At 39.3% G+C, this 144,179-nt stretch overlaps 3 protein-coding genes across 8 annotated transcripts; 1 reads left to right on the plus strand and 2 right to left on the minus strand.

Moving 5' to 3' along the window:
* Positions 1-19,998: 19,998 nt before the first annotated feature.
* Positions 19,999-22,056, minus strand: LOC122029652 (WRKY transcription factor 6-like). Of its 4 annotated transcripts, none has more exons than XM_042588735.1 (6): positions 21,619-22,056; positions 21,434-21,541; positions 21,199-21,348; positions 20,962-21,126; positions 20,737-20,850; positions 19,999-20,637 (listed from the first exon to the last, which is right to left on the minus strand). In XM_042588735.1, the coding sequence occupies exons 1-6, from the start codon at positions 21,763-21,765 to the stop codon at positions 20,140-20,142; spliced, it is 1,182 nt and encodes a 393-aa protein (XP_042444669.1). In that variant the 5' UTR covers positions 21,766-22,056; the 3' UTR covers positions 19,999-20,139. The 4 variants fall into 4 exon arrangements, with proteins under 4 accessions (XP_042444669.1, XP_042444671.1, XP_042444670.1 ...); XM_042588737.1 differs by having other exon boundaries at positions 20,737-20,814; positions 21,199-21,351; XM_042588736.1 differs by having other exon boundaries at positions 20,737-20,823; positions 21,199-21,351.
* A 4,916-nt stretch (positions 22,057-26,972) lies between these two features.
* On the plus strand, positions 26,973-105,104 carry LOC122029346 (tRNA-specific adenosine deaminase TAD3-like). Of its 3 annotated transcripts, none has more exons than XM_042588295.1 (10): positions 26,973-26,998; positions 93,895-94,022; positions 94,115-94,166; positions 94,254-94,324; positions 94,876-94,997; positions 96,843-96,925; positions 97,885-97,987; positions 103,740-104,219; positions 104,350-104,459; positions 104,598-105,104. In XM_042588295.1, exons 2-10 carry the CDS (start codon positions 93,950-93,952, stop codon positions 104,800-104,802), a joined length of 1,299 nt encoding a protein of 432 aa, XP_042444229.1. In that variant the 5' UTR covers positions 26,973-26,998; positions 93,895-93,949; the 3' UTR covers positions 104,803-105,104. The 3 variants fall into 3 exon arrangements, with proteins under 3 accessions (XP_042444229.1, XP_042444227.1, XP_042444226.1); XM_042588293.1 differs by lacking the exon at positions 26,973-26,998 and adding an exon at positions 85,871-85,887 and having other exon boundaries at positions 93,783-94,022; XM_042588292.1 differs by lacking the exon at positions 26,973-26,998 and adding an exon at positions 90,241-90,635 and having other exon boundaries at positions 93,783-94,022.
* A 7,472-nt stretch (positions 105,105-112,576) lies between these two features.
* On the minus strand, positions 112,577-113,898 carry LOC122030001 (probable aquaporin TIP2-2). Its single transcript, XM_042589156.1, has 3 exons — positions 113,707-113,898; positions 113,375-113,622; positions 112,577-113,127 (listed from the first exon to the last, which is right to left on the minus strand). Exons 1-3 carry the CDS (start codon positions 113,831-113,833, stop codon positions 112,765-112,767), a joined length of 738 nt encoding a protein of 245 aa, XP_042445090.1. The 5' UTR covers positions 113,834-113,898; the 3' UTR covers positions 112,577-112,764.
* Between the last annotated feature and the right edge of the window lie 30,281 nt (positions 113,899-144,179).

Raw genomic sequence — 144,179 nt, forward strand, 5'->3', positions numbered from 1 at the left:
TCCTGTCTGACCATCTTCACTATCCTACCCTTAGACACATCTATCAGAAGGGTCTCGAGCCAATCTGTAATTATATGCCCATAAGGCATATAAATAGTGGAGCTGCTAGGCTGAGTATATGAGATGATCGAAGAATAGATGCTCGACATGATATCAAAATCGAGACGCCGACACAACCCATAAAGCATCAAACAATGATAGGGTCGGATCTCTGCTAGAGGTTTGGATGTGATTGGAAGAAGACAGTTTGTGACTATCTTAAAAAGAATATTGTCAGGAGGAGATAGTCTCAGAGCCGCAAAAGTAGAAAACTCGACATCCAACGCATCCAGTCCATCTGGTCTAGGATGACCGAAGAAGTACTCATAGATGGAATCAGGTGAGACATCAAATGGAGGAGGTAAAGGATGGGGTAAATCAGGATAAATGGGAAAAGGATCTCCTGAACACATTCGGCAACCTAGATACCCAAAGAATTCTACGACGGAGAAATCGATAGTTCTCTTAGCGACTTTGGTTCTATAAGCACCATCACTGGCCTGATGAAGATTGTTGTAGAATTCAGATACTAGGTCATAGTTGATGTCCCTTTCTAGGTAGACTAACGAGTCAAGTTTATAATAAGCCAGGGTTTCGGATACAGAGGGACAAAACTCATCCATGTACTTTCGATCCACAGATCGACATGGGAGTAGCTTGAATGTCCTTTGTTGAAACGCTTGTTCAAACTGTCGGTTCGGGAATCTCGAAGAAGAAGAAGGTTGAGGTTGGGAGGGTGCCTGGGACTTGGATTTCTCAGCAGATGACTTAGAAGTACCCTCACCGGCTGATTTCTTCCTAAATAGGTCAAAAATGGGACATGGTCGGGGCAAATGGGAGTCCACGGGAGCCACAGAGTTGAGAACCGAGACAACACACAGAGATACACTGTGAAAAGAAGCTAAAATGCCAAAAATGAATAGATTTCGGGGAGAAAGGAAGTTACCTGGGCGCCATTTGAGGCTTTCGGAGAAGATGGAGAGAAGAGTCGGGACTGAGGAGTGGTTCAGCTAGGGTTTTCGGTGTGAAATGAGAGGACGAAGGATTGGGGGAAGTTAAAGAGGGTGATCAGATCAAAAGATCGGACGGCTGTCCGATCAAGAGAAATCCTGACCGATCAGGGAACGTCTTGATCGGTCAGGGACTGTCCTGATCGGTCGTGGGGACCGATCAGGGAACCTCCTGATCGGTCCCCGGACCGATCAGAGATCGATCAGTGACTAGTGACACGTGCCCGAACCCCTGATCGGTCTGCAGACCGATCAGATATCGAACAGAGAGGTGGAACTCTCCTGATCGGTCGTAGAGACCGATCAGATATCATCCTGATCGGTCCCTGGACCGATCAGTGTCTGATAATCAGTTATTTCAGTCTCTGAAATTCGTATCAAAAGCTCTGAAACTTGGTTCAACAACTTCCAAGTTCAGAACCTAGAATCTGAAGAGCCCACAGATTATATTCAGTGATACCAATGAATATTTCCTAATGATGAGCTCTAATGATTTGGAATTATTTAGGGCTCGAAAGTTTCAGACACTTCATAACAAATGTGTCGAATCTCAAAGTTTCAAAATCAGAGAAGTTTGTTTTGTTTGTTTGCTGAAACTATGATCTATAGTGAACCAAGGTAATAAATCTGACTCAGGCTATCAGTTCAAAATATATCCTTGCTATGAGTAGTTACAAGTTTGTCAAAATATGTCAAAATTTCTTCACCAATTGTCCTATTTTCAATCAAAATCAGGAAGGTATCAATCAAGGGTATCAATCAACACATCAACAAGGTTAGATGATTTCTAGACACAGGTCCAACCAAGATTCCTTGGTTGGAATATATGAGTAAGATCTAGGAGCCAAATACACATGAATTATGTAATGGCCTTCCCCATACTCAATTTATGTCTCTTCAACCTAATTATTCAAGGGATGCATGATACATTTTGAATAATTTGGTTGATCCTAGCATCTCACCCCATATTTAGCAAACAAAAACAATTTGTTAAACCTTATAGTTTGTGTGAGATGTCCCCAAGTTGCCCAAATTACTTTCCCAATTTCTCTTGGAGTTTTAGTTGCCCTTATTGATCATGATGAAATTCTAATGGCCTATTGAGCCAAACACATCCCCAATTCTCTCCTTAAATGACTAAATTCATTTTCCGGAAGGGGTTTGGTGAAAATGTCGGCTAAGTTTGACTTTGACTCAACATATGTGAGTGCAATGTCTCCCCTAGCTACGTGATCTCTAATGAAGTGATGACGCACTTCAATGTGTTTGGTCCTTGAATGATGGACTGGATTTTTCGTTAGGTTTATTGTGTTAATGTTGTCACACAACACTTGCACTCCTTTATATGAAAGTCCATAATCTTCTAGAGTGTGAATCATCCACAACAATTGTGATACACTCTCTCTCATGGCAATGTATTCAGCCTCGGTCGTGGAGAGAGCAGCACAATGTTACTTCCGACTTGACCAACTAATCAACGATGAACCTAAAAATTGTCAACCCCCACTAGTGCTTTTCCGATCCAATTTGCATCCAGCATAATCAGAATCGGTATAGCCTATCAAATCAAAAGACTCCGTACGAGGGTACCACAGTCCTACTCTAATTGTGCCCTTGAGATATCTTAGAATTCTCTTAACTGCAGTTAAATGAGATTCCTTGGCACAAACTTGATATCTAGCGCACATGCCCACAGCAAAAAGTATGTCTGGTCGACTAGCTGTGAGATATAGAAGACTACCGATCATGCTTCTATATTGCGTTAGATCAACTGGTTTCCCACTCTCATCATTGTCAAGACGAGTGTTTGTCGCCATTGGAGTGGATACTTCCTTAGAGTCACTCATTTTGAATTTTTTGAGCATCTCTTGAGTGTATTTCGTCTGATGGACATAAATTCCATCTCGAGTTTGTTTGATTTCAAGTCCAAGGAAGAATGTCAATTCTCCTACTAGACTCATCTCAAACTCACTTTCCATGTGAGAAATAAATTCATTCAAATAGCCCTTGTTATTTGAGCCACAAATTATGTTATCGACATACACTTGGGCTACAAAAATGTTTTCACCATCTCTACGCAGAAATAGTGTTGGGTCTATTTGGCCTCTTACAAAACCCTTTTCTAGTAAATATGTTGACAACCTTTCGTACCAAGCTCGTGGTGCTTGTTTAAGCCCATAAAGTGCTTTCTTGAGCTTGTACACGTGGTTTGGAGCTTCGGTATTCACAAACCCCGGTGGTTGTTCAACATAGACTTTTTCTTTAATAAAGCCATTTAAAAAGGCAGATTTAACATCCATTTGATAGAGCTTGAAACCTCTATGTGCAGCAAAAGCTAGCATCAAACGAATAGACTCTAATCGGGCCACGGGAGCATAAGTCTCATCATAATCGAGACCTTCGACTTGACTATAGCCCTTGGCTACTAGTCTTGCCTTGTTTCTTACAACTTCTCCCTTTTGATTTAACTTATTTTTGAACGCCCATTTAGTTTCAATAATGGTGGTCTTCTTAGGTCTAGGAACTAAGCCTCACACTTGGCTCCTTTCAAATTGACCCAACTCATCTTGCATAGCTATGATCCAATCAGGATCGCACAATGCATCATCAACTAATTTTGGTTCAATCTCTGAAATCAATGCGACTTCATTAGACTCATTTCTAAAGAATGACCTAGTCCTAACCCCTTGTTGGATGTCTCCCATAATTTGGTCTTGGGGATGACTAGTGGCTATCCTAGATTGTCTTGGTGTTGGTGGTGCCTCATGAATGGTCTCACTAGGCACAGGCAAGGACTCAATATCAGGCAAAAGATCAGATTGAGTTCTTTGTTGCCTTTGCTCATCATCATCAGAGTCAACTTCGACTCTTTCTATGTTTTGATCATTCAAACTTAGCCTTCTAAGTTCAAATTGAATTTCTCCTACATCCCTTGATTGATCATTTAAGTTAGGGATTTCTTCAAAAGCTACATCAGAGGACTCTTCAATCAATTTAGTCCTATTGTTGTAGACTCGATAGGCTTTGCTGGTGAGCGAGTACCCGACCAGTATCCCTTCATCAGCCTTGGCCGAAAATTTTCCAAGATGGTCCTTGGTGTTCAAAATAAACACCTTACAACCAAACACCCTAAGATGTTTAATTGTAGGGGGTTTTCCAAACCAAAGTTCATGGGGAGTCTTTCCTAAAAACCTATGTATCAGGATTCGGTTTTGCACATAGCAAGCTGTATTTACAGCTTCAGCCCATAAGTAACTCGGTAGTGAGTACTCATTGAGCATACTTCGTGCAACCTCTTGTAAGACTCGGTTCTTTCTCTCCACAACCCCATTTTGCTGTGGGGTCCTTGGAGTAGAGAACTCATGCCTATATCCCTTTTCTTGACAGAATTCTAAAAACCTATGATTTTGAAATTCCCCACCATGATCACTTCTAATAGTTTTAATTGTTGTTGATTTTTCATTTTCAGTTCTTCTACAAAAGGAAATAAAAATATCTATGGTTTGATCCTTAGTTTTCAAAAAGAAGGTCCATGTATACCTAGTAAAGTCATCAATAATCACTAAACAATATCTACTTCCATTTAATGAAATAACACTACTGCAATCATGTTAGAGTGTATACTAAAAGCCTAGCTTTTGGTATAAACATTTATCTAGAAATAAGAATCACATTGGTCAAATGTCTACATTTGTGATAAATGTAGTTGTTCAATTAATTTATATTATAGATAACATGGTGTGTGGTGTCACACACAGAGGATCATGTTATCAGTACCTTATAAATTATAAACAGTAGCTCACGACCAAGATGGAAAGGAACAAACCATTTGAAGGTCGTAGTGTAATTAGGTATTAGTTTATCTTAACTATATAATTACACTAGTACACTTAGAGTGTATTGAGTAGGACCATTAGAGGTCGTTTCTTTTATACTGACTTTATAAAGAAACAAAGACCTCAGTTATTATGGAAGTGTGTGCTCTTAATCCTAATATAATAACAAGCACATATATTTGATATTTATTTCTTTAATTTGTCAATGGGTGAGATTTAGTTCGATGAATCAATAAGCCCGATAAGTTGGGAAATGATATCACTTATAGTGTGTGTTGTTGATTATAGAAGAAGCTGTGTCCTAGAGATACTAGGTTGATAATGTCCCCAAGAGGAGCTCAAAAGGATTGTCATGTTAAACCCTGCAGGTGGACTTAGTCCGACATGACGATGAAGTTGAGTGGTACTACTCTTGGAGCTAGATATTAATTAAGTGAGTTGTCAGTAACTTACTTAATTAGTGGACATTTGTTATCTTAAACACAGGGAGACTAACACACTCATAATAAGAAGGAGCCCAAAATGTAATTTGGGATTGGTGCGGTAGTTCAATAATAGTTCTTTAGTGGAATGAATTATTATTGATGAAATTAAGTTGTGTGTTAGGCGAAGATGCTTAATTTCATCGGGAGACAAAATCAATTCCTCCTCTCGGTCCCTATCGTAGCCTCTTAATTATAGAGTACTATACCCACCTTCTTACCCATCTTATAGGGGTCGACCAAGCTAGCTTGGAGACCAAGCTAGGGCCGACCAAAGTATGTTCATGGGTGATTCAAGGTGGCCGGCCCTAGCTTGAACTCAAGCTTGGTGTGAATAAAAGGAATTTTATTTTTAAATTTTTCTCATGTGGATAACATGATTTAAAAGAGAGTTTAAAATTTAAATCTTTCCTTTTATAAGATTCTACAAAAGATTAAGAGAAGAGTTAAATCTCTTTCCTTATTTGTAGATTAAAAGGTTGATTTTAATTTTGGTAAAAACTTTCCTTTTAATCATGTTCATGATTTAAAAGAGAGTTTAAAAATTAAATATCTCTTTTATAAAGCTTCTACAAGGATTAAGAAAAGATTAAATATCTTTCCTTATTTGTAGATTGGAAGAGATTTTAATTTTTAAAGATAACTTTCTTTTTATCCACATGTTTAAAAGAAATATTTTAATTTATAAAATTTCCTTTTATTAGCCATCATGAAGGGAAAATTATTAGAGAATTTTTTATAAAATTTCCGGAAACAAATTAGGAAAGTTTTAATTCTTGATTGAATTAAATTTCCCTTGCTTGGTTTAAAGTGGCCGGCCACATTGTTGATGAGAAAAAAATATTTTTAATTAAATAAATTTTCCTTATCAATGGTAAAAGAATTAAGGAAATTTTTATTTAAATTTCCTTATTTGCTAAGGCCAAGGATTATAAAAGAGAGGGTAGAGGTGCCTTCATGGCTAACAACTCTATTATTTTTCCTCTCTCTTTTTCTTCCTTGGTGTGGCCGGCCATTCTCTCCTCCTTTCTTCTCTTTGATGGCCAAACCTCATCCTTCTTGTGGAGACTCATATGGTGGCCGGATCAAGTTTAGAGAAGAAAAAGAAGAAGGAGAGAAAGAAAGCTTTGTTTCTAGCATCCCTTGGAGCATGGTGGTGGTGGCCGAACCTCTTCATCCTAGAAGAAGTTTTGATGGCCGAAACATGCAAGGAAGAAGAAGGTGCTTGGTGGTTCTCATCTCGGAAGATCGTTGCCCACACAACGTCCGAGGTTAGAAGAGGAATACGGTAGAAGATCAAGAGGTTTTTCTAAAAGGTATAACTAGTAATTTTTCTTTCTGCATCATACTAGTTATTTTTGGAAATAATACTAAATACAAGAGACATATGATTCTAGAGTTTCGAATTTGTTTTCGATATAGTGTTCTTTTGTTTTTCTTTTCCTTGTGATTTGATTGTTCTTTTCGGTTAACCTAAAGTTATTTTAGGAAATTAAATATTAGCTTTCTATAAAAGGTTTTGTCTAGTCGGTGGTGGTTGCTCCCATATCCAAGAAGGCCATGTGCCTCGCCACGTCAGTACTGGGAACCGATTATGGAAATTAATATTTAATGGAATTAATAACTTAAGGTGACTTGGGTCGAACGTGTTAAGTTCCGCAGGAGATCCAAGTCAAAACCTAAAAGAACAAATAGATTAAGTTTTGGATCAAACGTGTTAAGTTCCGCAGGCGATCCAAAATTTAATTTAAAAGAACACATGGTAGCTAGGAAAAAGTTCAGACCTTTATACAAAATTTTTGTACAATGGAACCTCTAGGCTTTCCGAGTAGCAACCAACAAATCAAACAAATCCATATGTAATAAGTCTAAGGCAGTAGTTGTACTTACAGCGCTTTTACCTTTATGAGGCGCTTTAGTTTGCTTACCCTTCTGACATGCATCACACAATTTGGTCTTTTGGTACTTGATGCTTGGTAAGCCTCGCACTAACCCTTTGTTGACCAGCTTCCGGATATTCTTCATGTTCACATGAGTCAACCTCCTATGCCAAAGCCACGATTCTTCTTCTTTTGACATGAAACACTTAGCAAGAGCATTAGTAGCACTTTTAAAAGAAACTTGATAAATGTTATCTACCCTTGTGCCTACTAGTACCATGTCAAGTGTGTCAATGTTTTTAACTAGACATTGACTCGAATGAAACTCAATTGTGTAACCCGTATCACACAATTGACTGACACTTAGGAGATTAAAAGTCATCCCCTTGACTAGAAGGACATTCTTGATTTGGAGACATTCGGATATATGAATGTCTCCAACCCCTATAACCTTAAGGCTACCATTATTACCAAAGGACACATTACCTCTATTTTTGTTTTGAATGGTAGAAAATAGTGACTTGTCCCCGGCCACTATCAACAAACCAAGTTGATAGACGCTCCCCCTTTACCAATGCCTACAAGACACGAAAGATAGATGTTTTAGGTACCCAAATCTTGGGACCTAATGCATCTACAATGAAAGACTTAGGCACCCATGCCTTTGTTACCTTCTTCCTAGTCTCATGAACCCTAGAAACATGCGATCTATGAAATTGGGTTCTTGACACTAAAGAAATAAAGCTAGACTCCTTAGGTTGGTATCCTAATCTAGCCTTGTTGTAGACCGCCCTTTGGGCATTTAGAATCATGTCTAGGGTCTTAGAGCTAGTTGAGAATTTTTCAATCATTTTCTTGAGTTTCTCAACCTCACCCTTCAAGGCCTTGTTCTCATCCTCAAGGACCTCTAGATGTAGGTCATCAACCTCATCTTCCCTAAGGGCTCTCAAGTTTTCTACTTCTTCTTTTAATGATTTATTTTCTGTTTTTGATTTTTTAAGCAAGGTAGACAAATGTGTAATAGTCTTATAGCATTTTTCTAAGTGAGAAGAGGTTACCTCTTCATCATCCAAAGATGATGAAGCCGCGGCTGAAGTGCTTGAGTCATCACTCTCGGACTCGGACTCCTCCCTTTCCATGAGTGCCAATTGCCGAGTACTCTTCTCCTTCTTCTCTTCCTCCTCCGACGAGCTTGAGGAAGATTCATCCCAAGTGGCCTTGAGAGCTTTCTTCTTCTTGGCTCTTTCCTCCTTCTTTTTGGCCCGTTCCTCCTTCTTGAGTTTTGGACACTCACTCCGGTAGTGGCCTTTCTTGCTACATTCATAACATGTAACATTAGTCTTATCGATATTTTGATCATTAGGTTTACCTTTTCCTTTGTATCTTCGGCTTCTTCTCATAATCCTCCTCACGAAGTTGGCCATCTCGCTTGATGATGATCCGCCTTCATCATCGGACTCGGAGGAGGATGTAGATGAAGAAATCTCTTTCTCCTTCTTCTTTTCCCTCTTTCTTCTTCCATCCTTGTTCTTTGGTCCTGCAACTAAGGCAATACCTTTCTCTCTTTGACCTTTGTTAGCAAGTTCATGAAGTTCCATTTCACAAAAGAATTCGTCTAATTTAACAATGGAAAGATCCTTGGAAACCTTGTAGGCATCTACCATAGATGACCACAAGGCATTCCTTGGAAAGGATTTAAGAGCGTACCTTACTAGATCGCGATTCTCCACGCGTTCATCTACGGAATGTAGACCATTGATGATTTCCTTGAACCTCCCATGTAGTTCACTTACCGTTTCATTTTCCTTCATGGTGAGATTTTGTAGTTGATTCAAGAATAGGTCCCTCTTGGCTATCCGAGAATCTCGAGTTCCTTCTTGGAGCTCGATAAGCTTGTTCCATAAATCTTTTGCACTCGAGAATGGACCTACCTTGACGAGTTGGTCCTTGGCAATCCCACATTGTAAGGTGACTACCGCCTTGGCATCGGCTTGCCCTTTACGAGTTTGTTCGGTAGACCACCTCGAGGAGTCGAGTTCCTTACCTTCTTCGTCCTTCGGTGGTGTGAATCCTTCCTTGACCGAGAACCGCATGGAGATATCAGTCTTGAGGTAATACTCCATGCGACTCTTCCAATATTGGAAATCTACTCCATCGAAGAAGGGTGGTCTGTTGGTGCTGAATCCTTCCTTCATGGCCATCTTCTTGCTCCTTAGGATGTTAGTCCAGATGAAGAGCACCAGGCTCTGATACCACCTGTTGGGATCTTAGATGGCTAAGGGGGGGTGAATAGCCTCTTAAAAACTTAAACACAAATTTCTACAAAGAAACTTGTTAGCACAGCGGAATTAGGAAACTAAAACAAAGAGGAAACAAGCACACTAACACACAGATTTACGAGGTTCGGGGATAACTTGCCCCTACTCCTCGGCGTGTCCGTAAGGTGGACGACCCCTTGATCTTCGGTAGATCGCACTCCGGATAAATTCCGGCTAAAGATCCTCCTTCTCGGTGGAGTAACCTCTCCACAAAGTCTCAAGAAATATATATGTTAAAGCACAAGACTTACAGAGCTCGGTGGCAAAGAAGAATGAACTAACGCTTACAACCACGCGAGGATCAGTGGAAACAGAGAACTCACAGATAGCAGTTTCTCACCCAAGAGCTCAAGAACTTAGCACACCTCAACGATCAACAGAACGTTTTTTTTCTTTCACTTTCTTGCTTTCTTGTTGTTCTTTCCTCTCGCTTTTTACTGCTTCTTAAGCCCCTGTTCTCTGCTGTCACGGATCGTGGTCAACCTGCACAGAATCATCGCTGCAGCCAATCCCTCTTCCTCCTTACCTGGTTCTCTGAACTCACACCAATGAAATCACAGTCTTCACTGATGTCTTCTGAGCTCGAACCAATCACCAGGAGTCAAGCGGATCGCAGCCAGATCACACCAGTAGCCGTTGATGCTTCAAATGCACCATGCGCCGCGAATCACAGCAGAAAGGCCATTTGTCGTATTCCTCTTATGGACTTAATTTGAAATTAGGCTTGGAATGATACCTGTGATCCTGCAAACTCAAAAGCTAACAGCACAGAGGATTATATCACATGAATCAGGCAGATCAAATGCAGTGGAGGAATCGCAGAAACAGCGAACAAATCTGATTGTGTGTGGATCGGTCACCGATCGATCCATGGACCGATCGGGACATATCCCTGATCGGTCCACTTGTCTCGACGGCCGTGGAGACCGATCGATCGCAGTGGATCGGTCAGCCGATCCCCGCCTTCTTTCTTCGCAATATCATCTCGATCGGTCTCCAAGACCGACAGATTGCTCGGGTGTTTCTGATCGATCGCCCGGTCATCGATTACACTCGCAGTGCCGAGTGATCCATGGAAACTTAGTTTCACCGGATCGGTCTGCCGACCGATCCACGCTTTATGTATCATCGGATCGGTCTGCCGACCGATCTAATGTACCATGGAATGTCCACTTAGGTCCCTCTCGACCTAATCCGGAGAACAAACTACCGAGCCCTCTCATCCGGTCCAGAACGAGCTACCGAGCCCTCTCGACCTAGTCCCGAGAACGAGCTACCGAGCCCTCTCCGACCTGTCCAGTCCAGAGAACGAGCTACCGAGCCCTCTTTGACCTAGTCCGGAGAACGAGCTACCGAGCCCTCTCCGACTTCGTCCGGTCCAGAGAACGAGCTACCGAGCCCTCTCCGACCTAGTCCGGAGAACGAGCTACCGAGCCCTCTCCGACTTCGTCAGGTCCAGAGAACGAGCTACCGAGCCCTCTCTGACCTAGTTCGGAGAACGAGCTCTCTCCGAGCCCTCTCTGACATCGCGTGCCAAGTTTCCAACTTGGACTTTTCCCTTCCACTTGATCAACCTTGATCATTAATCAAACCGAGTTTAATTAACATCTGATACAAACTTAAATCCGTGTCAACATTAAAACAACAGCCAGGTCAGACTGTATCAACAAACACGAACCCCCCAAACAGCCCCATTCTTTTCCGTTCGCGGCGACGACGGGAGGAGGAGAAGGAGAGGAACGATGGCCAGTGTTGGCAAGGAGAGGAGCGCGAGAGGGAGATGTTGTGGCCGGCGTCGCGAGGAGAAGGAGGAAGAGGAGAGGCGATCGTCACCGGTGTCGTTCGAGGGTGGCGGCGAGAGAGGGAGAGGAAGAGTTAGAGGCTGGCGTCAGCACTGGCAAGGAATCGGAGAGGGAGGAGGAAAGCTGCCTTTTTTGGTTCCTCTGTTGGCGGCGGAAGCTCTACACGAACCAAGCCCCCCCCCTCCTCCTCTAAATCCCTAAATAGTGATTTGACGAAATTGCCCTTCTTCCTCACACTATTTCCTCCTATACCCCTCAAGCCATATAGGTATCACAAGCCTCCCCCTCAAGTGTAGTCGAAGGAGGCGCAAGTCCGACTGGCTAGACCAAGCCTGACATAAAACAGAATCACTACAGAATCGGATCACTGGGCTCGTCTTATAACATCGAACGAGTAGCTGTTGCAATGCTGGACAGGAAATCGAGCGATATCGAGCGGGCGATCGGGTGATGTTAAGCAGAGTGATCGGGCGATTACTGAGCGAAAAGTAAAAAATGAGTGCCGACCTGGCGACGAATGTGGGACAAAGTGATAAGTGAAACATGAGCAGCAGGTGCATGGCAGATCGTCAAAAAGAATAGGTGTCGACCGTGCGGCAAAAGCAATACCGAACGAATGTCGAGCGATATGTAGAAGACGGTCGAGAGCTGTTGAGTAAAACGATCAAGTACCAATCAATACCAGGCGACCGAAAAGTATCGACCAAGTGATCGAGAATGCCGAGCGAGTCGAAAGACGATGGGCGAGCGATGTCGAGTGCACGATGGAACAACAATAAATCACGACTGAGCGACCGAAAAAATGTAGACCGGGCAATAGAGAGAAGGATGGACAAGTGAAGCTGTGAGCGCGACTGAGAAAAATATCGACCGAGCGACAGTAAATCACGACCAGGACGAGTAAATCCGTAAGTGCGACCGAAAAAATGTCGTCTGAGTAAATCGCGACCAGTACGAGTAAAGCCATAAGCGCGACCGAGAGAGTGCCGATCGAGCGACAATAAATCAAGACCAGGACGAGTAAATCTGTAAGCGCGACGGGAAGGCGCCGACCGAGCGACAGTCAATCGCGACCAGGACGAGTAAATCCATAGGCGCGACCGAAAAAATGTCGTCTGAGTAAATTACGACCAGTATGAGTAAAGCCATAAGCGCGACCGAGGAAGTGTCGACCGAGCGACAATAAATCGTGACCAGGATGAGTAAATCTGTATGCGCGACCGAGAGGGCGCCGACCGAGCGACAGTCAATCGCGACCAGGACGAATAAATCTGTAAGCGCGACCGGGAGGGCGCCGACCGAGCGACAGTCAATCGCGACCAGGACGAGTAAATCCGGAAGCGCGACCGAAAAAATTTTGTCTGAGTAAATTGCGACCAGTATGAGTAAAGCCATAAGTGCGACCGAGAAAGTGCCGACCGAGCGACAATAAATCGCAACTAGGGCGAGTAAATCCGTAAGCGTGCCCGGGAGAGCGCCGACCGAGTGACAGTGAATCGCGACCAGGACGAGTAAATCCTTAAGCGCAACCGAAAAAATACCGATCCAGCGACAGTAAAATCGCAACCGGGTAATAGAGAGACGAATCGATGAGTAAAGTCGTGAGCGCGACCGAGAAAATACCGACCCAGTGACAGTAAAATCGCAACCGGGTAATAGAGAGACAGATCGATGAGTAAAGCCATGAGCGCGACCGAGAAAATATCGACCCAGCGACAGTAAAATCGCAACCGGGCAATCGAACAATGCTGATCTGGCAATCAAAAAATACTGAGCAGGTTGAAAGACGATGGACGAGCAGAACCATGAGCGCAACCAAGGAAATACTGACCTAGCGTCAATAAATCACGATCGAACAATATAGAGAGTGATGAACGAGTGAAGCCATGAGCGCGACCGAGAAAAATATTGATCGAGCTTCAATAAATCATGATCGGGCAATACAGAGAGTGTTGAACGAGCGAAGTCATGAGCGCGACCGAGAAAAATACTGACCGAGCGTTAGTAAAATCACAACCGGGCTATCGAACAATGTCGATCTGGCAATCAAAAAATATTGAGCGGGTTGAAAGACGATGGAGGAGCGGTGACAAGCACGCGATGGAGAAAAAATGTCAAGTGATAGATCGATCGGCATAAAATGAGTAGCCGAGTGGTACCAGTGAATGGTCGAGCAAATGACCAAACAACATCGATGAGCGAAAACATGAACTGAGAGTGCCGGGCAGGGCGGCAAGTGAACAGTAAGTGCTAATCGAGCAACAATAGTGAGCGAAAACGTGAACTGAGAGTGTCAGGCAAGGCAGCAAGCGAATCAAGTGTGATGAGTGCCGGTCAGAGCGGCCAGTGAGCGGTGAGTGCCGACCGAGCAACACTGGTGAGCGAAAACGCGAACTGAGAGTGTCGGGCCGGGCGACAAGTGAATCAAGTGTGATGCGTGCCGGGCAGAGCGGCGAGTGAGCGGTGAGTGTCGACTGAGCAACAGCGGTGAGCAAAACGCACATGATGAGTGTCGGGCAGAGCGATGAGTGAAGCGAGTATGATGAGTGTCGGGCAGAGCGGCGAGTGAAGCCAGTATGATGAGTGCCAGGCAGAGCGGCGAGTGAAGCAAGTATGATGAGTGCCCGTCAGATCGGCCAGTGAACGGTGAGTGCCAACCGAGAGGTCATTGTTCGTGAGAGTAGAGCTCACTTATAACTCGCACTAGGGCGAGAGTCTAGGACCCTACCTGCTGGTCGTTGGGCGTGAGAGCGTGCTCACTTATAACTCACACTGGAGCAAGAGTTTGGGACACCGACCTGCCGGTCGTTGGGCGTGAGAGCATGCTCACTTATAACTCACGCTAGGGCGAGAGTTTGGGACACCGACCTGTTGGGCGTGAGAGCATGCTCACTTATAACTCTCACTAAGGTGAGAGTTTGGGACATCGACTTGCCGGTCGTTGGGTGTGAGAGCATGCTCACTTATAACTCGCACTGGGGCGAGAGTGTGGGACCCGACTTGCCGGTCGTTGGGCGTGAGAGCATGCTCACTTATAACTCGCACTGGGGTGAGAGTCTGGGACACCGACCTGCCGATCGTTGGGCATGAGAGCACCCTCACTTATAACTCGTACTGAGGCGAGAGTCTGGAAGCGTGAGAGCATGCTCACTTATAACTCGCACTGAGGCGAGAGTCTAGAAACGTGAGAGCATACTCACTTATAACTCGTACTGGGGCGAGAATCTGGGACCCGACCTGTCGGCCGTTGGGCGTAAGAGCATGCTCACTTATAATTCGCGTTGGGGCGAGAGTCTGGAATCCCGACCGGGAGGTGTTCTAGAGGCCTGACCAAGAAATGCTCTGGAGGCCTGACCAGGAAATGTTCTGGAGATCTGACAAGGAATTGATCTGGAGGTCTGACCAAGAATTGATCTGGAGGTCTGACCCAGACTTGATCTGGAGGTCTGACCCAGACTTGATCTGGAGGTCTGACCCAGACTTGCTCTGAAGGTCTGACCAAGACTTGATCTGGAGACCTAACCGGGAATTAGTCTGGAAGCTCGACCGAGAGTTGGTCTGGAAGCTCGACCGAGAGATCGTTAGCAATACTCCGATCCGAGACCGGTGGTGATACTCTGGTCCAAGACCAGTGGTGATAACTCGACCCCGACCGAGGGAGGATAAGTCTTGAAATCCATAGGAGCGGATCCCATAGCAATATGAGAGGACAGAGCCTTTATCATACCTGATGGTGAAGTGATGTCAACCGGCTAGCTCGAATCCCAAATACTCGTACAGCTAGTAAGAGAAATAGTGTTGATCCCTTGACTCCCAAATGTCCGCGGAGTCAGGGAGAAGAATAATCTGAGCCTCGACCGTCCAAGAGAGTGAAACCCATATCCATATAAGGGAGCAGAGTCCGTAGCAATAGAAGCAGAGCACCACGGGTGAAGGGAGCAGAGCCTGTAGACATAAAAAGCACACAAAACAAGTGGAGAATACAGAGCATATAGTAATAATAGAGTGAAGTGTCTATAGCAGTAAAAGAATGCAGAACCCCATGGTGAAGGGTGCAGAGCCTGTAGTAGTAAGAGGATGCAGACCCTCATGGTGAAGGGTGCAGAGCCTGTAGCAGTAAGAGGATGCAGACCCTCATGGTGAAGGGTGCAGAGCCTGTAGTACACCTGATCGGGGAGCTGGGTCCCTGGTCCCTGATTGAAGAGTAAGGCCCCTAGCTTGTAATCAAAGAGCGAGGCCCCTAGATCCTGATTGGGAAGTCGTACTGCGAGTCAATGATCGGGGAGCTGTGTCTCTAGTGTAAGAGCGGGGAACTGTGTCCCTAGTGTATGAGCGGGGAGCTGGGCCCCTAGTGTCCTATCAAAAATTGAAGGTCCTAGTCTTTGATCAAGTACTAGGATCTTACTCTATTATCAGGGAGCTATAGCAGCTCCTATAACCATAAAAAGGGAGCAGAGCTGGTAACATACCTGATAGGGGAGCCGTGCCAACCGGCTAAGGGTTTGTCTCGGTCCCTTGACTCCCGAATACCCATGGAGTCAGGTAAAAATATAATGGAAAAATTAACCTGTCGGCCAACTGAAGCTCCACTCGATCCCTCGACTCTCAAATACCAGTGGAGTGAGGGTAAAAGGTAATATGTTCGTTGGGACCCTCCGAAATTGTGATAATTGCATAGAATCTCCCGTTGTCATCCATCTTCACGTTCCAGAACAGATGAAGAAGATTCCCACAAACAGCGCCAAATTTGATCCCGTCTGGAAGCTGAGTCAGACGGACCACCGGGTGAGGTGGATGGAATGTTGACCGAGTCGTGACGTCCCGGAGGAGGGGTGTGCTGAGATGGCTTCTGTGTTGACCAAGTTTTCAAAAGTCCTTTGGTTAACGCTACCTGCAGCCAGCGACCGGGTCCCCCCCAGTCCCTGGTACCCCGAGGCTCGAGGTGGATCCAACGAATATATGAGTAACAGACTAATAATGAAATAATAAAATAAACAATGGGCGAATACGGAAAACATACCCTGGCCCAGGGGGGCGCCCTTAGATGGGGCGCTGCTCGAGTTGTCATGACCTGAAAGAGCAGGCGAACGGGAGTCGGATATGGAGCTGGGTCTGGCGGCATGGAGCTGAATGCGACCTGGATCCGGAAGATAATACGCGGACTGGGAATCGAGATCGGCACGCAGGCCGGGACACGAGATCGGCACACAAACCAGGAAGCGAGATCGGTACGCAGACCAGAACACGAGATCGGCACGCGGGCCAGAAAGTAAGATGGGCACGCAGGCCAAAATAATACACTATCAGCGCACAAGTCGGGACACGACACACAAATCAGATCAATGTAAAGGTCAGGACATAACACACACAAATTGGCATGAAGGCCAAGGCACAACAAAAAGGGAACGCCACCAGCTCAACCACCATAGGGCCTACGTCCATGGTAGCTGAACCAGTGCTTGGGAACAGCGGCAGGAGAGGAGGTTCCGGGGAAGCCGGTAGCCTGGGTGTGGGTTTCGGCTGTCCATGTAATGGGAGGAGGTGCCTCCTTGGCTGGTTTCGGCGAGAGGAGAAGGAGGAGAGGAGCAGTTTTAAGGTTGTTTGGTCGTCACCGGAAATAGCTATGGGCGCTGACAATAAATACTATGGCTGGGTCTGCAAGGTGGCTCGAGACAACAACCGATGGGGGTCAGTGCGATGGAGGTGACGATAGATACGCTGTTGAGCCTGTGCGAGGGAGGAGGAGATGAAGAAGAGGTGGGGGAGCTGGTGTGCGGGAGGGGGAGATATGCGGCTTGACTAGTCCTGTGGAGGCGACGGCGAAACAAAACACGAACCCCCCAAACAACCCCCTTCTTTTCCGTTCGAGGCGGTGACGGGAGGAGGAGAGGGAGGGGAACGATGGTCGGCGTTGGCAAGGAGAGGAGCGCGAGAGGGAGATGCTGTGGCCGGCGTCGCGAGGAGAAGGAGGAAGAGGAGAGGCGATCGTCACCGGTGTCATTCGAGGGTGGCGGTGAGAGAGGGAGAGGAAGAGTTGGAGGTCGGCGTCAGCGCTGGCAAGGAATCGGAGAGGGAGGAGGAAAGCTGCCTTTTCTGGTTCCTCTATTGGCGGCGGAAGCTCTACACGAGCCAAGCCCCCCCCTCCTCTAAATCCCTAAATAGTGATTTGACAAAATTACCCTTCCTCCTCACACTATTTCCTCCTATACCCCTCAAGCCATATACGTATCACATGCTTTAGTGACTAACTATAATGTGTCTAGGGTGTTTGTGAATGAAGCTCAGTCAACATTCTTTATTAGCTAGTTCTAGAGCATATGGAAATCAAAGAAGATGATCTATAAATTATTGTCACCTCATTATGTGAGTTTTATGGACATGAAGTATGACTGCTTAGTTTAAGCTCTGATCGTTTCGTTGATGATTTCATGCATTAAGGCTATTGTCTGGAAGATGGCTGCTCCGTATCCTTGAATATAAGTCCTAAGTTCGAGTGGCAAGTCAAGTCAGAAAAGCCCTCCCTCTGATCTTACCTGGTGGTTGTCCTCCTTTCTCTCGATCTTGTGGATGTCGATCACCCCAAGATTCCAGTCGCCCTCTCGATCCCGAGAGCAACGACTTGCAATTTGTGAAAGAATCTCTCTCTATATATTTATTCACTTCATCAATATATATCCAACAATTTAAACAAATGAACTTGACATGAGATTTTTAATATGGGACTAAAGTCTTATTTACATTGAAATCTCTTTCTTCCTTTCCACCTCTTTTCCATTCACATTTCTAACGCTATGTGCATCAATAGATTTAAATTCAACTCAAATGGTGAAACAGATTAAATGTACCCAATCATCCAAGATGTTTTAGATTAGTGTCATTTGATTGGATTATCCAAGAGATTCAATAGCCAATGATAAACCTAAAAGAGTGTAACCAAAGGGCATAGCCAAAACACAGGATGTGAATTAGTTATTATAAGGGCTATATGAATGAGCTAGAATATTATAAAATCATACCAAACTCAACAATTTTACAAACTCCACAAACCTTAACTATTCGTCCAATCGATTGTCGACTATTACTCGACAATAGAACTCTCTAAAGAGTAGACAAGTTGAAATTAATTATCGATAAGGTTAATGAGTTATCAATTTTTTACCAAATGATAATTAAAATAATCAATAATTTTTAAATTTCCTCTTGCACAATGAAAATGATCTGTATCCTAATCAATAGGCCCATGCTCATGTGAAGGGTTTTCCACGCCAAGCGGAAAGACACATTAAAAGGAAAAAAAGAACTACTGATCTTTTTTTTTTTTTTATTATCAATGTAAGTATTTATTTAGCCATTCAAGCTCATCCCTTCTGAACCCAAAGTCGACCCCACTTATTGATTTGTTGTCGAGCCCTCCTCAAGATCTTACGCCGCACACCCAGATTTATTGTGGGCAGCCCGAATATATCGCAGACTCTCAATCGTGACCGTTGGACGTCCAAATAGGACCGTTGGACGTCCAAATAGGATCATGAACAGAAGTGCAATGCATTAAAACATCTCCAATAGTTAAAATTTTGAATGAATTTTTTTTTAAGATTTTAATATATCATATTAATATTATAAAAATTCATTAAAATATTTCTAATAATTAAAGCTTTAAGTAAATTTTTTTATAATTCTCTCCACATGTAATTACATGGCTCATGCACATTAATTCTCTCTATAAATGGATTTATTATTAATTATTTTTAAAATGTATCATTATAAAACATTATGACAATCATTAACATTAATTATTAGCTTTATGTTTAAGAGAAAAAAATAGGTTTAAAAATTTAAACCTATTCTTAAATTAAAAATCCTAAACCTTATATGTACAATTATAAAGTTCTTTTTGATAAGATTTTTTAATTTTATAAATCTCTAATAAAACTTGCATTGGAGATGGACTTAGCTTTGCTGACTCTTTGCTTTTTGTTGGTAGGCTGGAACAGAAGTGTCAACTTTGCTTTTCTGTGCAATTTATAGGATTTGTAAATCGCTTCTCTCTTCCAACAGAGTAGTTGTTGAATAGACTGCTTTCTCTATTTCCTTTATATCCATTACTTGCAACTTTCCATGCTTCGCAGTTTTCTGTTTGATAGCAGTGAGCTTGTGTGGAACAGAGGTTTATCCCGTAGGGGTGGCTGGAACTGATCCGTAAGCACCACTGAATTTTGTTTTACAGGGAGTCATCATGTGTAAACATATTTTGTAGGTAAAACTAATTAAACATATAATTTTAGATGATGTTTTTATTAAATGCAATTTAAAAAATTCGACATATATTAGTATATATAGTTTATTTTATCATAATATAATTTTGTAGGTAAATTATTGTTATCATAATAAATTACTTTTTGGTAAGACTAATTAATAGTAATCGATCATTTGATAATGGTAATTAAATGGATGTAGCCGTCGCACGTGCCTCGCGTGCTTGCGCGTACCGTCGCAATCTCTGACCTCCGGTCGACTCTGTGACGCGTCGACTATTGGAAGCGTTCAGCATCGCGTATGAAATGAAATTTCATTAATCTACCAACCACTTTCTCATTCACATGATAAACCTTTTTAATTGCACATCGAGCGAGACACGAAATCACTTTGATTTAAGTTCACTCCATAAAATATATAAGAGATCAATAATCTACATCTATCAGATAATCTGCTTTAAAATTTCTTGTTTTTTTTCACAAAATAAATCACTAACCTTGCAGACAATTCAAATAATTAATCCACATGTTTGTCGGCGATCCCCTCGCCGTCGCCGTCGCCGCCACTGGCTCCTCTGCTCGCGGTTTGAAGATGATTCCCGCCGATGATTGACGATACGGCGGCAGCCAGCGCTGCGGTGAAACCGGGGTCGGCCGTTATCGCGGCCGTCGCCGCGTCCACCATGTCCGCCATCCCTGAAAATTTAGCCCCGTAGTAGTATTGTGCCGACGGCGGCATGGCGAAACCGCCGAACTGGAGTGCGCTCGCGCTCCGGGTGAGATCGAGCATCACGGTGGGGAACGGCGCCGACGCCGAGATGGTGGCCATGCTCAACGAATACGGAAGACCCAGTTCGGCCGGCGCCGGCGACGACGAGATCGACCCCGAGAGGAGCATGGACCCCGCCGCCGAGGTGGTCGAGGCCATCGCCATGGCGGCCGGCGGCAGAGGGTGGCTGTGCGTCCCCTCGTACGTCGTGGTCAAGATCGAATGGTCCTCCGCGCACCTCTGCACCTGCTCGTCGACCAAGAACACAATCAATCCCACCCAAATTATGACAAACTTATTCAATTCATCAAAATTAAAAATCAAAATTAATATTCCGGAAATTACTTGTTTGCGGACAGGACAACCGGCGGCCATGGTGCATCTGTAATAAGCTCGAGGGCATGGATTTCCTTTCGCTAGTTTCTGTCCATACTTTCTCCATTGACATCCATCAATGATCTAATCCGTAATATATATATATATATATATATATATATATATATATATATATATAACATCAAATTAAACTAGCATAATATATAGATTAATTCACTATTAATTGTGACTTACCATGGGGGCTTCGGAGCGAGCTCGAAGCGAGACACGGACTTTCCTCGTGATCCCCTCATCGGCGGCGACTTCATCAACGTCTAGTTTTTCTCCGAGTGATCCGCGATCGATGAGCGGCCAAATCGGGCCTCTTCCTCCGCCTAACTCATGCTTCTTAGGCTCCACCTTTTCATCAAGACAAAAATTTAGCGTTAGTTCGATCGATCGAGAATCTGAAGAGTTTTACAAAAAATTTACCGTTTGTGGGCCGTCAGATCTATTGTTCTGCTGCATCAGTGAGATGAACTGAGCATGCAAAGTGTTGTAGTGGGCGACGACTTGACTAAGCATCTGCTTCAGCCTCTCGTTCTCCTCCCTGACGTGCACCAGCTCCGCTTCCATTGCAGCCTTCTGAATCGAATCAATATAGCCAACAATAAATTACTTAATCTCTGTGCACACACACATGTATATACAAATCAAGCAAAATTACCACGCTCCTGCTTTCTTTGCGGTTCTGATCAGCCTGCGACGGCAGCCCGTCGTCGACCGTCGAGTGGCCGCTGCCGGCGTTGACCGCCGGAAGAAGGTTCAATCCGGTCTATATATACATAATAGCATGATTATTTGTCGTATGCATGAATCGGATTAATATGTAGAGTATATACGAACGATTACATCGACGATTGTGAAATGGTGCTCCGGCTTCTTGGCGCAATAACTCGGCAACAGAGCGAGCTCCATCCCGCGCCGGCGATCGTCGGAGAAGAAGTCCATCTCGTTGACGGCTAGCCGGTCGTCGGCGGTTCCGTCGCCTTTATCCATGTGAATCGCAAAATAAATAAATAAAAGAAAGTAACATTGGTCCGAATTAAGCAGAGCTAGCGTTTAATTTGAGAGAAGAAGAACACGACGGAGAAGGGAAGTCATGAGGGGAATGACGTAAGATGGTGCGTCAGCGAGCGAGCAAGACCGCGGGATGACTTGGATGAGGAGAAGAAATCGGGAGAGAGCGAAGACACCGCCTCCCATTGGACCGGCACCGGCCGAGCCGTGGCCGTGCGAATTGAAGAAACGGTCAACCAAGTTGACTTATCCCGCCATTTTCCATTCCTTCCCTTCAAAGCTACTAATCACGATATTTTCCTTTAAAAAGAAATTAAAAGTTATAGGCTTATAGCGAGGATTTACACAATAACTGCATGCGTGTGGCCGTTCCATTGGGCCACCTCAAATTTTGTTTCGTCAATAAACTAAATCTTACTTGTGATTGGATGCCTCCACAAGTTAACACATCGCCTGCTAGAATTATATTTATTATCATCTATTCAATGATAACGACAAACAAGTCAATTTCTTTGAATGCGAAATGTAATGGATGATGTACAGGATGAGACAGTGAGCCAAGGAAATGGAGAACAAATTAATTAAGTCTAATTAATGTGAATGTGTAGGTCTAGTCGCCATGTGGTCATGTTGACGTTAAGAGAGCTTCTTTATCTATCACACAAGAGGACAAAGAAGACTCATATATAAACTGGTTTATTTATTTGAAATTTAAAGATGTAGGATTGCAAGGGCTAAAGACAACACAAAGTAAAATTAATGCCAAATAGTAGAGGATTTGGCACTTTAATCGAGTTTCAAATCAATAATAGTGAATCATAAAAATGGTGGCTCGTACGCATTGTGAGATAGTTTAAGAAATTTTAATCCGGGAAGCAATGCACCAATCCCTTTTTCTCATCTACAAACAAGGTTGGTTTTCATTTTATTAAAATTAATGATTAGTCCAATCTACATTAATTTTGGAATGATCAATTGATATTTATCGATAACTTATCATTTTAATTCATATACTATGGATATAAGTTGGAGTTTTAAAAATTAATTTTAGTCACGTTTAACAAGTCATATAAGATCATCTCATCAGTCATATAATTAACTTTCATATCAAATCATCAAATGGGAGGGTTAGATGTCTTCGAGACATATTTTTCAACAAAGAAAGTGTTACAATAAGTCATCAATGGACATGACATGACTATCATGTGTCGTGCCTAACAGCATTATTGTCCTTATAATTTACATTAAAAAAATAAACACTCTAAGATTATAAAATTTATAAATTATAATACTTTAATAAAAAAAATTAAAAATAAATTTATAATTAAAGTTATAAAATAATCATGAGCTTTGTTTATAAATGCAGTGATTGACACTTCTAACTCACCATATATAGTTCAATGCCAATGGAGTCAGTAGTTTGCTCTATTGTATGCAAGCTGCAGGTAGATTTGGCAAGAGGATCAAATTATAGAGAATAACACTCACATAAACAATGATAAAGCCTTATTAAGATGGTAAATGGAAGGACTGAGTTTGCCGTAATAGTAAAGTTACAATCGTGTGATCAAAAATATGAATGAAAATAAGATTACATATAATAGACTTAATATAATTCGTTTTTTTTAAGTAAGATCTCGTGTGAATGTGAAGTACTAGTAGAAGACGAAATCAATTTCACACATCAGCGTCAAACATTTAAACTCTATCCCACTTGCTGCAATTATTTTCTTGTCTTTCACCCCAAAAAGACAGAAATGAAGCTGTCAAAATTTCCACTTGACAAGTTTATGATTGACTTTCACTCTTCATTCAGAAGTTTAAATGATTTTTTTTTTATTTAAGAAATTCCAATATCCCGGGTGGTACTAGGATTAAATTGATTTGTGACGGAATGATAAAATGTTCCTACCAATTTGTAAAGTTGCTCATCAATAATCGGGCTGAGAGCTCGGCCCGCAGGTCTGTTGGGGCACGGTCGTGTCATAACTCCGTAGCCGCAATGGAGCCCAATTTTAATATTGAATTCAGAACTTTATCGCGATTTAGAACATTTTCAATGTAAACTTTGTGAAAGGTTTGTAAAATTAAAAAATCTTACAAATTTTTTTTTTATGATTATATAGGTCATGAGGTTTAAGATTTTTAATTCAAAAGCATGTTTGATTTTTTAAACCTATTTTTTTCTCTTGAAAGTGAAATAGGTAATTAATGTGCATGATTGATCATTTCTAAATAATTAAAAATAAATTATTTGATGCAACATTTAATTATAATGCTTTATTTCATAAATAGTTAATAATAATCAAAGTGATATTTTTTCCTTTTGAAAATAAATATATTTGAGATAAGTTAAAAAATATATAAAAATGATTATAATTAAATTAAAATAATAAATTAATTTATTTATTAATTTAAAATTATATATTTGATTAAATTAAAATCATAAATTTATTAATTAAAAATTATAAATAAATTAAATCAAAATCATAAAATAATTAAAATATTAAATGAAAATTATATAGATATATTAAATGAAAAATTAATAAATAAAAATATATGATTTATAATGTAGGATAAAAAAAATTGTATGAAGATTTTTAGATAATAGTAGATATTTATACTTGTGATGTGGCATGATATGACATATTGAAAATTATAAAAAAACTCATTCAGGGTTTAATCAATGGAGATGCTTTAAGAACTTTTTATACTTATGATGCGATATTGATGTGGCATATTGGAAACTAAAAAAACTTATTGAATGGTTTAATCATTGGAGATGCCTTTAGTTGTTCTTTGTCCGTTGTGCATTTTCATCGTGGCAAAAGATAGATACGCTCCTCTCACCAACGACTAATAAAAAAGATAAATCATGAATTACTATTTACTTTATCAAGATTCGAACTGTCATTAGAATTACTATTTACTTTATCGAGATTCGAACTGTCATTAGACTGTCGAGAGGGAGGCACCCGTTGTGTATTTTCGCTATGGCAAAAGATAGATACGCTCCTCCCATCAACGGCTAATAAAAGAGACTAATAAAAGACGTAAATCAGGAATTACTATTTATTTTATCGAGATTCAAACTGCCACTAGACCGTCGAGAGGGAGGCACCCGTTGTGCATTTTCACGACCCAATGCAGTGTTGGTTTCTCTCTCGCCGAAACCCTCGCCGTCGTTCTCGAGATCCCAAACCTTTCTTGACGCTCGTTCTCATGGTCAATTCTCACAAAATATCTACCAAGGCGTTTTGCGAGCTCCAGAACCATAGTCGCTCAAACATGTTCGAGCTCCACACAAGGGCGTAGACAGGGCTGGGCTTTCCTGGGCTCTAGCCCAGTGCAGCTCAGCAAATAATCCATTAATTTTAGTCCTCAACTTGATTATGATGGGCTGGACTTTGCTAGGCTCAGCATTTTTAGCCCAGGATAGTACAATTAGGCAAGCAGCCCAACAATTTTAAGCTTCAATCTGACTACACTGGGCTGAGTTTTACTGGGCTCGGTGTTTTTAGCCCAGGTTAATTGTTCAACCTGGCTATGCCATTGGCTCCACAGCCATCACAGATTCTCTGATCAGCCACTCAGGTCCACTAGTTTCAGAGCTCGTGTTTTTTATTGTTGTTGTTGCATGGTCTTTTGATGGAGTGCTCTTCAGTAACATTATTCTTCAGTTGAATTTTCCATTTTTATCATGAATTCTTCGATTATTTTTTAACGACGAGTTGTATGCTCACATAATCTCATAAATCCCTTTCTCAGGCTTATTTTTAGATTTTTTTTTTTTTGCTAGAAGGATATGTAAGCAATGGAGACAAGTTTCGGGATGTTGTGATGTTGGTTTTTATCCATTGACAATTTCATAGGATTGGTGTTCATGAAAAATTGAACTTTGGGATCTTGTTTTACACAAATGATTTTTGCATTGTCAAAGATTGCAATTCATATATGGAAAACTCAATAGATCCAGTAAATAAGAATATGGAACTACAATCTTTCAATATGTTAGCCAAGATTTGTTTAGATGACGTTTTTATATGAACTGCTAGCTGCAGTTTTAGAAGCCAGTTCAATTTGATACTGAAAATCAATCATTAATCGACAAGGCAGCTAAGACTATCCGTATATTCTGAATTACAGAAACTGTAAAGATTATGTATTCCAAACGTTATTTTTTATTTTAACTGGCTTTCTTCTAGTTACCATTCTACTTAACTATTCTATGCGATTCCATTAGATATTATTCGTGTGGACAAATGAAAACACCTTAAATGATAGCTGGCTTGATGCAAAACACTCTAATTGAAACACTCTTGTTGTGTTTTAATTAAGTTAGCCTCAATGCTAAAGTGCTAAGAAATAATCAAATAATTAGCCACCAATTACTTGAATGGTTACCATCTGGCATGTAATGTTGACAGAGCAAAAGGAGAGGATAAGAACATGACTTTTATCATGGAAATTTTTAATGCTTGTGTATACCTTTTCAATTTCAACACTGATCTTTTGCTTTATTCTAATCTTAGGTTTGGCAAAGTGGTGGATAGGGTTGGCAGTATACTGCATCTACTACTAATTTAGACAGTAATTATACCAAATTTTGCAGAAGGAAATTATTCATTTCAGTGAAGCATGATTTCAGTAGCATGGTGGTTGTAGTTTTTTCGTACCAATGGTTTGATCTATGCTGGATTAGGAATATTGAACCATATAGCCATCATAATTTGAGTAGACAAAACTATTATACAGAGAGTACACTAGTTTGCACCAGTGTCATTTCATTTGTTTGTTTTTTTAATCAAATTTCCTCACCGAATTCCTCACCATGTTCCTTCACTAGAAAATTTTGAATTTATAATATTGTGATTATTTTATTCTTTTTTCTAATGTATTTGTACTACAATATTGTTTTCTACATTGCCAACATATTATAATTCTTATTTTGTGTTTTCTTATTTTATGCTTCCTTTAAATTTTTACACACCTTTATCACAAGAGATTATGAGATAGGCATAAACAAGTTATAGGATGGTGGTTTAGTAATTCTCTCTCACCTCTCTCTCCAATTAGAGATAGCCTAAGTGAAGAAAATTGTCCTTATTTTCATTATTCATATTGATTTTGGTGAGTGTTGCTGGATTTTATTTTATTTATTTATTTATTTTTATTTTTGCATGTAGCCTTGCTTGGCTTGGATTGCTTTAAGGTTAGTGTTTCAACATTTTGGATTTTGGAGTGACATATGGAAAATCCTCACTCTTTATTTCTAGTAATGTTGGTCCTTTGTGTAGGATCGTTGCTCTAGAGGGAGGGGTGAATAGTGCTCATGATTTTCATGTTCGTTTAAAAATGTTCGAGTAAAACGCAACGGAATAGAGATAGAAAAAAAGAAAGAAAACAAAGCAATCGCTAACACGTTTCTTTTAGGTTCGGAGCCTGTGACGACTCCTACTCTAAGGCCCGCATATGAGAGTACTTTCGTTGGGCAATCACTATCAGTTTGAAATAATACAGGGAAATATTTATAACTCTTTGAAGAACTGAAATAAAATATACCGACGATCTACATATTTGAAGAATTAAGCTTTCGGTCGTCGGAGCAGCGTTTGGGTGTCGTGAAAGCGTTTTCTGAGCAGCGCGTAAGAGCAGAAGTCGTTCGAAATATTGTGTTTTAGGTCCTGGTCGAATGCTGCTTTTATAGGTTGTTCAGGCCGCTTGGATCTCTTTCGGGCGCCTAGACCATGACGTAAGATCGTCCAATCATGTGCTTGTGGCGAAGAGATGAAATTTGACTTTCCGGGTGCCCAAACCAGCTCTGGGCGCTCGGATCGCAAAGGCGCCTCGCCGAGGCGAAAGCTCCTTTGCTAGGTATCCCGGGCGCCCGGACCAGCTCCGGGCGCTCGGACAAACTTTTTCCAGCCTCTTCGTTTTCTACAAAATAAAGTTAGTCTAGGCAATAAATAGTATATAGAATATGAATTTGACAACCTCTGACTGATTGATTCTGACTTTGAGTTTCGCTGAAACTCTAGGTTAAACCGACGCCTACTGTTCCCTCTTTAGGGAACGCGTCCTCACCTAATCCTCTCAGGAGAGTTTACCTTTTGCTAGATCGGTCCTTCAGACCGTTTGGACTTTTGCTCAGCATCCGAGACTTCAGGTTTTCATGCTGCACGTCCGCTCCACGACCCGTCCAGACTTCTATCTGGTTCGCAACCACAATGTAAAATACCAAAAATAGGCGAATATTAATAAGGGAATTTTTCGAAATTTTTGAGAATTTTTCGGGAATTTTTCGGAGCTCATACGGACGAGTTAACGGGGATAAAAACGAGGTCCGGGAAAAGCCTGTTTAGACTATCCATTTAAGCGAGGAAATGTCTATTTTTTTTATATTTCCTTTTCCTTTTTCTTTTTTCTTTATTTCCTCTCTTCCTCGCCGAAAACCCTCGCGTCTCTCTTCCTTTCCCCGCCGAAGCCTTCTCCCGAGCCCTAACCGCACACGGCGGTTTTCTTTCTTCCCCGAGTGCACAAAGTCGTGCCGACACTTCTTCTTCATCTTCTCCTCCTTCCTCCCGAGTCGCACACCGACGCCACTGCCGTTCCTACTCAGCCCTAGCCCCGGTTCTTCTTCTCCTCTACCTAGCGCCGGACAACCCTGCCACTGTGAGCAGAGCCTTTCCCTCTATCGCACGGAGTGCGCCAATGCCCTACAGTCGGCGCTTCACTGAAGCATCCTCTCCTTTGTTGTCGCCTCTCGCCGTGGAGGACTCAGATCGTCGCCCCTTTTTATCAGCGAGTTTTGGCCAGAAGAGGGAGTATCAAGCCCTCTCTTGATCAGCCCCGGTTCTCCACTGCCGAGCCCTCTTCCCATCTGTTAATCGTCGACGCCAGCCAAGTTGCTGTTCCCCATCCTTTCCTCTCTTCCGGCAGAGCAGAGCCGTCGACTCCTTGTTCTTGAGCCGTGCCTTAGCACAGTAGCCGGATCCTTGATCACCTCCGACCAGTGGAAAGGAAGAGGTAAGATGATTAGGTTGATGCATTTATGATCACTAGCTTGGTCTCACCTTGAACAGAACTGTAGGGAAAAATTTCAAGCAGGAATTGTGTACTGTGGGGAGTTCCTGGTTTCGGCAGCAGCCCATTCAACATTCCCTTGTTCCAGCAGCAATCAACCTTAATTGGGCAGTAACTCTTTAATTCCAGCATCTTCTTGTTCTTAAATAAAGCTGTGGAACTTGAGGTAAGGTTAGGGTTTTAATCTTCGTGGTAGATGATTGTTAGTTCTGTTAGCAAAAATTGTTAACTTGGATTCATGTGTAGGTTTTAATGTAATCGAGTAGTGGAATGATTAGGGTTTTACCCTAAATTAATTTAGAAGATTTTATTTAGCTATTCGTTTAAATTTGTAGCTAAATAAAAATGTACATTATATGGTTGACACAGGACTTTGACGCGAGACGAGTATCTCGATTACCGGATTGGACCATTTTATTTGGAGGCGGGTACTTTTGATTTTATGTCTTTGATATGCATAGTAGTGAATTTAACAAATAGCAACAATTATGTTTCTTAATTGTTTCGGTTAGTCACTACCCGATACCTGTTACATGTTTGGTTGTTTGTTTGTTTTGCATCTCATGTTATTACTTACCTGATTACACATGCTTAGGGGTAGTGATATAACCATGTTTCACCATGTTCAGGACCTAGGTGTGATACCCTATCTGATATGTGAACTCTTGATATGATTTATTGATTATGGTGCACATCATGTATGTATATAGATTTGGTTCAGTATATTACCATGCTTAGTATCATGCACCATTCGCATGATTGCATGCTGTGTGATAGATTGCTCCATTATTGTCGAGCACATCGTCAGTTTCATCACTGTTCGGTGCTCCGTTGTTGACGCTCATGGGTAGCGTGATGCAGCGTGGTAGCACGTCAGTTTCCTCGTTCGGTGCTCCGTTGGTCCGCTCATGGGTAGTGTGACTGCAGCGTGGTAGCACGTCGAGACCCCTCCCCATCATCGTGTACCGGGAGATGAGAGCATTGCGCTCCCCCATTTATGATTTGGGGTAGGAGTATGTGTGTACTCCGACAGCATCCCGTCCACTCGGTCACTCATCAGGAGTAGTGATGCAGAGTGCACGGTTGTCACAACCCTACCCACTTGGTCCCACCATTGGGTGTGAGATGGCTGACTGGCGTCAGGGGTGACCATGACTGCATTGGCATCATACACATTGATGCATTTATTTCTTGTGATTGTGCTTGCTGCATTTATTTGCTGCATATTGGTTGGATGCCCATGCTTGACATGCATACAGGATTTGTATACCTCTCGGACTGTTTACCCTTGTACCAGGTCCTGGTTAGTACAATATTCTCCTGTTCATTTCAGATTTGCATTTATCTTTATTTCGTCAGGAGACTGTACGCATGATTAGTGCTAGATGTTACTTCCTTACTATGTATATCAGTTGTTACCCGCTGAGCGTTGGACTCACCCTCGCCTCCGTTATTATTTTCAGGTTGATGCTGTCAGGAGAGAGTTCCAGTTGCTAGTCCCCTGCAGACCACGAGGGCTTATTGATCTTTTGGTTTTCTTCTTTACTAGACTATGTTTTGAACTTGTTATGTTTTGGATACTTTGGATCTGGTATGGATTGTTTTACTTGTGATGACTTTTATTTGGATTTACTTTTACTACATGCCTGCCTAGATGGCAGAAGAGGTAAGTTGGTTTTATAATCGGATTTGAGCTTTACGAGTGTAGTTGAGTAGGGTTGTTTTCGAGTCATCGTATTACTGTTCTATTTGTTTACTACTTAACTGCGTGGTTGTGTCAGCCAGAGGCTGAATTTGATATTAACTGTGTGGTGATTGTTTTATTATTGTTATTATTCCAGCCGCATGTGGCTGAGGTATATGATGCTGTAGAAAAGTTTCAGATTGTTCGCCGTACAGGGGAGATGTTGCCGAAATTTCTTTGGACAGAGACTCCTCCGGGGCGTGACAATTTATTTGGTATCAGAGCCTAAGTTTTACGATCGTTGTTTTCATATTTTGGATATTTGGGATAAGCTGATACCAATTTATATGGTATCAGAGCGTCAAAGTTTGGCGATACTTGTTTGATTTTCGTGTGTAGGATTTTCGAGATTTATCTGATACCAATTTATTGGTATCAGAGCAGGGTGTGATACCTGCTTTTAGTATTCTGGATATGTTGTGCTAGCCCTAGTTTGCGAGTCAAACTGAGTAGTTATTTTGGTTGCACGGGTTTTCCATTACGTATATGTTTTGGACTTTCGTTTCGGATTTTATTATGGATTTCCGATGATTTTCCCGTATGGAATTCCGAGATCAATTTGGGGACTGGACAGCGACGGAACATCTCCAGACAGCAATTAGGTATGGAATTATTTTGGTAATTGTTGATACTTGTAGTAATATTTGTGATATAATTTAATAGATATGAGGAGATCTACACGTATTGCTGCAAGACGTGGTGCTGGACGACCACGTACGAGGACCTCAGGATCTCTGGATATGCCAGAGATGCCTACTGTTGATGAGCCTGTCAGTCAGGGACAGACTCAGGGTACTGCGGGCGCGTCGGGCTCTCAGAACCCGATGACTCCTTTAGAGGTACCTACTTCGGCTACACCGACGGTATCCACTCCTACCGTATTTAGGGTACCATCAGGGGTACTATTGGCATACCCGACACCTGCTCCAGTGCAGCCTACGGCGTACCCGGCACCACCGCCACCTGGACCCACCGTGTATCTGGCACCAACAGCACCTGTGCCCCCAGTACATACAGTGTACCCAGCAGCACCTGCATCAGGGATACCAGTTGCTCCACATTTGGTACCATTACCTACTGTACCTCCAGTCGCGGCCACCTATGTTCACCCTACAGTGCTACCGATGGCATATGCTCCAGTTTACCCAGCAACACCGAGAGTACCTCCTCCGGTTTATGCACCGGTACCACCTGTAGCACCAGCTCCAGTGGTTCCGCTAGTCCCGACAGCCGTTCCGACACACCTCACTGACATTGTTGCGGCACGAGCCAGGATTCCAGTGTTGGCAGAGTCGATGAAGAGTCGATTTACACTCTTCCGAGGAGACCGTGATCCGAGTGTGGCCCTGTCTTGGATTGAGACTATGGAGCGGACTTTCTTCTATATGGCTTGCTCTGAGTGGGAGAAAACAGAGCTGGCGACACCTGGTGGATTACTCAGCGTTCCATCATCGATGAGCAGAATATCACTTGGGTCAGATTCAGAGAGACTTTTGAGAGCCGTTTCTTTCCACGAGCTTATCAGATGGCTCGCCGGCAGGATTTTCTGAGTTTATGACAAAACAATCGATCGGTGACAGAGTATAATACAGAGTTTGACAGATTGGCCAGATTTTGTCCAGAGCTAGTTGCTGAGGACAGTTCACGTATGCAGCAGTTCATTCAGGGGCTGGATGGACATTTGCAACTAAGACTTGTCGGTCTTGGTATCACATCTTATGCGGAGATGTTGGACAGAGCCCTCATTATTGAGTCAGCTCAGCAGAGAGTTTTTTCGGATAGGAAAAGGAAGCAGCCGAGTCAGACATCTGGACAGATCCAGCAGTCACAGGCTACACCACAGCAGAGCAGGCGCAGTCGGTCAGATCAGGGTACTTCTGGGGTATCTCGTAGGCCTCAGAAATCAGGGCAGTCTTCTTCAGGACGTTTCCGGTCTCCACAGCAGAACCGGAAACAACCCGCCAGCGATATTCGGTGTTTCAGATGTGGGTCCAGAGATCACATCACCACAGCCTGTACTATGGGACAGTCAATTTGCTTTTATTGCAAACTGCCTGGGCACCAGAGTCGAGATTGCCAGCTGAAGGCTCAGCATACTACTCCCGGAGTTACTACTCAGGGAGGACAGCACAGTCAGTCAGGGTCTCGATGAAGAGGGCGGAGATTCCAGCCCTCACATCATCAGTAGGGGATAGCTTCACCTGCAGCAGCATTTGGCATGCTTGGACAGGAGTACTCCAGTGCTTCCATAGCACCCCAGAGTTATGTTCCGGAACCTTATTATCCGACACAGGGGCAGTATCAGATGCAGCCTCAGCCTCTAGGCCAGTACCAGACTCAGTCCCAGCCATCGGCACAGTATCAGTCGTCGCCTTCTCAGTCTTCTCTGGCACATTATCCAGCAGCGCCTCAATGGCAGGCTTCTGCCCAGCCGCAGCAGCCGCTGGCAGCATTACCACCTCCTCTTCCGCAAGAGACTGGACGTATTCATGCGATTACCAGGGAGGATGCACAGCGGGCCGACGGATCCGTTTTCCACGGTATGATTTCTATTTATGCCTTATCTACAGATATACTGATAGATACTAATAGCTCGTATTCTTTTATATCCCGTACCTTTATGCGGGAGATTGGTAGATTACCTACTTTTAGACTACAGCGATTGACCGTCTCCCTACTGTCCGGTGATACTTTAGACATCACCCAGGAAGTTAGAGGTTGCCCGTTAGACTTTGGCAACATGATACTTACGGTAGATCTTCTAGTATTGGAGATGGTCGAGTTTGATATCATTCTTGGCATGGACTGTTTGTCAGCATATCATGCCACAGTTGATTGTCAGATGAGGGTGGTCACCTTCCGGCCTCCGAACCAACCCTCGTGGGATTTCACTGGCATCAGAGATGACAGCATATCGATCATTTCGGCGATTCAGGCTCAGAAGCTGTTGTCACATGGCTGTCAGGGTTTTCTGTTATCTATGATTAGTACTGAGAACAACAGTAGTTCACAGCTCTCCGACGTTTCTGTAGTCCGGGAGTACCCGGATGTATTTCCAGAGGAGCTGCCAGGTCTGCCTCCCAGAAGGCAAGTGGAGTTCGCTATTGAGCTGATTCCGGGGACCGCACCGGCATCAAAAGCTCCTTATCGTATTGCACTAAAAGAGTTGAACGAGCTGAAGGTTCAACTCCAGGAGCTTTTGGATAGGGGATTTATACGCCCTAGTGTTTCACCATGGGGTTCTCCAGTTCTGTTTGTCAAGAAAAAAGACGGGACTATGAGGTTATGTATTGACTACAGACAGCTGAATGCAGTTACCGTCAGAAATAAATATCCTCTACCACGGATCGAGGATTTGTTTGATCAACTCAGAGGTACTTCAGTGTATTCTAAGATTGATCTGCGATCCGGATATCATCAGCTGAGAGTCAGAGACTCAGATATTCAGAAGACAGCTTTCCGTACTAGATACGGTCATTATGAGTTTTTGGTAATGCCATTTGGGCTTATCAATACTCCAGCGGTGTTTATGGACTTGATGAACCGCATCTTTCTGGAGTATCTGGATCAGTTTGTTATCGTTTTCATTGATGACATATTGGTCTACTCGCATTCCGAGGAGGAGCATGCACAGCATCTTCCTATAGTCTTGGAGATTCTTAGACGACATCAATTGTACGTGAAGTTCAGCAAGTGTGCATTTTGGTTATCCTCAGTCGGTTTTCTGGGATACGTGGTTTCTAGCAGAGGTATTTCAGTTGATCCTCAGAAGATCGAGGCTGTCACCGGTTGGGAGCAGCCGAAGTCAGTTCAGGAGATCCGTAGTTTTCTGGGATTAGCCGGATATTACCGACGTTTTGTCGAGGGTTTCTCGCGTATTGCTATGCCGCTGACACGCCTTACCAAGAAAGGCGTGAAGTTCACATGGTCTGAGGATTGCGAGACCAGCTTTCAGGAGCTGAAGCGGAGATTAGTGTCGGCTCCAGTTTTGGTTTTACCTTCTGGAGAGGACGGATTTGTACTCTACACCGACGCTTCTTTACAGGGTTTGGGTGCTGTTCTGATGCAGCACGGCAGAGTAGTCTCTTATGCTTCTCGTCAGCTGAAGGAGCATGAGAAGAACTACCCAGTTCATGACCTGGAGTTAGCCGCCATCATATATGCTTTGAAGATTTGGCGTCATCATCTGTACGGCATTACATTTGAGATTCTCACTGATCATAAGAGTCTCAAATACATTTTTACCCAGAAGGAACTTAATCTCCGACAGAGGAGATGGATGGAGTTCCTGAAGAATTACGATTGTACCATTAGCTATCACCCGGGGAAAGCTAATGTGGTTGTCGATGCACTCAGCAGGAAGTCCAGAGGGATTTTGGCTTGCCATCGGACTTCAGTCACGGACTTGATTCAGAGTTTCTCTGAGTTAGACCTTGAGGAGCAGGGATCTACCTGGTATTATGGTTACCATGGTTGCTCAGTCGTCGATCAGGACGAGGATCTGAGAGGCACAGGCTGGTGATCAGCATTTGCAGTTCATTAGTAGTCAGATAGCTTCCGGGCAGCAGACCGAGTTTACACAAGACGAAGAGGGTATTATATACTTCCGAGGCAGATTATGCGTACCTCAGTCTCATCCGGTCTTACAGGAGTTACTTCAGGAGGTTCATCGCTCTCGATTTGCGATCTATCCAGGCGGGACTTGCATGTATAGGGATTTGAGGTATGAAGAAAGACATCGCGGATTTTGTAGCTAGATGTCTTGTCTGTCAGCAGGTGAAGGCTGAGCATCAGAGACCTGCCGGGTTACTTCAGCGGATTTCTATTCCTGAGTGGAAGTGAGATCACATTACCATGGATTTTGTGGTGGGTTTGCCGAGAACACGACGAGGTCATGACGTGATTTTGGTAATCATTGATCGATTAACCAAATCCGTGCATTTCTTAGCTATTCGGAGGACTTATTCCTTGGATCGATTGGCAGATCTGTATTGTCGAGAGATCATCCGACTACATGGTGTTCCGTTGAGTATCATTTCGGATAGAGATCCACGGTTCACGTCTCGTTTCTGGCAGAGTCTACAGCAAGCCTTGGGCATACAATTTCGTTTCAGTACAGCTTTCCATCCACAGACAGATGGACAGTCAGAGCGGACCATTCAGACTTTAGAGGATCTGTTGAGGTCATGTGTTATGGATTTTGGAGGCAGTTGGGAGGACCATCTGCCGTTAGTAGAGTTTGCTTACAATAACAGCTTTCATTCTGCTATCCAAATGGCATCGTTTGAAGCGTTGTATGGTAGACCTTGTCGGACACCCGTCCTCTGGGATGAGGTTGGAGAGGCCCAGTTGTTGGGACCTCATAGAGTTCAGCAGGATGCAGAGTTGGTCCGTACTATCAGACAGAAGATGTTAGAGGCGCAGGACCGCTAGAAGAGTTACGCTGATCGGAGACGCAGACCACTAGAGTTCTCTGTTGGCGACCATGTATTTCTGCGAGTTTCACCCACGAAAGGAGTGAAGAGATTTGACATCAGAGGTAAGTTAGTTCCGCGGTACATTAGCCCTTTCGAGATCTTGGAGAGGATCGGAGCGGTAGCTTACCGGTTAGCACTACTATCGTCCTTGGCAGGCGTCCACGATGTATTCCACGTATCTATGCTGCAGAGATACGTGCCTGACCCGACGCATGTGCTGGCAGATATTCCAGTTCAGCCTGACATTACATATGAGGGTCCTAGAGTCCAAGCAAGAAAATAAGATAAAAGTAATTATCTATTTTCCTGATTTTCTATCTCACCCTTTCTAAATTATCAAATATGTTAAGCTTATAAGTTTGTGTGAAATGAAGTTACTCTTTAATTTTGATGTTGATTTTATGTTTGAAAATATTTAAGTTTAACTTTTAAATTTTGATTTGAATTTAAGATTGAATTTTGAAAAATATTTAAGTTTAAAATTTAAAATTCGGAGATTGATTAAAAATTAATTAACAATTGAAAATAATTAAGACTTTAAAATTAAGATTTAAAATTAATTATGATTAACATTTGAAAATATTTAATACTTTAAAATTAAAATTTAAAATTAATTATTCTTAGCATTTGAAAATATTAATATTTTGAAATTAAGATTTAAAATTAATTATGATTTGAAAATTAATTAACATTTGAAAATATTTAAGATTTTAAAATTAATTATGATTAACATTTGAAAACATTTAAGATTTTAAAATTAAAATTTAAAATTAATTATGATTTGCATTTGAAAATATTTAAGATTTTGAAATTAAGATTTAAAATTAATTATGATTAACATTTGAAAATATTTAAGATTTTGAAATTAATTTTAAATTTGATTGATTTGAATTAGGTTAGACTAATTATCAATTTAAATTTAAATCCATCTCACCCTTTCTTGATTTTCAATCAGGGAACCTTATGAGTTTTGTGAGATGACTAATTTAATCTTTAATTTAAATTCAAATCTAAGGATTGATTTACATTTGAGTTAGACTAAGGTTTAACAGTTAATCAATTAAACATTCATTTCAATAATTGACTTCCAGGTTGTGGCGAGGCACTAGGCCTTCTTGGATATTGGATCATCAACCATTTTCTAGACAAAGCTTTTTACAGAAATTAAATATTTAATTGTCTTCCTGAAAATCGTAGGTCTAACTAGTCAAGTGTAGATCAACCCTAAGTCCTTATCTATAATAATCTAAGCATGTATAAAGAAAAAGCAGTCAATCAAGCATCAAACAAATTTATTTAAAGATGGTCTTTCTATTGGCTTCCCTGGATCATATCCTCGATAAGGTCTATCAAGGTAGTGGATTTAATCCCTGGGGATGCAATATTAATCAAGTCCAATTTGATTAATCAAGTTAGATTTGGGAACCCATGCTTGGTCTAAGTTTCTATTTGATCAATTTACAAGAGACAAGTAAGATCTAAATTTATGATTAGCCTTATACTCAAGTTTGGATCGACTGTATACAACTCTTTGTTTTCTAAGAATTAGATCAAGATTTTTGAAATCCAAGGTAAACCGTTCTAATGTATCATTCAATTCTTTGATTTGACTTTTCAGGCTGAAATTTTCTTCCTCGAGTTGTTGGACTTGAGTTGAAGTTCCAGTTTGAGCAGATTCAATCAAAGAGCTTGGGTTAGTGACTTCCTTAAGGGTTGATACCTCCTTTTGAAGTGATTTGACCATGATATTGGATTTGACCAACTTCCTTAATAGATATGAAATTAAATTTTGTAAATTATCGACTTGAGTACCAGTAATCAGAGAACTTACAATATTATTTGGCCCTTTGGAAATAGATATAGATCCGTGATTTCTTTCAGACTCTGCTTCTGATTCGACTCCGACTTCAGATTCGGAATCGGTTTTGTCAACGTACGCTTGTACTGGTAGAGCAAGGAAGCTTGTTTGCTCGTGTTCTTCGTCAGAATCTTCCGAGGATTCGAACCACATTACTTTCAAGGCCTTCCTTCTTTACTTTTGGTTTGGACACTCTGGCTGTAGTGTCCCTTCTGGTTGTAGCTGTTGTAGGTAACTCCAAACTTGGCCTTCATACTCGATTGAGTTACCTTCTTCTTCTTAAGTGCTTTCCAAACTAGTTTGACTAGTTCGGTGGTGATTTCGTCTTCTTCTGAGTCTGATTCATCTTCGAATTCGGGTTCGGTCCGGCGCTTTGCTTTTAGTTCCCGCATTTTAATTGTACCTGTGACCAAAGCAATACCTTTCTTAACCAGTAATGCATGAGTCTATTCGTGAAGTTCAAATTCGGAAAATAATTCATCTAATTTAATTTGCGAAAGATCCTTAGACACTTTGTAAGCATCTACCATGGATACCCATAAAGTGTTCCTCGGAAATGCATTGAGTGCATACCCGATGATGTCGCGATTTTTCACTTTTTGATCAATTGCATGGAAACCATTGAAAAAGTCTTGGATGCGTGCGTGTAGTTGGTTCGCCGTCTCACCCTTCTGTATTTTTATATTATACAATTTATTTAGAATCAAATCACGCTTATTTACCTTGGTATCTGAGGTTCCCTCGTATAGTTCAATCAGCTTCTCCCATAATTCTTTCGCGCTTGAAAACAGGCCGACTCGGTTCAACTCTTCTTTTGTCAGGCCGCTAGAGTTTGAGTAGCTTTGGCGTCAATCTCAATCTTTTTTCTGGTTGGTGCATCTCATTTGTCGCACGGGATTATGACTCCATCTTCGGTGTGATATGTGAATCTCGTCTGGATGATTATCCACATTTCCACCTGCGTCTTGAGGTGGTACTCCATTCGGCCCTTCCAGTAGCCGAAGTCTTCGCCGGAGAATAGTGGAGGGCGTGCAGTACTGTAACTTTCTTGATGGGCCATTGAAAAAAGCTCTTGCACAAAAAAAAAATAGAAATTTATCCCAAGATTAGGTCTTGGCTTAGTGGTTAGTGGTGCAGAATACAGTATTAAAAAAAAGAGCTCGAGTGGTGTTGCACTAGTTTCAAGAAGAAAACTTGATTGCGAGAAAATTGATCGGAAAGAGGCAATTGTACTGATTCCGATCGACTCCGAAAAATTTAAATACTAATACCACAAAAAATTTGCTTGAATGGTGGTTTCACCGATTCGAAGCCCGCTCTGATACGTTGTGATAGAGGAGGGTGAATAGCGCTCGTGGCTTTCACGTTAATTTTAAAACGTTCGAGTAAAACACAGCGGAATAGAGATAGGAAAGAAAGAAAGAAAACAAAGTAATCGCTAACACGTTTCTTTTACTTGGTTCGGAGCTTGTGACGACTCCTACTCCAACGCCAGCACGTGAGAGTGCTTTTGTTGGACAATCACTATCAGTTCGAAATAATACAAGTAAAGATTTATAACTTTTTGAAGAATTGAAATAAAATATACCGACGATCTACATATTTGAAGAATTGAGAGCCTTCAGCCGTCGGAGCAGCGTTTGGACGTCGTGGAAGCTTTTTCTGAGTTAGCACACAAGATCAGAAGTCGTTCGGAATGTTGTGTTTTAGGTGCTGGTTGAATGCTACTTTTATAGGCTGTTCTGGGCACCTAGATCCCTTCCGAGCGCCTAGATCGTGACGTATAGCTATCCAATCTGCGTGCTCTAACGTGGCGAAGAGATAAAATTTAGCGTTCCGAGCGCTCAGACCAGCTCCGGCCGCCTGGACCGCAAAGGCGCCTGCCCAGGTGCTTCACCTAGGCAAAAGCTCCCCGGCTAGGTATCCCGAGTGTTCGGACCAGCTCCGGGCACCCGGAGTTCGGGCGCCTGGACTAACTTTTCCCAACCTCTTCGTTTTCTACCAAATAAAGTTAGTTCAGGCAATAAACAGTATATATAATATGAATTTGACAGCCTCCGACTGTCCGGTTCTGACTTTGAACATGGTTAACTTGTATTTAGTAGAGTAATAGCTATCCTCATCAACACTTAGCTATGCGTGTTCTACATTGCAGGTTCTAAATGCTGCTGTCATTGTTGATCCAGTGAGTAGGAAAGTCATTGCAAGTGCTAACGATTAAGCGCATCCTTTGCTCACAGCATCAGAACCTAGCGCAAGATATGGCTGCATTGATAGATGTGGAGCAATACTGCAGGAAGCAATCAAAACACCACAGTTCAAAAATTCTCACTTTGTACATGCAGTGATATATTTGCTGGAGTTTCTTGTTTAAATCCTTGGGAATGGACAGCTCAAGAACTAGGCAAGCAGAATGCTTTGGTAAAGAGTGAGAATAAATTTACCTGGCATCCTCTGAGGCATGCTGCTCTTGTTGCCATAGAGAATGCTGCAGAAAGAGATAGGAAGCTATTCCCTAATTCAGAAGTATTGAAGTCAAAATCTGAAGCATTGGATGTTCTGTTGCATACTGCTGATAAGTGTCCATCAAAACGTCAGAAGATTGAGGTTTCATTACTAAGTTTACTTTTTGGTTCTATAAAAGTTAAACCTTTGAAAGTGTGCTCTATTCACTTAGACGTGACAAATACTAATTTTATTTGTTCAGGAACAGATTATTGACAAGGAAGTTTCAGACAACTTGAAACCTACTGAAATAATGCGACCTTACCACTGGCTTTGACATATACCTAGTCTGGGAGCCATGCCCAATGTACGGCTATCTTTGATGTACTCATTCCAATCGATCTAAACTAAGTATCTTAACACATTGTTGTGTGGTTATTTCATTTCTTGTGCCAGTGTCAAGCAGCCACTAGTTCCGCTTCTTGACGTTAAGATTCGCAACATTTGGAGTTTCCTTTGCTTAGAAGCATGATTTGCTGAGGTTTTCATGGGAAGCCAGTACATTAGCAGTCCTGCGCTGCAGTGTTTGCGTCTACATTAAGTCACTTTAAAAATGATCTCATTGCTGTATTTTTCGAGTTGTCTTAGTTATTAAAAAACTAACTGTTAGATTGCATTGAGCCTCAGTATATAATTTAAAATAGTTGATGAAATTTGTTTATTGGAAGGCCGAAAGCGATCTCATATACAAATTTCTAAGCGTATATTTAAACAATTCTATGCTTGTTTAGTTTGATGCTTAAGTTTGGCAACAACAGTGCTAAGTTAGAAAATGATTTGAATATTGACAAAATTTCAAAATATGGGTAATGTCTCAGCTGGAAATAGTGGAATTAATGGATAACGCAATTTTATCTGATATGACGTGGAACGCAACTAACAAAGTTATAATTTGAAAATGACATCACAGAATTTAAATATATAGATGGTGAATGATCTGTTTATAAATAAATAAATTTTATTTTATTTAAAAACATTAAATTTATTTGATTAAATTTAATTAATTTCCCATTTTATTTGTTTTATAAAATTATTTTTTAAAAAATATATGATTATTCCCTAAAATCCGTTTTTTAATTCTCCCTTACATTTTTTAAGGAAAAAAAAAAGAAAGATTCCGCATAAAATGATGACAATCCGCAAAATTCCAAAAGCTACGAAATTGATAGTTTTTAACGGATGATACATTATCAGAATAGGACTAATTTTAATGTTGAAAATCGACTTTATGCTTGCCTTATCATGTGAAGGATTCGACTGATCCATGATTCTATCCGAAAATCGAGATGATGAATATTAGAGATATAATGCTTCTACTAATCACGTATAGATTTCGCTCGGACTTGTAATCATAACTATGTCAGTGCCGAGCCAGGGAAGGGGGTCCCCTGCATTGACTCTCCGACGCTCAAGTCAATCACCGACGATGTAGAAGCAGGGGAACAAGAAAGTAAGAGAATAGTAGCAGCAACAGTAATCGTGCCTACCTCCGTTGAAGCTTGGACCCCACTTATATAGAGCTCCTATAGCGCGCGTGCATGCTTTCCAAAGCGTCAATGCTTCTCAAAGCTTTCCCTGAAAAGACGCGTCAATAAAGTGTCTCTGATACAATACCTTAACGAGTCGAGTATATCTCTGAAGTGGCAGTGGAAGCTTCCGTCGTACGATATTCTGCCTGACCATGCCGCCGACCATGCCGTTTGTCGGTGGCACTAGCTCCCAAAAGGATCTCACCAAGTAATGTTCTATGCCTTTTACTGGACCGAGCGGGATGGCCGCTCGGCTCGAGCCTCTGTTGTCTGTTCGGTTAATGAATTCATCACTGGTCGAGTGGGATAGCCGCTCGGCAGTTACTCCCACTGTTTGGTTGATGAGTGTATACATTGTCCGAGCGGGATAGCCACTCGGCTGCAAGGTTGTTGTCCGTATACGGTCTGCTCGGTCGTAACTCTACTCTACTGAATTATGGATATCGATGTACGGCCGAGCGGGACAGTCGCTCGACATGCTTTCGCATGCACTTGGCGCTTTTCCTTTATTGAGCGTCAGATGTTCAGCTGGTTGCCGAACCTATAAAGCTGTCGGCTCAGGCCCATCCTATCTTGGTCGGGCGACCCACTCGCCCGATCAGGCAATGATGACTGGGTGTTGACCGCCTTGACTTTGATCTCCACCCGTGGCGTTGACTATCCATAAGGTAGGATCCCTCCTTATCACCGCATCACATGTCTCCCCCTCAAATCTAGTCAAAGGAGGCTGCAAGTCCGACTGACTGGACAACTATTTATGAAGCCTTTATCCTGATCAGCTATGGGCTTCCATGGGATTTCGATTGAGACGTCGCGAACTAGCGGCTCGTCATGTGACCGATAACTTGTCGATCAACTGTTGGAAATGGTCAACCGACCGTAGGTCTGCCCCCTTAGGACGATCGACACGATGAGCTTTTATACTTGGAAACTTTTCTTCTGACCCCTTTGGGAACGCGATCGACACTTACATCACTAAGATATCTGGGAAGTTGTGTAAATCTCTTTACATTAAGGTCGAGCGTCTTTCCCATGCCTGTTAATGGCGCCCATTAAATGTCGACCCATGGAAATGTGGCACGTGTTGCATTCGCTGCCACCACACGCCTGACGTGACAGGCATTGATGCGGTTCAAATTCAACGGCCAGATTTGTGTCTTGGTTTTCATGACCTAGATCGGACGGCTTCGGTCGGCCAAGCCCGATGTTTATAATCTCGCTACGCCGCTTCCTTCACACTTCATGCGTTCCTTTGACTCTCTACTCTTTGCGATCCTCCACCGCTCCTCGGCGTCTCCTTCCTCTCCTGCTCCTCCGGCGATCTTTCCTTCCAATAAGCTTTCCTTCTCACCGCCTCCATTTTTATGCTTTCCAGCTTCCCTTCCCGTACCGGCGATTCCGGTATCATTTTTCCTTCCTCGATTTGCCTCTTTTCCGTCATTTTCGCTCTGTTGCAATGGCAAGCTCTTCACAGCCGTCAGTCCCTATTCCTGGACATTGGTATACCATCATGGGGTCCAGGTTCGACGAAGGCAACGCTGTGAATCTTAGAAATGCTTTCGAAATTCCTTTTGACCATGAGATCATTTTACCTTCTCCGTCTGACCGGCCAAATGCTGCTCCGACCAGATGCACTTGTCTGTTCAGAAACCACTTTGTCGCCGGTCTACGGTTCCCTATCCATTCGTTCATCACCGCTGTTTGTAAATATTTTCGTATCTCCCTTCCTAAACTCGTCCCAAACTCCTTCCGTCTTTTGTGTGGTGTCGTCGTCTTCTGTGCGGCGTCATCGTCTTGTTTCGGCTGCATGACATCCCTCTCAGTCCTCGAATTTTCCATTATTTTTATTATCCCAAGCAATCTGAACTAGGGACCTTCCTTTTCCAGTCTCGGGTGGGCCTAGTTTTCTTTGATAAAATGTCAACCTCTAATAAATACTGGAAGGAATATTTCTTTTTCCTGCGTCTTCCCGAGCAGCCAGATTTCATGACTCGTTAGCAACTTGAAGTGGTGCCCCAGCCTGACCTGAAGCGCTACAAGAGCCGATCGGACTATCTCCATGTTACGTCCATGCTGGTCAACCAGAAGTACCATATCCACAAGTTGCTGCTTGAGGATGTACTGTACATTTTCGACCTGAGTCCGATCCGCACAAGGCTCCCGACCAACCTAGGTATGAGATTACTTTCCGCTCTTCCTTTGATTATAACTGATTTCTTCTTTTCTTTTATAGCCAAAGTCATGTTGCGAGCATGGGTGGCCGATAAGACCAAACTCAAGGATGCCACGATTAACACCGCAACTGTTGAAGAGTTGGTGAGCCGCGACCTACAGCCGGTTGGCTCTCACGAAGACCCGCAACAAGGGTGTAAAACAGCTCCTATGGCTGTGAGTGGAGGAGCCACTAGCCGAACGCCCAGCCTCTAAGCAGCGAGCGGATCACTCCCACCATCCGAGCGACTACCTTTCACTCAGGACGAGGAGTCAGGCTCGTCCGATGAGCCCCTCGCGAGGCACAAAAGGTGCAGTGCGGACACCCAGTCCTGTTCCGCCACTTCTGCCGTGAGGACGCCGATGGGGTGGGAACGACAGCCCCCGCTCCAATTCCAGAAACTGTGGAGGCATCCTCATCCAATCGAACGCCCTCCCTTGCCGAGCTGCCACCAGATGTCGTCACTGCTCCGCCTGAGGCCTTCCTGCCGCCACCCTCACAACCCTCAAGGGTTTTGAGGTCTGGTATCCATCCGACGACAACATCTCGTGTTAGATCGGATGAGTGCGATAGAGGGGGAGATGAATATCGCGCTTTTAAAACTTTTTCTTTTACTTGTTAAAGACAAAGTCGTACAGCAAAAAATAGAGAACAATTCGGTTACTTGGTTCGGAGCCTAGGTTGACTCCTACTTCAAAGCCCGCGATCCTTGACCGCACCGATAGGCAATGCACTAAAACCCTTCTTTCTGAAAACCTCGGAAAGAAGCAGTGCGTACAATATACAAGATAGTAACACCCTACTATCTTGTAAGAGTTTAAGTACAATGCAAGTATTAATAAATGTACCGACAATAATAAAGAACGAAGCTTTGGTCAGCACTTTTGGATGGAGTAGCTTGCGAGTCGTAGAATAGTAGCACGGTCAGCATAAGCTTGCACGGTGATTAATTTCAAACCAAACACTGTTGTCTTCAGCCTCGGACCTAGAGCACTCTTTTATAAGAATCGTCGATGTTCGGTCTACTGATCCTCAAATTCGGTCGACCGAACTTGTAGGACCGTTAGATTCGATAGAGGGGGGGGTGAATATCGATTCGAAAATATAGAGTATAAGCGCAGCGGAAAAGTAAATGAACACAGTTGTTTTTTACTTCGTTCGGAGCCTGTGACGACTCCTACTCGAAGGCCCGTGGTCCTTGACCACTTTCATTGGGCAATCACTAACAATTCGGATATAATTACAGAATGAATACAGGAAATGCTAGTGAAACAAAGTAATACCGACAAGGAAATTAACTAAAAACCGAAGGAGCACTTTGTCGGAGCTTTGTTGGCGTCGCAGGAACGTAGAGCAGCAGGACCAGCAGTAGAAGAGTTCTCAGATTGATGATTGATTCTGAAGCTCCTGCTGGGGCTTCTTTTATATGTTGCTCCGGGCGCCTGGATTCCTTCCGAGCGCCTGAAATGTGACGTAGCTACTCAAACCGAGATGCTCCACGTGGCGACGACTTGGCTGGATATAATGCCTTCCGGGCGCCCGGACCACCTTGTTCCAGAAAACTCCCTTTTCTTGCAAAACAAAGTTAGTCCGAGGCAATATATATCCTGCAAAATAGATTGTTAGCACATTTTACAATAGTATGAATTAGCACAAAGGAGTATGACTTAGATTCCGTCTTTCCGAGAATGGAATCTAGTCACGATCTCGACTTAGATATCCGAAATGGATCTAAGCCGGATCGACGCCTAATGTTCCCTTCCCGGGAACGCGTCCTCGCAGTCACTCCCCTCCAGTGACTTACCTTCCTTACCTACCAGACGTCCGGTCAGCCCTTCGACCCGTCTGGACTTCTCGCCAGCTATCCGGTCAGCCCGTCGACCTAGCTGGACTTCTCGCCAAGCGTCCGGTCAGCCCGTCGACCTATCCGGTCAGCCCGTCGACCTAGCTGGGCTTCGTGCTAGACATCCGGTTAGCCCGTCGACCTGTCTGAACTTCTTCTGCACACTCGATCAGAGTGTTAGATAACAACAGACTAACTTAACCTGATTTGTCATTCATCAAAACCTGGGTTAAATCGTTAGTGCTAACCGCACCAACAATCTCCCCCTTTTTGATGGAATGACAACCTGGTTAAGTTAGTGAAAACATATGCAACAAAAAAACAAGCATTTAAAGGGTTTTTAAGTTAGTTTGTATTTTCAATTCTGGTTTAGCTAACTTAACCACCTAACTCTCTCCCTTTGGCATTCATAAAAAATAAACATGGATTAAGTAAGTATAGACTTCAGACAAAGAAAAAATGTCAAGATAATCTGGGGGAGTTTAAACTTTTTGAAAACTTGTTTGAAGCATTAGCTTTTAGCTTTTAGAAAAACAACTTTCAAACATAAGTGTATAAGTTCTAAATTTCAAGATCAACTTTGAAACGCTTTTCAAACATAAGTTTTCAAAATCAAAATTCCAAAACTAAGTTTGAAAAATCCAGTTTTCAAAACTGATTGAAATTAATTTTTTAACACTAAGTTTGTAAAAAAATTTCAATTTTCAAAATTAAGGAAAATGATTTTGAACTTTACTTTTAGTTTTCAAAAATAATTTTGTAGAATTCTTTTTCCAAAATCAAATTTTCAAAGTTCAAAAGTACTAGTTTCAAAACCATGGTTTAAAATACTAGAAAAGTTCAGTTTTCAAGGACTAAGTAAAAAGGATAAAAAGTTTGTGATTTAAAACAAACAATTGTGAGTTGATTTCACAATTTTAAACAGGTTGATTTTGAAAATTTATTTTTAAACTTTGATTTTCAAAATTAAGTTTAAAATTTGATTTGAAAAACTGAATTAGTTTTATTTCTCCCCCTGAATCTGACATAAAATTTTAAAAATATTTGCTAAATATATTCAAAGTAGAAAAAAATTGAGGTAGAATTTTCTAGAGAGATTTTAAAGAGAAGATTAAAAAATAACACTTAATGAGATAATTAAAAACCTCCCCCTGAATTTGATACTCCTTTAATTTATTAATCCTCCTTATTTATTACTCCCCCTTAATATAAAATTTTACAACCGTAACATATTTTCGTACCTAAGTGTTTTAGGCGATTATATAATTATCTTTATAAAATTGTTCATTTAAATTTGACTAAGCGTAATTAACGTTAGATTCAGTTGAAATGAGTTAACCTTTAGTGTAATGTTAAGTAAGATAAGTTGTTATTAATTCAATAATTAATCAATATTAATAATTTATTGATTAAATTTTGCTTGATTCAATAACTTAATATAATTTAAATTTTGTATTAATTGATGAAGGTGTTAGTTATAATTTAACTTTTCATTTACTTCCTTTTAAGTTTGATTAACTTAGTTTAAAGTTGGTAGTAATTTGAAGTTAAACTCGTTATTAAACAAGGTTAAATAAGGTTCAATTTAAGTCAAACTTTAATTATGTTTTAAAAAATAATTATATTTTAAAGGTTGATAAAAAAATGACTTAGAGTAATTTTAATATTTTTACTAAGGTTAAACCTAGGTTCTAATCAAATCAAGCTTAGTTCTCAAAATAAAGTTAAACTTAAATAGTTAAGTTCTACTTATTAATTACATAATTAAGTTTAAAGTTAAAGTTAACGGAATTTAAGTTTTTAAGTTAGGTGTCTAAGTTTTAAATGAATTTAAAAGAATTATAATAATTATTATTTTTAAGGGATTTCTAACCGGATTTTAAAATGATTTTTATAATTATTTAATGACAATTAATATACGTTCAATTCAGTTTTGATTTTAGATTAAAATTAATATCAGTGATTAATTTAGGTTTAAGTTTTAAGTTTAAGTTAAATTTTTAAGTTTTAACTTAAGTTTTAATTTTCAGTTAGGTTAAATTAAGTTGAAAAGTAATGTTTAAATTAAGTTTTAATGAGTTTTAATTTAAGATCTAATTTTCAGTTAAGTTAACTTAAAAAATAGTTTTAAGGTTAAAATTATGTTTAAGATTAACAATGAGTTTAAAGTCAAAATAATAATTTTTAATAGTCTATAAAAATAATTTATTACTATTTTTTTTAAGTTAAAAGAATTTTATTATAGTGAAAAAGAAGAATTTTTCAAAATGATACATAATTTTTAAAATAGTTTTAAAATGATTTTTAAAATAGTTTTTAAATGATTTTTAAAATAATTTTTGAAATAATTTTTAAGTTAAAAAAATTTTAAAAATATAATTTTTATATTAAAATAATTTTAAGTTAAAATAATTTTTATGTTAAAATAATTTTTAAAATAACAATAATTTTTAAAAGGTTTTAAAAGAATTTTTAAAGTTTTTTAAAATGATTTTTTTTTAAAAAGGAGTTTTTAAAATGTTTTAAATTAATTTTTTAAAAGAATTTTTTAAAGTTTTTTAAAATGATTTTTAAAAGAGTTTTTCAAATAATTTTTAAAAGAATTTTTAAAACTTTTTAAAATGATTTTTAAACGAGTTTTTAAAATAATTTTTAAAATGTTTTAAAATAATTTTTAAAAGAATTTTTTAAAGTTTTTTAAAATGATTTTTACAAGAGTTTTAAAAATAATTTTTAAAAAAATTTTTAAAAGTTTTTTTTTTAAATAATTTTTAAAAGAGTTTTTAAAAGAATTTTAAAAATGTTTTAAAATAATTTTTTAAACGAATTTTTTAAAGTTTTTTAAAATGATTTTAAAAGAGTTTTTGAAATAATTTTTAAAAGAATTTTTAAAAGTTTTTTTAAAAATAATTTTTAAAAGAGTTTTTAAAATAATTTTAAAAATGTTTTAAAATAATTTTTTAAACGAATTTTTTAAAGTTTTTTAAAATGATTTTTAAAAGAGTTTTTAAAATAATTTTTAAAAGAATTTTTAAAAGTTTTTTTTTTAAATAATTTTTAAAACTGTTTTTAAAATAATTTTTAAAATGTTTTAAAATAATTTTTTAAAAATTTTTTTAAAGTTTTTTAAAATGATTTTTAAAAGAGTTTTTAAAATAATTTTTAAAAGTTTTTTTTAAATAATTTTTAAAAGAGTTTTCAAAATAATTTTTAAAATGTTTTAAAATAATTTTTAAAATGTTTTAAAATAATTTTTTAAAGTTTTTTTTAAATGATTTTTAAAAGAGTTTTTTAAAATAATTTTTAAAATATTTTAAAATAAATTTTAAAAGAATTTTTTAAAGTTTTTTTAAAATGATTTTTAAAAGAGTTTTTAAAATAATTTTTAAAATGCTTTAAAATAATTTTTAAAAGAATTTTTTAAAGTTTTTTTTTAAAAATAATTTTTTAATAGAGTTTTTAAAATAATTTTTAAAATGTTTTAAAATAATTTTTTAAAAGAATTTTTTAAAGTTTTTTTTTAAAATGATTTTTAAAAGAGTTTTTAAAATAATTTTTAAAAGAATTTTAAAAAGTTTGTAAAATAATTTTTAAAATGTTTTAAAATAATTTTTTAAAAGAATTTTTCAATGTTTTTTTTTAAATGATTTTTAAAAGAGTTTTTTAAAATAATTTTTAATAGAATTTTTAAAAGTTTTTTTTTAAATAATTTTTAAAATAATTTTTAAAATGTTTTAAAATAATTTTTTAAAATAATTTTTTAAAAGAATTTTTTAAAGTTTTTTTTTAAAATGATTTTTTAAAAGAGTTTTTAAAATAATTTGTAAATGAATATTTAATTTTTTTTTTTTAAATAATTTTTAAAAGAGTTTTTAAAATAATTTTTAAAATGTTTTAAAATAAATTTTTAAAAGAATTTTTTAAAAGAATTTTTTAAAGTTTTTTTTAAAATGATTTTTTAAAGGAGTTTTTAAAATAATTTTTAAAAGAATTTTTAAAAGTTTTTTTTTAAATAATTTTTAAAAGAGTTTTTAAAATGTTTTAAAATAATTTTTTAATGTTTTTTTTTAAATGATTTTTAAAAGTGTTTTTAAAATAATTTTTAAAAGAATTTTTAAAAGTTAATTTAATTTTTAAAATAATTTTTAAAGTTAATTTAATATTAATTTTTTTAAAATTAATTTAGTTTTAATTCAAAATTTAATTTTTAATTAATTCGAAATTTAATTTTAATTTGAAATTCAAAATTTAATTTTAATTAATTTTAATTTAATTTGAAATTCAAAATTTAATTTTAATTAATTTTAATTTAATTTGAAAATTAATTTGATCTTTATTTATCTCACCCGATCTAGATTATCAATTAGGGAATCCTATAATTTTGTGAGATGAATTAGATTTAATTATAGAGTTTGGTTTAACTTTTGTTAGATTCAGGTTTAGCTTTGGTCTCAACAAATCGGCATTCTTCGGATAAACTTCTAAGCTTGGTGAGTCACTTGGACGTCATTAGAAGTAGCCAACCTTTCGAGGTTTTCTGAATAGTCCTATCCATGGAGCTTAGTATTAAACCTTGGTCTAACTAGTTAGGATCCATTTAAGGGTAGCTTCGGTCAGTTCCACTTGGCCAAATGCACCAGATCGAAGTCATATCTTTCTAGACATGCGATGCCCAAGCTTCCCTAACGTACTATCATCCAAAAACTTCACCAGTACCAAGATTCAAGTTAGACGTGGTCTCTTTTTAACTAATCCTAATCACCCTGCCGGGTTAGTTTGTCTGGGTTACCCTGTCGAGTAAGTTAGTTTTGGAGGTGTCGGCTATTCTGGAGCCTCCCCCTAAATCATTGGTCTTTAATTTAAGATTTTTGTATAATTAGAGTCGGTTTTAGTTAAGTTGTAATGTTTAATTTGTAATTTAAATTTAAGTTTTTAATTTTGAATTAATTAAATTGGTCAAATTATCTTTCTTTAATAGCTTATTTTTAAAGTTTAAGTTTTTATTTATTTTTAAATTTGAATTAACTAAACTGTTTGAATTATATTTTCTTAACGGTTTATCTTTTAGTTTTTTATTAATTGTTAATTTTGAAATTTCTAGATTATTTTTGTTTAATATGTTATCTTTAACATTTAATTTTAAGTTTGTTAAATTCCGTTTTGATTTTATCAAGGTGTTTGATTTTATCCTTACATTTTCTTTGCCTTTAAAATTTATATGGTTAATTGAATTTATTAGATTAGTTTTATCTTTAAAGTTTAATTTTTTATTAATTAAATTATCTTGATTTTGGATAGCATTTTCTAGACTGATTTTATCTTGATTATTAAATATTTTATAAGGTATTTATCCAGTTTCTCATTTTTATCATTTAAATTCAAATTTATTTTAATGTTTGACTTATTTATGTCTAAATGCTCACCTAATTTTAAAATTTCTGAATTAATTAAATTATTTGAATTGATTTGGTCATTGTTCTGTTTGACCAAGTCAAGGTTGATGCCAAGTTGATCAGAGTCTTGATTGACTTGATCAGAGTCTAGATTATTTTGTGATTTTGAATTTAAATCATTTAAATCTAGATTATCATGCACCATACTTGAACTAATTTCATACTTATCAGCATGCTGATTATTTAAACTACTGTTAGCAGGGGTATTTTGGTAAATATTACTAACCTTGAGCACAACCCCTAATTCAGTAGGCTTCTCCGTTGGATTTGACTCGAGTCCATATTTGACTTTAACTTGATCTTCTAGCTCCATTGGCGTCTCGTGAAGCTTGATCAACTGGGTGGGTCCACAGCTCATATGCATTCTTGTACTTTTCTAATCTGCATAAAATATTGTTAGGTAAAACATTACAAATAATGTTACTTATCTTTTTGTTCAGTTCCGAGTTTTGAGAAGGTTTCCTCAAAATTAACATATAATCGATGTCTACACTTCCTAAGAAGCATTCCATTAATCGCTTCCAGTAGTTGAAGTCTTGATCGTATGGTGGTGGTTCGTGGGGGTTCCGTCCTTCTTGAAGAGTCATTATTCTTGCACACAGAGAAACAGAAAAAAATCCCAAGACTTGGTCTTGGATTAGCAGTGCTGGAAAAAATAATATTTCACTATTTTCGGAAAAAATAATAAAATATTATTAAAATATTAATAAAATATTTGAAAAAAAAATATTATTTCAAAATTTTGAAAATGTAATATTTTTTAAATACTAAACAATGGTGAAAAGATGACGATGTATTTTTCAAAAACCGTTTTGGAGGGAAAAAACGAAAGACGTATAAGCGCAGCTGAAAAAACAAACAATATCTAATTTTTTTCTTTAAAACGACCCCCCTTTGCTTGATTGGTGGTTGCACCAAATTAGAGCGGTACCTGCTCTGATACCACTTGTAGGACCGTTAGATTCGATAGAGGAGGGGGGGGGGGCGAATATCGATTCGAAAATATAGAGTATAAGCGCAGCGGAAAAGTAAATGAACACAGTTGTTTTTTACTTCGTTCGGAGCCTGTGACGATTCCTACTCGAAGGCCCGTGGTCCTTGACCACTTTCGTTGGGCAATCACTAACAATTGGATATAATTACAAAATGAATACAGGAAATGCTAGTGAAACAAAGTAATACCGACAAGGAAATTAACTAAAAACCGAAGGAGCACTTTGTCGGAGCTTTGTTGGCGTCGCAGGAACATAAAGCAGCAGGACCAGCAGTAGAAGAGTTCTCAGATTGATGATTGATTCTGAAGCTCCTGCCTGGGGCTTCTTTTATATGTTGCTCCGGGCGCCTGGATTCCTTCCGGGCGCCTGAAATGTGACGTAGCTGCTCAAACCGAGATGCTCCACGTGGCGATGACTTGGCTGGATATAATTTGCCTTCCGGGCGCCCGGATCCCTTCCGGGCGCTTGGACCACCTTGTTCCAGAAAACTCCCTTTTCCTGTAAAACAAAGTTAGTCCGAGGCAATATATATCCTGCAAAATAGATTGTTAGCACATTTTACAATAGTATGAATTAGCACAAAGGAGTATGACTTAGATTCCGTCTTTCTGAGACCGGAATCTAGTCACGATCTCGACTTAGATATCCGAAATGGATCTAAGCCGGATCGACGCCTAATGTTCCCTTCCCGGGAACGCGTCCTCGCAGTCACTCCCCTCCAGTAACTTACCTTACTTACCTGCCAGACGTCCGGTCAGCCCTTCGACCCGTCTGGACTTCTCGCCAGCTATCCGGTCAGCCCGTCGACCCGCTTGGACTTCTCGCCAGCTATCCGGTCAGCCCGTCGACCTAGCTGGGCTTCGTGCCAGATATCCGGTCAGCTCGTCGACCTGTCTGGACTTCTTCTGCACACTCAATCAGAGTGTTAGACAACAGACTAACTTAACCTGATTTGTCATTCATCAAAACCTGGGTTAAATCGTTAGTGCTAACCGCACCAACAGAACTAGCTCCTTTCCTTTCTGGCTGAGATCCGACGCTGATTCGATCTTCGACAATTAATTACCATTAAGGGTTCGGTCGACTGAACAGGCTCCTTCCCTGTTCATCAAGATTTACTGAGATGCACTTTTACTGTGCCATTAATGTTGATGATGTTAGGATGTATACTAAAATCCTAGCTTTTTGTATGAACATTTATTTTGAAATAAGAATCACATTGGTCAAATGTCTGCATTTAGTTAAATGCAATTATCTATTTAATTTATATTGTAGATAACATGGTGTGTGGTGTCACACAGAAGATCATGTTATCAGTTTCTTATAAATTATAAATAGTAGCTTACGACCGAGATGGATAGAGACAAACCATTGGAATGGTTGTAGTGTAATTTGATATTAGTTTACTTGACTATAAAATTACACTAGTACACTATGTGTGTATTGAGTAGGATCATTTGAGGTTGTTTCTTTTTATACTAACTTCATAAAAGAACAAAACCTCTGTTATTATGGATGTGCGTACTCTTAATCTCGATATAATAACAAACACACATACTTAGTATTTATTTCTTTAATTTATTAAAGGGTGAGATTTATTCAGTTAAATCAATAGACCCGATAAGTTAGGAAATAATATTATTTATATGGTGTGTTGTTGATTATAGAAGGAAACTGTGTCCTAGTAATCTAGGTTGATAATGCTTCCTTGAGGAGCTCATAAGGATTATCATGTAAACCCTGCAAGTGGACTTAATCCGACATGATAATAAGGTTGAGTGGTACTACTCTTGGAGCTAGATATTAATTAAGTGAGTTGTCAGTAGCTCATTTAATTAACGGGCATACGATATCTTAAACACAGGGAGACTAACGCACTCATGATAAGAAGGAGCCCATATTGTAATATGAGATTGGTGCGGTAGCTCAATAATAACTCTTTAGTGGTATGAGTTATTATTGATGAACTTGAGTTGGGTGTTCGGGTCGAACACAGGAAGCTCAAGTCCATCAGGAGGCCAAAATCAATTTTTCTTCTCGGTCCCTGTTGTAGCCTCTATAAAGTCTCGCATTCACCCGTTTTGATTTTGCTTCCTACCCAAGAAAGGGGCGGACCACATCCTTGCTTGGTGCCTAAGCAAGGGGCCGACCAAGCCTTTCTTCCTACCCAAGAAAGGGGTCGGCCAAGCCTTGCTTGGTGCCCAAGCAAGGGGTCGGCCAAACCAAAAGAAAAAGAAAAGAAAGAAAAAAAAGGGAGATTTTTTCTCAACAGAATTAAAGATTTTTCTAAAAAGAATTACGTTGATTCTTTCTTAGAAATTTTCTAAAAAGAATTACATTAATTCTTTCCTAAGAAATTTTCTAAAAAGAATTATGTTAATTCTTTCCTAGAGATTTTTCTAAAAAGAATTATGTTGATTCTTTCTTAGAAATTTTCTAAAAAGAATTATACTAATTCTTTCTTAAGAAATTTTTCTAAAAAGAATTATGTTAATTCTTTTCTAGAGATTTTTTCTAAACAAAAATATATTACTTTTTTTCCTTTTTTATCTGGGGCAAAGGGTTACAAAAGGAGAGGAGGTTATGCCACAAAATCAATCAATTAAAAATTAATAAGTTTTTCTCCACAACAAAAAATCCTTTCCTTTCCCTTAAGGTCGACACCCTATTCTTTCTTTTCTTTCCTCTAGGACTGGTGCCCCACTTCATTTATTCTTCCCTCTAGGGCCAGCGCCCCATCTTCTCTTAGTGGTCGGAGCTTGGAGGAAAAGAAAACGAAGAGACGAAGCACCTTGGTGGCCGGCGGTTTGGAGGAGAAGAAGAAGGAGGAGGCGCCTCTTTCTTTGTATCTTTTATGGTAGGCGGCTTAGAAACAAAAAGGGTTCGGGTGTTTTTATCTTGGTAGATCATTGCCTACACGACGTCCAAGAAGAGGAGAGGAATACGGTAGAAGATCAAGAGGTATTTGTCAACGAAGAAAGGTACAACTAGTTATTTATTCCACACTAGTTTTGTTTTCTTTGTATGAATTCTGAAATACCAACACAAGAGACTAGCGATTTCGTATTTTCATTTTTGTGCTTCAATTTTGTATTTCGATCTTGTGCGTTGATTGAGGTCTCTGTAGTTAAACCTAAGGTTACTGTGAGAAGTTTAACTATTCAATTTCTTTGAGAGGCTTTGTGTAGGAAGTGGTGGATGATCCCATAACCAAAAAGGCCTAGTGCCTCGCCAACGACCTGGAAGCCAATCCTTAAAATAGATATTTAATCAACTTCTGTAATATGGTTTAACTTCTGAAGAACACAAGGGTTGAACTTGGAGGAAAAATGTTAAGTTTCATTTCCAATCCAAGTTTAACTTTGAAGAACGAACTTAGAGTAAAAATGTTAAGTTTCGTTTCCAACCCAAATTTAACTTCTGAAGAGCACATGGGTTGTTAGGAAAAGTTTTGTGCTTGTATAAATTTTTTTTTACAGGGAAAACAGAATGGTATTCCAAGTAGCACCCAACAGATTGTTCAGTTGACCGATCTACTGGTTCAGTCAACCGATTAGTGTAGTTTCCTTCTTCTTCTGATCGTTGTTGATTGAACTGATTTATGCTGAGTCAACCTTGTTCGGTCGATCAATCCCTGGTTTCGGTCGACTGATAAGGTCGTAACCTGCAGAACAGTATTAGACAATATAATCTTGCAAAATAGATGTTAGCACAGTTATATAAAATACATGAGTAGTAATAATCGATAGTTCAACTATCTTGATCTCAACTTGGAAACCTTCTCGATTTCTTTAGTTGGATCAGCGACCTTAGGTTGCTCCCTTCAGGAATTTGACCTCACTGTCGCTCCTCCAGTTGTTTACCTCAACCTACCTGCCAAACATTAATCCTCCAGATCTTGTTTGGATTTTTCACTTAGCCTTGATCGGCTCGCCAGGACTTTTCTTTTGATCTTCGATCCTCTAGACCTCTCGATCACTCCGCCAAGCGTCGGGTCCTCTTGACCCACTTGGACTTTCACCTAGGTTCCACGATCTGCTAAGACTTCTCCTGCGTAGCCTCTAAATAGGTCTTTCCCGGTTGAGTAAACAGCCTGCACACTCAGTCAACTTGTTAAATCACAATAAAACTTAACTTGAACCTTTGATAACATCAAAACTTAGGTTTGATTCTGGTGCAACCTGCACCAACAATCTCCCATTTTTTGATATTTGGCAACCAAGGTTCAAAGTTAAGTTAAAATGTACAGAAATAAATAAACAAGCAATTTCGTTCTCCCCCTGAGTTGAACAACTCCACCTGAGTTGAACAACTCCTTCTGAATTCACCAACTCTCCCCTTTTGACACACATCAGAAAATGAGGAAGCTAACAAACAGTTTTTAAAGTAAAGCACAAACTAAATTGAAAGACAAGGACTTAAAAAAAAATTAAAGGAAAGAATCTTTATAAAATTAGAGATGAAAAGAGATTCCTAAGATACAGAATTTGTAAGGTTGAAAAATTGAATTTGAAGTAAAAATTTTGCAAAGTAAAATTTGAAAAGATTTGAGGTAAAATTTTCAAAGTTAAAGATTTTCTAAAGAAAATAATTTAAAAATTTGAATGTAAAGTTTAATTGATAAATTTTTTTAACAAAGTTAAAATATGAAAATTTTATAAAGTAAAATTTTCATGAAGCTTTAGCTAGAATTTTATTTCAATGATAAAATTTAAGAAAATTTAGTGAAGCTAAAAAAAATCTAAGGAAATAAATAGAAGATGTTTGAAAATATCGATAAAATGTTGAAGTATTTGTAAAATATTTTATTAAAAGGAAAAATAGAAAATTTAGTTATTAGCTCCCCTAAAATTGAAAACTTCCTAAAAGTCCAAGCTGGAAACACCGATCGTAAGTGAATAACCCTCAGCTGCAAATCAGTTCCAGAATTGCTCAACAACACTAGTGGAACGCCTCCGGCAAGTTGGAAACACTCTGGAACTTGTCGATGAATGAAAATCTGGAATTCTGCAAACCCGGTTCTCTGAATCTGGATGGAAGCTGCGGATGGTGGATGATCGTCAAATGGAGCTCAGTAACACCGGAGGAACGCCGCCAAATGTTGCTGATGGGAAGTGGAACTACAGATCGGAGGAACGTCACCAAATCTGTGCGGAAATAGAGAATCGCAGAAGCATATTTCCGCCGGAGGGAACGACGACCGGTGGTTCCAAATGATCAGGATTTATGTCCAGTAGCTGCCTTGAAGCTCTCCATCGAGGTCGTCGCCTGAGAAAATGATCAGAGATGGAATCAGAGTCAGAATCACCGGAGAGGCTCGCACCTCCTTGCTACTTGACGCGAAGCTGTGGAGATTTAACGAACGAAGCCAACACTATAGCTTCTCAATTTAAATCATATCAGATCTATGATGGACGGCTTAGAATGATTTGGATCTTGATCAACGGTAAAAAGTCGCTTAAAATCCAATCCGAAGGTGTTGATCTTTATCAAGGGTCTTGATCTACTCCTTCTTAGGTTGGATGGGTCAGATCTTCAATGGATGGTTCAGATCTCTCTTGTTCTTAATGAATGGTCCAAATTGGTTCTGGATCAGTTCTCCTTGATTAGCCCTAGATTTGAGCCTAAACTTGATCTGATCGATTGGGTCCATGATCCTTTTGATGCCTACAAATAATATATCGAATATTAGCATCAAATACCATGATTATAAACTAATTTGTAATTAAGTCCAGGATTAAATGAAATGCATAAAATGTGATATAAATATGAGTTTAACCTATGAACAAGACATCAAATCATGCATGTATGAATCAAAATAGTGTAACAAAATCATGGTTATCAGCAGGTCGGCCCACGATGACATTGTAGGCCGACGGCACGTCGACCACGATGAAGTTCGTGGTTCGCGTCCTCCTGAACGGTTCTTCTTCGAGTGAGATAACCAACCCTCATTGGCCGATCGGGAGGACCTCGTTGCCCGTGAACCCATACAGCGGGGTCGTCATAGGCAGCAACTCACCCTGGTCGTTTTACAGCTAGTTGAACGCCTTCTTGAAAATTATGTTCACCGAACTCCCTGTGTCAACAAAGATGCGATGAATGGTATAATTGGCGATCACCGCTCGGATGATCAAAGTGTCGTCGTGAGGGACTTCAAGTCCCTCCAAGTCTCGAGGTTCAAAGCTGATTTTGGGCCCGTCCGCCTTTTTCCGGCTGCATCTAACTGCGTGGATCTCTAGTCGCCGTGCGTACGAATTCCTAGCTCAGTTGGAGTCGTCGGTGGTCGGTCAGTCGGCTATCATGTTTATTTCTCCCCGAGCGATGTTGCTTCTATTATTTTCCTCCCGAGTGGAAGGTCTATTTCGATCATCTGAGACCCGAGAGGGGCCAGCGTTCTCCCTCTGTTGGTCTGGTGGTGCCGCTCAGGTGATCTTCTCGTGTCCTCCCGTCGCCTGGAGGATTGATGCCTGTGTCGCCGGTCGGGCAATGGGGTTCGGAGGCGATACCCCCTTGGAGTCGGTTGACCGACGATCGGCGTCAGGTCACAACAATCATGCGTGTTGTGTGATACCGACTGATAGAAAGAGCAAAACATAGGCGTCCATACCTTGCCATTTGACGCTTTTGGCCGCCCGAAAGCCACGTGCTGCACGGCTTGTGCCCTGGTCTCCTGGTGCGGTCGTGCTCCTTTTACCCTTGGCCCCTTGGGCGGCAGATGACTGCTAGCTGGTCGGCGCTCGGTTGGCGCCAAATGCTCAGTCGGTGCCTCCTTCCTTCTGGTCGCCTGGGCTTCTTCCACATTGATGTATTCGTTGGCTTTCTTGAGCACGTGGTCGAAGTCTCTGGCGGCTTCTGGATGAGCGACCGGAAGAAATCTCCTTTAGCGAGCCCCTGGGTGAAAGCATTCATCATCGTCTCGGATGAGATCAAGGGGATGTCCATGACCACTTGGTTGAAGTACTGAATGTACGCTCGGAGCGCTTCCTTGGGCTTTGTTTCAGGGCGAAGAGGCTGATGCTTATCTTTTGGTAGCATCGGCTGCTGGCGAAGTGGTGCTGGAAGGCGGCTCGGAAGTCTTTGAAGCTTCGTATTGAGCCGTTCGGCAATCTTCTGAACCAACGCTGTGCTGAAACTGAGAGAGTAGTGAGGAAGACCTAACACTTTACTCCGTCTGTGTACTGGTAAAGCGTGGTTTCGTTGCCGAATCGATCTAGATGATCATCTGGGTCGATCAACCCGTTGTACGTCCCAATTGCCAAAGGGGTGTAGTGTCGGGGCAAAAGGTCTTGCAGGATCTCCTTTGATAACTACATGTTGATTCGTTCGGGATATGCGACGCCTCGGGGCGCTTTACCTTTTCGCGCATCCCGAACGGGTGCATCATCTGAAGATGATCCCCTTTCCTGGCTTGCTTGGGCTATCTCAAAGGGAGTCTGGAACAGAGCTCGGTGTAAGGGGATCAGAGCGGGTAGAGTTTCCCCATGAGTGTCGGTCGACAGTTTATTCTCCCCCCAGATAGAGAGTTGCTCCGAGCGGTCCTCCTGTGCCACTCGACCTCCTGCTGCGGAAGTTGCTTGTTACGCTTGCCGATCGGCTAGCACCTTCTGTTGTTGCTGCTCGACTATTTTCTGCACTCGGGCTTCACGAGCAGGCCGAGCTCTTCTTGAGTGAGCGTCACTGTGTGAAGTCATCCAACACCCTCCATCTCCTCAGCTCAGATGTAGGTTACGTTCCCACATATGACGCCAAATATGATCTTGTCCGAAATCGAGACGACAGATGTTGGGGATGTGACGCTCTTGCTGACCGCGTGTAGACTCTGCTCGAACCTGCAACCACAATTACGTCAGTGCTGAGCCAAGGAAGGGGTCCCTGGTGTTGGCCCTCCGACGCTCAAGTCAGTCACCGACGATGTAGAAGCAGCGGAGCAAGAAAGCAAGAGAATAGTAGCAGCAATAGTATTGCGCCTATCTCCGCTGAAGCTTGGACCCCCTTTTATATAGAGTTCCTGTTGCGCACGTGCATGCTTCCCAAAGCATGCACGCTTCTCAAAGCTTTTCTTGAAAAGAAACGTTAGTAAAGTGCCCCTGACATAATACTTTAACCAGCCGAGCATATCTCTGAAGTGACAGTGGAAGCTTTTACCTTACGATCTTCCACCTGACCATGCCGCTGACCATGCCATATATCGGAGGCACTAGATCCCAAAAGGATCTCACTAGATAATGTTCTGTGCCTTTTGCTGGACCGAGCGTGATGACCGCTCCACTCGAGCCTCTGTTGTCTGTTCGGTTAATGAATTCATCACCTGGCCGAGCGGGATAACCGCTTGGCAGTTGCTCCCATTGTTTGTTTGATGAGTGTATACATTGTCTGAGTGGGATAGCCGCTCGGCTGCAAGGTTGTTGTCCGTATGCGGTATACTTGGTCATAACTCTACTCCTCTGAATTATGGATATCGATGTATGGCCGAGCGGAGCAGCCGCTCAGCACGCTTCCGCATGCACTTGGTGCTTTTTTCCTTTATTGAGCGTCGGATGTTCGGTTGGTTGCCGAGCCTATAAAGTTGTCGGCTCAGGCCCATCCTATCCTGGTCGGGCGACCGACTCGTTTGATCGACCGGTGATGACTGACATTGACCGCCTTGACTTTGACCTCCACTATGCTGACTATCTATAAGGCGGGATCCCAACTTATCACTGCATCACTCTGTTGGTTGCTACTCGAAAAACCTAATGATTCCACTGTACAAAAATTTTGTACAAAGGTTTGAACCTTTTCCTAGTTACCATGTGTTCTTTTAAATTAAACTTGGATCGCCTGCGGAACTTAACACGTTTGATCCAAAGTTTAATTTATTTGTTCTTTTAGGTTTAGACTTGGATCTCCTGCGGAACTTAACACGTTCGATCCAAATCACCTAGGTTATTAATTCCATTAAATATTAATTTCCAAAATTGGCTTCCAGGACTGCATGGCGAGGCACATGGCCTTCTTGGATATGGGAACAACCACCACCGCCTAGACAAAGCCTTTAAAGGAAAGCTAATATTTAATTTCCTTAAATAACTTTAGGTCAACCAAAAGGACCAATCAAATCACAAAGAAAAGAAAAATAAAGAACACAACATCGAAAACTAATTCGAAATACTAGAATCGCATGCCTCTTGTATTTGGTATTTTTACATGGAGATAAAAGTAACATGATGGGGAAAACTATATTAGTTATACCTTACTTAGTAGATAATGACCTCTTGATCTTCTACCGTATTCCTCTTCTAATCCCGGAGGTTGTGTGGGCAACGATCTTTCGAGACGAGAACCACCAAGGCACCTTCTTCTTCCTTCCTTCAAGTTTCGGCCAAGCATATCTTCTAAAGGATGAAGAACTTTTTCCACCAACCAAGCTCCAAGGGATGCAAGCTTTCTCTCCTTCTTCCTCAAGCTAGATCCGGCCACCTCCTCCAAGCTCCAAGAGATAAAGGATTTTGGCCACACAAGAGGAAGAGAGAAAAGGAAAAGGGCCGGCTACACCAAGGAAGAAAAGAGGGAGAAAATAGAATAGAGTTGTTCACCATGAAGCCTCCTCTACCCCCTCTTTTATAATCCTTGGTCTTGGCAAATAAGGAAAATTTAATAAAAACTTCCTTAATTCTTTTGCCATTGAAAAAGAAAATTTATTTAATTAAAAATAATTTTCTCTTCTCCAATTTATTTGGTTGACCACTCTTCTCCCCAAATCAAGGAAAGTTTTAATTAAAACAAAAATTAAAACTTCCTAATTTGTTTCCAGAAATTTATAAAAATTTCTCCAATAATTTTAATCCCTTCATGATTGGTTAATAAAAAAGAAATTTTATAAATTAAAATCTTTCTTTTAAACATGTGGATAAAAAGAAACTTATCTCTAAAAATTAAAATCTCTTTTAATCTACAAATAAGGAAAGATATCAAATCTTTTCTTAATCTCTTGTAGAAACTTATAAAAGAGAATATTTAATTTTTAAACTCTCTTTTAAATCATGAACATGGTTAAAAAGGAAAATTTTCTTTAAAATTTAAAATCCACCTTTTTAATCAACAAATAAGGAAAGATTTCAAATTTTAAACTCTCTTTTAAACATGTAGATGATTTATAAATAAGGAAAGTTTTTACCAAAAATTAAAATCATCCTTTTAATCTACAAATAAGGAAAGAGATTAATCTCTTCTCTTAATCTTTTGTAGAAAGCTATAAAAGGAATTTTTTAATTTTTAAACTCTCTTTTAAAACCATGATATCCACATAAGAAATAATTTTAATAAAAATCCTTTTTAATATTTTAGTGGCCGGCCACCTAAGCTTGGGACCCAAGCTTTGGCCACCAACTCGCTCATCCACTTGGTCTTGGCCAGCCCTAGCTTGGGTTCCAGCTAGCTTGGCGGGCCCCATTGGATGGGTAAGAAGGTGGGTATGTGGTGGGTATAAATCTCTATACAAGAGGCTACGATAGGGACGAGAGGAGGAATTGTTTTGGTCTCCCGATAAAATTAAGCATCCCGTGTTCGCCCCGAACACACAACTTAATTTTATCAATAATAATTCATTCCACTAGAGAACTATTATTGAACTACGCACCAATCCCAAATTACATTTGGGCCCTTCTTATTATGAGAGTGTTAATCTCCCTGTTTAAGATGTCGAATGTCCACTAATTAAGTGAGTTCGACAACTCATTTAATTAATATCTTAGTCCAGTAGTACCACTCAACCTTATCGTCGTGTCGGACTAAGTCCACAGGGTTTAACATGACAATCCTTATGAGTTCCTCCGGGGCATTCTCAACCTAGATTACTAGGACAGTTTCTATAATCAACAACACACACTATAAGTGATATCATTTCTCAACTTATCGGGCTTATTGATTTATCGAACTAAATCTCACCCATTGATAAATTAAAGAAATAAATATCAAATATATGTGCTTGTTATTATATTAGGATTAAGAGCACACACTTCCATAATAACTGAGGTCTTTGTTCTTTTATAAAGTCAGTATAAAAGAAACGACCTCTAATGGTCCTACTCAATACACTCAAAGTGTACTTGTGTAATTATATAGTTAAGATAAACTAATACTTAATTACACTGCGACCTTCCAATGGTTTGTTTCTTTCCATCTTGGTCGTGAGCTACTGTTTATAATTTATAAGGTACTGATAACATGATCCTCTGTGTGTGACACCACACACCATGTTATCTACAATATAAATTAATTGAACAACTACATTTATCATAAATGTAGACATTTGACCAATGTGATTCTTATTTCTAGATAAATATTTATACCAAAAGCTAGGCTTTTAGTATACATCCTAACACACTCCACGTGTGTGTTATCGTGCTTTACACTCAAAGGATGGTGCAATGATTAAGATATAAGATATTATCCTATAAAATTTTAGGGTTAAAATTTGACGCATCTAAATATATCTTCCCTCATATCTTTGCCATTTATACTAATGGCTAGTAATCATCTGTGATTTACCTCCTTTGTGTTGGCCTAGGGACAGATTGACAGGGAAGCTGGAATGAACTGTTAGAATGTATACTAAAAGCCTAGCTTTTGTATAAATTTAAGAATCACATTGGTTAATATCTACATTTATATGCTAAGTGTAGTTGTTCAATTAATTTATATTGTAGATAACATGGTGTGTGGTGTCACACACAGAAGATCATGTTATCAGTTCCTTATAAATTATAAACAGTAGCTCACGACTAAGATGGATAGGAACAAACCATTGGAATAATCGTAGTGTAATTTGGTATTAGTTTATCTTGACTATAAAATTACACTAGTACACTCTGAGAGTATTGAGCAGGATCATTTGAGGCAGTTTCTTTTTATACCGACTAAATAAAAGGACAATACCTCTGTTATTATGGAAGTGTGTGCTCTTAATCCTAATATAATAACAAGCACATATACTTAATATTTATTTCTTTGATTTATCAAACGGTGCGATTTAGTTTGATAAATCAATAGGCCCGATAAGTTGGGAAATAATATTATTTATAGTATGTGTTGTTGATTATAGAAGGAAACTGTGTCCTAGTAATCTAGGTTGATAATGTCCCCAAGAAGAGCTCATAAGGATTGTCATGTTAAACCCTGCAGGTGGACTTAGTCCGACACGACAATAAGGTTGAGTGGTACTACTCTTGGACTAAGATATTAATTAAAGTGAGTTATCAGTAACTCATTTAATTAGTGGATATTCGATGTCTTAAACACAGGAAGATTAACACACACGATAAGAAGGAGCCCATATAGTAATATGAGATTGGTGCGGTAGTTTAATAATGACTCTTTAGTGATATGAGTTATTATTGATGAACTCGAGTTGGGTGTTCGGGGCGAACACGAGAAGCTCGAGTTCATCGGGAGACCAAAATCAATTCCTCCTCTCGGTCCCTATTGTAGCATTTTATTTATAAAGTATTATATCCACCCATACCCACCTTCTTACCCACCTTAAGGTGGCCGGCCAAATCTAGCTTTGTAACGACGCGCCTCCAACTAACTAAGCTGTAAGGCCGGGGGTTACATTATGCTGTGCTAAGCCATATCTTAAGGTGCGGAAAACTGAGTTAATTAAAAATTTTGCTAACTAATACAATTTCTTCTGCTAATTTCTATTAGATCTGAAATTCATGTTTAAACTACATCTTGAATGCTATTCCTATGCTAAAGGAGGTAATCTAGGCTTCACGTATGATCAAGGGCTGAAATGAGGGGTTACCAACTATTATCAGGTCTCCCAATCGATCGGTGGATCGATTGGAGTGGTCTGATCGATCCACTGATCGATTCAGCTTGCTACTGTGCACGGGATAAATTCTGGATCGATCGGTTGATCGATCCAGACTTATTGATCGATCCAGTGATCGATTCCAAAGCTCTCTCTTCGCAACAGAACGCGACCGGATCGATCGGCCGATCGATCCAGGAGCTTACTGTTCACGGAAAAACTACCCCAATCGATCAGCTGATCGATTGGGAACCCTCGAATCGATCGGTTGATCAATCGGGGTTACTGATTTCCTATCAGGAGTATGATTTTAGCACTGTTTCGTGCCCAAATCACATACATAAATTCTAAGGTGGCTGGACAATATTCTAATATCAAATACCAGTATTCTAAGCATGATAACTAGTATTCTAGACATACTTTCACAATTCAAGGCATTTAGATAACTAAGTAAGCAAAGAGTAACATGATAAGAAACGCTAAGTTCTTAAATGTTCTAGTTCTTCCCAGATCTTTATTCCAGGTTCCATCCACACACATCTTCATTGCATTGTCCTCCAGCCTCCGTTAATCCATCCTTCCTTTACCTTTATCTGCAGTATAACGAAAAGAAGTATCTGTAAGCTTGGGAGCTTAGTAAGAAACCATCTACCTCACAAAACATATATTCGATACAATTTATGCTTTTAAAACATGCTATTTGAAATATATGCTAAAGATTGCTAAACATGGATTCTAAAACATGGCATAATCACATATGATACATGACAATCATAGCTAAGCATAAAACTATCATGTGGATCCATAAGAACTAAACTGAAATAAAAGCTGAGCTACACTACTGCTAACTGATGCTAAGCTGCTCTGTATTCACATAAACTATTTTGTGAAGTTTTGAAAGCTATTTATCATAAATAGATTAAAATACTAATCATGCTGCTGATGGGCCCGGCAACTGTACTTGCTATGCGCGCATCCCTAACTAGACCGAGGTAGCTAGTCCCGAATCTAATAGGGTTACTAGGTTATCTAAACCTGGGGACGACTATGGGAGCCCAACCCAAGGACATCTAGTCCAGTACAGTGTCACTGATAAAAGTAAAATACTGGATCATAAGCTAATTAATTTATCTTGCTTTTACTAGGTTATCTGAACCTAGAGCTAGGTTATCTGAACCCAGAGGCGACTATGGGAGCCCACCCATTGGACCGTAGTCCCATATAAGCTGAAGCAAGACTAAATATGCTATTTTAAATGCTTCTACTGCATTTATTGAGCTATTAAAATGCCTACTGTAGCATTTTACTGAGCTAAACATTCTATCAAACACTTGGTGTGCACTAGAACACGCCCTACGTATTAAAAATCTGCATACGACTAAACTAATGCATAAAAACATACGAATAGCTACTTATACTACAGGTGAGGGGTTTCTTACATCCTGCGCTAAATTTCCTTACGATCTGATCGCTAGGTTTTCCGAAAAAATGATCTTCTCGACGATCCTCTTGCTTCTACGCGTTCTTCTGCGGAGAGGAGCGTCCTCGTACCCTTGATGTTGCCGGAAGATACTCCTATGGCCCTAGGGATGGAACCCTAGGTTCTTCCTTGGACTTGGGCGCCGAGAGGATGAGGAGGAGAAGAGGGCGGCGTGAGGGTTTGAGGGAGAGGAAAAGTTACGATGAAAATAATTCTCCTCTTAATTTCCTATTTATATTAAGTGGTTAATTCTCCCAACTTAAATATAAATATAATTGATTTCCTTTTCTTTCAGCACGGCCCTGCTGGGTTCACTTGGTTACTAGAGTTATCTATTAAGACTTAGAGTCCTATAGGTCTCGGGTTTAATTCCCGCTTAGGCTATTTTACGTTTCTATTTATTTTTGCTACTTCCACTACTCTAAAAATTCCATAAAAATATCCTAAAATTCCAGAAAAATAGTAGGATATTTATAAAAGTCTTTTGAGAATTTTCGGGCGTTACAATCCCCCATACCTTATAAAAAGTTCGTCCTCGAACTTAGAATAACTCTGGGTACTTCTGTCTCATGCTAGCTTCTATCTCCCAAGTTGTCTCTTCTGCTGTGTGATTTTGTCAAATGACTTTTACTAATGGTACTTCCTTGTTCCGTAATTTCTTAACTGCTCGGTCTATTATCTGAATAGGTCGACTGTCATAGCTGAGGTCTTCGCGGACTTGTACCGATTGGGGCTCAATCACCTGGGTGGCATCTGGAATATGCTTCTTCAGCATAGAGACATGAAATACATTGTGGATAGCTGACATCTCCTGGGGTAGCTCTAGCTCATATGTTACCTTGCCAACTCTTCTGGTGATAAGGTATGGTCCCACATATCTGGGACTTAGTTTGCCCTTCTTCCCAAAACTCATTACTCCCTTCATGGGAGCCACTCTGAGGAATACTGTATCCCCAACTGAAAACTCTAGGGGTCTGCGCCGTGTATCAGCATAGCTTTTCTGGCGGCTCTGAGCTGTCTCTATCCTCTGGCAGATCTGCTACTAGATCTGTCTGAAGTTCTAGTTCTTTCTGTTCACCACTCTCATACTAGCAGATTGGAGATCTACACCTCCGCCCGTAAAGAGCCTCGTAGGGTGTCATACCGATAGTGGCCTGATAGCTGTTGTTGTATGTAAATTCTGCTAAACCAGATATTTGCACCAACTTCCCTTGAAATCTAGGGCACATGCTCGGAGCATATCTTCGAGTACCTGATTTACCCGCTCCGTCTGACCATCTGTTTGAGGATGGAAGGCTATGCTAAATTTTAACTTGGTACCCAATGCTGACTGTACACACTCCCAGAAGTGTGATGTGAATCTACTGTCTCTGTCTGAAATAATGGCCCGTGGGACTCCATGCAGTCTGACAATCTCCTTGAGATACAACTGAGCTAGCTGCTCCATGGAGTAGGATATCATGATAGCTAAGAAGTGGGCTGATTTAGTCAACCTGTCGACTATTACCCAGATGGCATCAAAACCATTCGTGGTTCTGGGTAATCCCACTATGAAATCCATGGAAATATCCTCTCACTTCCATTCTGGGATCTGAATGGGCTGCAGAACTCCTCCTGGTCTCTGGTGTTCTGCCTTGACCCTCTGGCAGGTCAGACAGGTACTAACATATCTAGCGATGTCTCTTTTCATCCCAGGCCACCAAAAATATCTCTTTAGGTCTTGGTACATCTTGGTGGAACCCGGATGCATCGCATAGGGAGTTCTGTGAGCCTCATCTAGAATCTTTCTCTTTAATTCCTCTTGATCTGGAACGCATAGTCTGCCACCAAAATATAGTAACCCACTATCTGATACTCTGAACTCTCCACTTCCTGAGTCTGCTAACCCTTGCTTGATTTTCTGAATTTCAGGGTCCTGATCCTGAGCTGTCTGGATGTCACCAAGCAGGGTAGATGCTAAAGTCATAGTAGAGAGCTGTCCCACTATAAGTTCGAGACCAAAATCTGTAATCTCCTTCTGTAGGGATGGTGACATGGCTGCCAGGGATAGTAAGGTGGCACTGGAGTTCCTGCTAAGTGCGTCTGCCACCTTATTGGCCTTTCCTGGGTGGTAGAGGATGTTTATATCATAGTCCTTGACCAGCTCGAGCCATCTGCGCTGTCGCATATTCAGATCCTTCTGAGTGAAGAAGTACTTCAGACTCTGATGATCTGTATACACTTTGCACTGAGCTCCATACAAATAATGTCTCCAAATTTTGAGAGCGAAGACAACTGCTGTAAGCTCGAGGTCATGAGTAGGGTAGTTCCTCTCATAATCCTTGAGTTGTCTGGAGGCATAGGCGATCACCTTGCCATTTTGCATCAGTACTGCTCCTAGTCCCAACTTAGAGGCATCACTATAAATGTCAAAGTTGCCTGTGTTTTCTGGTAGAGTCAGAATGGGAGCACTGGTCAATCTCCTCTTTAACTCGCTAAAGCTGTTCTCACAGTCCTCTGTCCACTGAAATTTTTTGTTTTTTCTGGTAAGAGCTGTCAGTGGGGAGGCTATCCTGGAGAAGTTCTCTACGAATTTTCTGTAATAGCCCGCTAGTCCTAGGAAGCTTCTGATCTCACTGGTGTTCTTAGGTCTTTTCTAGTTACTCACAGCCTCTATCTTGCTGGGGTCTATCATAACACCATCCTTGGAGATGATGTGACCCAGAAATGACACCTGATCAAGCCAGAATTCACACTTCATGAACTTGGCGTACAGCTGGTTCTGCTGAAGAATCTGTAGTACTGTCTTCAGGTGCTCTGCGTGTTCTTCCTGAGTTCTGGAATAGATAAGAATGTCGTCGATGGACACGATAACAAACTTATCTAAGTATTCCCTGAATACTCTGTTCATGAGATCCATGAAGGTAGCTGGAGCATTTGTCACGCTAAAGGGCATGACTACGAACTCATAATGTCCGTATCTGGTCCTGAAGGCTGTCTTGGGTATATCACCTTCTTTAACTCTAACCTGGTGATATCCTGACCGGAGGTCTATTTTGGAGAACACTGCTGCTCCCTTTAGCTGATCAAACAGGTCATCTATTCTGGGAATAGGATACCTATTCTTGATCGTGACTTGGTTCAGTGCTCTGTAATCTATACACAGGCGCATGCTCCCGTCCTTCTTCTTCACGAACAATACAGGCGCTCCCCATGGTGAGTGACTAGGACGTATGAAGCCCTTGTCAAGCAGCTCCTGTAGTTGCTCCTGAAGTTCCTTCAGTTCTGTTGGAGCCATGCGGTAAGGTGCTTTGGAGATGGGATTTGTACCGGGAATGAGTTCTATCTCGAATTCAATCTCCCTGGTAACTCTTCAGGGAAGACTGTTGGGTAGTCACATACAACTCGGACCCCTTCTAGCTTTTGGTCCTTGTCCTGACTGGTATTGACTACATGCGCTAAAAATCCCGTACATCCTCAATCTAGCAATTTCTATGCTTTCAGAGTTGAAAGAAATTTCTTGGCTTTTCTCTTTGGTTCTCCGTTGTACTCAAATTGTACTCCTACTTCAGGTTGGAATATGACTTTCTGTTTACGACACTCGATAGAGGCACCATATCGGATCAGGAAGTCCATTCCAAAAATGACATCGTAATCAGTCATATCTAGCACTATCAGATCACAAAAGAGTTCTCTGTCTGCTATAATGACTGGCACTGCTCTGAGCCAGTGCGTGGATGCCATAATTCCTCCCAAAGGTAGTGTTGTCAGAAACTGACCACTGAGTACCTCTGGAGGTATCGCTAACTTTTCGGAAAACGCCCTGGATATATAAGAATGAGTTGCCCCGGTATCGAATAAGATAGTTGTACTTTGCTGTAAAATACTAATCTGACCTGTAACAACTATCGAGGCATTCGCTACATCCTCTCTGGTGAGTGAATAGATCCTCGTGTTCGTCGTGGCTGAGGGGGCTTCTAGTCTGCCCTGGCTGATGTATGGACCATCTAAAGCAACCTACATCTGGTGTAACTAGGCTGGCTGGCCTCCATACTGAATCGGCTGTGGTTGAGGAAAACCGGTCTTGTTCGGGCACTGCTTAGCCATATGCCCCTCTTGTCCACATTCGAAGTGCCCTTGCGACAAACTCCTGGGCGGAATCTCCCACAAGTAGAACACTTGGGATAACTAGGTTGTTTGCTGGCTGGTCCTCCTTTTGGGTAACTCCCTAGTTTGCATTTGTTGCTGGAGTTCCCTTTCCAGTTAGAGCTGTGACCCTGGTGTTTTTGAGTACCTGACCCTCCCTGACCTTTGGACTCTGAGAGGACTTGCTTCTGTTGTTTGATATTGTTCTGGTAGTGCTCGGTGGTCAGAGCACTGCTGACTTGTTCTTCAGTGGTTTGCGGCCTATGGACGCCGCTGGCCACGTTCATTGCTATTTCCGGCCTTAGCATCTTGAGCATCAACCGAACTCGTTCTTTTTCCGTGCTGACTAGTTCAGGGCATAGACGAGCCAATCTGTTGAATTTCTTCACGGCTTCCTCCACTGAAAGGTTGCCTTGGAGAAATTCAGTGAACTCGTCGTAGTGGCGGTTTGTGACCCGCATGTGAAAGAACTCTTCAAAGAATTCTTTCTCGAAGTCGGCCCACATCATCTGGTTCACTGGGCGCTTCGCTTTAATTCTCTCCCACCACATACGTGCGTCCCCTGCCAGGCAGAAAGAGGCGCATTTCACTTTCTCCTGCTCTGGCCAGTCCAGAAGCTCCATCGTACTCTCTAGTGTTTTGAACCAGGCTTGAGCATCCCATGGTTCACTGGTGTCTGAGAAATTCTTTGGCTTAATTTTCTGCCACTGGATTAGATAGGCTTCCCTCCTTGCCCCTACTACTGGGGCTACTGGTGCTGCAGATTGGAATGGTGGAACCGCTATAACTGCTGGGGTTGCCATGTTAGGTTCCGGAGTGACAGTGAGAGTGTTTTGCTGACTAGCCTTTAAGGTGACTATCTCCTGTTGCTGTTCGGCTAACTGCTTCTGTAACTGAGCTACTACTGTTGTACGGTCTGGAGGAGGCACTGAGCCGCCTGCCTCATGCTGGGGCTCAGTAGTTGGTGTCTTTCTAGCTGGGCGTCCTCGTACCATTTTCTAAAGAAATAGAGGACATACATAACTAATAGGATCATATTGCATAACTATTGTTATCATGTTAGGTACTATCATGTTGGGTTTTTCGGGCCGCGAAAACCGCTTTTCGCGTCGCGAAAACCCCGAATCACCCAAAGCCGTAGGATCCGTGCAAAGAAAAATTTCGAAAACACAAGTACGAGTTATAAACAACGATCTACAGTAGATCTACAAAAGAAAACACTTTATACCTTTGGTGCGTGCCCTTCGCAATCCCGCAACGTCCAAAGGTAGCCAGATCTCGAGACCGTCAAGCGAACGGTCCTCTAACGGTATCCACACGAACAAGGAGTGGTCTTCTACCACTCAAAGATGGAGAGGAGAACCCACAAGTGTGCTAGCACTTTCTAGGGCTCTCGGATTGGATCTAAAAGGTGAGAAAAGGAGAGAAGGGAAAAGGAACTCACACACTCTTCTAGGTACTCTCCTTTTGTGACCTTCACACCACCTAGTTGCTTGGAATCAACTCTCACTTCTTCTCCAACATGAAGCCACGACCATCAGCAGGCTAGAGAGAGGGAGAAGCACCCAAGGAAGAAGAAGCATTGAACACCATTCAATTTCCACCAAATGAAAACCTCTCATCACTTAGTGTGGCCGGCCACCACATGTGTAACCCCCACATTAATGTGGCCGGCCACATTAAGAGTATTAATGGTGTGTAACCTCCATGAGGTGGCACACCATTATATAAGGGGATGATGTGGCATGCCATGTAGGATGAGTCATCCTCATGATGTGGCAATTCATCAAGTCAAAACTTGATGTGTCAACCTCTATTTGGTCAAGTCAAACTTGACCAATGCTTTTCCTTGTTGAGTTAAATCCAAGCTTTGATTCAAGTCAATTTTAATTTAATGAATCTCAATTCATTAATATAAATTGACTCATGAATCAAATTTAAATTAGACTCATTCAACAATTGAATCTAATTGAGTCTAACTCAATAAGTCTAATTTGAATCCAATCTTTGATTCATCATATGAATCTAATCCTATTGGTTCATCATATGAACCTAATCTCCATGCACATGTTCTTTGTGTGTGACCCAATAGGTTCTTGTAACGTTGGCAATATTATAAACTCCTTTAAAAACATAAGCAATGAGCGGCATCTAGCAATACATCATTGCTACCCAAGTTACAAGAAATGTTGAGATCCAACATCACCTTGTGACTACTAATTATGACTCCTCACAATATGTGACAAGTGTCCTTCTATCCTAGACATCTAGATTGATCAATGTGAGGCATAGACCGTGTCATCCTCTGACCAATCTAAATCTTGAACTCCGAGTAGACTCACTCAATCAAATGAGCTCAATATCTCATATTGACTCATTTGGGTATGGCCATACACTTCGTGGTCTCACTCTATCAAGAATATCGATGTCTCTCCCGTCATATAGGAGGGATAGATCCCATCTACATCACTCACATCCCTGTGCATAATTTGTTATATACCCAGTAATCGCCTTTATAGTCCACCCAGTTACGGGTGACGTTTGACGAAACTAAAGTACATAACTTCTTATGTAGGGATCCATGGTGACTTCAGGTCTAAGGACTAATAGTCATACTAATAGCCACATGAGAAAGTATATGACACTCATATAACGATCCATGATACTTTCTCATGGTGGGTCATTCAGTATACATTCTCTAATGCATACCCATGTGTCAGCTTGATATCTCTATATCCATGACTTGTGAGATCAAGTCATCGAGCTGACCTACATGCTAGTCTTATTGTATTAACATTGTCCCTGAATGTTAATACTCGACTAGGAATGATTTAGAGTAGTGTTCCCTATATCATCTCACTATCGATTCAACTAATCGATTGATATAAGTATGAACGTTCTACTCAAGGACGTTACTATACTTATTTTATCTGACACTAATACAAATAAGCATAATAACCAAAAACCAATGCCTTTATTAATATACAAAAATATGATATACATGAGTCCATACAATCATCAAATGATCGACTCTAGGGCTCTAACTAACATATCATACATATATAAGCATGCTTTAGTTATCTAGGAACATGAAAACAAACAAAACATAATTGAAGTGAGAGATGTTCTTACTTGGAAGCTGAAGGTTCAATGCCGCTGTGTGTGTAGGAAGTATGGAATTTTGCTCTGATACCACTCTGTAACGACCCGCCTCCTACTAACTAAGCTGTAAGGCTGGGGGTTACATTATGCTGTGCTAAGCTATATCTTAAGGTGCGGAAAACTGAGTTAATTAAAAATTTTGCTAACTAATACAATTTCTTCTGCTAATTTCTATTAGATCTGAAATTCATGTTTAAACTACATCTTGAATGCTATTCCTATGCTAAAGGAGGTAATCTAGGCTTCACGTATGATCAAGGGCTGAAATGAGGGGTTACCAACTGTTATCAGGCCTCCCAATCGATCGGTGGATCGATTGGAGTGGTCTGATCGATCCACTGATCGATTCAGCTTGCTACTGTGCACGGGATAAATTCTGGATCGATCGGTTGATCGATCCAGACTTATTGATCGATCCAGTGATCGATTCCAAAGCTCTCTCTTCGCAACAGAACGCGACCGGATCGATCGGCCGATCGATCCAGGAGCTTACTGTTCACGGAAAAACTACCCCAATCGATCAGCTGATCGATTGGGAACCCTCGAATCGATCGGCTGATCGATCGGGGTTACTGATTTCGTATCAGGAGTCTGATTTTAGCACTGTTTCGTGCCCAAATCACATACATAAATTCTAAGGTGGATGGACAATATTCTAATATCAAATACCAGTATTCTAAGCATGATAACTAGTATTCTAGATATACTTTCACAATTCAAGGCATTTAGATAACTAAGTAAGCAAAGAGTAACATGATAAGAAACGCTAAGTTCTTAAATGTTCTATTTCTTCCCAGATCTTTATTCCAGGTTCCATCCACACACATCTTCATTGCATTGTCCTCCAGCCTCCGTTAATCCATCCTTCCTTTACCTTTATCTGCAGTATAACGAAAAGAAGTATCTGTAAGCTTGGGAGCTTAGTAAGAAACCATCTACCTCACAAAACATATATTCGATACAATTTATGCTTTTAAAACATGCTATTTGAAATATATGCTAAAGATTGCTAAACATGGATTCTAAAACATGGCATAATCACATATGATACATGACAATCATAGCTAAGCATAAAACTATCATGTGGATCCATAAGAACTAAACTGAAATAAAAGCTGAGCTACACTACTGCTAACTGATGCTAAGCTGCTCTGTATTCACATAAACTATTTTGTGAAGTTTTGAAAGCTATTTATCATAAATAGATTAAAATACTAATCATGCTGCTGATGGGCCCGGCAACTGTACTTGCTATGCGCGCATCCCTAACTAGACCGAGGTAGCTAGTCCCGAATCTAATAGGGTTACTAGGTTATCTAAACCTGGGGACGACTATGGGAGCCCAACCCAAGGACATCTAGTCCAGTACAGTGTCACTGATAAAAGTAAAATACTGGATCATAAGCTAATTAATTTATCTTGCTTTTACTAGGTTATCTGAACCTAGAGCTAGGTTATCTGAACCCAGAGGCGACTATGGGAGCCCACCCATTGGACCGTAGTCCCATATAAGCTGAAGCAAGACTAAATATGCTATTTTAAATGCTTCTACTGCATTTATTGAGCTATTAAAATGCCTACTGTAGCATTTTACTGAGCTAAACATTCTATCAAACACTTGGTGTGCACTAGAACACGCCCTACGTATTAAAAATCTGCATACGACTAAACTAATGCATAAAAACATACGAATAGCTACTTATACTGTAGGTGAGGGGTTTCTTACATCCTGCGCTAAATTTCCTTACGATCTGATCGCTAGGTTTTCCGGAAAAATGATCTTCTCGACGATCCTCTTGCTTCTACGCGTTCTTCTCGTGGAGAGGAGCGTCCTCGTACCCTTGATATTGTCGGAAGATACTCCTATGGCCCTAGGGATGGAACCCTAGGTTCTTCCTTGGACTTGGGCGCCGAGAGGATGAGGAGGAGAAGAGGGCGGAGTGAGGGTTTGAGGGAGAGGAAAAGTTACGATGAAAATAATTCTCCTCTTAATTTCCTATTTATATTAAGTGGTTAATTCTCCCAACTTAAATATAAATATAATTGATTCCCTTTTCTTTCAGCACGGCCCTGCTGGGTTTACTTGGTTACTAGAGTTATCTATTAAGACTTAGAGTCCTATAGGTCTCGGGTTCAATTCCCGTTTAGGCTATTTTACGTTTCTATTTATTTTTGCTACTTCTACTACTCTAAAAATTTCATAAAAATATCCTAAAATTCCAGAAAAATAGTAGTATATTTATAAAAGTCTTTTGAGAATTTTCGGGTGTTACAAGCTTGGAGCCCAAGCTAGGGCAGACCAAACCAAGGTTTGTTTGCTTAGGTGACCGGCCCTAGCTTGAACACAAGCTAAGGTGGTGGCTGACTATAATAAAAATAAAAGGATTTTATTTTTTTAAAAATCTTTTCTTATGTGGAAGCATGATTTTAAAAGAGAGTTTAAAATTTAAATCTTTCCTTTTATAGCTTTCTACAAAAAATTAAGTGAAAGGTTTGATATCTTTCCTTATTTGTAGTTAAAAGGAAGATTTTAATTTTTGATAAAACTTTCCTATTATGAAACCATCCTCGTGATTTTAAAAGAGAGTTTTAAAATTTAAATCTTTCCTTTTATAGTTTCTACAAAAATTAAAAAAAAAAGATTTGATATCTTTCCTTATTTGTAGATTGGAAGAAAGATTTTAATTTTAAGAAAATTTTTCTTTTTGGAAATCATCCACTTGTTTTAATAGAGAGATTTTAATTTATAAAAGTTTCCTTTTATAGCCAACCATGAAGGGAATTTTTAAAAGAGAAATTTTTATTTTAAAAATTTCTGGAAATAAATTAGGAAGTTTTAATTTTGTGATTGAAACTTTCCTTGTGTGGAGGGAAAAAGGTAGCCGACCATTAAGAGTTAAAAAAGAAATTTTTAAATAAAATTTTCCTTCTTAAACATTGGCAAAGAATATAAGGAAGTTTTATTTATGAAACTTTCCTTATTTGCCAAGGCCAAGGAATATAAAAGAGAGGGTAAAGGTGCCTCACCTAATACAACAATTCCTCTCTTCTATTCCTTAGTGGTGTGGCCTGCCCTTCTCTTCTCCTATTCTTTTTCCTTTGTGGCCAGCGGCATCTTCATCTCAAGGAGCTTGGTGGTGGCCGAATTTTGCTAGAGGAAGAAGAAGAGATAGGAGGCTTTGTTTCATTGCATCCCTTGGAGCTTGGTTGGTGGCTGAAAGTTTTTTATCTCTTGGAGATTAGGAGTGGCCGAAACTTTCATGGAGAAGAAGGAAGCTTGGGTGGATTATCGTCTCGGTAGATCGTCGCCCACACGACGTCCGAGATAAGAAGAGGAATACGATAGAAGATCGTGAGGTCTATAAGCTACAAAAGGTATAACTAATTATTAGTTTCCGCATCATAACTAGTTCATCATTTTATTTAGATATTGAAATACCAAACACAAGAGGCATATGATTCTAGGTTTCAAATTTGTGATTCAAGTTTGTGTTTTTTTTGTTTTTCAAATTTGTGATTCGATTGTTCCTTTTGGTTAAACCTAGGGTTACTATAAGGAAATTAAATATTAAATTTCTTTAAAAGGCTTTGTCTAGGCGGTGATGGATGATCTCATACCCAAGAACGCCTAGTACCTCGCCATGCAGTCCTGGAAGCTAATTTTAGAAATTAATATTTAATTGAATTTGCAACATGGGTGGATTTGGATCAATAATGTTAAGCATCGTTTGCGATTCAAGTCTAAACCAGTAAGAACAGATAAGTTAAATTTGGAATCAATAATGTTAAGTTCCGTTTGTGATTCCTAATTTAATTTCTAAAGAACACAATAGGTTGTTAATAAAGGTTCAGGACTTGTACAAAATTTTTGTACAAGGGAACCGGTATAATATTTCGCATAGCAACCAACATGAACAAATCACTTTTGCCACATTTACACTCAAATCTCTCCTTTGTGTTTAACGGCTCTTCATTTTTGTATGTTACATTGGATCATTTTTTTATTGCATCCTCTTATTTTAACTGATTCGTGAACCTAATAAGCCTGATCAAACTGACTTATGAACTTAATCAGTCTTTTATTGCATCCTAATATCTTATTCATTTTGTTAATCCAGATATTCAATAATTAGAATTGACTAATCCAAAAGATGACCGGTCTGATCCAACAAAAAATTTTCATTGGCCACTAAGATAAATTCAAGAAGTGCAGATGGGTCCTGACGAACATTCCAACATCATGAGTGGTTTGAGCACCACAGACGTATGTTATGCCCCAAGAGACCCTAATTACGTATTCATTGGAACTAAATGTAATTACACTCACTTCATACGTCCTTCCACTATCGACCCCATAACATGTGAAGAGAGATAAATCACATAGGATATTTTGGTTTGCCAGACGATCTCCTAGGTGAGGGGGTTGCCTGCATGGGGCAGCTCCACAATGCCGCTGTTATTCGAACCTGAGACCCATTGGAGCAACTTCTCATCCGAATTGGAGCAAAAAATAAAAAATCGTCACTTTAACAACCCCTCCAAGGTGGCTCCACATGTAAGTACCCCAAGTGGTTAAGCCACTGTTTTGATATGAGTTCAACAAGATTAAGTTAGATCTTGTGGATTTCACTTGTGTGTCTAAGTGTATAGGTACTTAGGAAAGCACACAAACATCCAAGATGACAGAAGATATAAGCGGTGATGAAGGATGACATGAGAAGGAGATGACGAGCTTAGTGCATTCGAGAGACGAAAAATTGAGGAATAGTACTTCGGTGAAGTGAGAAGAATGCCAGGGATACATTCAAGGGACGAGAGCCTAAAGGTTGTCTGCTCGAAGAGAAGAATGGAATTGAGTTGGGGTGAGCTCAATTCTAGGTGATCAAACAATCACCTAGACGACTGGAGAAGAAAATGGTCAAGTCCATAATTGACCATTCTAGGCGCTCAGATCACTTTTAGGTGCCCGAATAGTAAGCATTCGGATGTCATGCCCACATTAGTAGGAGCCGTTGCCGAAACGGATTAGGACGATGCCCATGTTAGCATATTCCAAGCGCTCGAATTACTTCCAAGAGCTTGGAGAGCGAGGAGTCATTTAGAGTCATTAGGGGACTGTTGCCAAAGTGGATAGAGGTCGACGAGTCCAAGCGTCCAAAAAGTGACACATTAGTAAAATGTCAAATTGAAAACGAAGGCTATAAAAAGAAGGCTAAAGCTCAAAGTTGAAACAACACACTCATTTAATTTAACTTATTTTTAGTTCTCCAATTTAGTCTTGTACAAAATTGTTATAAGGGACTTCTTCGTCTCTAACTTGTGTTTAAAGAAGGAGATTTTAGTGGAGTTTTTTATAGTCTTTAACTAGTAACCTTCTAGTTGTAAGCCAAGTAAATTCGACCTCTTCCTTTTTATGTTTATATTATTTTCCAATTAATATGTGTCCTTGCTAGTTCGTTAGTAAGAGAAATATATTATTTTTAACTATAGGTACGTTATTCACCCCTCCCCTCTAGTGATCCAAACTACTTTTGCTGTACTAACATTTGGTATAAGAGTCTGAATCGCTAGGAGTAGTTGAGGACTGTATAACAATAAAGAGGGGATCAAGTAATGACCGAATCAAACATCCACTCACCTAAGTTTGAGGATGAGTTCACTATATGAAAAAAGAAAATGACGGTGTTTTTTAAAACTGATTCGAAATTATGATTTGTATAAAACATGATTTTGAAGTGCCCAGAAGGATGGAGTAAAAATTGATGAATAACGATGGAACAACAAATAATGAGATGAATTCATGGTTAATGGTAAAATAGAGTTTCTTCTCATTGATATGTTACCAGTATAGGAGATTAATTGAATATATGAGATATGATAATTAAATAAATGAGAGTCAACTAAGAAATTATCTTATAGATTTTTTAAAAAAATTTAGAATTTTTAATAGATTTTATATGAGTTATTTTATATTTTATATGATTAAGGGGGCGGATCTCCTGGACCAACAATCCCTGGTCCCTCCCTGGACCAGAAACTTCGTATAAAACTGGGATCCTCACGTGCAAATCATGTGCACACGCCACCAAAAGCCTCGAAAGCCCTAGCCTCCTCGCGAACTCTCCTCCCTCCAGCGTCGCCTCCCTCCCTCCAGTGCCGGCCTCCAACGCCCCTGGCGACCACCCTCGTCGAATCCGGCCTCCCTCCCGCTCCCTCCCTCCAGCGCCGTCCTCCAGCGCCCAAAAACCCCAAAAGTCCTAGCCCTCGCGAGGCGAACTCCTCCCTCCAACCCTCCCACGACCTCGAGCGCAGCGCCGCTTCCTTACCGTTGCCTCCCTCGTCGCCTGCGGCCTCCCTCCAGCGCTGACCTCCAGATCCGTCTCCAGTGCCGACCGTCTCCAGCGCCGGGGGTGCTGCTCTTCTCTGATGGTGGCATGGTTCCTGTTGATGCTACGTTCATGTTGGCCGACTGAGAAGGACATCTGTCCTTGCATTGGTTAGAGATGGCCATGAGCAGCTGTTCAAGGACTGATCTATGCCGTTCTGTGCTAGGCAGCACAAGTTGACACCCTTGTGAAACTGCTGTGATCTGGGACTGAAATTGGTTTTGGAACCTGTATTTTAAACTGTTTATATGTTGTTCTTATACTTTTTGAAGTTCATGCCCCTGCTCAATCGAGCACATGCATCCTTGTATAATGGGTCTTTAGCACCCTATTGGTGTCTAATATCTGTAATAACAGCAAAATCTACAACATACAGAATGCCATCTTATGTAGGAAAGATGTAATGGTCTGAAGAAAAAAGAGAAAACCATTCTGCTGTGAAACAGTATGTTTCTTTTGTAGTAAGTTGGTATGGCTATATAGTGTGTGCTGCTATGATTGATTTGAAAATAGTTTCTTGGTATAATCAGCATGATTCACTATGTTTAGTTATCTGCATTTGTCATTGCTGCACTGATTACAACTTGAATTGCTTTCACTAATGCTATAGTTAGCTGATTATACCATTTAGGAAATTAGCTTGGTTTTTTAAATAGTTTATAGTTGAGTATACACTTGATAATACACTTGATAATACACTTGATACTATTATGTCATAGGTGCATCAACCATCTCATCTTGGTAATTTTCCGACAAATTACTTGGAATAATGCTACAAAAGGTATAGTGGTTTTTTTGCTTGGGTTTGGTGATTAAAGTGTGTATGTAATGCTATAATTTCAAGTATTGTGTATTTTGTAGGTTTTTGTTAAATTTGGAAGCAGTGTAATTTTTGATGGGCTGGATTTTGTGAAAACTTCTTTAGTGGTAAACTAAAGTTCATGTTGATTTGAGTGTACTTGTTTAGTGTTAAACTAAAGTTCGACTGGTTTTGCTCAGCTAGTAGCAGGTGATATATGACAGGTATTGTGATGGCATTTGGCTGGATTTGTCCACTTCTGAGAAACTACAGTTTATGTTCGGATGGCATTCAGCTGGATTTGTCCACTTCTGAGAAGCTACAGTTTAATTTACTTAGCTAGCAAATTCCCTGTGGCTGGTTTTGTCATTTTTTTTTGTTTTTGTTTTGAGCTGGTAGGTTGGACAAACAACTTGTAAAATTTTGCTTATCAAGTTACAGAATTTAGATGAATCATTAATACAAAATTTAGTTACGAAATTTTGCTTGTTTTGAGCTGCTTGTGGCATTGTTCGTGTTATTCTTACACTCATTTGCCAACTTTCAAGGACAAAGTGGATTCAGATGAGTCATTAATACTCTTAAGATCAATAATTGTTGCAATGAATGAGTTTATTTTTAAGTTACAAATGGAGAATAAATTTTCTGATTAAACTTTCTGATGTGCATGCCTTAGTTCAAAGTGATAGTACCAACAATCTAATCCATAAGCAAAGAAACATCTTGAAAGCTGAACATAACATTTGTTCTACTTAAAACAACTGCTGCTGAACTCATCAACGTATAATTTACCAGAAAGATGCTGGTAAAATTGCAAAAAAGTGGTCATGAAACAAGGCACCCATCGAAGCATTGAGGAATGTCTTTTTTTTTGCTGAACACGAGTAGATTGATATTCAACATTTGGAACATTCAAATAAATACTTCTAGTGGTTAGTGAAAGAAACTCAGGAAGAAATAATAGAAACCACGCTCATATGGTTGCAAGAAACACAATCCTCAGAAATATGATTGCAAACAAAGACTAAAAATACTGAATCATGCTGATTATACCAGGAAACTATTTTCAAATCAATCATAGCAGCACACGCTATATAACCATACCAACTTACTACAGAAGAAATATACTGTTTCACAGCAGAATGATTTTCTCTTTTTTCTTCAGACCATTACATCGTTCCTAATGACATTCTGTATGTTGTAGATTTTGCTGTTATTACAGATATTAGACACCTATAGGGTGCTAAAGACCCATTATACAAGGATGCATGTGCTCGATTGAGCAGGGGCATGAACTTCAAAAAGTATAAGAACAACATATAAACAGTTTAAAATACAGGTTCAAAACCAATTTCAGTCCCAGATCACAGCAGTTTCACAAGGGTGTCAACTTGTGCTGCCTAGCACAGAACGGCATAGATCAGTCCTTGAACAGCTGCTCATGGCCATCTCTAACCAATGCAAGGACAGATGTCCTTCTCAGTCGGCCAACATGAACGTAGCATCAACAGGAACCATGCCACCATCAGAGAAGAGCAGCACCCCCGGCGCTGGAGACGGCCGACACTGGAGACGGATCTGGAGGTCAGCGCTGGAGGGAGGCCGCAGGCGACGAGGGAGGCAACGGTAAGGAAGCGGCGCTGCGCTCGAGGTCGTGGGAGGGTTGGAGGGAGGAGTTCGCCTCGCGAGGGCTAGGACTTTTGGGGTTTTTGGGCGCTGGAGGACGGCGCTGGAGGGAGGGAGCGGGAGGGAGGCCGGATTCGACGAGGCTGGTCGCCAGGGGCGCTGGAGGCCGGCACTGGAGGGAGGGAGGCGACGCTGGAGGGAGGAGAGTTCGCGAGGAGGCTAGGGCTTTCGAGGCTTTTGGCGCTGGCGTGTGCACATGATTTGCACGCGAGGATCCCAGTTTTATACGAAGTTTCTGGTCCAGGGAGGGACCAGGGATTGTTGGTCCAGGAGATCCGCCCCCATATAAGGGAGCCTCTTTTAGATATCTATTAAAATGGAGAAATATTTAATTTTTAAAATTCATTTTTATTTATTAACCTTAGATTCCGCCCACTCAATCTCGCGTCCCCCCCCCGGCCGCCCCCCCCTCTCCTCTTTCTCGCTCTCAGGACCTCGCCCCGCCTCCGACGTCGCCGGCCGTCGCTGCTGTCCACCTGAGACGCCGGTGTCCCGAGCCCTACTCCACGCGCGCCGCCACCCCGATTGCCCCGGCGCCGCTGCACCTATTCGCGTGAGGCCGCAGGCGACGCCGCAGCCACTGCCGTCGCGTCGCCTCTCTCCCCTCGACCTCCGTCTCTCTTCGTGGACGTCGGCCGACCCTATCACTGCCGGCCGTGAGCACCCCTGAAGGCCAGCCACCGTCCCGAAGAGTTGCTGTTGCCCTTCCCTCGTGCTGTTGAAGCACCCAGCGCACTCGACGCCGCCTGCCATTGCTAGAGCGCCGGTCACCCTGAGTACTGTCACCCTTCGTCAGTGCCGAGCCCAGCCATTGCTCTGTCAACATAATCGCCCCTGCTGGACCTCCGCTGAAGTAGAGGAAGAAGAAGGAAAGCATAGGGTAACAAATTCCTTTACCTAATTAGTCCTATTCATTCTATTTAGCTAATTAATCATTGTTAGTATGGTTAACTAACTAGTTAAAGGATTAATGAGCAATTGGATTTATTTAGGGTGTCCTAATCGAATTAGGAGTAGGTTTAGTTACTCGATGTACGGTGGAGCATCGCTATAACATGTGTTCTGTGTTGCAGGATTCTGAGTTGAGACAAGTGTTCCAACGTGGAGACAGTTCTGGACGATCTACATTTTGAGGCGAGTATTTTCTTCCCTTGCTTTCATTAGTTATTCGACCTTGGTGCATGATTGTTACGTTGGATGGTAAATTGCATTTACCTTGACTCTATTCCATTTCTTCCTTAGTTGATACTTGCTTTGCTTGATCTTTGAGTTGATCAGTTATATTCATGTAGTCTCATCTTTGCTATTCATTTCATGTAGTGTATGCATGTGTATGGTGTGTACAATAGAATGCTTTTATGTTTGGTTATGCATATCATGTAGTGTACGCACATGTGTGGTGTGTACAATAGGATGATGTTTATGTTTGGTTATGCATATCATGTAATGTACGCACATGTATGGTGTGTATGATGCTTGTCATTATAGCTTTGCATATCCTACTAGTAGTCCACACGCGTGTGGCATGTGCTGATGATAGCCTATCCTATTAGTATTGATTGTGTATTGATGCTTAGAGTTCCTATACTTATGTGATTGGTTACCATTTAAGTAACACTTGCATTGTTTGTTTCCTGTTGACCATGTCTCCCATTTGTGGTTGAGAGTGTGATCAGGATATGTATATTGCTTAGGATGGCAATATGTTTGCTACATTGTCATTTTGGGTTGTGATACCTTGGGCTGCCCACATGTATCCATGGTAGAGTGTTCTCCCGCAGTCCGTAGCTAGATAGTTACATCCCGTCTGCCACGGGTATCCGTGGTAGTGTGTTTTTCCGCAGACAGGAACCTTGACATTTCAGACTGCCCATAAATATCAGTGGTAGAGCATTCTCTCGCAGTCCATAGCTATATAGCTAAGTATCTAGGTTACTTATACTTTCTTGTGATGAAACATTGCTCTCACATATAATGATATATTGTTGTTATTTGTGTTGACACATGCTTAGGCTAAGCAGTACTCATGTTGATCTTTTCCTGGCACTGCTTATGGTATCATTTACAGTTGAGTAGATTAATATATAGTAGATGTATTCATGGTGGCAAAAGGCTATTCGCTCACCCCCATCACCTTAGCTAGCTCGTCCAGGCCAAGAGATAAATCACGGGTGGCTACTAGCCTTGGGCAGTTGAATAGCTCGTGGGGGAGGGCATGCACCCGAAACTAGCTAGATTTGACCCCCAGACTTCATGGTGGCAACACCACCATGTTCTAGCTACTTGTCTGTCCCGAGGGAACTATAGTAGATGTATTCATGTGATATCTTTAGATGGTGAGTATTTTCCTTTGAGATTGTATACCACTCGAACTCTTACATTATGTTGATCATGCACTATCTCTTCTCTATTACCCGCTGAGTCATTTGGACTCATCACCCCATGTATATTTTATCTCCCTAGGAAGTAGATAGAGGATATATGAAGTCGCTTGTAGATTCAATCCCACTTCGTATCGAGAGTTTTATCCACTATTGCTTTTTCTTGCATTTTTGGTTTTCCGAATATGTTTATGTAATAACTAACTTGAGTGTGGATTTTAGTCTTGTGGTGTTCTTTTATTCTGTTATGGTACTTGTTATGTTAAGTTGTACCGGTACACAACCATGTCGATTTTTTATTGGAGTGGATATGGTATATCTCTTTTTTGTGTAGTTGGTTATCTTTAACTTCTGTTGTTGATTTATTCCTATTTTGTGGTCATATACTAGGTTGTATCAAATATTGCCAAAGGGATTACCGTCTGTTTCGTCGGACAAGTACACCTCCGGGGTGTGACAATTTATTGGTATCAGAGCTAGGTTTGAGAAACCTATTTTTGTGTTTTAGAGTTCGTGGTCTGTTTTCTCGATGTAATTTTTTGAGTTTTGCAGCGGTAGAACATCTTCAAGCTATAGGAAGTAAGGTATATCTCTAGTGTTGTTATACCTTTTGGATTCACTACTTTGTTTAGTTTACGGTTAGACCAGTTGAATGTCTATTGTGTACTTACTGACTAGATTTAGCATGATGACACTTAGTGAGATAGTTCACACTTGCAATCATGGTCGAAGTCGACCATGAAAGTGATCGGTTGACATTGCAGGACCTGACCCTGATACAGAAAATGTAGATTCTTCTAAAGCGCCGACTGATGCCGAGTCAGAAAGCAAGGGTCTAAACCGTCAACCAAACCGTCAACCATTGTTGGAGATCATGGATTACAATCTCAAAGAATACCATCAATGATACCAACCCCTGCTACTACTAGCTGGGTGAAGGATAGAGCATGCATACTATTGGCTACTTACTGACTTGATTTAGCATAATGACACTTAGTGAGATAGTTCACACTTGCAATCATGGTTGAAGTCGACTACAAAAGTGATCAGTTGACATTGTAGGACCTGGCCCTGATACAGAAAATGTAGATTCTTCTAAAGCGTCGACTGATACCAAGTCGGAAAGCGAGGGTCTAAACCGTCAACTATTGTTGGAGATCATGGATTACAATCTCAAAGAATACCATCAACGATACCAAGCCCTGCTACTACTAGCTGGGTGAAGGATAGAGCATGCATATTATTGTTGCCCCCGTTAGCAAAGGACTTATTTACTTTGTTTTATGAAGATTCCGACTAATTAGATAACTCGGAAGGCACATTCGAGTATAAAACTTGCATTGACTCAGATAAGGCTGAACTAGTTGCATATCATCTACGGGATCAGGCCGTCATCACTTGTTGATGATTTCGAGAGGCTTTAGAGAGATAGTACTTTTCTGCCTCCTGTTCTATAACTTGCCGTCAGATGTTCCTGAACCTTAAGTTGAGCAACTGTAGTATAATGGATTGCAAGATAATGGTTAGTTGACTCGCCTAACATTGCCCCACCAAGTAGCCCAAAATTTTAACCACATGCTCATTCATCCAAGGTCTTGAAGCCTATATATGGACCATAATGTTTGACTCCTTGTCGACACTTGTCGGAAAACATATATGGGCAAGAGTACGAGAGTTGTAGTGATGCCTTCATATTAGATACTAACATCTAGCCAAGAAGATAAGAGTTATCCTTTAGACCTTGGTAGTCACACCCTGACTATTGAGCTACAAGTTTGGAAAAATGATGGAATTTGACATCATTCTAGACGTGAATGAGTCATTTGTCATACTACAGTTAGACTATTGAACAAGTAGTAACCATGCAACTCCCGGACTGATTATCTTTAAAATTCGTTGAGACTAACGATGAAGGAATATTTTGTTTCGGCAATATAAGCCAAGTAATTACTATCTCATGATGTCGAAGGTATTTACTATTGTTAATGAGATTTAACAAGGATAGTACGTCACTTTGCTCCGATGTTTGTATAGTTCGAGAATACCTAGATATGTTTCTAGATGAACTCCCTAGGACTAGTGGAGTTCGTGATTGAGATATTTTCAGGCATGACTCCGATACTTTTTTTGTAAAAAGGATGGATCAATAACTCCTTTGGTAGGAGGGTGATATAGTTTTACATCTTGATAGTAACTAATGATCAGAGTTGGTCACTCGGAAGCTAGACTTGTGAGTGTATGATAGGGTTTGTCTCACTAAAAATATGCCGCAACAAACTTCCCCATAAGGTATAGTCCCTTTAGTTGGTAGTTGTTCTATGCTGGATGACTTCCTTTTACTCTATTCATTGCTCAGGAAGCTAGTTAATAAGTTTGATTGATGTTGAGAATGAATTGGGTTTGACTAATTTTTGTGATATGTTGCTTTCTGATGGACTATTAGTGAATATTTGATTTTGCTGGTTTGATTATTAAGAGTTGTAGTTGATAGTAACATGTGGAGTAGCATGTGGATGATATTTTCAGATTTGGTGATTTCCAGTTGGTGATCATATATAAACTTGGGGCCAGTGAGCTTGAGTGTACCTTGTGTGCGATTTTGATAAATCTGGTTAGTTGCGGTTGGATAACAGGATGATAAATTTGACATTTGTTTCCTTTGATAATGGAATTTTATGGATAAATAGGTTTTGACTTAACAATGATGGGACAAAATATTGTAATGGTAAAATATCTACTTCCGGATATTATGCTTTCATGGGTGGAAATCTTGTAAGTTGAAGAAAAAAATGTCATTTATAGGTCAAGAATACAGAGAGATAGTGGAATGACAATAAGTTTGTTATCATCTTTTAAAGGAGTATGTGTTGCTACATTATGACAATAAAGCAATTATCAAAATTGCTACCTTATGACAATAAAGCAATTATCAAAATTGCTACCTTGTGTCATAATCCAATTCAATATGATCGTACCAAGCATAAATTGATTGAATCTTTTTTAAAGAAAAAAAATAGATGATCATAACCTAAGAATCAGCTAGAGTCGTGTCAACTAGTAAACATAGTTACAAGTAATATATACCACATTATTTCATTTCTTTGTATATAAGATGTGTATTAGGGATGACAATTTCCTCTAAATCCGACGGGGAATCCAACATCCGACCCGAATGGAGAAGGATATGGAGGAAAATTTTAGACCCGATGTGATAAAATCCTATATATATATATATATATAATCGAATATGGGTATGGAGGCAGATGTGATAAAATCCTATATATATATATATATATATATAAGCCTCATTTGTTATTGGGAAAGAAAACACTTTACTCGCTTTCCATCTCGGAAAAAAACTTAGTTTGCCTCTTTATTCAGTCACCAACACGTATCTCATCTCCTTTTCGACGAGAAATACTCACCCGACTGAAGGAGCGCGAGATGAGGAAGAGCAAATAAGTACATTGAAATAATTTATTTTTTTTTTTTACAAAAAAAAGAGAACGGTAGATAGTAATAGGATGATGGGTAGGATATGGATACCCGATCCTCCAAGGGGTATGGAGATGAGTATGAAAGTTAAATACCCGATGGATATGGGGATGGGTATGGGGATGGATACAATAAATGGGGATGAGTACGGAAGATATCAAATCCTATCCAAATCCTATCCATTGTCATCTCTAATGTGAATGACACACATACATACACATATCCATTGATAGGAGTACACATGTTTTAGTTATTATTTAGTGGTTTAGTAGAGATATTTTTGTAATTTTTTTATTTTCAAGTTAGTCTAGTGTGTGAAGCTCCCTCCAATACGGGGTCTCGGAGAGGGTCAGACCACATTGGATTTATTGTACGCAGGTTGTTTTCGTAACGAACACGTGATGACAAGGTCATACGGTAATAATTTTACCCTTGCACTAAGGCTCCATTGCATTCTCATGTTTATCATATATAAGATTAATTGGATTAGGAAATTGTGTCATATTTTCTTTCACAAGATTTTTTATGCCTGATTTTAAAAATGGAAAATTGCCTTTAAGACACAAGATTGACTTTATATGTGGTTAGTTATACCCTTTGGATTTTTGATTGCTCCTAGTATCTTTATGAGGATGATGGATGAAGTTCGGAAACTTTTTTTTCCCTGTGTGACAATAGTATTCTAAGGTTTGTTCGCGTGCATTCATTTAGTATGGTACATCATTAGATATGATCTGGACTAACAACTAGTGGGATTAGATTTACCATGTCATTGGGTCGGTTTGGAGGAGGGAAGTGAGCGATATATATACATTTAAAGAAATAGCTATGGGTGATTAGTTTAGATGAGTTGCAATGGTGCAATGGTGCTGGTGCATGTATAAAGTTGACAGAGAGATAAGGTAGGGGAGGACTCTAACAGAGATGAGAGAATTGAGTGCATTTATTAGTGTCTAATTTCTTTTCTATCATTGTGACATTTTATAGAGAAATTTTTCCATTCGATCTTAACAGAATTCTGATTGCTGATTTGTTTCATTATTGAGTTTTTATTTTTGGATTTGATGGTCTTACCAATTCCCTATTTGTGGGGTCCTCAACTGATTCAAAGCTCATATCTCACATCATAAAAATTATGCTCATTCTCAACCATGTGGTTTAGGTCCTCATCTAGTGCTTGGCCTATTCCTTCTATGAGTCTTCTGTTTAGTGTTAATCCTCCTTGCTCTCAAGTAGGTGTTCAAGCTCTTTTGTTGAAGTATTCCTTTGATTATTCATGTTATATTTCTTTAAAGGTTGTTAACTTCGTCTTACTTGCAATTTGACTTGTCTTCCTTGTTTAGTGAATTCCATTCTTATGGTATTGACATCTAATAGGATGAGATTCTACGTGCTAAACTATTCAGTTCCTAGTATTTAATCAAATTTTGTTAATGGAATACTAGGCCTTATACCTTGGTTCTTAGTAGTAGGTACTTCAATAGATCCTTTAGCCTTAGTCACTCCCCATGAATGACAACTGAGAGGTTAGAATCCTTATTTTGTTTTAACTTCAGTTTGTTGAACAGGTCCTTGCTAGTGAAATTGCTATCAAGGATAGAAACAGTGTGTAACTTGATGGTGGTCAGAACTTCTATTGTTGAAATTTGTGTGACTTTATGGATGACATTTAGCTAGTATTCAAGAAGTTCTTATGTTTTTTGGTTTCATCAACTCCATCTCTAGTTACAGTGCAGCATGTCACCCTCAGATGGATGGACAGACGAGGCATATCATTCTGGGGGGATCTATTTAGAGCATGTGTGATGGACTTTGGAGAGTGCATAATTCGATTTAGGTGATCGTTGATCAATTAACCAAATTTGTCCATTTTTTGACTGATCCGTTAGACTGACTCTTTGAATCACTTGGCGGAATTTCCAACGTGTCATGCATATAGAACTTTATTTTGTATAGAACTTCTGACATATACACTAACTGACAAGGACAATTTTCTTCACTTAGGCTATGTCTACTTGGAGAGGGAGATGGGAGAGAATTACTAAACCACCGTCCTTTAACTTGTTCATGCCCCTCTCTCATCATCTCTTGTGATGAAGGTGTGTAAAAATTTATAGGAAGCATAAAATAAGAAAACACAAAATAAGAATTATAATATGTTGGCAATGTAGAAAACAATATTGTAGTACAAATACATTAGGAAAAAGATGAAAGAATCACAATATTAGAAATTCAAAATTTTCTAGTGAAGGAACATGGTGAGGAATTTGGTGAGGAAATTTGATTAAAAAAACAAACAAATGAAATGACATTATTTTGGTCACTGGTGCAAACTAGTATACTCTCTGTATAATAGTTTTGTCTACTCAAATGATGATGGCTATATGGCTCAATATTCCTGATCCAGCATAGTTCAAGCCATTGGTATAAAAATGCTACAACAACCATGTTATGGCTACTGAAATCATGCTTTCTCTGAAATGAATAATTTCCTTCTGCAAAATTTGGTATAATTAGTGTCTAAATTAGTAGTAGATGCAGTATACTGCCAACCCTATCCACCACTTAGCCAAACCTAAGATTAGAATAAAGTATAAGATCAGTGTTGAAATTTGAAAGGTATACACAAGCATTAAAAATTTTCCCTGATAAAAGTCATGTTCTTATCCTCTCCTTATGCTCTGCCAACATTACATGCCAGATGGTAACCATTCAAGCAATTAGTGGCTAATTATTTGATTATTTCCTAGCAGAGAGAGTAACTTAATGAAAACACTACAGTAGTGTTTCAATTAGAGTGTTTTGCATCAAGCCAGCTATCATTTAAGGTGTTTTCACTTGTCCACATGAATAATATCTAATGGAATCACAGAGAATAGTTAAGTGGAACTGTAACTAGAAGAAAACCAGTTAAACTAAAAATAACGTTTGGAATGCATAATCTTTACAGTTTCTGTAATTGAGAATATACGGATAGTCCTAGCTCCCTTGTTGATTAATGATTGATTTTCAGTATCAAATTGAACTAGCTTCCAAAACTGCAGCTAGCAGTTCATATAAAAATGTCATCTAAACAAATCTTGGCTGACATATAGAAAGATTGTAGTTCCATAGTTTTATTTACTGGAGCTATTGAGTTTTTCATATATGAATTACAATCTTTTACAATGCAAAAATCATTTGTGTAAAGCAAGATCCTAAAGTTCAAATTTTTCACGGGCACCAATCCTGGAAATTGTTAATGGATACAAACCAACATCACAACATCCTGAAACTTGTCTCCATTGCTTACATATCCTTCTAGAAAAAAAAAAAATCTAAAAATAAGCCCGAGAAATGGATTTCTGAGATTATGTGAACATTCAACTCGTCGTTAAAAATAATCAAAGAATTCATGATAAAAATGAAAAACTCAATTGAAGAATCATGTAAGAGCACTCCATCAAAAGACCACTCAACAACAGCAACAACAAAAGACACGGGCTCTAAAATTAGTGCACCCGAGCGGCTGATCAGAGAAACTGTGATGGTTGTGGAGCTCTAACATGTTTGAATGACTATGGATTTGGAGCTTGAGGGTTGGAGCTTGAGACGCCTTGGTAGATATTTTGTGAGAAATTGACCATGAGAACGAGCATCAGGAAAGGTTCGCGATCTTGAGAACGACGGCGATGGTTTCGGCGAGAGAGAAACCAACGCTAAATTGGGTCGCAAAAATGCGCAACGGACGGAGGACGACTTAGTCGCGACAATGCTTTGGGCCCATGTTGGAATTGGGCTCCATTGCGGCTATCGAGTTATGATGGACGTGGTTCATTTTCCCTGGGCACGACGCGATCACGGGTCGTGCCACTTCCGCCCCATGGGCCAAGCTCTCTGCCCAATTATTGATGAACAACTTTTGCTAGCAAGAAAATGTACCTACTTGTAATTTTGATTTTGAAGCATTACTCTGCACTCTTTTGTCCTGTTCATCTTCTCGCTTCAATAAAAAAAAAAAATCATTCAAACTTCTGAATGAAGAATGAACAACTTTTTACCAAATTGCGTAGGTAAAGTTTGAAATTACCAAATCGTGTAGGGTAGTTTTAACATGACCAAATCATATACCCACTTTCCGTTTTACCCATAATTAAAAATTAGTCTCTCCTCCGTGTTGGCCCTGGAACGGGTTGGCGGGGGTGCTGGGGCGATCGTATTCGCCTTTTGCCACCATAATTAAAAATTAGTCGAATCAATTTCTGTTTGAAAATGACTGATTTTTAACTAGTAGAATTGATTTCTCTCTCTATTGAAATTTTAAAATGTCGAGCAAATCAGTCGACTGATAAAAAAAATTAGTCGACTGATTTGCTTTGGTATAAAAATTGATTTTGGACAAAATCGGTTGATGGACCAAACAAGCTTGAATTGACATGAAATTAGTTCTTATGTGTTTGGTTTTTTCTCCTGATCATATCTATGCCCTCAAATATCAATTTAACCCAATATATTAATAACAGTGATTTTTTGAACACGAATATATTCGAAAATCACTGCTCTCTATATATTGAGTCAAATTGACGTTTGAGGGCATGAATATAATCAAGAGAAGTAGAAGAACACATAGGAGATATTTTTATGTCAATTCGAGGTCGTTTGCCCAATATATTAAGAGCAATGTATTAAAAAGCTGTTCATTCTTCATGTTTAAGATCCATTTCTAATGTATTTGTACGACAATATTGTGTTCTACATTGCCAACATATGATAATTCTTATTTTGTGTTTTCTTATTTTATGCTTCCTTTAAATTTTTACACACCTTCATCACAAGATATGATGAGAGAGGCATAAGCAAGTTATAGGATGGTGGTTTAATAATTCTCTCCCGCCTCCCTCTCCAAGTAGACATAGCCTAAGTGAAGAAAATTGTCCTTGTTTTCATATTCATACTTGATTTTTGATGAGTGTAGTGGATTATTTTTTATGTTTTTTGTATTTAGCCTTGCTTGGCTTGGATTGCTTCAAAGTCAATGTTTCAACATTTTGGATTTGGGAGTGGCACATGGAAGATCCTCACTCTTTGTTTCTAGTAATGCTGGTCCTTTGAACTAGAGCCAGATAGCTCAAGGCAAGTTTTGGGGTAGTATACCTTAAGACTCTTGGGGATATGTTGGAAGCAATGAAATGGGAGATTATACATATTCACAATGAGCCAGATAGCTCCCTTGAAGTGCATACTGGTATGTATGTTTTTTCATCGTGTATCTGAACAATGGGAGTTTATTCCTTCATTGATTTTGTTTCAAATCTTTCGCCTATTTTATTCTTTCAGTTGAGGTTTTAGTTTCGAACATTGAGCCAAAGCTTGCAAATAGTATTGTGAGGTCAGCATTCTCTTTTTAGTCATTGTCACTGGAATTATTATGTTGTTGCTCATTTGATGGTTACTATCTTTCACCCTCATTGATTAGGCAATTGAATCAAGTGTGTCCACTTGATAATCTTCGTCATGTGAAACGGGTGCAAAGAAGAACTTCCCAAGGTTATTCTCTTTCTTTTTTTTGTCTTCTAGCTTCATGTTCTGGCTAAGAAGTTTTATTTTGTGAACAATTGTTGTGTCCTATTGGTAGAAAGATGATGAGCACACATTGATCATATTGGAAATATTTTTCAGTAAATGCGATGGTTTCATATGCTCTCTTTGCTATTTATTGATATTTCAATACATTATTGTGGTGGGTGCTGATTTTGTTTTAAATTTATCTTGATTAGAATGCCTGATACTACTCATAACTAGATGCCTATAAGACAACCTTTTGTGCAACTATTGAGAACTATGGTTTATTCATATTTCTATAATTTTTTTTTTCAGTTCACTAGGAAATTGTTCTGTCTAGTTCCCAATAAGTTCCATTGATTTCTAATCTAAATTTTACTATTAGAATGCATATTTTACGCTTTTAGTTAATTGGTTTTCCAGTTGTGTCCTGAGCTGATACTACTTGTACTTTTTCATAATGAGTGCTTTTTCTAAAAATGGTTAAAGTGACTTAGTGATTCCAATATGTAACATAGACTTGACCTTTCTTGCAGGAAAAGTTGAGCTATCTGTCATTTTGTGCTTGGCCGATGAACATGAAAAAGATACAGAAGCAGTTCCAATAGGTATTCAACCTTTTATCAGAGCCTATAATTTATGTCCCATTAGAACAAAAGTGAGTGGCTGTTCTAGCTATTTTTCTCTTTTTTATTATTTGCCTTGGTGCCTTTATTCGTTTAAAGTTGGAATTGATTGGTGTTTTATTTAATTACAAGTTATGGTTTTGTATTTTGATCCTCTCAGGACACATTGAATATTGGATCCTTCAGTACCTTTATTTTAAATTTTTTATAGAGTAGGTAGTATAAAATGACGTGAAGCTATTTGTTCCAACTATTTGGGTATTGACTTTTCCTGAAGCAGGCCTTCTCTAGGTAACTTATCATACGCTCGGTCAGGTAAAGGGACAACTGGGCATATGACACTTATATTATTATCGTCTAAACAGAATTCTAGCACAACATATATTACTATTAAAGGGATTTCCAGAGAGCATGATGCACTCTACCATTCTCGAGCGAGTATCTTAATGTTGCGCAGAATGTGGTTGAGTGGCTTAATATGATGCATAGTAGTGGAATATACAGAATGCAATTGAACAACTCAATAAAAGCGACCAGCTTAATGACCAGTCAGATTATATTCAGCCAACAATATCATCTTAATAGGGTGACCAACTTAAGGACCGACCAGATTATATTCAGCCAACGATATCATCTTAACAGGGCAGTCGTCTTATGGACCGACTGTATTATATTCTAACAGGGTGGACAGCTTAAGGATCGACCGAATTGTATTCAGTTGACAACATCATCTCAACATGGCTGCAGGCTTAAGAACCAGCCAGATTATGCTCAGTAGACAATATCCCGACAATATCATAATAACAACTTTATGTTAGAGAATATTCTTCTGAAAACTTCTTCTTGGTTCTATGTAAAGGCATACGTTGGTAAGACTTGGTGTTATAGACCTCTGTTAACTATGTCAAGTAGAGCTTGCTTTCTCTTTTACATCTTCAATTTTAATTAATTCAACTTGGTGAACTATTTACCTAAGATTTATAACTATATATAGTCGAAGGTTTCTGAGATTTTTTTTTTTCAAATATAGCCTAAACCTTGATTGTTTCATAATTATATATATTTAAATTTTCTCTCTTATTTTAGTTATAGTTGCACACTTATTGGCACATTATTTTTTGTCTTAGTAGATTTGACGTGTGACACTTTTTCCCATGGACGGTTGATGAGTAGTAATTGTACCAGGCTAGCATAAGTTTACAAAAATTCCAGAATTTATGAAGGCAGCAACTTAAAGAGTCAGGAAATGAATCTGTATTAAGAGTACAGGAGAAGTTATTGCGTTTTTGCTGATTTTGCATTTGCCATTTTAGCTGTTGGCAGTGGAAATTTTTCGCAAGCCAAGTCCATAGGCATTACTAATTATCCAGTTAGCAAATAGCCATGATTGAAATAATAGGGCAAATTAATGTATATGATTGAAAAGTCCCATGAACAAATTTAGACGGTAGAGTAATTAACCCTTAATCTACTAGGCATCTTTGTATATTTTCGTAGTTTTAGCTTTCTTCCTCTTTTTATCATCAATTGGAGCTACACGTAGTTGCTTGGAAACAATAACATTTCTATGTCTGGTAATGAATACTTTTAGTTCTTTCTAACCTCTAAATATGCACTATCATATGAAGCTCACAAACGCTATTTTTTTTCTACTTTTCTCTTAAGGCAAATATATATTTTTACGTTTTTTCCCAACCTCTAACATTGAAACTGTCACAAATTCCATGTTCTGTAATGAAGCACAATTAAAGTGGAATCTTTTGTTTCTCCATGTTTTAGGGCTTCATTTAGTAGATAACTTTGATGCACGAATGACTCATAGTGGACCAAACAACTCAATTTTTTGTTCTTTGTTTTTGTTGCAAAACTATTTCCAGGTTGCAAAGTATCCTGCTAGGTCAAAAGAAGAATGGGAGGAGCAATGCAAGATTTGGCCCACATCATTTCATCCATCAACCAAGTCTGAGTTTTTCTTTCTTTTTCCTCTTTTTGATTATATCTATTGATAATGTTTTATAGTTGTTTACCTGATTTATCATTTGCCATTTCCCTGGTTTAGTTCACACGAGTTACTAGCAAGTTTCTCCACCTAAAAATTTCTTGGTTAGTTATCAGTCTTAGCTTTGGCCAAACTTATATTTTGCTTATTTTAATATTTATATTGCTCTCAAGCAATGACTTAACCACTCTTTTCATTCTATAAGCATGATGAAAATTTAGTAGCTACTTTATATTTGCATAAGGTTTTGTATTCAACCAAATAGCTTGAATGCCTTCTGATTTTGAATATGAATTCTCTTACTTTTGGAGGAGGGTTTTTAAGTTTTTAATCTGTTATTTATTATGAGTTGACCCATATTTTGTTGGGTCTTTCTTCACATCTGTATAATTTCAAATGACTAAGCTTGATAATTTCATAAACTAAGAAATAAATGAATGACTCCATGATGCCCTATTGGATTGATTCTTTTTTGCTTTTATAAAGAATACATTTTCTTAACATGGTTTTTCTTGTTACCTTGTTGTTTTTGTGATATATAATTATTATCAATCATAGGTAACTTGGGCTAGACGGAGGAAACTTGTCTTCCATAAATTAATTAAACCTTAATATATAAATGTCATGGTTCCTTAACCCTATCTTCTTTCCTTTCATTGTTTTGTGATTTAAAATCAGTATCAAGCAATTATACCAAATCCTATTCCCCTTAACACTTACTGAAGTAAATAAATAGGAGCAACAAGAAGAATCACCAAAGATGAATGGAAAACCAAATACAATTACCTATCTGCAGATTATTTGTTGGCAGCTGTTCTATTGATCTTACATATACCTGGATGCGGCTATATTTGATTAGGAGTAGTTATAAATTACAATGCGAATGGTAATAATTTATTCTATTGTTGCACATCTTACAGTTGTGATGGGGTTGCTACATTAAGTGATGAGGATATGAAAATGATATTCCACTACATGAAGGTTGCAATACAACAGACAAAGTTGTGCTACAGTGGTGCCAAAGTATGATTCTTATGTGTCAGTCTCTGTATTGTTTGGTTGTCATTTTGTTTTTTAATAAAATTAGTCAAGAGACCCTACTTTGCTTGCATGCACATACATGCATCCAGAATTTAAGGGTAAAAGGTCAAGATGCCACCCTCCACTCCCACCTAGGATTATCCAACCACGTGCAAAAAGGAACCCCTTTCAGATGGCAATTCACAACATAAAATACCGTCCATATCCTTAGTAACATGTATCCACTAAATGCAAACTGCTGCCATATTACACAATTTGCATATATACATCCCCCAATTTAAGGAAGCCAAGTTTGATTTTATTACTTTCTAATCCTAGTGGAGCAAAAGGCGGCCTAGTATCACCGGCCCAAGACAATATACACAAGGGGCATTTTATTCTAGCGCAGCGGCCCTTTGTATGAGAAAGGTCAAGCACCCAATGAGACATTTTACACTTTTCTAATCCTAGATTAGAAACTAAGTGGATAATTTCTCGTTAGGCGATCCTTAGATCGGGAAACAAAAGTTAGGGTTCTGACAAAACAGAACCCAAGGACCACTCTAACCTAAACGAATAACATATAGCAGGTCTGAAATTAATAGTCATTCAACTGCAGAACTAAGGAAAATGCTCACTAGTCCTTATCCAAAATTGAATGTAATCGCTGACTCTTTGAACCAAAGGGGACCGATAATTTGTTTAAATTTGGCACCAAATATAGGAGGGGAAAAGGCTAGGTTTGTTGCCTTGCTGGAGAGGAAGGAAGTCAGGCTTTGTTGCCGTGACGGAGAGGAAGGGAGCTACCACTTGCTGGTGGCTTAGATCATCATGGTGCACAGTAGAGGATTCACGACTGCTGACAGTTGAGTGTTGGCATCAGCTTGTGCGAAGGACTAAGTGACACTGATGTCCTGTGCATGTGAGGGTTGGGCGACAACAACATTAGATTTGTGCAGCGTGTGCAAGGCTTGCAGCAGCGACCAGGTAGTGACGTGCATGTGTGAAGGCCAGGTAGCAGTGGTACTGTGTAAACATGTGTAAGGTGTTAGCAGCGGCAGTTGGGTAGTGCTCCTTACATGAGTGCGAAGGTGACTAGTGCAGTAGCAACTCCACATGCGACCATCGGGGATTGGAGCCACAAGTCGCATGGAGAAGGAATAGAGGGTGGATAGTGACTGAAAGAGAGAAGAGGGGTTTAGTGGAGAAATGAGAAGAGGAGAGGAGTTTATATTGTCCTATGAAAATCATCTTTTCCCAAAGATCAAGCAAACACAACTAAAACAGCCATGCCTAAGTATAAATTTGGTTGAGTCCTAGACTGTTTGATATGGATCCAAATTGAACCTGGTTTGAACTTATCTGATCATTGTAGGACCGTTGGGCCGGCTAGAAGGGGGGGGGGGTTGAATAGCCCTGAATTAAAATACAACCCTTTCTCGAACAATTAATCTAACACTTGAAAAATAGATTAAGCAGAAAATAAAGCATAAAAACGAGGCACCGGATTTAACTTGGTTACAACTGGGGAGGTTGTTAATCCAAGGAAGATGATTGCACTAAGAACTCCTTCAGGCGGAGAAGCCTCGTTTACAGCAGTGTAGGCACAAAAAGAAAGAAACTAATCAAAGCAGTGGAAGCACACAAGTGTTGTTGCAATTTCTGAACTGATGATTAGCTTCTGGACCAAGGCTATATTTATAGCCTTGGTTGGGCCGCCTGGAAGGGTTCCGGGCGCCCTGGGAGGATAAAATTTTATCCCCCAACGTTCAGATCGCGTAAATCGCGATCTTAGTCAAAATCAGGGTCCGGGCGCCCGGAAGGGTTCTGGGCGCCCCGGAGGGCTCCGGGTGCCCCGGACTGTTCCTGGCGCCCCGGAGCCTAAAGTCAACAGCCGTTGACTTTTTCGTCCGGGACCTCTTCTCTGGTTCAGTCCCGCCTCGGTCCGGTTCTTCTCCTTCGGATCCGCTCACTTGGGTGATCTCTGCCATCCAGAAAAGGGCTCACCCGAACCCAACTTCCGGTCTTCTCGAGCGGGCTTCCCTCCGGCTTCATTGCCGCGTGTTTCCTTCTCGTCCGCCACAGACTCATCCGCAGTCTTCGTCCCTCGGTCCCCCTCGCTAGCTGCGTCTCTTGCTCCCCGAGCAATCTTCCGCTCCGGTTTTCGTCCTTCGGAACCATCGCGCGCTTCCTTCTCGTCCGCCGGTGTACTCTTCCGCAGCACCTCGTCCCTCGGACTGCCGTCCTTCTCGTTAGCTGCGTCTTCCGCTCGACTACCTGTGTTCCTAAGCTTCTGCACACTTAGACACAAGGTTAGAAACAAACAGGACCTAACTTAACTTGTTGATCACACCAAAACAACCTTGGGGTTCCAACAATCTCCCCCTTTTTGGTGTGATCAACCCAAGTTAAGCTAGGGTCAAAGATAGATATAAAAATTAAGACTAACTTAATTTTCAATTTAGTGCAAAAGGATAGAAACATAAATTTGCAATTTTCAATTTTCTACCTCCCCCTAGACTTATACTTTTTCTTCTCCCCCTTTGATCACACAAAAAATGGGTTCCGAGAAAAACAATCTAAGGGTTTAGAAAAGAATATTTAAAAAAAAAATCTAAGTTTTCAAGAAGTTCAGAAAATTTTTCTAAGTAATTTTGCTAAGATTTCTAGTTTTAGAAAAAAGTTTTTAGCTTATCAAAAAGTGATTTTTGAGAATTTCTTAAAAAGATTTTAAGTAAGAATTTCTGAAATAAATTTTTAAACTTTGAGAATTTTTCTTAAGTAAGAATTTGACTTAGGCAAAAAGTATTTTTCTAAGTATAAAAATTTTGAAAAAATGTTTAAAAAAACTTTGAATGCATTAATTAATTCTAATTTTAATGCTTTGACAGAAAGTTAATTAAACATTTATTTCAATATTTTGGTTTCCAGGTCGTGGCGAGGCACTAGGCCTTCTTGGTTATTGGAGCAACAACCACTTCCTTAGACAAAGTCTTGTAGAGAAACTTATTGTTTAATTTTCTCACTGAAAAGCGCTAATTTTAATTTTAAAACTTAGACTAAGCAAGATTTAGGAACCCAATAAAGGTTCCAGCCTACTGGATTGATTAAAAATTTCTTAGGGACATATTTTCTAGAGATATTCTTAATTTGTCCCGGGTGATATCTATAATACCAATTTAAATTTTTAAACTTTCTAGAATTAGATGAGCATGCATGGTTTTTCAAATTATCTACTTGAATTTTCAAATCATTATTTTCAAGTTTCAATTTTTCATTTTCCAATTTTGATTTATCTAATTCTTCTAGAGGGCAAGACTTAGCTAAAATTATTTTTAAATTTTTTATTTCTTTTTCTAATTTACAGCAGTCTTTAGTTAATAACTTAACAAATTTATAAAGTTTATCGGGAGGAAGAGAACGTACCTGACTTACCTTATCGAGTTCGTTTTCTGTGTCTCCCCCTGAACTGCTGCTTTCTTCTGACGAAGCTCCCCCTTCATCGATGCTCTCGATGCTCATTTCGGAAGAGCTTGACTCGCAGTCATCGTCTTGATGACTTGCCATTAGAGCAAGTCCGGAGAATGCCTCGACTTCCGACTCCGACGACGTATCGTCCCACGTCGCCTTTAGGGCTTTTCGCTTTTGGATAGGCTTCTTACCCTTTTCCTTGTTCTTGTTCTTCAGCTTGGGGCAATTGTCCTTGACGTGCCCTTCTTCGTCGCAATGGTAGCAGCGGATCGTCCTTTTCTTCTTCCCCTGTGGATGGTTAGTAGATCTGGATTTACAAAGTTTCTTGAATCTTGTTACCATCATTGCCATTTTCTCGTCGTCGAGAGAAGATTCCGACTCAGGTTCGTCTCTCGAAGCTTTGAGGGCAACGTTGTGCTTGGGCTCCTTCATTCCTGCACATCTTGACTCATGCACTTCAAATGTTGAAAAAAATTCTTCTAATGAAATTTTTTCTAAGTCCTTCGAAATGTAAAAAGCATCTACTAGTGATGCCCATTTTGAATTTCTTGGAAATGAATTTAAGGCGTACCTGAGCGAATCTCGGTTACTTACCTTTTCTCCGAGATTCGTGAGTCCGGTGATGATTTCTTTTATTCTGGAGTGCAGATGTGTCTCGTCTTCCCCAAGTCGCAGGCTGGTGAGCTGATTGCGAAGCAGATCTCGTCTAGCGAGTTTGGCTTCGGACGTACCTTCGTGCAGCTCGAGGAACTTCTCCCAAAGTTCCTTTGCGGAGTTGTATTTACCGATCCTGTTGACTTCTTGAGGCGGAAGAACGCTTAGCAGATGGTACTTTGCTTTGCCGTTCGCCACGAAGTCAGCCTGCTCCTTTTTTGTCCATTTATCTATTTCCTTGTCCTCTGGAGCTTCAAAAGTCAAATTTCATTGTTAAAAATAGTTCAATATCTGTTGTAAGAAATACCTGCATCAGTTTTTTCCACGTAGCGAAGTCCCCTTCGTATTTCGGCGGGTGGATGCTTGGTCCGGCCATGACGTTGCTTCGTTCGGCGGTTAGTCCTCCTGAAGCGTCTTGGCTCTGATACCACTTGTAGGACCGTTGGGCCGGCTAGAAGGGGGGGGGGGTTGAATAGCCCTGAATTAAAACACAACCCTTTCTCGAACAATTAATCTAACACTTGAAAAATAGATTAAGCAGAAAATAAAGCATAAAAACGAGGCACCGGATTTAACTTGGTTACAACCGGGGAGGTTGTTAATCCAAGGAAGATGATTGCACTAAGAACTCCTTCAGGCGGAGAAGCCTCGTTTACAGCAGTGTAGGCACAAAAAGAAAGAAACTAATCAAAGCAGTGAAAGCACACAAGTGTTGTTACAATTTCTGAACTGATGATTAGCTTCTGGACCAAGGCTATATTTATAGCCTTGGTCGGGGCGCCTGGAAGGGTTCCGGGCGCCCTGGGGGGATAAAACTTTATACCCCAACGTTCAGATCGCGTAAATCGCGATCTTGGTCAAAATCAGGGTCCGGGCGCCCCGGAGCCCAAAGTCAACAGCCGTTGACTTTTTCGTCCGGAACCTCTTCTCTGATTCAGTCCCGCCTCGGTCCGGTTCTTCTCCTCCGGATCCGCTCACTTGGGTGATCTCTGCCATCCGGAAAAGGGCTCACTCGAACCGAACTTCCGGTCTTCTCGAGCGGGCTTCCCTCCGGCTTCTCGTCCCTCGGAATTGCCGCGTGTTTCCTTCTCGTCCGCCAGCGTACTCATCCGCAGTCTTCGTCCCTCGGTCGTCGACCTTCTCGCTAGCTGCGTCTCTTGCTCCCCGAGCAATCTTCCGCTCCGGCTTTCGTCCTTCGGAACCATCGCGCGCTTCCTTCTCGTCCGCCGGTGTACTCTTCCGCAGCACCTCGTCCCTCGGACTGCCGTCCTTCTCGCTAGCTGCGTCTTCCGCTCGACTACCTGTGTTCCTAAGCTCCTGCACACTTAGACACAAGGTTAGAAACAAACAGGACCTAACTTAACTTGTTGATCACACCAAAACAACCTTGGGGTTTCAACAATCATAACCTTCTTATCTTAATTAAACCTTAAATGGTCCCTGGAAATCCAACTGGTTGATTTTATTCAGCGTAATTTGTCGTTTAAAATTCAAAACAAATTATGAGCAAATTAAATAGGATTACAAATTTTAATATTTAATACAGGTCTTCTTTAACATGGTTAGCTTGTATTTAGTAGAGTAATAGCTATCCTCACCAACACTTTGCCGTGCGCGTTCTACATTGCAGGTTCTAAATGCTGCTGTCATTGTTGATCCAGTGAGTAGGAAAGTCATTGCAAGTGCTAACGATCAAACACATCCTTTGCTTACAACATCAGAACCTAGCGCAAGATATGGCTGCATTGATAGATGTGTAGCAACCACTGTGCCCCCGGAATCCCATCCCAATACTGCAGGAAGCAATCAAAACACCACAGTTCAAAAATTCTCACTTCGCACATGCAGTGATATATTTGCTGGGGTTTCTTGTTTAAATCCTTGGGATTGGGCAGCTCAAGAACTAGGCAAGCAGAATTCCTTGGTAAAGAGAGAGAATAAATTTACCTGGCATCCTCTGAGGCATGCTGCTCTTGTTGCCATAGAGAATGCTGCAGAAAGAGATAGGAAGCTATTCCCTAATTCAGAAGTATCGGAGTCAAAATCTGAAGCATTGGATGTTCTGTTGCATACTGCTGATAAGTGTCCATCAAAACGTCAGAAGATTGAGGTTTCATTACTAAGTTTACTGTTTGGTTACACATCTTTTTAAGTTCCATTATTACTTTCTATAAAAGTTAAACCTTTGAAAGTGTGCTCTATTCACTTAGACGTGACAAATACTAATTTTATTTGTTCAGGAACAGATTATTAACAAGGAAGTTTCAGACAACTTGAAACCTACTGAAATAATGCGACCTTACCTGTGCACTGGCTTTGACATATACCTAGTCTGGGAGCCATGCCCAATGTAAGTCTGTCTTTGATGAACTCATTCCAATCGATCTAAACTTCTGCATGAAGTAGATACAAAATAGAAGCCAATATACCCTTCTTGTAGGGTTTCTAGTACCCTTTTTCTGATATCAGTACCTTTGCATGTTTCAAGGTGTGCCATGGCGCTCGTGCACCAGAGGATACGACGCATATTCTATGCACTACCCAATCCAAATATTGGGGCTTTGGGCAGTGTTTATAAACTGCAAGCAGAGAAAAGTTTGAATCATCATTATTCGGTCTTTAGAATTTCAGTACCTGAGCAAGACATTGAAGAGCTGATACTAAACACATCAGATAATACTTCACAATGCTGAAAGCCAATAGACAATTAAGAATCTTAACACATTGTTGTGTGGTTATTTCATATCATGTGCCAGTGTCAAGCAGCCACTAGTTCCGCTTCTTGACGTTAAGATTTGCAACATTTATAAGTTATTTACATGTTAGTTTCCTTTGCTTAGATTTGGTGAGGTTTTCATGGGAAGCCTGTACATTAGCAGTCCTGCCCTGCAGTGTACATTTTGATCTTTTTGTCTTCTACACGAAAGAGTGGCGTATCCGTATTATACTTGACAAACGTGTTTTCCCTTTGAAGTTGTCCCGTTCTGTCATTTAATACACTTTAAAAATGATCTCATTACTGAATTTTCCTGAGTTGCCCTAGTTATTAAAAAACTTAACTGTTCGATTTTATTGAGCCTCAGTATTAATTTAAAACAGTTTATGAAATTTGTTTATTGGAAGACCGAAAAGCGATCTCATTTTCAAATTTCTAAGCCGCAAGCGTTTGTATAGTACATTGAAACAATTCTATGCTTGTTTGATGCTCAAGGTTGTCAACAACAGTGCTAAGTTAGAAAATGATTTGAATATTGATAAAATTTCAAAATATGGGTGATGTCTGAGCTGGAAATAGTGGAATTATTGGATAGCGCAATTTTATCTCATATGACGTGGAACGCAATTAACAAAGTTATAATTTGAAAATGACATCAGAGAATTTAAATATATTGATGGTGAATGATCTGTTTATAAATAAATATATCTTATTTTATTAAAAAACATTAAATTTATTTGAGTAAATTTAATTAATTTCCCATTTTATAAAATTATTGTTTAAAAAATATGTGATTATTTTTCAAGTAGATGAAACAAGAAAAAAAATAAAGGTGAATTTATTATATTATTGCTGAATATTAAAAAAAATCCCTTAAAAAATAATAATAAAAAAAAGGAGATTCCGCATAAAATGACGACAATCAACAAAATTCCAAAAGCTACGAAATTGACAATTTTTAACGGGTAATACATTATTAGAATGGAACAAACTTTAATGTAGAAAATCGACTTTCTGCTCGCCTTACTATGTGAAGGATTCGACTGAATGGTCCAAATGTGACATGTGCGTTATCGTGCTTTACACTCAAATCTCTCCTTTGTTTTTCGTATACAAACCTCATCACTTTACTTTCTTAATTTATTGTTCTTAATTTATTATATTGCAATAAAACGGTTCTTCATCTTTGTATGTGACGTTGGATCAGTCTTTTATTGAATCCTCTTATTTTAACTGATTCGTGAACCTAATAAGCTTGATCAAACTGATTCATGAGCATAATCAGTCTTTTATTGCATTCTTAGAATCGACTAATTAAAGAGATGACCGATCTGATCCTACAAAAATTTTTCACTCACTACTAAAATAAATTCGAGAAGTGGAGATGGGTTATGACGAACGGGCCAACATCACAAGTGGTTTGAGTACCATAGACATATAGTATGCCCGGTAAGAGAATCAAATCCTCGTTGTATGAGAGTCCATCTTATCTTTTACCATCACATTATGCCCCAAGGACCCTAATAACGTATTCATTGGAGCAAAAGATGATTAAGCTTAAACTAGATGCCCTTCCACTACCGTCCCCACAACATGTGGAAAAGAGATAAATCACGGAGGGCATTTTGACCTATCGGGCAGCCTCCTAGATGAGGGGGTCGCCTACATGGGCCAGCTCCACTGCTGCCGCCATTATTCGATCTTGAGCCCTATTGGAGCAACTTCTCACCTGAATTGGAGCAAAAAAAGTGAAACTGTCACTTTAGTGACCCCTCTAGGGCGGCCCCACATGTAAGTACCTTAAGTGGTTGAGCCATTGTTTTGATGTGAGTTCAATAAGATTATGTTAGATCATGTGGATTTCGCTTGTGTGTCTAAGTGTGCAAGGACTTAGGGAAACAGGCAAGCATCCAAGGTACTTCAATGAAGTGAGAAGGATGAACGGTATGTATCCGAAGGACAAAAAACTGGAAAGAAAATTGCTTGAGGAGAAGAATGGAATTGAGTAGGGGTGAGCTCAATTCCGAGCAACTAAACAATCACCCAGATGACTGGAGAAGAAAATGGTTAAGTCTAGAAGTTGACCATTCTAGGCGCTCAGATCACTTCTAGGTGCTCAAATTACTTCCAAGCACTCGAATGCTATGGTCACGTCAGCAGGAGTCATTGCCGAAATGAATCAGGACGGTGCCCATGTTAGCAGATTCCAGGTGCCCAAATCACTTCTAAGTGCTTGGAGAGCGAGGAGTCATCTAGAGTCATTAGTGGATTGTTGCCAAAGTGGATAGAGTCGACGAGTCCAAGCGCTTAGAAAATGACACGTTAGTAAATGGTCAGATCAATAACGAAGGCGATAAAACGAAAGCTAAAGCTCAAAGTTGAAACAACACACTCGTTTAATTTAACTTGTTTTCAATTCTCTAATTTAGTCTTGTATGCAACTGCTGTAAAGGCTTCTCTGCCTTGTGTTTGAAGAAGGAGATCTTAGCAACATACTGGTTGCAAACCAAGTAAATTCGACCTCTTTCTTTTTTATGTTTATGTTAATTTTCAATTAATGTGTGTGTCTTTGCTAGTTCGTTAGTAAGAGAAATATATTATTTGTAATTGTAGGTACATTATTCACTCTTCTTTGTAGGCCCCCTGGTGGTCGGCTAGAGGGGGGTGAATAATCTTGAAAGATAAAAATAAAAATCTTTCTCGACTTATAGCTTATTAGAGCAAACACTTGTATAAAAAAAATAAAGAAGCATACAAATCAAGGATAGAGGCATAGAAAGAATTACTTAGTTGCAATCATAGGATTACTCATTGAAGGCAAGTGAAACGCACTATGAAGATCTCCTTTGGGAAGAGTAGCCTCTTACAACATTGAAGGCAAGTGAAACGCACTATGAAGATCTCCTTTGGGAAGAGTAGCCTCTTACAACGTTGATGGCTCACAAACAGTAGTAGAACAAAAAGAGAATATATGATTTACAAGTGATGTTCTAGGCTACTGGGATCAGGCTGTATTTATAGCCTTGATTGGGGCGCTTGGAAGGGTTCCAGGTGCGTGGACATGGATAGAATTTTATCCTTATTGCACTGGATCATGCCACGGCACGTTTTGATAAATTTTTCGGTCCGAACGCTGGGACTGTGAGGCGCCCCGGAGGCGCCTAGTTGATCCGAGCGCCTGGACCAAGTCAATCAGTAGGATGACTTTTTGGTCCAGGTTCTCACTCCGGCTTTGCTCGTTTGGGTGATTTCAACCATCCGGAATAGGGCTCACCCGAATCCATTTCTCGGCCTTCTTGAATAGTCTTCCGCTCCAGCTTCTCATCCCTCGAAAACGTCGTGCACCTCCTTCTCGTCCGCTAGTGTACTCTTCCACACTGCCTCGTTCCTAGGAGCCATCCGTCTCTCTCTCTCGTGTCGTCCTTCTCGTTAGCTGCGTCTTTTGTCTGACTTCTTATGCTTCTAAGTTCTTGGACACTTAGACACAAGACATCAAACAATAACAGAACCTAACTTGACTTAGTTGATCACATCAAAACCATCATGGGATACTTACAATCTTCTTCTCTAACGATCCAAACTACTTCTACCGCACCAACATTTAGTATCAAACTCTGGACCACCAGAATGATTAATCGCTGTCTGTGCAACAACAAAGAGGGGATCAAACAATGGTGATCAAACATCCACCCACCTAAGTTCGAGGGTACATTTACGATATGAAAAAGGAAAATAGAGATATTTTTTAAAACTGATTCCAAAATTATGATTTGTATAAAACATAGTTTTGAAGTGCCCAGAAATGAGGATGGAGTACAAATAGATGAACAATGATGGGAAAAAAACAACAAGAAAAGTTCATGATAAGGAAAGTTCCATCTTCTTAATGTGTTATCAGTACAAGAGATCAACCGAATAGGTCTCTATAACTCGGTCAAAAACTGCTGGGAAAAGTTCCTAGAATTTGACAAGAGAACCTTAGAAATAAAGATGGCTAGAAAGGATTTACTTAGAAATTAACTAACTCATCTCCAATTAGAGAAGGGAGAGAATGTGACACAACTACATGCGAAGCTAAAAGGGATAATCATCGAGCTCAACAATCTTAGAGAGAAGGTTTCAAATTAGGAAGCTCTCAGATATACATTGGATGTATTCCTATGAATCTAAGAGAGTGGATATCAATAGCAAATGCTTATTATCTCTCGAAGGACTTGGAGATAAGTACTTTAGAATAATTATTTTTGACCTTAAAATTACACAAATCTCGATAGGATTTAAAGAGTTAGAAAAGTTAAACAACATTGCTTTACAAGCCAAGAAAGGTGACTTAGATTCAGACACATCCTTAGACAGAGATGAAGAAGCCTACCTAGTAAGAAAAATGAAAAAACTCTTTAAGTCTAATAACTTTGACAAGAGGCAAGCATCAAAACTACTAAGAAGAAAGAAGAAAAGAAAACTAAGATGTTTCAACTGTTATGAAGAAGGTCACATCAACAATAACTATCCTAAGCTTAATTAAAAGAATAAAGAAAAGGGTAAGGATACAAATCTAAAAGTAACTTGGGACGACTACTCAGAAGATTCAGGGTCACAACAAATAGCGGCGCTTGTAATGATGATGACTCATCAAGATGAAGAGTGCAACTAATTCGGAGAAAGTAACAATGTAGGAGGAGTCTCAATAGAAGAATTTGAAATAATAAATGAGGTATGCAATCTACCCTCAGATCAATTTTATGATGGAATAAAAATACTTTCTAGTTCCTTACAAAAAATTAGAAATAAGTGCATAGAATTGGAAAAAAATAAATTAGATTAGAGAAAAATAAATTCACCAATTCTTACGCAAAAGAAGATTGTGAAAATCTTAAAGATGGTAATGTAAAATTAAGGGAACAAGTAGAATCCCTGAAAAGAGATTTAGAAACATTTTTAATTAGGTCAGACGATTTGAATTTATTGAAGTACCAAAAAAAAAAAAAAATTTCGAAAGGATCAAAATTTAATTTTTGAAATTCTAGTAGTCAAATTAGAAAAGTACCAAAAATTTGATCCCGTAAAAATATTTGATAAATACATAAAGTAAAAAATTTATTTTGGGTGGCTAAATCTATTTTTTTTTAAAATTAACTAAGGAAAAGAATTTTTCTACTTGATATGCTTAATTAAAATATAAAAGAAACCCGTTTATTCTGTATGAAATGTTTATGATAATCTTTTTTATGTGAAAATATGAATCTATCATTTTATAAACTGAAGTTTTGGACACATTAGTATTTTTTTAAACAATTGTTAAAATCTGTTAATTGAAAATAGAAAATTACTTAAAATGAAATTTTGGTGAAAATTAATTTTCTATGATAGAAAATATTGTGTTATAATTGGTAAATATTTTAGATTTTTGTTAATTAAATAATTTTTGAAATTTATTTTTAAACTCTAAATTTTTTATGTGTTACGGGGAGATATATAAAGTTAAAGGGAAAGAATCATATTGTGAGATATATAAAGTTAAAGGGAATGAAAAAAAAATGATAAATTAGTTAGTCTCGTTGACTAGTCCAGAGGGTGATCAGTTTGATTCAATAAAAATTTTTCATCGACCACCAACGGCCAAGAAATCCAGCATCATTTGGTTGCACGTTCTATTTAGAGAATTTTTTTTTTATAAATTTATCATAACCGAAGATCAAACTGTAGATATTTGAGTGACAATTTAAATATCCTACCGTTGAACTATTATCTAGGGGTTAAGGTAAAGAAGGCATAACTCCAGGGGGAGTTTGAAATAATTATTGCTTTTTATTTTTAATTATTTATTTCATTGTATTTAACTTGTTTTGAAATAGTTATTGCTTTTTATTTTTAATTATTTATTTCATTGTATTTAACTTAATTTTAATTCAGATAAGAAGGGGAAATGGTAAGTAACTCAAATGATTGAGCTACTATTTTGATGTCAATTCAAACAAGATCAAGTTAGATCTTGTGGATTTTACTTATATGTTTAAGTGCGTAGAAACTTAGGAAAATATACAAGTATTCGAGATGATAGAAGATGCAAGCAATTGTGAAGGATAGTACAGGAAGACGTCGACGAGCTTAGTATATCTGAGAGATAAGAAGTTATAGAAGAGCATTCCGATGGAGCAAAAAGGATGCACGAGATGCATCTGAGGGACAGAAGCAAGAAGGAAGGCTGGTTAAGAAGAAGAACATAATTGAGTTCGGGTGAGCTCAATTTCAAGTGACAAAAATCTCGCCTAGGCTATTAGAGAAGAAAATGGTTAAGCCCAAAAGTTGACCATTCCAACTACCCAGATTACTTCTAGACACCCAAATGTCATCATCACGTCAATAGGAGTCATTGCCGAAATAGATCAAGATGACGTCCATGTCAGTAGATTCCAAACACCCGAATCACTTCTAGGAGCCTAGAGAGCGGGGAGTAATCCAAAGCCGTTAGCGGATCAGTGCCAAAGATGATAGAGGTTGACGAGTCCAGTGCCCAGACCTCTTCAGGTGCCCAGAAAATGTCACATCAACTAACGGTAATATTAAAGATAAAGGCAATAATAAAAGACCATAATAAAAAGATAGTTGAAGCTCAAAGTTGAAACAACACACTTGTTTAATTTAACATATTTTCAGTTCTCTAATTTGGTCTTGTATGCAATTATTATAAGAAACTTCTTTGCTCCTTACTTATGTTTGAAGAAGGATATCTTAGTGGGGGATTTTATTATCTTGGACTAGTAACCTCCTGTTTGTAAACTAAGTAAAATCGACATCTTTCTTTTTAGGTTTATGTTATTTATGTTTATGTTATTTTTCAATTAATGTGTGTGCACCCTTGCAAGGGACATAGATTATTTTTAATAGCAGGTACACTATCCATCCCTCCCATCTAGCGATCCAAACTACTTTCGTTGCACCAACATCACACTCTTTGGAAGGGGGTAAATCATGAGAGACATTTGCCCTAGTACAACGACCCTTTACATGGAGAGGTCATACACCCAGTGAGATATTTTGCATCTGCTAGGAATTAACCCGAGACTTATTAGAGCAACTAGTCATGTAGGTACCAACTGTGCCAATTCGTGGGGGCCTTAATAATTGGTTCATTGGAGCAAAAGGTGATATTGCTCACCCCAAGCGGCCCAGTATCATTGGCATCTAGCAAGTAAATCACGTGGGACATTTTATTCTAGCGCAGTGACCCTTTATACGAGAGAGGTCAGACATTCAATGAGACATTTTGCATTCGCTCGGAATTGACCCAAAGACTTATTGGAGTAAGCACCTATTTAGGTACTAGCAATGTCAACCTGTGAGGGCTCTAATTAGCCTGATTCATAAACACCCAAGACCTAATAATTGATTCATTAGAGTAAAAGATGATATCACTTATCTCATGTAGCTAAGTGTCGCCGACCCCACGATAAGATACAGACAGATAAATCACAGATAATAAATGAAGGCATTTTACCCTGGCACAGTAGTAGTCGACATCTAACAAGATATTTTATATCTATTAGAAATTAATCCCAAGACTTTTCAGAATAAACACTCTACCAACTGTACCAACGGGTCCTAATCGACCAATCTAACTCGATCGAACTATTTTACTGTCCCGGTTTTGATTTCCAATTTGACCGTCAATCCAAATCAACAGTGCAATAGAGAAAGGCATGAAGTTAACCATCTTGGATTTCAGGAGGACTCCAGTAGACCACTCGAGAGGCATGAACTTAACGCAACTATTATTGAATTGAACCCTCACAGTAGTACAATACACATTGCCCACAAACAGAAGCAAACGCACTACACAGACCAACAAAGAACACCTCCCTAATTCAATTAACAACCTCCAAATCGATTCTTATTCACGGACCGAACCGAAACAGACCGTCTTAATCAGCAATGGCTCTCACTGGGGAAGCGGCTGGTGGTCGGAGCAAAGGAAGGCGTAGGTGTAGACCAGCCCAGCGAGGCCACCGCCGATGAGCGGCCCGACCCAGTAGACCCAGAGGCCGGAGAAGTCACCGCTGGCCACGGCGGGGCCGAAGGAGCGGGCGGGGTTCATGGATCCGCCGGAAAAGGGGCCGGCGGCGAGGATGTTGGCGCCGACGATGAAGCCGATGGCGATGGGGGCGATGGTGCCGAGGGAGCCCTTCTTGGGGTCCGCCGCCGTCGCGTAGACCGTGTACACGAGCGCGAAGGTGATGATGATCTCCATCACCACGCCGGCGACGGCGCCCACTCCGGAGCCCAGTCCATGGGTCGGCGTGTCCTACAGAATATTAATTAAATGCATTATTAATTGCAATATTTGTTTCTGTCGCTGGTTTTTTTGCAAGACAAAATGAATGTTTGTTAATATAAATCAAAGAGGGGCCTTTCCGGAAAAGGTACTCCTTTTTTCTAAAAAATGAAATTCCAGTAAATGCTTATGAAAAACATGATATTAAATACTTACTTTCCTTTAAAAATAATTTAAAAAATATGGAGGATATTTTTGTCATCGGTCAAATGATTACCAGCCCCGTGACAAACTTGAGGAGGAAAGACCCGACGACGGCCCCGAGCAACTGCGCTACCCAGTAGAAGATGCCGGTGAGCACAGTGATGTGGCCGCCGAGCGTCAGCCCGAACGTCACAGCCGGGTTCACGTGTCCGCCGGAGATGTTCGCGCCTATCGCCACCGCCACGAACAGCGCGAACCCGTGGGCCACCGCCACCGCCACCAGCCCCGCAGGATCCAGCGCCGCGTCGGACGTCAACTTATCTAAACCAAACCACACCCGTGCTTCAATCAAACCACCGAATCCAATAGAAACAAAAAGAAATTCAATTCATGTTGAGTTCATACTGTAGGCGATGGCGGAGCCAACGCCGGCGAAGACGAAGAGGAGAGTGGAGACGAACTCGGCGAGGTACGCCCTGAGCGTGCCGGCGCTGAAGGAGTCGTCGAAGCGGCCAAAGGCGACGCCGGCCATCGTCGATCGTTAATTTTGTATATCGACTCGAAATGAATTTAAAAAGAAAACTAACGAAGGTGGAAAATATACAAGCGCGCATAGATTATATATAAAGGCGGTCGCGTAGTAGTAGTAGTGGCTCGAGTTGGTGATGGCTGATCTGTCATGATGATGGAACAATTCACGTGATCAAAATGAGTGGATGAGGCCGTGGCTTATCCAACGCCAGCATGCCAGCTGTCGTTGACACAGCACCCCGTGGAGTTGTCTGGAAGCTCATCAATGACTTAAGGGTGGGGCCCGCGTAGCCGATAGACCAATGGTAGATCAGCGTGGTGGGCCAACGCTCTGTCTGTCCTTTGTGAAGACCCAAAGGAGGACAAAAGGAAAATAAAACTAATTTATTTTTTAAATTTTCGGGTCTCCAAGAGCATAAACGCATATACTATTCGACAGTTTGGATATCCTGTATATTCGGTACATATTTTAAAAAAACTTCGATTTAAAAATTTATTTACACTTAAGACTGTAATCTAATTCTAAATCCCATGGGAAAAATTTATTGATATAATTGAGAATTAAAAAAAATAAAATAAATCAGAGTTCTGTCAGCCGTCCATTAGATATATGTTTTTTTTTATAAATTACTTTTCCTGAGTCTTGTCATTTTCACCAAAGGAAAAAGTAGGAATAGCATACGGAACACTTTTTACAAACCACTTTTATGTTTGGTTGTTCTTTTCGTGTAGCCTGGCATAGTACCTGTGGGCTGTGGGAATTAACACAAAGTAATTGAACTTTTTTTTTACTTATTTTTCGTGAACTGAGCCTGAGTAATTGAACTAAATTAAAAAGGGGTTCAAATTATATAAATCATCATCAAGGAAAAATTACAATGGGTAGAAGCTGTCCTCAAGGCCGCTTGAAGTAAATTTAATCGTCATTCGAAATCGATGGCAGTCCGTTTAAAATTACCGGTTCGATAGTTTCTAGAAGGTCGAGTCTTGATCTTAGCTATCAAAAGATGATTATAGTTCGTTAATTCATAGTTCATATACGATTTATCATTTGATGTGTTAGTCATTATTTTAAATACTAGTAATTGTTCATGAATATAAGATGAAAAAAAGATTAAAAAGAGAGTAAAAATAAGATGAAAAAGGAACTAGTTAAGTAAACAAAATTGAATATAATTTCAATGAATTTAATAAAATCGGAGTGCTACTTCTTCTCTATTAGTATTTCGGAGACGAAATCAGAAGATATACATAAAACATTGAAAATTTTTTGTTACGTATAATTATAACAATTTGAAAACATGATAAAAAATTTAAGTACATAATATTTTATATTTTAACTAGAAAATATTTTAAACAGATAAGATTACTTTCAAAACTAAATATTTAAAAATAGTTTTTTAATCCTAAAAATTTGATTAATTTTTCTAGATATTCAAAATGCAACAACAATTAGCATAAAAATCAGATTTTTCAAAAATTCACCTCCGAAAAATTTTAAACTTTAAATTATATTTTTTTTAATAAAAATTTATAAAAGATTATGTTATCGTCGACAAATTCCAAAAAATTTTATTCTAAGAGATTGTTCATTTGTGAAACATAAGAGAAAATTTTAACAAAAAATATAAATGTATATAACTCGATTAATAAAAAAACATGTATTTTTAAAAATAAATATTAAAAAAATCAATTTTGACCTCTAAATATTTTCTTAAATTTTTTGAGCGTGTAAAATAAAATATTTACCCCCCAAAAAAGTTAAAATTTTGAAAATGAAATTTATGAGAAATTTTAATATTCTGAGAATAAAATTCGAACAGTCAGTTTATACAAAAAAAAAAAAAACATATCAAATAAGTCAAACAAAAATTTTAATCTAGCAAATTTATTATTAATTTGAAGGAGGCCTAGATTAGGCATGCTTTTAGAAATATAGGTTCTTACTTATTAAATTTATCATAAATTTTCATGGTATATAATTTCTAGGATTTTTTTAATTTGACCTCTATAGTTTCTAATATACCAATTAATTCCTCTATAATTTCTAAACTTAGAGGTATGTGAAAGTTTTGAATTTGAACATGCATGATCCCTTTTCAATTGTTCTAGTTGATCTTTTAATTTTTTATTTTCATCTGTGAGTTTGTTAAAATTTTCAACTAGGCCTTCCTAATCTTCCTTTGATTTTAGATATTTAGATCTAGTTTTACACAAAGATCTACTCAGCATTTTAATACACTCATACAGTGGATCTGGAGGAAGCTTACTTACCTGACTTACCACGTCATGCTCGTTGGTAGAAACTCCCCCTTCATCAATGCTCTCCTTGGAAGTGACTTCACCTTTGAATAGGTGTTCGACTATTAGTGTTGTGACGGTGATCTCCTTGGTCTCAAATTCCTCTGATGATGAAGTGATGTTCATCAAAGAGTCGGATGATGAAGTGATGTCCATTGAAGAGTTGGATTCTTTTTTTCTTGATTTTTCCTAGAGTTCCAAGAACATTTCCCAAATTTCTTTTCGACATTTGTAGGCTTTGATTCTTTGAAGTTCTTGAGCAGGTAGCACACTCAGAAGGTGAAACTCGGCCCTGCCATTTGCCATGAAATCATTTCGCTATTTTTCAGTCCAACAGTGCTCTTCGAGTTCTTCTCTGTTCTTGTCCTTAGGTGCTTTAAAATCATAGTTTTGATGTGATCAATCGGGTTAAGTTAGGATATGCATTTTTCATGCTTTGTGCCTAAGTGTGCAAGGACTTAGGAACACAAGAAGTCGAGCGAAAAATGTAGCGGACGAGAAGGATGGCTCGGTGCATTCGAGGGACAAGAAGCTACAGAAGAGTACGCCGATGGAGCCAGAAGAACGCACGTAGTGCTTCCGAGGGATGAGATACTGGAGCGAAAGACTGCTCGAGGAGAGAAGGTCGGAGTTAGGTTCGGGTGAGCTCAACTCTGGATGCCCAGAGAATAACTCAAGCAACTGGAGCAGAAGCCAGACAAGTCAACACAGAGTTGACTTGTCTAGGATTCTGGGCGCTCGAGACTAGTCCAAGCGCCCAGACTAGTTTAGTGTAGCACAAGCCCCCTTTGGAGTCGTTATAGTGGGGATAGAGTTCGGGTCCACGTTAGCATTACTCCAAGCGCCCGGACCGGTCCATGCATTGGGGCAAGGATGAAGTTTTATCATCACACCGTTGTGTAGCTGTTGCGAGCAGATAGAGTACACAGTTAGGAGTGCCTGATCGGGTCTAGGCTTCTCAGAGTGTCACATCATCAAAATGGCTATTTCGACTAGTGGACTATAAATAGAGCTCTGGTCCTAGGAGTTCATAACAACATTGGTTTACAATACTTGTACTTGAATCTCTACTTACTATTTCTATTTTTTGAACTGTTAATCGCTGTATGGGCCTTCTCTGCTCCGAGAATTTGCTTGAAGAAGGAGTTTCGATAGTACACTTTATTTGTCTTGGATTAACAATCTTCTCGATTGCAAACTAAGTAAATTTGGTAGCCTCATTTATTTTTATGTAATTTATTTCCATTAATTAACAAGTGTGTATTAGCTAAAGTCGAAAGAATGAGAAGGGTATAATTTTTTATTACAAGACTATTCATCCCCCTTCTAGTTGGCTGCATCAGGACCAACAATGATATATTACTGAATAACAGATATAGCATATATAAGCTACCAAATAATAGTTACAATGTTTTTTTTGTTGTTATTTGTAGTAGATATTACTAGTTGTTACAACATGTATATATTACTTTATAGTTGCGACAATATGTAACACCTAATAAATACTATTATAGTATTTTAGCAGTTACTTCGTCGTTGTTATAACTATATATTTTTAATTTTGACTAACTTAAAATGATTTTGATAAATTTTAAGTGAATTTGATAAATGGTAAAGTATTTTGATATAATCATGTTTAGAGTTTAGTATTTATGATTTAAAGTCTAAAATTTGAGATTTTAAACTTAAGATTTAAATATAACTGTGTAGTGACTATTCAATAGCTACTATTAAGTGAAAAATCATTTATTTCATTTTAATTAAAAATTATTATACACAAAACATCTAAGTAGCTATGACATGTTTGTAGCTAAATCATAAATTTTAAAATCTTGAACATTATTATATCCAAATACTCTTTATCAATTTATCAAAATTATTTAAATTTTATTGAAATTATTTTAAATTAGTCAAAATTACTTTAAAATAATTGTATCAGCTATTTTAAATAGTTGCTATATAGTTGTAGAACTTTCTAAGTAGCTATTAAAATGATATTGTATTACATGTTATAGCCTACAAAGTGACTTCTATACATTATAATAGCTACTCAATCATTTCTACAACAATGAAAAAAGAGTAATTTGTAGGATCAAGGAAAGGGCTGGAGGGGGAGGTGAATAGCGCCGGTCACTTTTGTGCATTTTTTGAAAACTCATTTTATGCTTTTCAAAGTATGCAGTGAAATAAAGAAATAGAAACAAACACAAATGACATGTTTATTTTTACTTCGTTCATAGCTTGTGACTGAGAGTCCAAGGCTAGCGATGGTTGACTGCTTCCAATGGGTAATCTACAAAAAGTATCCTCCTCTGAACAATGATTTAGAGGCAAAGACTCGTCTTTTACAAAAAACTAATGAACGGTTACATGTTTACCGTTCCTTTTCAAAAGTAAGAATGAAAGACAAAAGGTTATATATATCAATAACTTTAAGAATTTGAGGTCGAGTACGGTTGTCGGAGAAGCACGTTGGCTTCCACATAAGAAAAGATTTTAAAAAATAAAATCTTTTTATTTTATATGTGTTGGAGTGTATACTGAAAGCCTAAGCTTTTGTAAACATTTATGTTAAATAAAGAATCACATTTGGTCAATTTATCTACATTTGTTTGTAGTTTTTCAATTAATTTATATTGTAGATAACATAGTATGTGGTGTCACATATAGAAGATGATGTTATCAGTACCTTATAAATTATAAACAATAGCTCACGACCAAAATGGAAAAGAACAAACCATTGGGAGGTCGTAGTGTAATTAGGAATTAGTTTATCTTGACTATATAATTACACTAGTACACTTAGAGTGTATTGAGTAGGACCATTTGAGGTCGTTTCATTTATACTGACTTTATAAAGAAACAAAGACCTCGGTTATTATGGAAGTGTGTGCTCTTAATCCTAATATAATAACAAGCACATATATTTGATATTTATTTCTTTAATTTATCAATGGGTGAGATTTAGTTCGATGAATCAATAAGCCTGATAAGTTGGGAAATGGTATCACTTATAGTGTGTGTTGTTGATTATAGAAGGAAACTGTGTCCTAGAGATACTAGGTTGATAATGTCCTCAAGAGGAGCTCATAAGGATTGTCATGTTAAACCCTGCATGTGGACTTAGTCCGACATGACAATAAGGTTGAGTGGTACTACTCTTGGACTAAGATATGAATTAAATGAGTTGTCAGTAACTCACTTAATTAATGGACATTCGATATCTTAAACATAGGGAGACTAACACACTCATAATAAGAAGGAGCCCAAAAATGTAATTTGGGATTGGTGCGGTAGTTCAATAATAGTTCTCTAGTGGAATGAATTATTATTGATAAAATTAAGTTGTGTGTGTTCGGGGCGAACACGGGATGCTTAATTTTATCGGGAGACCAAAACCAATTCCTCCTCTCGGTCCCTATCGTAGCCTCTTATTTGTAGAGTACTATACCCACCTATACCCACCTTCTATACCCACCAATAGGGGGCCGGCCAAGCTAGCTTGGGAACCAAGCTAGGGCCGGCCTAGGTATAAGATTGGGTGGCTGGCCCTAGCTTGAACCCAAGCTAGTGGGGGCCGGCCAAATTAAATTAAAAAGAAATTTAATTTTAATTTTTATTATGTGGAAGATATAATTTATTAAATAGAATTAAAATTAAAATATCTCTCTTGTAAAAGATCTACAATAGATTAAAGAAAGAGATTAGATCTCTTTCCTTATTTGTAGATTGGTGAGATATTTTATTTTCTCTTTAAAAATTATTCACATGTTGTAAAATTAAAATTATAGAAATTTCCTTTTATCAACCATGAAGAGATTTTTAAAGAGAAATTTTAATTTTTAAAATTTCTGGAAACAAATTAGGAAGTTTTAATTGTTGATTAAAACTTGTCTAATTTACCTCTTTTGATGTGGCCGGCCATTAGAGATTAATTGGAAAAATTTTATTTTATTTTTCTCAATTAAATCATGTCAAGGGAATTAAGGAAATTTTATTGTAATTAAATTTCCTAATTTGCCTAGGCCAAGGAATATAAAAGAAGGGGTGAGGGTGCCTTCATGAGACACAACCTCTATTATTTTCTCTCCCTCTTTTCCTTGGTGTTGTGGCCGGCCATCATCTCTTCTCCTCTTCCTCTTTGTGGTGGCCGAAACTCTCTATTGCTTGGAGCTCTTGTGGAGGCCGGATACTACTTGGAGAAGAAGAAGAAGAAGGAGAGAAAGCTTGCATCTCTTGGAGCTTGGTTGGTGTTTTGTTCTTCATCCTTGGTAAAGCTTCTTTGTGGCCGAACCTAGCTAGGAGGAGAAGAAGGTGGTTGGTGGTTTCTCATCTCGGAAGATCGTTGCCCACACAACGTCCGAGGTTAGAAGAGGAATACGGTAGAAGATCAAGAGGTCTTTCTAAAAGGTATAACTAGTAATTTTTCTTTCCGCATCATACTAGTTATTTTTGGAAAAATACCAAATACAAGAGGCTTATGATTCTAGAATTTCGAATATGTTTTTCGATGTTGTGTTCTTTTGTTTTTTCTTTTCCTTGTGATTTGATTGTTCTTTTCGGTTAACCTATAGTTATTTTAGGAAATTAAATATTAGCTTTCTATAAAAGGTTTTGTCTAGTCGGTGGTGGTTGCTCCCATATCCAAGAAGGCCATGTGCCTCGCCACGTCAGTACTGGGAACCGATTATGGAAATTAATATTTAATGGAATTAATAACTTAAGGTGATTTGGGTCGAACGTGTTAAGTTCCGCAGGCGATCCAAAATTTAATTTAAAAGAACACATGGTAGCTAGGAAAAGGTTCAGACCTTTGTACAAAATTTTTGTACAGTGGAACCTCTAGGTTTTCCGAGTAGCAACAAACAATATGGTCGGCCACACCAAGCTTGGGCTCCAAGCTATGGCCGACCACCCTACTTGGCTCAAGCCTTTGGCTTGGCTAGCCCAAGCTTGGGCTCCAAGCTTGCTTGGCCGACCACCTAAGGGAGGGTAGGAAGTGGGTATTTGGTGGATATAATTCTCTATAAATAAGAGGCTACGATAGGGACCGAGAGGAGGAATTGATTTTGGTCTCCTGATGAAATTAAGCTTCCCGTGTTCGCCCCGAACACCCAACTCAATTTCATCAATAATAATTCATACCACTAAAGAATTATTATTGAACTACCGCACCAATCCCAAATTACATTTTAGGCTCCTTATCATGAGTGTGTTAATCTCTCTGTGTTTAAGATGTCGAATACCCACTAATTAAATGAGTTGCTGACAACTCACTTTAATTAATATCTTAGTCCAAGAGTAGTACCACTCAACCTTATCGTCATGTCGGACTAAGTTCATCTACAGGGTTTACATGACAATCCTTATGAGCTCCTCTTGTGGACATTATCAACCTAGATTACTAGGACACAGTTTCCTTTTATAATCAACAACACACATTACAAATAATATCATTTCCCAACTTATCGGGTCTGTTGATTTATCGAACTAAATCCCATCCTTTGATAAATTAAAGAAATAAATATTAAGTATATGTGTTTGTTATATATTAGGATTAAAAGCACACACTTCCATAATAACAGAGGTCTTGTTCTTTTATTCAGTCAGTATAAAAGTAACTTACCTTAAATGGTCCTGCTCAATAAACTCAGAGTGTATTAGTGTAATTTTTATAGTTAAGATAAACTAATACCAAATTACACTACGACTATTCCAATGGTTTGTTCCTTTCCATCTTAGTCGTGAGCTACTGTTTATAATTTATAAGGAATTGGTAACATGATCTTCTGTATGTGACCTCACACACCATGTTATCTACAATATAAATTAATTGAGCAACTACACTTAGCATATAAATGTAGACATTTGACCAATGTGATTCTTTATTTATAAAATAAATGTTTATATAAAAGCTAGGCTTTTAGTATACACTCTAATAATTTCCACAAATGAAACCCTAGCTAGCTTCTTCTTCTTGTGTGGAACGACTCTTGACCTTAGAAGTGCAGAAACACTTTGCTCCAAGAAGCTTCAAGAACTAGCAAGATCACCTGAGAGAGTCGTGAGAAGAGGAAGTAGAGAATCGCGAACGAAGAAGGCTCACCATGACTTTAAATTGTGTGCTTCCTTCGCAGCGGCCATATCCCAATCGATTGATCAATCGATTGGGGAGACTTGAATCGATCAGGCGATTAATTCAGAGTGCCTCTGTGCTCTTGCTGGAAAAGGCCTGAATTGATCGCCTGATCGATTCAGCCTTTCTTGCGTCGCGCGCGATTTCCAGCCCCAATTGATCGATCAAGTAATTGGTGGTGCCCAATTGATCGGTCGATCTATTGGGATGCACTCTGTGCTCGTGATAAACACTCCCAATCGATCGACTAATTGATTGGGCTGTTGTTTATCGCAGCACTCTCCCAATCGATCGGCTGATCGATTAGGCTTCGGTTCAATCGATCGGCTGATTGATTGTCCACTCTGGACTTGCTTAACTCAAACTCAAGGTTCCCAAATCCAACATCCGGTCAACCGTGATTTCTTGGAACTCCTCCTGCCTAGCATTTGGTCAACCTTGACCTGCTAAGACTTGTTCACCAAGTGTCTGGTCAATCCTTTGATCCACTTAGACTTTTCTCCTCGTGCCAAGTGATCGGTCAACCTTAACCTACTTGGACTTACTGTCTCGTGCCAAGTGTCCGGTCCTCCATGATCCATTTGGACTTCCTTCCACCAGATATCCAGTCACCCTTGACCTATCTAGATTTCCTTGTGCCAAGTATTCAATTACTCCTTTGACCTACTTGGACTTCCTAACACCAGGTGTTCGGTCAACCTTGATCCACCTGGATTTCCATGTATCTGGCTTCACTCACCAGATCTTTCCATCTACCTAGCTTCACTCATTAGGACTTTCCATCTGTCTGGCTTCACTCACCAGGACTTTCACCTAGCTTCACTCATTAGAATTTTTCCACTGTCTGACTTCACTCACTAGGACTTTCACCTGCCTAGCTTCACTTATTAGGTCTTTCATCCGACTTCACTTACTAGGATTTCCCAACTGCCTAGCTTCACTCACTAGGTCTTTCACCTAACTTCACTCACCAGGATTTCCCCTTGCCAAACCTCTAGTTAGGACTTTGCTAGTCGAGTATCCGGTCAACTTTGACTTATTGACTCTTCTTCACATCAAACTAGTCAAATCTTAACCAGAGGAAAATTGCACCAACAATATCCCCAAACAAATGATTTCTCCTACAATCTCCATATATTGTCAAATATCGAAACCAAATCAAGACTTAAACTTGAGCCAACTCAAGCTTAGTCAACTTGGTCAACCTTGACCTAAGAGATATTGCACTAATAATATCTTATGTTGTTAATTACTAACCTGTTGTTACTTATTTTATTGCCTCATATTTTGAAAAAACAAGAACCTCATTTCTTGCATTTTTTGTTGAAGGTTATTCACCGTACTTTTAAGTTGTTTAATAGTTCCATTATGCACTCTACGTCGAGCTTCCTTGCCAAATGCAAGACTAATTGCATCATCAGGAATGTTAGTTGTGTCGTGAGATTTAGGTGGACACCGTTCTATTTATTTCTACAAATAAAAAGAGACAACTTTTAAAAATGATAAAATAAGAACTTTAGATTTTCTATTTTTTTTCTTATGAATTCTACAAATAATAAAGAAATGGTTTTCTTACCATTTTCTCTCTAATAGCTTGACTACTAGGTTATCCATTTTTCTTCTTATGACATTTAATCTAAACTTTTGATCATGTAATTGATGTATCTGTAGGACTTACTTTTTTCCTTAAGTATAAAATAAATAAAAATTGTTAGAACAAATAATGTTATCAATTAAGTGTATATATAAAACTTTTTTATAAAGTTTGATAAATAAAATTTTTTACCATCATGCAAGGGCTCATTGTGTGAATGTGATCTTGATTTTTTCTCATTGTTTTGAATTTTATACTTTTTTTTCTTGAGAATCAAATATGTCTACCATATTCACATAAAATTAATTATGTATTTGATAAAAAAATAATAATTTTCATGTATGCGATGTCAAATGCTAGTAATTATGAGCATCACAATCATATTGGGTAAGTTTGCTCCTATTATGCAAATGCATGGAAAAGGCAAAGCATATGGGTTAGTGAAATGTACAAATCTACACAAACAATAATTTTGCATCAAAGAAATAATGTGAAAAATAATTGTGTGAAATATCCACAACCAAAGTAATATATTTTTTCTCAAATAAAGCATAATGTCCATGGTACTTTCTAAATTCGTAACACAATTCTTTTAGAAGCTACTTTGCTATCAGTTAAAAAGATATTATGCCATCTTAGTTGAACTAAGTGTAGCACAAGATACTGTGAAAATTCTTGATTAGAGAGATCACCAAAACTGAGATACTGGTGGGAGGCTCATCCACTAGGCTTCCATCAGGCATATGCCATAAGAATACAAGACTTCAATCATACACTTTAATCATACTAAGATGTCATGTGAAGAAACATAACATATAGGGAGTCTAAGAAAGAATAGTAGTCTACTTCAGAAAACCAAGGGCCACACAACAAATTACTAACATCAATAAAGCGTAAGTTCAAATATTCAGATTACGTACATGAATGAATCATTCAATTCTATGTAAACTATACTGCCAACTAAAATTAAATTTTTTGATCACTCTTAACTAAATATTGAGAAAGAAGATCTAGCCTAAGTTTAGAATCCATTGTAGTATGGCCTAAAATGTAATTAGCAATTAGCACCCTACACAGAAAAGATGTTCACCAAATTAGTTGACATAAATTCAACCAATTGAAAACTTTATGTAGTAAATAATACCTAGTAAGTTATTCTTCTACAATAAATCTAGAACAAGGTACAAAAAAAGTAAGATAATGGAGCATCGATAAAAGTTCCTTCGGATTCACCTAGAGAGCATGAATAAGCCGTCTTTATGAAAAAAAAAGTAAGATCAGAGAAAAGAACTATTCACCTAGAGAGTAAAATATCAAAAACAATATTGATCATTATCAGCCACACTAAAATTTACCTATTCATAAGAACTTCCTCTGATGATAGGCAAGAATCAATTCATTGTTAAGGAATAAAAAAAAACTAGTTAGAACTACTTTCAATTAAGGTACCCTTGATTTTACTTTCATCTATATGCTTTCGATACTATGATCATTTTGGTCTTATGGAAATGTATTATAACTAGAATACTATAATTGTTATAGTCTATAAAAAAAATAATATACTCCAGCTTGTTGATGTAAAACTAAATAAAGTCACAATGCAGATGTAAAACTAAATAATGTATATGATGTACATAAAATAACTAAAGAAACTTTAATCATTAAAAGCAAGATTTGTTAATTAATACTTACTTGAAAGACAGATGATAATGTCCTCTTTATAAATAATTTCTATTTATTTTCATCTATAAATTCAAGCTTTTAAATACTAAGATTTCGTGAAGCCATTGGACCAATATTAGCTTCTCGTATAAGTATTTATAGTTTAGACTTTTTATCACGCCATAACTTAGTCAACTTTTGAAAGATTGATTTCTTTTCTCACTCCTCAATGTTATAATTCATCTGTACATTAAGAAGCACAAAAATATATTTACATTTTGTAATCATATCAGACAAGAAAAATTTAGTGACCGAAGATATTACCCGAAGACAATTCCAGATCTTATTCTTCACTTCTTCGTCTACATTATTCCATCCATCTAATTATATGACACAAATTCTTTTATCATGCAACCTAGGAAAGGAGCGTACTTCATTGAATTATCTCCAATCGGTTGTCTAAATTCATTACACTCCAATTCTTTAGGCTTTTGTTGACCACTAATCAAATTCAACTTTAATGAACCACATCCCTTTTTCTTATCAATTTTGTCATCATCAATTCCCTCTTTACTGTACAAATCTTATGATGAATTAAGTGGACTGTTAGAAGCTATATTTTCCTGTAAAATAGCATAAAGAGATTGAAATATATAAGTATACTTTATTAAAATAAACCAAGATTTAAAACAGAATATAATATCATCTAAATTTCATCTACAACTGCTTTACTGTGTTTTTGCCCATTTTTCATCTTTTGAATGTTATATAATTAATTACTTGCTCATTTACAACATGATATGATCATTGCTAAAAATAAACAAATAGAAAAATATAATAAAACAGTAAACAAAATATAATGAAATTTGAAAAGAACATTTATTAGATAAAGTAATTAACTATAAAATCTACACCATAAAATTTAAGTCATGGACCAGTGACATCAATTTCCTCACACTCATTCCTTACATATGGTTCATTCTTGGTAATATTAATCGCAAGTCAAGACACATCAAGAGGTGTTGATGATGTATATGTTAGTTAGAACCCTAGAGCCAATCATATGATGATTGTTGTATGGACTCATTGTATCATATTCTTATGTATATAAAGTCATTTATTTTGGTTATTATACTTACTTATATTGGTGTCAAATAACTAAGTATAATAGCGTCCTTGAGTAGAAGGTTCTTATCTATATCAATCGATTGGTTGAATCGATAGTGAGATGATATAGAGAACACTACTCTTAATCATTCCTAGTCAAGTATTAACATTCAGGGACAATGTTAATGCGACGAGACTAGCATGTAGGTCAACTCGATGACTTGATCTCACAAGTCATGGATATGGAGATATCAAGTTGACACATGGGTATGCATTGGAGAATGTATACTGAATGACCCGCCATGAGAAAGTATCATGGATCGTTATATGAGTGTCATATACTTTCTCATGTGGCTATTAGTATGACTATTAGTCCTTGGACCTGAAGTCACCATGGTTCCCTACATAAGGAGTTGCATACTTTGGCTTCGTCAAACGTCACCTGCAACTGGGTGGACTATAAAGGCGATTACTGGGTATGTAACAAATTATGCGGAGGGATGTGAGTGATGTAGATGAGATCTATCTCTCCTATATAACGGGAGTGACATCATTATTCTTGATAGAGTGAGACCACTAAGTGCATGGCCATGCCCAAATGAGTCAATATGAGATATTGAGCTCATTTGATTAGAGTGAGCCTACTTGGAGTTCAAGATTTAGATTAATTAGAGGATGACACAAAGGTGATGTTGGATCTCAAAATTCTTGTAACTTGGGTAGCAATGATGTATTGCTAGATGCCGCTCATTGTTTATGTTTCTAAATAAGATTTAGAAACATTGTCAATGTTACAAGAACCTATTGGGTCACACACAAAGAACGAGTGGATGGAGATTAAGTTCATATGATGAACCAATTGGATTGGGTTCATATGATCCAAAATTGGATTAAGAGTAATCCGAATTAGACTTATTGGGTTAGACTCAATTGGATTCAATTGTTGAATAAGTCTAATTTAGAGTTGATTCATTGAGTCAATTTATATTAATGAATTGTGATTCATTAAATTGAAATTGACTTGAATCAAAGATTGGATTTAACTCAACAAGGAAGATGTGTGGTCAAGTTTGACTTGACCAAATGGAAAGTTGAAACATCAAGTTTGACTTGACTAAATGTCACTTCATGAAGGATGACTCATCTTACATGGCATGGCCAACAAATACATTCTTGCCACATCATCTCCACATCATCAAGGGAGAGCAAGAGGCATGGAATGTCCATGTGTGGTCGGCCATATGAATGCAAGATTCATTGACATTGAATGTAATTTATTGGCATTCCATGTGTGGTCGGCCATATGAATGCAAGATTCATTAACATTGAATGTAATTTATTGACATTCCATGTGTGGCCGACCAAAGGAATATGAGATTCATTGGCATTGATTTGGGGTGTGGTTGTCTTCTTCCTCCTTAGCTCCTTCTTGTTCTCATTCTCCTCTTGGTTGAGAGTTCCAAGCAAGAAGGGTGAAGGTGAGTGAGTTTAATCCAAGAAGAAAGGGTAAGTGAAAGTCACATATGTTGGTGCGGGAAGCATCCGACGATCGAACCTTAGTTTTGATAATGGCAAAGGGATTCAAAGTTAAGTTTATTTGTTATCTAACATGTTGAATGAGTGTTTCAAGAAAGTACTAACTACGGTTAGGCAGGTGAAAACCCTAGGGGGTGGTAACCCTAGGTCCTAGGGGGTGGTAACCCTAGGTGGAGAAAAGTCCTAGCTGTGGTTAGGCAAAAGGAAAACCCTAGGTGGTGGTAACCCTAGGTCATAGGGGGTGGTAACCCTATGCGGGAAGTCTTGGCGGGTCGGCGTTTCGGGCAAAAATCCTAGGGGGTGGTAACCCTAGTTTAAAATCCTGGTGTCGCGAACCGGGTGGAAGTCTGGATGGGTCGAGGACCGGACATCCAGCATGAAGACCGGAAGCATCGGGCGCTGAGCAAAAGTCCAGTCGATCTGGAGGATCGTACTGGCAACAGGTAAATCTCCTAAGAGGAGTAGGTGAGGATGTGTTCCCCTTTGAGGGAACAGTAGGCGTTGGGTCGACCTAGGGTTTCCGGTCGGAAACTCGAAGTCAGACCCAAACAGTCTGGTGACTGTCAAATTTATGTATATATATTATCTTTTGTGTTCTAACTCTGTTTTGCAAGAAACTAATATTTTTGGTGCAGGGTTAGATCTGACCGGGATCGGTCGACCGAACCTCTGGATCGGTCGACTGAACCTTCAAGCCAGCAGATCAGATCTCCAGAGGTTGGACCGGGTTCGAACAGGGGATCGGTCCACCGGACCTCGGGATTGGTCGATCGAACCTGGGATAGGTGTCGACTGGATCAAGCCGAGGTGAGCGGGTCAGAGGAGACTGATCGGTCGACCGGACCCTGGGATCGGTCGACCGAACCCAGGGGATAGAGCTTGACCAGATCGAAGCGGAGCGACGGATCAACGGATCAGATGCGGTGGAGATCATCTGATCGGTTGACCGAACGTGAGGATCGGTCGACCGATCCGCTTCGGGTCAAAGCTGATCCTGAGACTTGGGGATCTGGATCAACGTCTGCAGAGCTATAAAAGGGAGCATTGGGGTGCAGCTTCGATAATAAATCATAGAAGTGAACTTTCTACTTCCTGCTACTACTAAGTCGATCCCAAAGTGCTGCAATATCATCTCGATGACCCGGAGCTCAGTTCTTCCATCTTTCTATTGTCGTCGATATATTTTATTGTTATTAATTATTGTACCTCAAATTGTAATCATTTAACGAGCCTATAGTTGTCGCCCACCGAAAGCGATCAAGGATCGCGGGCCTTCGAGTAGGAGTTGAGCTAGACTCCGAACGAAGTAATTCTACTATGTCTTCTGTGTGTTTGCATTTACTTTCCACTGCATTTCTACTCTGTGTTTTAAATTGATAAAATAGCCACGAGCGCTATTCACCCCCCTCTAGCGCGTCTCGATTCAATAATTGGTATCAGAGCGGGGTCATTTTGAATCGGTGCAACCACCATTCAAAATAAGTTTTTTCGTGGTATTTTCAGATTTTACGGAGTCAATTAGAATTTAGCTTCGTTGCTATATTCTAATTCTTTTCTTGAATCGGTTTTTGCTCGAAGTTGGTGCAACACCACTCAAGTTCATTTTCTTTTTAATACTTCTAGCACTACTAATCCAGGACTAAGTCCTGGAAATTTCTTGTCATTTATTTTCTTCAGAGTTGATCTAAAATGGCCCTTCAAGAAGGCTATAGTACAGCTCGCCCCCCACTATACACCAGAGACAACTTTGGATACTGGAAGGGTCGGATGGAGGCATATCTCCAGACTCATTTTGAAGTCGGGATGATCATCAAAACCAGACTCCAACTACCAACTGACAGCGCCGGCAAGCCACTACCGTACGAGGACTGGGATGCATCTCTGATTAAGAAGGTGGAAGCTAATGCCAAGGCGACCTGCACCCTCCAGTGTGGCTTATCAAAAGAAGAACTTAACCGCGTCGGCCCCTTCAACAGTGACAAGGAGCTATGGGAGAAGCTCATTGAACTTCACGAAGGAACGTCCGACACCAAAGTAAGTAAAAGAGACCTAATCTTCAATAAATTATTTAATATCAAACTGCAGGAAGGTGAGACAGCTGCCCAACTCCACGCCCGGATTCAAGATCTGCTCAACGAGCTTCATGCAATTGGACAGAAGGTAGATAACCAGGACATCATAAGGTACTCTTTAAACGCCTTTTTGAGGAACACCTTGTGGGCATCCATGGTAGATGCCTACAAGGTTTCTAAGGACTTATCTACCATTAAGTTAGATGAACTTTTTGCAGAATTTGAACTTCATGAACAGATTAATGCATGCCCGACCGAGAAAGGGTTGACTTTGGTTGCAGGAACAGGGAGAATGTGCGAATCAAAGATAACACGCAGAACCGACCCAGAGTCAGAAGAAGAACCAGATTCGGACGACGACGACGAGCTTACTGTTGGACCCCGTGGTAGTTTTGATGTGATCAACCAAGTTAGTTAGGTCTTACATTTTGTCTGAACCCTGTGTCTGAGTGTGCAGGAACTTAGGAGCACAAGAAGTCGAGCGGAAGACGCAGCTAGTGAGAAGGACGGCACGGGAAGGGAGCCGACGGGCTCGGTGCGTCCGAAGGATGACAGAACTGCGGAAGAGTACTCCGGTGGAGCGAGATGAACGTGCGCGACGTTCGAGGGATGAGAAACCGGACGGAAGACTGATCGAGGAGAAGGCCGGGAACTGGGTTCGGGTGAGCCCAACAGCCTCAGAAGGACTAACCGCCATCTGAAGCACAAAGATCAGAACAATGGCCGGCGTGAACATTCATCCCCCGAAGTTCGACGGAGATTTCGCTACATGGAAGCGAAAAATGGAGGTATTCTTTAAAATAGATTTTGATATTTTAATTACTATGAAATATGGTTTTGCAGCTCCTAAAGACAAAGAAGAAAACACGTGGAGCAAGAAGGAGCAAGCCGATTTCGTCGCCAACGGAAAAGCTAAATTCCACCTCCTCAGCGTTCTGCCACCTCAGGAGGTAAGCCGGATCGGAAGCTACGACTTCGCGAAAGATCTCTGGGAAAAATTCCTGGAGCTTCACGAAGGTACTTCCGAAGCGAAGCTAGCGAAGCGCGACATCCTCCGGAACCAGTTAACGAACCTCCGGATGAACCAAGGCGAGAAGGTAGCGCAACTCCAAGCGAGAATCAAGGAGCTGATAACGCAACTAACGAACCTTGGAGAAGAGGTAACCAACCGAGATTCGATCCGATACGCACTCAATGCCTTCCCGAGAACTCCGGAGTGGACTTCCTTAGTAGATGCGTATTACATCTCTAAGGACCTCGAGGTAAGTACTTTAGAACAATTATTTTCCACTTTCGAACTTCACGAGTCTCGAGTTTCAGAACCCAACGGAGCAGAGAAGACAAGTCAGAACATTGCCTTAAAGGCAAAGATGAACAGTTCTGACTCCGAAGCCTCAGTTGACGAATCAAAAGCGACACTTTTGGTAAGACGCTTCAATAAATTTTTTAATACTAATAAGTTTAGATCACAGAGGCATCAACGAAAGAAAAGGACGATTCGTTGCTACAACTGCAACGAAGAGGGGCATATCAAGGATGACTGCCCCAAATTGAAGTGCAATCAAAAGGAGAAGACAAAGACCAAGTACAAGATGTTAGGATCGACGGTCGAGGCTAGAGAGGGGGGGTGTGAATAGCCGATCTCCAATTATCGTTTCTTCCTACAATTTAGGTTAGCGCAGCGGAAATACAATGTAGAAACGAAAGTGGAGAAGATCAAACCTCAAACACGATGATGTAACGAGGTTCGGAGATGATACTCCTACTCCTCGGCGTGTCCGTAAGGTGGACGAAGCCTATCAATCCGTCGGTGGATGAGACCCCGGATAACCGGCTAATATGTACTCCTTCTGGGTGGAGAAACCTCGCCACAGACTCTTTTGCAACAGCAATAAAGGAGTACAAGATAGAGCAAGAAAATAAGAAGAATATGAATGTAACAACACTTTGCTTGCCTTCTTGTCGATTGGAGTTCGATGAAGCAACAACTTCACGATGCCAGTAGCAACTGATCAGCAAACCAGCCGAGGGAAGCTCACACGAAGCTTCAGAAACACAGAGCTCAGCAAAAGCTTAGATCGCAAGAGTGAGGAACAAGAACAAGAACTTTTGCCCCCTTCACTGTAGAGGCTTATATGCTGCACCTGCGAAGAAGACAAAGAAGAATCCAGAAATCTAGCCGTTGTGTCTCAACGGCTAGGCCTGGACCGATCAGGCTATGGCCTGATCGGTCCAGGACATCCCTGATCGGTCTGGGGACCGATCAGGACCTATGTTGATCGGTCCCCAGACCGATCAGCACGCTTCATAGAGAGTTGCCGAACTCTCTGATCGGTCTGTGGACCGATCAGGACTCAGGTGGATCGGTCCACAGACCGATCCCCCTCTTTCTTCTCCTGATCTTCTTCGCTTCTGTATGATTACTGATCGGTCACCAGACCGATCAGGTAATTCACAGAAACACACTGTTTGGTTACTGATCGGTCACCAGACCGATCAGTCAACCAGCGTATCACTGGATCCTAAACCCTACCTGGTCCTGAAAACGAGATACCGAGCCCTCTCAGACCTAGTCCAGAGAACGAGCTACCGATCCCTCTCCGACTTCCCATGTCCGGTCCAGAGAACGAGCTACCGAGCCCTCTCTGACCTAGTCTGGAGAACGAGCTACCGAGCCCTCTCCGACTTCATCCGGTCCAGAGAACGAGCTACCGAGCCCTCTCTGACCTAGTCCGGAGAACGAGCTACCGAGCCCTCTCTGACTTCCACGTCCGGTCCAGAGAACGAGCTCCCGAACCCTCTCTGACCTAGTCCAGAGAACGAGCTACCGAGCCCTCTCCGACTTCGTCTGGTCCAGAGAACGAGCTCCCGAGCCCTCTCTGACCTAGTCCGGAGAATGAGCTACCGAGCCCTCTCCGACTTCCACGTCCGGTCCAGAGAACAAGCTACCGAGCCCTCTCTGACCCTGTCTGGTCCAGAGAACGAGCTCCCGAGCCCTCTCTGACCTAGTCCGGAGAACGAGCTGCCGAGCCCTCTCCGACTTCGCATGCCAAGCTCCCTGCTTGGACTTTTTCGTGCCAAGTCTCCATGCTTGGACTTTTCCGTGCCAAGTCTCCATACTTGGACTTTTCCCGTGCCAAGCTCCCTGCTTGGACTTTTCCGTGCCAAGTCTTCATACTTGGACTTTACCGAATCAGGTCAACTCAAGTTGGGTCAACCAGGTCAACCTTGACCGAAGGTTGCACCCACAATCTCCCAAGTTTGTATTCTTGTCAAACATCAAGATACAACTTTTCTATTCTCGTCAAACATCAAAATACATCTCGAGTCAGGGCAACTCGAGTCGGGTCAACCAGGTCAACCTTGACCTAATGTTGCACTAACAATCTCCCCCTTTTTGATGTTTGACAAAAATCATAATCAAGTTAGGTTAACCCGATAACCTAACTTAGGTTTTCCAATAGTTCTCCAATGCTCTTCCTTGAGCATTCTCCCCAAATTCCAATGTTCTTCCTTGAACATTCTCTAGACATTCTCCCCCTTTTTGACACACATCAAAAAGAGTGAATCAAGGTCAAGAGTTTCTTCCTAATGAAAGTCCCATACCTTTCATTGAAACCCTTAATTTCCCCCTTGATACTAAAGACAATAATCAACTTAGTGATAATCCCATATCACTCATCCTCAGAAATCGAGTAAAAACTCCCCCTAAAAGTCAACTCCCGCTTGACCAATAGGTAAAACTCCTCCTAAAGGTCAACTCCCCCTTGACCATTGCACCAACAATGTCAACAATGTCTTGGAGAGTTTCAATCATTTAGAAATCTAAAATACAACTTCCACAGCTGAAATTTCAGACAATCAGTCGAAAATCAGCATTTTGGCACGCGCTGATCGGTCACCAGACCGATCAGAACTCCTTTGGATCGGTCACCAGACCGATCAGACTTCCCTGGATCGGTCCAGTGACCGATCCACACTACTCTGGACTGATCAGGCTCTTCTCTGATTGGTCCACCACTCTCTGATAAGAGTTCTGAATTTTTTTCCTCCCGAAATTCAGAAACCCCTAAAAAATTACAGAAAATTCCAAAAATTGTAAAATTTTGAGGATACATTCCTCATAACATATACTATCTTGGAAAAATAGTTTTCTATGAAAATAACTTCCATTTTCAAATCTTGATACAAAGTTTAAAAACTTTGAAATAGTTCAAGTTTACCTCAACTTTGTATCAACTTGCTCAATGATGAATGCTATCACTAGAAAAGCTTCATCAAGGTTTTTCAAATCAATTTTAAAATGATTTTAAACCATTCAATTTAGGACCACAATCTTAGGGATAAATGTACATGACTTGTACACAAGCTTTCCCTATGATCCTTAATTTCGAATTAGGCTCATCTAGGTACAAGAGCTATGCACCTTGATCCTTACTCATGATCCAAATATCTCACACACATCTAAGGTGTATCAAACACATCCAAGTCAATTTTGATGTGAGATATGGTTTAGGTCATCTTAATCTAAGTTCTCATGCATTTTCTAAACAACAATTTGATTTCCATGTCAAATTGTGTTTTTGTCCTTAAATCAAATTAATTGATTATAAATGCAAAAGATGATGACATGGCATATAATGATATCATAAGTAAAAACATGTGCCAATGTCATGATGTCATGGCATAAAGTATGAAACTTAAATAAGGCATGACATATAACTAACCTAAGCATTATCATTGTTGGAGTGTATACTGAAAGCCTAAGCTTTTGTAAACATTTATGTTAAATAAAGAATCACATTTGGTCAATTTATCTACATTTGTTTGTAGTTGTTCAATTAATTTATATTGTAGATAACATAGTATGTGGTGTCACATATAGAAGATGATGTTATCAGTACCTTATAAATTATAAACAGTAGCTCACGACCAAAATGGAAAGGAACAAACCATTGGAAGGTCATAGTGTAATTAGGAATTAGTTTATCTTAACTATATAATTACACTAGTACACTTAGAGTGTATTGAGTAGGACCATTTGAGGTCTTTTTTTTATACTGACTTTATAAAGAAACAAAGACCTCGGTTATTATGGAAGTGTGTGCTCTTAATCCTAATATAATAACAAGCATATATATTTGATATTTATTTCTTTAATTTATCAATGGGTGAGATTTAGTTCGATAAATCAATAAGCCCGATAAGTTGGGAAATGGTATCACTTATAGTGTGTGTTGTTGATTATAGAAGGAAACTGTGTCCTAGAGATACTAGGTTGATAATGTCCTCAAGAGGAGCTCATAAAGATTATCATGTTAAACCCTGCAGGTGGACTTAGTCCAACATGATGATAAGGTTGAGTGGTACTACTCTTGGACTAAGATATTAATTAAATGAGTTGTCAGTAACTCACTTGATTAGTGGACATTCGATATCTTAAACACAGGGAGAATAACACACTCATAATAAGAAGGAGCCCAAAAATGTAATTTGGGATTAGTGCGGTAGTTCAATAATAGTTCTCTATTGGAATGAATTATTATTGATAAAATTAAGTTGTGTGTTCGGGGCGAACGCGGGATGCTTAATTTTATCGGGAGACCAAAACCAATTCCTCCTCTCGGTCCCTATCGTAGCCTCTTATTTATAAAGTACTATACCCACATATACCCACCTTCTATACCCACCTAAAGGGGGCCGACCAAGCTAGCTTGGGAACCAAGCTAGGGCCGGCCTAGGTATAAATTGGGGTGGTCGGCCCTAGCTTGAACCCAAGCTAGAGAGGCCGGCCAAATTAAATTTAAAAAGAATTTTAATTTTAATTTTTATTATGTGGAAGATATAATTTATTTAAGAGAATTAAAATTAAATTATCTCTCTTGTAAAAGATCTACAAAAGATTAAAGAAAGAGATAAGAACTCTTTCCTTATTTGTAGATTGGTGAGATATTTTATTTTCTCTTTAAAAATTATTCACATGTTGTAAAATTAAAATTATGGAAATTTCTTTTTATCAACCATAAAGAGATTTTGAAGAGAAATTTTAATTTTAAAATTTCCGGAAACAAATTAGGAAGTTTTAATTGTTGATTGAAACTTGTCTAATTTGATGTGGCCGACCATTAGAATTTAATTGGGGAAATTTTATTTTATTTTTCTCAATTAAATCATGTCAAGGAAATTAAGGAAATTTTATTGTAATTAAATTTCCTAATTTACTTAGGCCAAGGAATATAAAAGAAGGAGTGAGGGTGCCTTCATGAGATACAACCTCTATTATTTCTCTCCCTCTTTTGTTCCTTGGTGTGGCCGGCCATCATCCTCTCCCTCTCTTCCTCTTGTGGTGGCCGAACCTCTCTCTCCCCTTGGAGCTCTTGTGGTGGCCGGATACTACTTGGAGAAGAAGAAGAAGAAGGAGAGAAAGCTAGCATCTCTTGGAGCTTGGTTGGTGTTTTGATCTTCTTCCTTGGTGAAGCTTCCTTATTGTTGGCCGAACCTAGCTAGGAGGAGAAGAAGGTGGTTGGTGGTTTCTCATCTCGGAAGATCGTTGCCCACACAACGTCCGAGGTTAGAAGAGGAATACGGTAGAAGATCAAGAGGTCTTTCTAGAAGGTATAACTATTTTCCCTTTCCGCATCATGCTAGTTATTTATGGAAATAATACCAAATACAAGAGGCTTACGTTCTAGTATTTCGAATATGTTTTTCAAAGTTGTGTTCTTTTGTTTTGTTTTTTTTTCCTTGTGATTTGATTGTTCTTTTCGGTTAACCTAAAGTTATTTTAGGAAATTAAATATTAGCTTTCTATAAAAGGTTTTGTCTAGTCGGTGGTGGTTGCTCCCATATCCAAGAAGGCCGTGTGCCTCGCCACGTCAGTACTGGGAACCAATTATGGAAATTAATATTTAATGGAATTAATAACTTAAGGTGATTTGGGTCGAACGTGTTAAGTTCCGCAGGAGACCCAAGTCAAAACCTAAAAGAACAAATAGATTAAGTTTTGGATCAAAAGTGTTAAGTTCCGCAGGCGATCCAAAATTTAATTTAAAAGAACACATGGTAGGTAGGAAAAGGTTCAGACCTTTGTACAAAATTTTTGTACAGTGGAACCTCTAGGTTTTCCGAGTAGCAACCAACAATTGGTATCAGAGCTAGGGTTTTGCCTCTGTGTATTTGGTATTAGTTTAATTATGCACATGTCATACATAATTTAGGCAGGATAATAGTAGGATGTGCTAACTTTGTGGATGCAGGATCCAACTATTATGACTTTTAGTTATTATGTGTGTGATTGGACCCTTGGACATGTCAAGGGCATTTATATGTGTGTGCATGATTGTATTAAAAATACAGCAGGAGCTGTATTTAGTTTTATTAGGATTTTATTTTTGATCTAGATACATGTACATTCATTTTATGGAATATAGGATCAAAAATGTAAAATTCTATTTATGTCGCGGATCGAATCTTGCAAAGCATGGAACCTTTTAAGGACCAGAGGCGCAGCGGAACTAGGAGCAAGATGGATGCGGCAGCTAGACCCGGTGGCGGTGGCCAAATATGGCAGCAGCTTGGGATGACAACACACGGAGGACAACTAGAGATAAAAGTCATAATAGTTGAAAATTAGATTTTCTATTTATTGCTTTTATATTGTGCTGTGTGTGTATGTTAGTTTACATGTTTAGTAGGCTAGCATAGTTAAAATTCCTCATTTATAAATAACTAAGTGGGAGAGGAATTTTTAAGTAAATCCCATGGTCTCCATTACTGGTTTGTAAGTGATGCAAACAAGCTTGCGCGTTGGCTCGAGTGCCTTCCTTCATGTGGATGGCTTGTTTGTGGATCACTCGGACTTCCTTTTTGGATAACGGAAGTTAATAAAGAGCGTGTGATCTTCCCCAACGGAAGGGGCATAATCTTATTAATGGACTTAGTGTCAAGTAATGGTATACACTTAGACACATCTAATAGTATCCTCCCCATCGGAGTCACTACTATTATTTGTGTGACCAAAAGACACCAACTATTAATTTTATTTGTCAAAAAGTTAGGTTGACAAGATAATAAAATTAATGGGTTAAAACTCTCCTTTTACAAATGTTGAATTTGTATACGTCCACACTAACGTGGCATACAAAATTCACGGTGTTTTGAGGTGTTGGTTAATTTAAAATAGTATTGTTTGAGGAATCAATATTATTCTAAATTTAGAGTTCTGACCAAAAGTTATTTGTGATTCTTAGGATGACTTTCAACCCACTGTCCATCATACTTCAACAGAATAGACTTACTGGACCTAATTACATAGATTGGAAAAGGAACCTGGATATTGTTCTTACTGCTGAAAGCTATAAGTTTGTACTGACTGAACCTTGTCCTGATGCACCCACTGGTGAATCTACCCAAGAGGAGATTGAATATCATAAGAGATGGGTAAAGGCAGATGAGATGGCGCGGTGTTACATTTTGGCTTCAATGTCAAATGTATTGCAACATCAGCATCAAGATTTACCAACATCTTATGATATTATGAACAATCTCAAGGAACTCTTTGGTCATCAGGATCGGGCTTCTAGACAAGAAGCCATGAGAAAGATAATGACAGCCACCATGCAAGAGGGTACTCCTGTGAGGGATCATATCCTAAAAATGATGGCTTATCTGAACGAGATACATATCCTTGGAGGAGAAATTGATGGGGAAACCCAGATCGATATGATCCTCCAAACACTACCTAGAAGTTTTGAGCAATTCCGCCTGAATTACAATATGAACAAAAGGGTATATTCATTGGCAGAACTACTGACAGAACTTCAGGCAGCAGAAGGATTGTTTCGTCACAACTCTCATATTCACTATGTTGAAAATGGTTCTACTTCTAAACCGAGAGGAAAGAAGAAGAAGAAACAAGTTGGTTCAGCAAAGAAAGTGAATAAATCTCAGAGTACAGGACCTAAAGCTGGAATGAAGAAGCCGAAGGGCAAGTGCTTCATCTGCAAGCAGTCAGGGCATTGGAAAGCGGACTGTCCTCGTAGGAATCAGAACAACAAAGGTATATCTCATGCTCTAGTTGTTGAAACATGTTTAGCGATGTTATCTACTAGCACCTGGTATGTAGATACGGGAGCCACTGATCATGTCTGCAATTCCTTGCAGGGGTTCCAGGAAACCCGACGACTATCTGAAGGAGAGATTACCGTCTACATGGGCAATGCTACTAAGGTGGTGGCTGTTGCAGTGGGAGACGTCTACTTATCTTTTAGTAGAAATAGAAATTTGGTTTTAAGAAATTGTCTTTATGTACCCAGTTTTAGAAAGAATTTAATTTCAGTTTCTAAACTATTTTTAGATGGATATTCAGTTTCTTTCAGTAACGATGTAGTTATTAAAAGAAATAAAGTGATTATCTGTTCTGGTGCATTGGTTGACAATTTGTATACTTTAAACCCAATTTCTTCCAAAAAGCAAAACATGGAAATTTATAACTCATCTTCTAACTCTAATAAGAGAAAAGAACCTTCGGAAATGAATCAAACATATCTTTGGCATCTAAGGCTTGGTCATATTAACTTAAGTATGATTCAGAGGCTTATAGCTGATGGACTTTTGAGTTCGGTAGAGTTGGAAAATTTTCCAACTTGTGAATCTTGCTTGGAAGGTAAAATGACCAAGAGGCCATTCAAGGCCAAGGGGTATAGAGCCAAAGAAGTGTTGGAATTGGTTCATTCTGATTTGTGTGGTCCTTTGTCTATCCAGGCAAGAGGTGGTTTTGAATATTTTGTCTCTTTTATAGACGATTATTCAAGATACGGATATATTTACCTAATGCGCCGCAAGTCCAAGTGCTTTGATAAGTTCAAAGAATACAAGGCTGATGTGGAGAAACGATTAGGTAAAAGTATCAAGACACTACGATCTGATCGTGGTGGTGAATACCTCTTAGGAGAGTTTAGGAATTACTTATCAGAGGCCGGGATTCAATCCCAATTGTCTGCACCTGGAACACCCCAACAGAATGGTGTAGCAGAACGAAGGAATAGGACTCTTATGGAGATTGTTAGATCGATGATGAGTTATTCAGAATTACCAAATTCGTTTTGGGGATATGCTCTGGAAACAGCAGTGTATGTTCTGAACTTAGTACATTCTAAATCAGTTTCTTCTACTCCCATAGAATTGTGGAATGGGCGAAAACCCAGTCTAAGACATATTCGGATTTGGGGTAGTCCAGCACATGTGCTGAAACCATATGCTGATAAGTTAGAATCCCGTACAGAAGTTCGTGTGTTTGTAGGATATCCCAAAGGAACGAAAGGTGGTTTATTTTATAGTCCTAAAGACCAGAAGGTCATTGTTAGCACCAATGCCCAGTTTTTAGAAGAAGACTATATAATGGATCACAAGCCCAGTAGTAAAATTGTTTTAGAAGAACTAAGAGAGGACACATCTACTTTAGTACCAATAGTACAAGATGAAGTACTACAAGAGACTGCAACACGTGTCACACATGATACACAACCACAGACAGTGCCTCGTCGTAGTGGGAGGGTTGTAAGGCAGCCTGAAAGATTCATGTTTTTGGGAGAGTCTTCAGACTTGATCCCGGGTAAACATGAACCTGATCCCCGGACATATGACGAAGCACTCCAAGATATAGATGCAGCATCTTGTCAAAAGGCGATGAATTCTGAAATAGAGTCTATGTACTCTAATAAGGTATGGGAGCTTGTAGAACCACCTGATGGTGTAAAAGCCGTTGGATGCAAGTGGATCTACAAAAGGAAAAGAGGGACAGACGGGAAGGTGGAAACCTTCAAAGCTAGGCTTGTTGCGAAAGAGTACACTCAGAAAGAGGGAATCGATTATGAGGAAACTTTCTCACTGGTAGCCATGCTTAAGTCTATTCGGATACTCTTATCCATTGCTGCTCATATGGATAATGAGATTTGGCAAATGGATGTCAAGACATCTTTCCTTAATGGAAGTCTTGAGGAAAACATCCATATGAGGCAATCAGAAGGGTTCATTGAAAAAGGCAAAGAGCATCTAGTTTGCAAGCTCAATCGGTCCATTTATGGACTGAATCAAGCTTCAAGATCTTGGAACATCCGGTTTAATGAAGTAATCCAGTCATATGGATTTATTCAAAGTCCGGATGAGTCTTGTGTATATAAGAAGTGTAACGAAAACGTGGTGGTATTTCTTGTACTATACGTAGATGATATTTTGTTAATTGGCAATAATGTCAAGGTATTATCAGACGTAAGGGTATGGTTGTCCAAACAATTTGATATGAAGGACTTAGGAGAGTGTGCACACATACTTAGGATCAAAGTAATAAGGGATCGCAAGAAAAGAATGTTGTGTCTGTCCCAAGCTTCATATATAGATACAATCCTTGCTCGTTTTAGCATGCAGGATTCCAAGAAAGGTTTCTTACCTTTTAGGCATGGAATAACTCTATCTAAAGAGATGTCTCCTAAGACATCAAAGGAGATAGAAGACATGAAAGTATGCTTCGTCTGTAGGAAGCCTTATGTATGCAACTATGTACGAGACCGATATTTGTTTTGGTGGGCATGGTCAGAATATCGAGTAACCTGGATAAGGACATTGAAGCAGAAAGCATATATTAAAGTACCGAGAAGGACTAGAGATTATATGCTAGTTTACCAAGACGATTTGCTCCTTGTGGGTTACAGGGATTTTGATTTACAATCAACAGTAAGTCTACATCAGGCTATGTGTTTACTTTAGGAGGTGGAGCCATTTCATGGAGGAGTGTTAAGCAGAAATGCGTTTCGGACTCAACCATGGAAGCTGAGTATGTAGCAGCCTCTGAGGCAGCTAAAGAAGCAATATGGCTCAGGAACTTTCTAATGGACTTAGATGTGATTCCTGGTTTGCCCAAAATCATCACAATTTATTGTGATAATAGCGGTGCAGTTGCAAACTCGAAGGAACCACGAGCTCATAAGGCAAGTAAACATATAGAGCGCAAGTACCACCTGATACGAGATATCGTGAAGCGAGGAGAAGTTGTCATCGCCAAGATTGCATCAGCGGATAACCTGGCAGATCCTTTCACTAAGGCCCTTCCAGCGAAAGCTTTCGATCGGCATGTGGAGGGAATGAGAATCAGATGTATGGTAGAAGATATGGCAGCTTAGTCATTAGTATAAGTGGGAGATTGTTGGAGTGTATACTGAAAGCCTAAGCTTTTGTAAACATTTATGTTAAATAAAGAATCACATTTGGTCAATTTATCTACATTTGTTTGTAGTTGTTCAATTAATTTATATTGTAGATAACATAGTATGTGGTGTCACATATAGAAGATGATGTTATCAGTACCTTATAAATTATAAACAGTAGCTCACGACCAAAATGGAAAGGAACAAACCATTGGAAGGTCATAGTGTAATTAGGAATTAGTTTATCTTAACTATATAATTACACTAGAACACTTAGAGTGTATTGAGTAGGACCATTTGAGGTCGTTTCTTTTATACTGACTTTATAAAGAAACAAAGACCTCGGTTATTATGTAAGTGTGTGCTCTTAATCCTAATATAATAACAAGCATATATATTTGATATTTATTTCTTTAATTTATCAATGGGTGAGATTTAGTTCGATAAATCAATAAGCCCGATAAGTTGGGAAATGGTATCACTTATAGTGTGTGTTGTTGATTATAGAAGGAAACTGTGTCCTAGAGATACTAGGTTGATAATGTCCTCAAGAGGAGCTCATAAAGATTATCATGTTAAATCCTGCAGGTGGACTTAGTCCAACATGATGATAAGGTTGAGTGATACTACTCTTGGACTAAGATATTAATTAAATGAGTTGTCAGTAACTCACTTGATTAGTGGACACTCGATATCTTAAACACAGGGAGAATAACACACTCATAATAAGAAGGAGCCCAAAAATGTAATTTGGGATTAGTGCGGTAGTTCAATAATAGTTCTCTAGTGGAATGAATTATTATTGATAAAATTAAGTTGTGTGTTCGGGGCGAACGCGGGATGCTTAATTTTATCGGGAGACCAAAACCAATTCCTCCTCTCGGTCCCTATCGTAGCCTCTTATTTATAAAGTACTATACCCACATATACCCACCTTCTATACCCACCTAAAGGGGGCCGGCCAAGCTAGCTTGGGAACCAAGCTAGGGCCGGCCTAGGTATAAATTGGGGTGGCCGGACCTAGCTTGAACCCAAGCTAGAGAGGCCGGCCAAATTAAATTTAAAAAGAATTTTAATTTTAATTTTAATTATGTGGAAGATATAATTTATTTAAGAGAATTAAAATTAAATTATCTCTCTTGTAAAAGATCTACAAAAGATTAAAGAAAGAGATAAGAACTCTTTCCTTATTTGTAGATTGGTGAGATATTTTATTTTCTCTTTAAAAATTATTCACATGTTGTAAAATTAAAATTATGGAAATTTCTTTTTATCAACCATGAAGAGATTTTGAAGAGAAATTTTAATTTTAAAATTTCCGGAAACAAATTAGGAAGTTTTAATTGTTGATTGAAACTTGTCTAATTTGATGCGGCCGACCATTAGAATTTAATTGGGGAAATTTTATTTTATTTTTCTCAATTAAATCATGTCAAGGAAATTAAGGAAATTTTATTGTAATTAAATTTCCTAATTTACTTAGGCCAAGGAATATAAAAGAAGGAGTGAGGGTGCCTTCATGAGATACAACCTCTATTATTTCTCTCCCTCTTTTGTTCCTTGGTGTGGCCGGCCATCATCCTCTCCCTCTCTTCCTCTTGTGGTGGCCGAACCTCTCTCTCCCCTTGGAGCTCTTGTGGTGGCCGGATACTACTTGGAGAAGAAGAAGAAGAAGGAGAGAAAGCTAGCATCTCTTGGAGCTTGGTTGGTGTTTTGATCTTCTTCCTTGGTGAAGCTTC

The sequence above is a fragment of the Zingiber officinale genome, chromosome 10B (genome assembly GCF_018446385.1).
Source record: "Zingiber officinale cultivar Zhangliang chromosome 10B, Zo_v1.1, whole genome shotgun sequence".
In the NCBI taxonomy this organism is placed as follows: Eukaryota; Viridiplantae; Streptophyta; class Magnoliopsida; order Zingiberales; family Zingiberaceae; genus Zingiber; species Zingiber officinale.

What these genes read in the sequence shown, in the direction of transcription:
- LOC122029652 (XM_042588734.1), bottom strand. Translation starts at nt 21,765, where the DNA reads ATGGATAAAGGCGACGGAACCGCCGACGACCGGCTAGCCGTCAACGAG. An exon ending in GATCTGACGGCCCACAAACG is followed by an intron (nt 21,127 to 21,198) that starts GTAAATTTTTTG and finishes CTTGATGAAAAG; the next exon opens with GTGGAGCCTAAGAAGCATGA. An exon ending in GTTGTCCTGTCCGCAAACAA is followed by an intron (nt 20,638 to 20,736) that starts GTAATTTCCGGA and finishes GTCGACGAGCAG; the next exon opens with GTGCAGAGGTGCGCGGAGGA.
- LOC122029346 (XM_042588295.1), top strand. Translation starts at nt 93,950, where the DNA reads ATGTTGGAAGCAATGAAATGGGAGATTATACATATTCACAATGAGCCA. An exon ending in CTTGCAAATAGTATTGTGAG is followed by an intron (nt 94,167 to 94,253) that starts GTCAGCATTCTC and finishes CTCATTGATTAG; the next exon opens with GCAATTGAATCAAGTGTGTC. An exon ending in TCATTTCATCCATCAACCAA is followed by an intron (nt 96,926 to 97,884) that starts GTCTGAGTTTTT and finishes CACATCTTACAG; the next exon opens with TTGTGATGGGGTTGCTACAT.
- LOC122030001 (XM_042589156.1), bottom strand. Translation starts at nt 113,833, where the DNA reads ATGGCCGGCGTCGCCTTTGGCCGCTTCGACGACTCCTTCAGCGCCGGC. An exon ending in TGGCTCCGCCATCGCCTACA is followed by an intron (nt 113,623 to 113,706) that starts GTATGAACTCAA and finishes GGTTTGGTTTAG; the next exon opens with ATAAGTTGACGTCCGACGCG. An exon ending in TCAAGTTTGTCACGGGGCTG is followed by an intron (nt 113,128 to 113,374) that starts GTAATCATTTGA and finishes AATATTCTGTAG; the next exon opens with GACACGCCGACCCATGGACT.